The following is a 121,896-nucleotide window of genomic DNA, read 5'->3' as shown; positions in this document are numbered from 1 at the left end:
CCCCACCCGGTCTCCACACCTGGCAAGATGGTTCTACTTCCAGCCGCTCCAACTCCTCATTTCTGTTGATGGCTGGCCTGTGCATACGCTGTTGCCTCTCTGTGGCGCACGCTTCCCCTTCCACATTACCCAGCTCCCAGTATGTCTTACCACATTGTCTTCCAGGCTCCACTTCCTCTAGAGCTGTGTCCAGTACAGAGCCACCAGCCACTAGTACAGGTGGCTATCGGAGCCTTTGAAATACACTGGTTCATAAGATGTGGTTTAAATGTAAAACACCAGCTTTCAAAGCAAAAGTATTAGTGGCTCATTCACAATTTTTATAATGACTGTATATTGAAATGAAAATATTTTAGACGTATACTGAGTTAAATAGAATGCATTATTGATATTAAAATTAACTTCACCTGCTTTTTTTTTTTACTTTTTAAAATGTGGCTATTAGAAAAATTTAAATTACATACATGACACACACTATATTCCGCTGGATGGCACTGCCCAGAGGACTTCAGTGAGAACCAGATGGAGTGAGGGGTCACCCCCGGCCCCACTTCACCGGCTGCCAGTGAGAAGGCCCCTCGAGGGGGCATGGCCTGTGCCACACACAGTGCCTGACAGATTCAGGGAATGGACTGACGACCTGGGAAGAGGCACAGGGACAAGAAGCTCCTCATGACACAACTCGCCCACCTTTTATTCAACAAATGGATGGGGCTGGAGACGCAGGACAGGACAACAGCACAGTTTCAATAAATAAGAAATGGGGCAACAGTGGGGCCCGTGCCTGCACAGCCCACATAAATAACCAGGTTGCTGAGCCAGGGTGGAGACGGGCAGGGCAGTTGCCCGCACTGCCCACACTAAGGGACAGACACACCAACACCACAGGGACACAGACCACCTAAGGCAGAGGTGCCTCTCAGCCTGTCACACACCCTCCCCGAAAGCTCCTGATATCGTGGGGGTGGCTGGGCCCCACCCAGGTCAGGTCTGTTTTATCAATTTGAATAAATAAAAACAGCAGGTCGGAGGCAGGCACATGCATTCAGCCCCTTCTGTGGGCAGAGCTGTGGATGGGCAGCCCCATGGGGGCCTTGAAGGCGGAGGCCCTGGAAGCAGCAAAAATGGGGCCAGATGAAGCGACTAGCGGGAGGGGCGGCAAGGAGGTGAGCTCGCACCCACAGCACAGCCCAGAGCCCGCAGGGAGCTGGAGAGGCCCTGGGCACTGAGACTTCACAGTCAGAAAAAGGGGGACCCAGAGACGGCCAGGGACTTGCCAGGGATTAGAACCCAGGGATTCAGACTCCCTGCCCGTGGCATTTTGTTGCCCCTCCCCTGCACAGGTCCTGCTGGGAGAGGAGGGGAGGCACATCTGCTCTGGGGCCCTGGACAGAGGCAGGAGGTGGCTAATTACCAAGGGTGGGGCCAGGGGTGCCAAGCAGAGGGCCCCTCCCATCATCACGGCCTGGCCTCCTGGTGGCACAGAGGATCTTACGGGTCCCAGGATCTGACCAGGGCACAGGGTCAGGGCATCCTGCAGGGAAGGAACTGGGTGGCAGAGACGGGTGGGCTTTCAACTAGCTCCTGTGACTGCGCCTGCCACGGCCTCCTCGCTGGGGCAGACACTGCCACCTCCAGGCTTGCCGTTTTGTCTGCTGGGCCACTGCTTCTGGATCCTTGCAGGCCCAGCTGCAGCTCGACCTCCTCCAGGAAGCCTTCGAACCTCCCAGGACAGGGCTGCGGTGCCCTCAGATGACCAGGTTGCTCTCACTTAGCCGGACCACATAGCGGCTCTCCTGGGGGACAGAATGACTGGTCAGAGCTGAGGCTCCAGGAAAGTGGCCCCTGCCCAGGAGTCCCTGCACCTCCACCCCTGCCCCATCTGCAGGCAGGGCAGACACTTCTCTCTGTGGCCCTCACCTCGGCCTTCTTCTCTGCTGGGGGCTTTGGCCACTTAGTATGGCTTCCACTACTTCCCAGGAGTGCCCGCTGCTCAGTGGGGTGGCCAGCTTGTGGGGAGTCAGTGAAATCACCCACTGAGGGCCCAACCTCCGTGATGGTCTTCACCTCAGAGGCCCATGAATTTGTCCGCTGCTCAGGAATTCGGGCCACGCGGAACCTGTGAAGAGAGGTGGTGCAATCATCCCCCGATTAGAGGAAGAACCCCGAAGCAGAGAAGGCAGCAGGTTCATTGGTCAGAGCCTGAGCCCTTCCCACACCCTTTTATCCACAGATGAGCCCCCAACCCTAGTTTTCAGGTAGACAGGCCCTTGGCCTGAGGGGCCCCAGGTGTGACCAGTAGCCAGGATCCTGCCTCAGGGACCCAGGGCTCCATGTGAGAGCATCGCTGAGCAGACCCCTGGTCACCCCACTGCCCAGAGGCACCTGAGGCCAGGAAGGGAGGTGGGGCGTCACCAGGCAAGGTATCTGGGGCTCAACCTGGGGCCCTGCTGCCCCGCACTCCCACCCTGGCTGTCGTCTCTCCCTGATCCTGCTTCGTCTGTGCCCACCTCACCTGCCCACAGACAAGATAGTGATCTCGCCCTGGCGTCCGGCCTTGGCGCTGGCCTTGGGCGCCCTGGCTGGGTTGGGCAGGAATCTGGGAGTGGGAGTGGTAGCGGCCGCAGCTTCAGGGGACAGCAGCACCTCGGGCCACTTCTGGTTACAACGGGAGCAGCAGACGCCAGAGAGCGAGGCCAGGCCCTGCACGGTGTGGAGGTGGTGGTAGTGTGGGCAGATGTACGGCATGCTGGGTCCGGGCGGCAGCCTATGGAGGGCACAGGTGGCAGTGGTCACGAGGGCAGACCAGGACCAGGAGACCACAGAAGGTGGTGAAGGGTATTGAGGTGACAGGAGAGGGAGCATCCCCAGGTGGTGAATCCCCAGGAAGTGGGCTGATTAGCTGGTTATGGGCTCCCCTTACCACCTGCCCACTCACCTGGGCACAGGCCGGTGGCTGGTTTGTACCAGCTGTTTGCTGTGATACTCCTTCAGCAGCTCCTCCAGGGCCGCTGCATTCTCTGTGGGCAGCTGAAGTCAGAACCCGGCTCTGGGCCATGTGGGGCACTCCCCCAGGACCCCTTGTCTCAGTACCAATCCCCTGACCTACCTGCCATCCCCTCCCTGCCTGGGGCACGTGCCTTCCCCCCCCCCCCCACACCTCCCCAATCAGGCAAGAATAGGGGGGGAGGGGGCACCACCATCCATCACACAGGTCAGAGAGGGGAGGCTGGCCCGGTGACCCCTGAGGCTGCCTCGCAGGCTCTGAGAGGAGACCCTCCTCTCCTGGGCACAGGGATAGTCAGGCCTTCTCCTCACCTTTCTTCTCCGTGATCAGGCGCACCAGGACCCCGATGGTGTCCTCGTTGGCGTCTTCAGCCCCGTAGGCGGGGTTGTTCCCTGGGGTCAGAAGAGGACTGTGATTCTGGGGAAGTGAGGAGGGTGGAGCCCCAGACTCTGGAGCTATACCAACACGTGGCAGCAGAGGGCGCACCAAGCCTTCCTAGGTGCTGGGCTCCAAGCCTGGGCGTTTACAAACCCGTTCAGTCCGCAGCTCTGAGAAGCCCCTTATCATCCTCACTGCTCAGCATCACTGCTCCCTGCACCCAAAGCCCTGGTGCTGAGCAGTGTCAGGCCCAACTGAACTCCACCGTTCCTGCAGGGAGAGTGAGGGTCGGGGCAGCGCTTCTGGGGCCTGCCCTCTCCCCCCTCAGCCAACACCTCCTGCAGACACTGCCAATCCCAGGCCTGTTACCTCCCCGCACACCCTCCTGTCTATAAGCTAACTGAGGGCGCTTGGCCAGCTTAGGGCCCAAGCCTCAAAGGCATGAAAATGGGCCACGTGCTCAATCCTGGGCCAGCAGCAAACAGCTCCTAGGACAGCATTTGGAAAAACCCTAACTTAACTCTGGTGCCGTGTCACATATAGAAATTTTTTGATATTGGCAACCACAGTAAAACAAAGACTTATATTTTTGATATTTATTTTATACATTTAAATACCATTTAACAGAGAAAAATCAACCAAAAAAATGAGTTTGCGTGTCACCTCTGACACACGTGTCATAGGTTCGCCATCACTGTCCTAGGACTTGTACCGAAATCAGCCAGCAGTTAGTTAGTCCTGAGCTTGGAAAACAAGGGAGTCCCAGGTGAGGTGGCCCGAGTTACCAGGCCCAAAGCTCCGGTCTCCATCCTGCCCCCCCAGACTTTATCGTCAGGAGTTGGGAAGGGCTCTGGCCAGGCCCAGGCAGCTTGAGGCACTGGCACAGGAGGTGCCGTTTCAATCTCAACTTGGCCATAAGGCTCCTATGGGCAATATATGTGCACACGCCCTCCTGGCCTTCGGGTAGAGTGGGGTGTGGGGAGGAGACAAGGGGCCTAGGGCCCGGGGGTGGGGGTAGGAGAAACACACGTCTGTCTCCCTTTGGTCCAGGACTCATAGCTCAAACCACAGCCTGGAAACCCAAGCCTCGCCTGGTGCCTGCCCAGGACAGCTGCCCTTCAGGTCAGAGGTCACTTTGAGGATTGAGTAGGAGGTCAGACCCTCGAACCACACACACACTATAGCCCTGAAGAGTTCAGACCCCTTCAGCCAGGCATGGCTGCACCCCAAGCGGGAATCCCACTACAGCCACTTAACCTGCTCTATCCGTCACCACCTCGAGCCACCGCATCCTCCCTTCTACCTGGTCAGTGGCCCACATGCAGCACCTCCAGGAAGCCCTCCTGACTTGCCCTCTGCAGGCCTCTCCGTCAGACCCTCCCGGCCAAGCAGGATCCCTCGGGCAGCCCGCTAGCTGAGCTGGGCCGGCCCGTGCCCTCTGGCCTCCCCACCAGGACTCCGGGCCAGCCTCACCGCTGCCTCCACCTCCTTGTTGCCCGACTTCCTTGTTGGCAGTGCAGTGGTAGCCCTTCCGCTTGAGCAGGTTACACACCAGGATGCCCAGCAGCCCCATGAGGCAGAAGATGGGCACGATGGCGATAACTGCGTACGGGGCCGCCGTCTCCTCGGGGCCGCCTGCCCGCGTGCTGTTCCCAGGCGGCCGAGTCTCCCCGGTGCCTCTGGCCCCTGCCGCCACCGCCACACCACGTCGGGTCCGCCTTCTCCGCTCTGAGCACCACGGAGGACAGAGGCATGGAGGCAAGACAGAGGCAGACAGAATCACACAGTGGGGCCAGGGCCCGAGTCAGGGGGTGCGTGGATGTGTGCGTGGGTGTGCGTGGACGTGTGTGGGTGCTGATGTGTTCAGAGCTGCCCACGCCTTGCCATGTTGGGGAAACAAGGTCCAACTCACCCCCAGCCCCTCCTATTTGGCCATCTGATTAGTCAGCGTGAGCAAGGCCACAGGTGGTCAGAACCTCATCCCCCGTCACCCCTCCTGCTGGGTCAGAGGGATGAACAGATGGCACCTGTGTGCGTGCCTGGGCACAGGGACACTGGGTCCTGCCTCCCCATGACCTAGTCCATGAGTTAGTTGCCCCGACGGGTAAGAGGAGGTGCGTGTGTGTATGTGTACAAGCATGTGCGCTCACACTCATCTGCATGTGTGTTTCAGGGGATGAGGATGGGGGTCAGACAGGTCAGGATGGGAGCCCTCCTGCTGGGTGGCCTCTGCCACTCAGAATGACTTGGGCCAACAGCCAGCCAGTGGAACAATTTGACCACGTCCTGCTGGACTCCCCCTGGCTGTTCACCTTCCTGTGTGCTGAGGGAGTGAGGACCCCGCTGCCCTAGATGGACACTGTGGGGGTCCCTGGGCTCAAGCTCACCAGACCCCCTCCCACACATGCCCTAGGCCCCATCTGCCACTCACCATAACAACCGCGAGGACCCAGAGGTGTCCAGGAGCACGGCTGACAGGGAGCACCGGGGACCTCTGAAGGGGCAAACCACCTACGGGGGGGAGACATCACTGAGACCCAGAACTTTCCTCAAAGAGACTGGACTCCTTCCTACTGGACACCCACACTGGTCCTTACCCTCCCATTTCACAGATGGGAGGACTGAGGCCCGCTCAGGGGCTGGGTGAGGCTGGGCCAGGATCCCGAGTCCTGGTCACCTGGCATGAACTCCCACGCCCCACCCCATGGCTCACCCAGGCCGGCAGTCTCCACATAGTGTGTCTTGAGTCACTGTGCCCGCCCGGGCCTCCAGCCTCCCTCGAAGGCTGCAGCGGGAGTGGGACTGGCATGGGCTAGAGCCCCACGAGGCTGAGAAGGTGCCCAGGGGGCAGGACCTGCATAATGTGCCCTGCCCCAGGTCCTGTGGGAGGGAAAGGGTGAGAACGAAGCCAGGAAGCCCGTCCCTGGCCCTCAGGAGTCTTCCTAGGATAGGGCAGATGGGCAGGGTGAGCTCACCAGGTTGGGCTCCTCCCCGGGTGGGCACTGCCAAGGGGCCGTTGATGTTGGCATAGCCAGAGGCCAGGGCAGCAGCTGGAAGAACAATGGGCAGGGCACACTGAGCAGAAAGCCCTGGGCCATGGCACCTCTGGGCTGTCTCTCCACCACTCGCTTCCTGATGCCCAGGAGTGGGGACTGAAGACCCCAGGCCTCAGGGATCCTCTGTAACCTCACCCTCACGCGGCAGGTAGAGCCTGCTCGTCCCGGACCTGCCGCAGGGCCACTGCCCAGGGAGGGAGAGCGCACATCTGTGCTGGAAATGCCGGAAAGCCCCGGCCAGGCTGCTCAGGACCTCCAGCCTCTGAGTCACACCTCTTCCGTCCTCCAGGACGAGGGGGGATGCTTCCGAATTCCTCTCAAGTTCCGCCCTGCTTCCTGCTGCCTTGCCCCCCAGCACAGCTGGGCCTGTCATCAGCCGGCCTCTGTGCATCATCCCTGGGACCAACGCTGCAGCTGGCACTTCCTATTCTGGGCCCTTGGCTGAGTCTCCAGCAGCACATCCTCCTCCGTGACCTCCCCGTCACCCAGGCCACCCCTGCAGCACACAGGGCGGGAGCGTCCCAAGAGAAGGGTCTCTACTCGTGTCCCAGCCATTCCATTGGGAGCTCCCTCTGCTTCCCTTTCCAGGTGTGAACTGTCTGCCCTGAACCCTGTGCTGTGGGGAGACCCCCTGGTCCTCTGGTTTTGCTTTGGGGGTGGCAGGTGCAGAGCAGAGCCACCCGTCCTGAAGGGCAGAGGGAATGTTACGTAGGAGGCTCTGGGGACCGCCTCAGGCCCAGACCTGGCTCCCGGCAGCAGGGTCAGTGTGGGCCAAGAGGCCCTGGCGAGGGTCAGACCGGCTCCCGGGAAGAGCCGGGAACCAAGCGCACCCCAGCACGGTCCTAGCAGCCTTTAGGCTCCATCTCCTCGGCGGGCCGGGCCCAGGGCTCAGGGCCCAGGGCTCAGGGCTCGGCGATTCTGGTGTCCCCACCACAGCCCCATCCCCAACTCACCACAAGGAAGCAGGACAGCGGCCAGTGCGGTGGAGGGCCCAGCTTCATCCTCAGCTTCCTCCTCAGGCCCTGTGGCCCCCGCCTAGGGCAGACGGAGGGGAGGCTCAGGAAGAGAACAGCCGGCTTCCAGGACAACTGGATGGGAGTGTGTGAGGTCTGCTGGGCCGGCAGCGCTCTGGCGAGGCTGGGCCTACACTGACTGCCACCCGCCTTCAGCCCTCAAGCCTGAGTAGAGCAGGGGGTGTCCTGTCCGGGGCCAGCCTCCCAGGGCAGCACAGATTGGAGGAGGCTTCCCAGGGGGTCGGGCTTCCAGAAACAGCCAGGTGCCCTGGGCATGGGCAGGGGGCCTGGGAGGAAGGAAGCCTGTGACTGCATCCCTGCAGATGGGGGTAAGAGAGCTTGCAACAGCGTGCCCGCCTGCTCAGGCTCCTGCCCCTCAGAATAGGCAGGCCTCGCGCATGCCCCCCTCCTGCTCGCTGCCTTCACTCTTCTGTTCCTGCTCAAAGAAGGCCCTTCCTCCCACCCTTCAAAGCCCAATACCAGGTGATCTCTCCAGAAGCTTCTTTACACCACCTATCCCCAAAGCTGGGTTAGGCCCCCAGAGCTCCTGCATGTACCCCCAACTCCATCAGTCCTGGCCCTCTCATGTGTCCACTGTCCACCCCCAGCTGACTTCCCCACAAGGACCTGGGGGCGGTCCTGGGGTGGTCATGGTGCCCAGCGCTCAGCCTCCCTCCTCCCTTGGGCACCTCCTGTGTGCCAGGCACAGGAAATAATATGAATCCGAGCGAGACGGACAGGGTCCTGTCCTCAGGGAACTCACACCACAGGGCCGACCAACGGCCAACTGGCGATGCCCGTGCAATGGGCACTGGCTGAGAGGCTGAGGGAAGCCTCCGGCCAGTGGGCAGGGCGGGAACAGCAGAAGGACTGGCTCAGACAACAAGAGGGATCGTGGCAAAAGGAGGAAGTTCCCAAGGAGCCCTTCCAGGCTCAGGAGGGGGGAGGATGGATATTTGTCAGAGGCCCCTGGCCAGGTGGGGCCTCTGAACCCTGAGGGGGGTGGCACTGGAGAGCCAGTCCCTACCCCAGGGCCCCAGCAGGTTGAGGGGACCCTGCCTGGTGCCCCAAGCTCCTTGGGAGAGCCCCTCAGCCTGTGGTGGCCTGGGCTTCCCACTTGGAAAAGGAACCGGAGGTCAACGATCTGGCCTCACTGAATGGGCGGGCCCAGCACAGACCTCGCAGGCGGGGCTGGGGGAGAGGGCGGGGAGGCGCAGCGGCCACACCAGGGACTCTCCAGGTCGCTGGCAATGGCTCCGGCCGAGGCCAGCTCAGGGGAAAACCTGGGACAGAATGTCGGGCCAGAGTAGAGTGAAGGCCGCACCCTGGCAGCCAGCACCCAACAGGTGACAGACACCCCCTGACCTCCCCCCCCCCGCCCCGCCCCCTCTCACTCGGTCACAAGGCTTCCTTTCTAGTGTCTGCCCCACACTGAACCTTCACCCGGGCAGCTCGCCTCCCCGAGCCCCCCAGCCCCCCGGTCTTCATAGGCTCTAACCCATAGGCTGCCCATGCGCCCCAAGTCCTCAGGCTGGTCCCAAAGCCCTGCCCGGTCACCAGACCCAGCACCCCTCCATGTCCCTGGGGTGGGCTCAGAGGGCTGGGGCAGGAATGAAACGTCAGAGGCACAACAGCACACCCCCTGTCCCACCCCTGGCCCCTGCGGGGTGACCTGAGCCCACGGGGAGGGCTGTGCAGCTGCTCATCTCCAGACATGCAGGGAGCTGTGATCTGGAGGCTTCCGGGAGCAAAATGGGGGTCCAAAGGCCCAGACGTAAAACCAGAGAGGACCCACTTAGGCGCATTCACAGACACTCACCGCCTCGAGCCCTGCCGCCCTCCAATTATGTACCTTCTAATTACCCCAAACCGGCACTTACCCCCGTCTAGCCCCCAAGCCTCTGCTTACAGCCGCCTCCCCAGCCCCACACTCAGCCCAGACTGAGCCCCCAAAGGGCCTGCCCAGTCAGGCAGCCGCCAGCCAGCTGCCCCCCCCTCAGCACCCCCTTCCCACCAGGACTCCAGCATCTCAGCCCTGGAGCCCTGGAACCTCCATCACAAAGCAAGTTCAGACCAAAGCCCCTGGGTGGGTGGGGGTCTGGGAAGGCTCCATCCCCACCCCATGCTGGTCCTGGAGGCCAAGCAGTGGTGACTCCCCAAAGCCTGCACCTCCCAGGGCTTCCTAGAGGGGGCAGGAGGGCAGACCGAGGCCCTGGGAAGCGCAGTGCCCACAGCCAGGAGCCTCCCCGCCTGCCCCCTGCCCCTGGCAGAGAAGCCCTCGGGGCCCCAGGGGCAGAGAAGGAAGTGAGCTTGGAGGCCACTCCTCCCCGAGCAGAGCCTCCTCCCCGGGGCCCCACCAACTCCCTCGGGGACGCAGGCCCCGACTTCACCTCCAGGGGCCTCAGCGTCCTCCCAGGGCACGGCTGTCAGTCGTGAGGTTTAAATGAGGTAAAAGGAGCCTAAAGTAGGTCGTGGGAGTTCCTCCCCCCAGGCCCTGCTTTCCGGAGGCACCTCCTGCCCAGGCAGGTAATTAAGCATGTGTTTGCTTGTAGCTATTGTTTGCCCCCCCACCAGACAGCAGCCGGGGCAGGGACGCTGTCTCATTCACCACAAAGCCCTCCCCAGCCCCGTCTGGGGCAGGAGGCCTCTACCCAACAGGCTCCCAGGAGCAGGGGCTTCCTCACACTCGGCCCCGCCCTGCCCTCCAAAAATACCCAAACATTTAGACCCAGAAATTCCCTGGAAGAAGGTCAACTAACAAAGCCACCAGGGCGAGGGCCCTTGAGGCCAGGGAGCACCAGGGAGGCGCACCCCGGAGGCCAGAGAGAAGGAGGAAGCCGCGCCCCCGCCCAGGCCGTGGCAGCTTCCCCTTTCCCAGAACTGAAGCCACGGGGTCAGGGCACCCAGCCCCTCTCCAGCCTCACCCCAGCCACCTCGTCATCGCCACCAAACCCTGAAGGTCTCCGGGCCTCACGCCCACCCCAAGACCACCTACCTCCCTGGCCTCCAGCTCAGCCCCACCTGCAGCCTAGGTGTCTGGTCTGAGGTCCGGCCCCAGCCCCACCCACTCCAGCTGCTCCGAGCGGCTCCGGCTCGGCTGTCAGTGCCCCACACTCGCCTCTCTTACCCCGGCGCTGGCATCTGCTGTTTCTTCTGCCCAGAAACATCCTCCCGTCAGCAGGCCAACACCTACTCTTCCTTCAGAGCTCAGCTCAAAGGCACTTCCTCCTGCAGTACTCATCCTGTGCGCGACCATCCTGTTTACCCAGCCCCTTCCCCAGCCCCAGCACAGGGCCTGGCCGGTGTGCGTGCGGGGAGAAGGCGCTGAACCGAAAGCAGGCGCTCTCAGGAGGGCCAGAGAGCAGGCTGACCCCTAAGGAGCCACGGGTGGGGGTGAGCTGGGGGTCTGAACCTGGAGCTGAGCCCCTGGGCTCACTTGGGGGGAACCAGCCTGACTTGCTTGCTCTTCGCTGGGTCTATGGCCGTGGACCTTCCCCCACCACACAGAGGGCCGATGAGGGAATTCACGTGAACTATTCAGCGCGAGACCCAGAACAAAGCCGGCTCTTAATGAGCATGTGCTGTGCCTCAGTTTGCACACGTGCACATTGTGGGGGGCGGACAGCACGCACTGATAGGCAGGTGTAAGGTGTAAACGAGACTCTCTTATTGACGTATAATGCTCGGCACAGACTGGCACACAGGAGGTGCCGGGCTGGCCATGGGGAGGCTCTGGGAGGTGGAAGGTGCAGGAAGGGGGAGGGGTCTGGGAAGGCAATGCCCAGGTCACACCAAGCCCGGCCCAAGTTGAGAAGCTTGTGCTAACCTCCACCCCCCCACCCCCGCCCCCGCCCCAGGGCCTCCGGGAGCCTAGGAGGGTTAGCTGGGGAGGAGCAGGAATGGAACAACTGTGCCTCAGAGAGCTCCCTGTCAAGTGAAGGAGCTGGAGGTGGAGGAAGGTGCCCACCTGGGGCAGGCGGGGAGGGGGATTCTGTTTCCCAGCTCTAGGGCCTGAGGACCACCCTGCAGCCTCCAGAGCTAGGGCTGCCTGGAAACACGGCTGGATACGGTCCCCTGGGCCCCCTCAGCTGCAGCTGCACCAGAGGCGGGAAGACAAAGGCAGCCCATCAATAGAGAAATCCAGGTTAGCGAGGAGCCCGGTGGTTCCCTGGCAACTGGGGCTGAAGTAGGGCAGTGCCCGCAGTGGGCGGCGGCGGCGGCGAGGACAGCTAGGCATCTCCTCCTTCCCATCCTCCATCCTCACGAGGAAGGTAAACGGCCCTCGTTCCCTGAGCCAGGCCCTCACCCTGTGCTACTCCACTCCTCACAGGAGAGATGAGCACCCCCTTGCACCCCTGCAGCCATGGAGGCTGCTTGTACGTTCACGCGGGCGTGAAGGGGTGACGCAGGGTGGAGCTCAGGTCTGTCTGGCTGCTTCCCACCTCACTCCGGCCCCTTCCCTGTAGCCAGCGCGGGGCCTGGCTCACAGCACCTGTTCTCGGGCTTCCACCAACCTGGTGGCCGAGGCCAGGCAGGGGGCTGTCACCCAGCACCCAGATGGGCCTCAGGGAAAAGGCACTGCCCCCTCCCCGGGAGCCTCTGGGCACCTGAGGTTTCTCTGCTTCTGTACTCATCTGCACTGCTCTCCTCTGTCCCAGCTCCAGGGAAAGGTGCTGTGAGAAGGATGAAGTGCAGGGAAGCTGGGAGGTGGGGAGGGTGGGGGGGAGGAAGAGGAGGTTGAGGGGGAGCAGAGGTGCCGGGGTGAAGCTCCTAGGGCTGCTGACAGGCTGGGGCCGGGAGACCTGCAGAGGCTGCCTCAGGGCCACTCAGCGAGAAGAGCACCCAATTCCCACCCCTTCCCAGCCTTGGGCAGACGTGATGTCCCCACTCACAACCCTGGGGTGAGGACTCCATGCAATGCTAGCTAGCCTCTAACCCTGCTCCCTGGCCCACCCCCGGGGCCGGCCTGCTTCTCCCCTCAGAGCTGCCAGCAGGCCTGGGAGGCTCGGTGGGTGACGTGGGCGGGTGGGGCTGAGGGGGGCTAAGGCAGCGGTTCTCAACCTGTGGGTCGCGACCCCTTTGGCATCGAATGACCCTTTCACAGGGGTCGCCTAAGACCATCCTGCAGATCAGATATTTACATGACGATGCATAACAGCAGCAACATTACAGTGATGAAGTAGCAACGAAAATAATTTTATGGTTGGGTCACAACATGAGGAACTGTATTTAAAGGGCCAGAAGGTTGAGAGCCAATGGCCTAAGGAAAGGGCTGAGGCAGCCAGCCCAGGCCTACCCAGCTGCTGCGGTCGGAGACAAGGGTTAGCCCCTCCCCTGGAATGGGGGCGGGCAGCAGCCACACCCCCCAGGCCTGGCATTCCCGCTGCTCCTGCATGTCCTGCTCTGCCACCATCCGTCACTCAGCACCCTGGGCTTCCTGCTCAAGCCAGGCAGGGAGGCTGGGCCATTCTTGGCTGTCTCGCTCGGCTCTCAAGACAGGATGGCAAGGGGCCTGGGAGGGCTGGAGGGCACCTCACTGCACTCCCGTCCTGCTGTTGCTACCTCCTCCTCTGAGAAGCCACCTTGGCCTCCCGCGCTGGCCACACAGCGGGCACCGAACACTCACGTGCCAGGGCAGCCCCGAGCCTGCTCAGCACAGGCCTTGTTCCATCACCCTGACCGGGCCGACCTGGCCGCGGGGGAGTGAGGCCTAGGGGAGACCGCAGCCCCAGCCTGCGCCCTTCTCCAGCTCCTCCCGACGCAGGTTGCTGGGGACAGGGACCTTCCGCGGTCACCCGGTGGCGCGGGAGTGGGCAAGGGTGCTGTAGGGACCCCAACATCAAGCCCAGCAGCCGGTGGAGGCACCGTGGCCTCCCCAGGAAGACCCGGGTGCCCACTTCCCGGCCCCGTGCGCCCCGTGTGCACCTGCTCCGCGCTGGCTGAGCCGCAGCCGGGAGGTGAAGGCGCGGAGCCGTCGGGACCCGCCCCTGTCTCCGAGCCTCAGTTCCCTCCTCTGTAACTGCCGGCTCAGCTGGCCTCTGGGGGCGCTGGCGGACCCAGCGTTCACTGGGGACAGTGGTTCTTTCTACAATCAGACCTCAGCCCAGGAGCCACCGCCAGCAGGAAGCCTTCCCTGTCAGGGGGGCCTCCCCTTCCCCCTCCCCCTCCCCCCTCTCCTGGCCTCTTTGGCCATCACTGTTTGTGGTCGCCCCCAAGGGAGGGAGGCAGGCGAGTCCATGCAGGCGGCTGGGTCCCCAGGAGGGCAGGTCCCTCGCTGAGCTCACTGCTCCCGCTCACAGTGAGGCTGTGCGGCTCCAAGCGCGCGTCCCTCCTCCTGGGTGCCCTCCTTCCTCCTCTCTCCACCCACACGCTCAGACCCTGCCTCCAGCTGGCTGCAGAGGCCCCTCCATCCCTTTCCGTCTGTGCCAAGTAGTCAGGGCACACTCAGGGCCACATGGGCAGGTTATTTATAGAGCTCTCATCTTTCCCAGGGTGGCCCAGGAAAGAGTGCTGGCCTTCCAGCAGACAGCCTAGGTTAGGGTCCCAGTGTCACCAGGCCTTGCAAGTCCCTTCCCCTCTCTGGGCCTTCTTTTCCCTGCCTGTCCCGGGAGGGGATTGCTGACCCTCTGGGCATGAGGCTAAGGATGTGAGACCCTCGGGGTCCTCATCCCAGGGCTGGGCACACAGTAGGGACACAGCATCACTTCCCTCCTGTCTTCCCTGCTACCCTAGTCCCAACTGGTGGCAATAAGTCCTGGCCTACGCACCCAAGGGCTCTCAGCACAGAGTGGGTGCTGACCTCGGCCACAGACCACATCCCAGTTCCCAAATCCTGAGTGGGGGAGGGGCTCGGTGGGTCCCACTGGCTGATCTCAGGAAAAACTGGAAGAAGGGCTGGCCCCAGAGCCCAGGGAGTCTGGCCTCACCCAGCCAGGCCAAGTGCTGAACAGCCAGCCCCACCAACACTCCCTCCCCCGAACCTCTCCGGGAGCCACCAGCTCCTTCTTGGAAACGGGTGAGTGAACCGAACCGTCAGACACCCTGAGGTCTGAGCGAGAGCTTGAGTGCCAGACTCCACACCAGTGGCTGTGACTCAGCCTAGAGCTGGTCCCCAATTCTGAGTCTTAGCTCCCACTAAGTAGCTTGGGAAGGAGGGGGAACCCTGTCAGTGCTGCTTCGAGGATACCTGCACCCAGGGCCTGGCACACAGCAGGGAGTTTCCTCTGCTCCTACCCTCAGGGGAGGCCTTGAGTCTTCACCCCAACCCCCAGCACACAGGACCCCTCAGAGGCCTGCCCAGCACAGACAGGGCAGCAGGAGAGGGTGGGTTGTTAGACATGCAGTCCCATAAGTGCCCCACACCTGGCCCTAGCCGCTTTGGTTCAGTGGATAGAGCGTCGGCCTACAGACTGAAGGGGCCCAGGTTCAATTCCGGTCAAGGGCATGTGCCCAGGTTGGGGGTTCGATCTCTGGGTACGTGTGTGTGTGTGCGCGCGCGCGCGCGCGCGCAGGGGCGGCCAATCAATGATTCTCTCTCATCATTGATGTTTTTCTCTCTCCCTTCCTCTCTGAATCAAGAATAAAATTTTTTTTTAAAAGTTCCCCACACCTGTGCCTGTTCCCAGAGGTGAAGGGAACACCTAGCAAGTGGACCACAACAATAAAGAGAGGCTCACGGGGGGCGGGGAGGGCTTCCTGGGTGAGGGGCTGAGGCTGAACCTGACGGCCAGGAGGGCTCTAGAAAAAGGAGACAAAGCAAAGGCAGAGTAGGGCCAAGATCTGGTGGGTGAGATGAGGGGGAAGATGTAAAATTCAGAAGGGCCTGGGAAGGATGACTCGAGGGCAGGACATGGCGTCTGGACTGCATTTTTAGGCAAAAAGTACGAGTTGCCGTCGGGCGGCCGCTCTGTCGGTGTGAGGACCTGGAATTGGAGGTGGAGAGGCTGGGACAGAGTCTAAGCAAGGACAGCAGGCCCAAGAAGGGGAGCCCTGATTCTGTGCCGGTGTCTCGGGCCTGCTTCCTGTCCCGGCCCCAACCACGTGGGTGCCCTGCCTGGAGGGTGACAGCCAGAATGTCAGGTTCTCGGTTAAGTCTCTGCACTTCTCTCAACCTCAGTCTCCCTGTGAAATGCGGCTGGGCCGATGAGCAGTGGCAGGGGGCTGCCTGCCCCTCAAAGCCTCCCCTCCTTGGCCAGACGCAGACTATCACACCAGTACCAGCTGGGGCCACCTAGCCTGGCCTCACTGTAGTTCCTATCATCCCGGGAGGCCCAAATTCCCAGAAAGGTTTGGCTTGGGCAGGGAACATGGTGGGGTGGGACGGGGCCTCCATCAGGGCTAAGACCAGAAAAGGAGGTTAACCCTTGGTTAACCCTTCCATCTTCCCGCTCCTGAGCCCTGAGCTATTTCCACCTCATTGCTGGGGATGGAAATAACTCAGGCTCGGCCCCAAGAGACTAAGATAGCTATTCTGATCAGCCCCAAGAAGCACAGCTCCAGCCATGCCAGAGAGGACAGCGGGACACCCTGATCCCCGCTCCAGCTCTCGGGCAGGCAGCAGCAATGGTCAGAGCTAGCAGGGGCCTCTGGGAAAAACGAGGAGGCGAGGCCCTGAGAGGGTGGGGCACAAGCTCAATGTCACCCCAGCCTGCTCCTACCACAGCACGTGGATGGATTTGGGAAAGTGACCCTAGAGCAACTCTGAAGGGGATAGGGCCTCGTAAGTGTGAAGGTCAAGGGGGACTCTCAATTATCTTTGCCACCTGCAGCCTGGGCTGCGCTGCCGACTCCTGACACTCTTCAGAGGTATGTGGGCTGGTCCCCAAACCAGTTGCAGGCCGCAGAAGGCAGGAGACAGGCCTTTCTGGCGAGTGGGAGTTGGGGGGAGACAGGAGGAGGAGGAAGAGCAGGAAGACCACATAACCCAACCACCCCCAAAGTTTCAGACGTGTGTAAACACACACCACACTCGGAACTCACAGTGGCAGACCCTGGCACGGCCATGCTTGCCAGCCTCGGCTTAAGGAAGAAAACCCAGCTAAGCCGTGAGCAGATACAGGCATACCTCATTTTATTGAGCTTCCCTTTACTGTGCCTCACAGGTGTTGTGTGTATGTGTGTGCTTTTTGTTTTTGTTTTTTACAAATTAAAGGCAAGCCTCTCCACCAGCAAAAGCATTAGGACTCATTTAAGGAGATGCTGGCTTTATTACGGTGGCCTGGACGCGAACCCCAATCTCTGAGGTGTGCCTGCATTAGGAAGGTGGGTGGCCCTCCCCAGGCATGCACAGGCTTCAGGGGCAGAAGACCTGAATTCCAGTCCTGACACTGTGTGGTCTTGGGCAAGTCACTTCTCTGAGCCTGTTTCCTTCTCTGAAAAACAGTCACTGAATCTCAGAACCACCGTGAGGATTCGACAAGAGCGCTCCACCAAGCGCGGCGCACAGCCTGTCCTCCCGCCCTCGCCCCACCAGCAGGCAGCCAACATTTCCAGAGGCGATCGGCCGGACAGAGCTTCCAGACCCTCCAGCAGGCGCCCCTCGCCCCCCTGGGCTGGGAGCCAGCTTCCCATTCCACCTGCGTGGGCCTGGCAGACCCTCAGTGGCGGTGGGGGCCCTGCTCCAGCTCCCCAAGGCTCACGGGCAACAAGTCCACGCCCGCTCCTCATGCAGGACACGGAGAAAGGAGGCCTGGGCCAGGGGAGGCACTGTCTGGGGTCAGGATTTCAGGCTGAGCCTCCAACTCCGTCACGTCGCCAGCGTCTGCCCAGGTATAGCCCTGGGGTGCCCCCACCCCCCACTGCAGTCTTTCTGCCTGAAGGGAGGAAGGCAGAACCGAGGCGGGCGACCCCAAAACAACAGAGGATCCCAAAGTGATGATTCACAGCTCAACACCTCCGTGCGCAGACGGGGAGACTGAGGCCCGGGGGAGCGGGGTCTGAGAGCGAGACGGGGCCTGGGCCCAGGGGGGATTCAGGGGCCCAGGGGGGCCGCGCTTGCAGACCTTCCGGAGGTGGAGCCTGAGGCGGTGTCCCCCCACCGGACGCGGCCCAGCCTGGGCCCCCTCTCCCGCGCCAGGGCGCCCCCCCCCTCTCCCGCGCCAGGACCCATCACTAAGGGTCCACCCACCTCCCTGAACTGCGCTCCCTAGGGGCGCCCCCTTGAGGACAGCCCAGGAGAGACCCTGTGGCCTGGCACCCCTCCTCCCTCCCCCCATGGCCGGCCGGTTTTGAGGTCCCGCCTCTTTCCGCCTCTCGGTGCCCCGAGGCGGAGACCCGCACGGACCCTACTTGACCCACAAGCCCGTTGGCTCCAGCGATTGCAGGGCTGCGTCTCGCAGGCACTTGGGGCTCCGACCCCCCTACTTCACACTCACGTTAGCGAGCGGCCCTGCCCGCCCGTCACACCCTCCGCGCTCAGGCCGCTGCCCCAGCTCCCGGGGTCCCCGGGTCCCCGGCGGGGTCACCGCGCACTCCGCCTGGCACCGCGCACAGAGCGCCTGTGTCTGCCAGGCCCGCGTCACCGCCGGTGGCCCGACCGCTCGCGCGCCCGGCTGGGCCGCCTCCGCGCCGTGTCACCCCCAGTCACGGGCTGACACCGTTCGGACCCCCTATTGGGCCGCACCTGGTCCTGGTCTCGGTTCAAGTGTGCCGGGCCGGGGGCGTCTCCGGGCCCGCCGGCTCCTTAACCAGCGAGTCGCGCCGCAGCTGCCCCGCCGCGCGGGCCGAGCCTGCAGTCACGCGGGGGTCTGGGCGCGGGGACTCCAGCCCAGGATGCGGGGGCGGCCGGCGAGGGGCGCGGGCAGGGGCTGCGGGGTCCGCGCGCCGCCGAACTTCCTCGGGGGCCCAGGGAGGCAGCGGGCGCCGCTCGGGTCCGCATCCCTCCGGCCGGCCGCGGGGCAGCGGCCGGGGAGCTGCGCGCACCCTCCTTACCTGGCCGCCCGCGGCAGCTCCCGAGCCCGGCTCCTCGAGCCCACGGGCGGCCGCGCAGCTGCGCGCCTTTTGAATGAATCGCCGGCCGGCGGGGACTCGGCACAGCCCACCCCTCGCGTCACGGCCGCCGACCCGCCCCCGACGTCAGGCAGCGGCTCACGCGCCCGCCCCCTGGGGCGGCGGGGGAACTCCTGGTCCCGGCTCTGCTCGGTGTCGCCCTCTCTCGCATCCCCCGGAACTGCGGGGCTCAGCGCGGGGACAGGCCTCTGCATCGGCCCCTTCTGGGCGCCAACCAAAATGGGCCAAGAAAGACGGGACACCTGGATGCTACTCCGGTTCGGCCAGGATTGCCGCCAACGGGGCCACCGCTGCCCTCCTGGAAACTGGCAGCTGTTCTGAATTCTTTACCTCCCCAACAACCTACCCCAGCAGACATGTTCCTCCTTCTCTGTCTTGGGCTGTGATTGCCGCCAACGGGGCCACCGCTGCCCTCCTGGAAACTGGGGGGCAGGCCTAGGAACCCCACCTTGTCCAGGCCTGCCCCTAGGAACCCCACTTTGTCCAGGTATGCCCCTAGGGACCCCACCTTGCCCAGGCCTGCCCCTAGGAACCCCACCTTGTGCAGGCCTGGTGAGAGTGGATCTATAATGGAGGCCCACCTGGTGGGCTCCTGCACATTCCTCAGGGCCCAGCCCAAATCTCCTTCCTCCAGGAGACCTTTCCTGTCTCCACTCTCCACCCCTCCCCTCTGCCTGGATAGTTAGTCCTGCCTTCCTGCAGAACAGGTGACACACTGCTCTCCCTTTCTTACCCAAGCTGCCCCCCTGCTGAATGCCATCGCCAGGGCACCATTCCCGCCGTATTCCCAGCTCTGTGACTCGTGCTGCCGGAGCTGTGTGATATGGTGGGCCAGGACCAGAGTCCCCCCCACGTGGTGCCATTCAGAAGATCCTAGGGGCCTTCCCAGGACAGCAGGCTGGAGGCTGGGAGGGGGTGCAGGCAGCAGGGAGGGCCTCCTGCTGCAGGCAGAGGCCTGGCTGGAACCAGGGTAATCACAGCCCAAGACAGAGATGGAGGAACATGTCTGCTGGGGTAGGTTGTTGGGGAGGTAAAGAATTCAGAACAGACTGAGTCATAGGACCTGAGCCTGTGAGGTGAGGAGGCAGGGAAGTTCAAGTTCCCGAGCCCAGGAGACTCCAGGAGAACTGGACACGTGCAGAGGGAGGAGGCGGTGGCGAAGAGTTTCCATTTCACTGGGCCATGCCCAGGTGGTGGGGGAAGGGCAGAAGGAGCTCCAGGTCACTGGCAGGGCCATAGCCCCAGCCTCCTCTTATGTCAATGGAGATCCCAGGGTGGGAGTGATCCCAGGTCACATATCCCACATTCAAGCTCACAGAGGGAGCCCAGAAAGGATTCATGCTGGAGACCTGGTGAGGGGGCCAGAGCACCCCAGGATGCCCTCCATTCCTGCAAATGTTTTCTTTGTAAGAGGAACTCCTTTACCCCGGTTCTAAGTTCTGGCGTTCATGTGCCACTCAACAGACCGAATGGGATACGCTTTTTGGTCAAGCAGCACCGGCTATTAATCCGACACCCTGCAGAGGTGCCAGGCCTGTCTACACAACCAGTTCTCTGGGAGGCTTTAGTCAAATCCCTCCCCTTACTGTTCCCCCATCTGAAAACTAGGGTGGCAAATGGTGACCGCCTGACCTGGCTGAGCGGTAAGTCTGGGCAGCAGTTACCTGAGCCAGGAGAAAAGATCAGGGATGAAGAGGCTGAGGTAGTCCTTCCTGTAGTTCTGGGGACGCTGGTTGGCAGCTTTGGGCTCTCAGGCTGCAGCAACATAGGGTCAGATCTTCGGGAGCCACAGCCTACACACATCTGACCCCACACATTCAGGTTATGAGGGAGCCAAGTTATTATTCGCTGCCAGCTCTGACTCCCGAACCACAGCAGGCTGCAGAGGGGACCCTGCCCAAGAGTCTGGGAGCATCTAGCCACTACAGTGAGGAGACAGGGAAGGAGCTGTGGAGGCCACAAGACGTTTAGATTGGCTTTTAATGGAGAACCACAGACTGGAGAACAAAGCATTCTCAGAATCACAGGCTTTTAAAACTCTTGGCATCTCAGATGGGCCCACAGAATCGTAGCATTACAATCTCTGAGCTCAGGCACTTCCGAAGCCATCTCCTTGAACCTTTCATAGCGCAGTGAGCCCAGAGAAAACCTGCCCTTCATCCTAGGGGCACAGCACAAGGCCCCAGTAAGCTGGGATGAGCTCTGCCGGGCTGGGTCACAGGATCACAGGCATGAGTGTCCTCTGCATGGGAGCCGAGCCCCTGTCAGCCTTTGGGGTGGTGGACCAGGAACAGTGGCACCCTCTGCTGGCTGCACTGGAATTCCAAGGTGGGAGTCGAAAGCAGGAGGCATGGGAGGGGGAGTTCATACTCAAATTTCAGTCCTCTGTGTCTGGCTAACCCCCAGCTGGCCAAGTCCTACCCCTTGGAAGGTGGGCTGCCCTCCTATGTATGTGCCTTGGCCCCAGGTGGAGAGTGAATTTGGTTTTAGGAGGAACTGGGTCTTGGGGGCCAGGGTGGGCCTCAGCCTGGGGCAGGGCAGAAATGGAGCTGAGCTGACTGGCCCTGAGGATTAGGTTCAGTCGGCATTTAGGTCCAGATCCTGGTCTGGGTCTGGAATCCCACTGGGGTTGGGCTTTGGTGTGACACAGACAGGGGCCAAGTCCCAGTGCTGCCACTGCCAGGCTGTGCGGCCTTCAGCAGGTGGCTTCACCCGAGTGCAAGCTCACCCACCCAGGATGTTGTGGGATCTACTGAGACCCTATGTGGGTCTTCTTCCAGGCCGCTGGGCTCCAACACCAGGTCTGTTCCCTCTCCTCCCCCACACCCAGTGTTTGCCCTGTGTCCTCCCCACCACCCGGCATCTGGGCTCTGTCCCCATTTATTCCAGTTTGCTGTCTCCCTTCCCAGTTCAGCCCTGACATCTACCTCTGACCCAGCTTGCCTTTGCCAGGCTGGGCTCCTCGTTGGTCATAATGGGCCCAAAATAGCACTTCCCCTTGCGCTTCCTGCACCCGGCCTGTGGCTTACGGTCCGCGAGGACGAAGTTAAGACTTGGTGTTTGGCAGAAATGCAAAAGCTGTGAAGGGTTCTCAGAGGGCACCTGTGCCCAGAGAAGGCAGACACCTGCCTAGGGCCACACAGTGATAGGAGGCCACAGGGCTGAGGCTTCCGTTAAGATCCCTTGGTCCCCATCCCCCCCAGGTTCCACACAGGTCTAAGCCAGGGCCTTAGCCGTATTTGCTGCTCCCTTCGCAGACTCTCCTCTGTGCCCACCCCCAGCCTCAATGCTGTCTTGCTGTGTGACTCAGGTAAATCCCTGGATTTCTCTGTGCCTCACCGTCCCCAGGAGGTAGATGTCCCCAGCTCAAGGGACACCTGGAGAGCCCCTTGGAGAAGAATGGCTTTTGGTCCTCTCTCCTGTCCTCTGAGGTAGGAACACCCTGTCCAGGGTTTGTCTGCGGAACGTGAGCCAGACACCTGAGCGACTGATGTGAACACCAATTTGCAAAGCACGAGCCCGCACTCCCTCCACCAGAAATGTTTGTAAAGCCTCCATCGTTTAGGCTGGAAAATGTCCAAGCGTGTTTAGCAGAGCAGAGGCATGGCCTGTCCATAGCTTCCTGGAGCTGTGGACAGGCTCAGTGGTTGCCACCTTGAGTCCAACAGGTAGACCCTGGTGGTCATGGCTGACCAGACATGGACGGGCCCTGTGCCGTCGGCCTTCACGTTCTTTTTTATTTATTTATTTATTTTTATTGATTTCAGAGAGGAAGGGAGAGGGAGAGAGAGAAACATCAATGATGACAGAGAATCATTGATCGGCTGCCTCTTGCACGCCCCACACTGGGGATGGAGCCCACAACCCAGGCATGTGCCCTTGACCGGAATTGAACCTGGGATCCTTCAGTCCACAGGCCGACGCTCTACCCACTGAGCTAACCCAGCAAGGGCGGCCTTTGCATTCTTGTGTCTGATTTCATGACACACCTTTTTAAAAATGATGTACTTCTTTGGACCAGAAATCAGACAAACTTGGATTCTACCCCAGCTCCAAAGCCTGACCTCACCTGGGCCTGTCAGGTTCCCTGGCCTCATGCGAGGCTGCTGGGAATAGCTTCCTGGAGCTGTGGACAGGCTCAGGCGTTGCCTAGTCTGTTACTTACAGCCCAAGGCAGCTTGGCTTCCCCAGGCCCATCTCAGACGCACTGACGCAGGAGTCAAGGGGAGCCTGGGAATGGTGTTCACATGGACATACAATCTGTGTCACGCTCTATATTTACACAGGAATCTGTAAAGGATTCTAACACGTAGCTCTGGTTACAAAGCACTGGACTAGCACAGCCCTTGTTTTCCTGGTGAGGAAACTGCAGCCCCCACAGGCGGCAACCTGCTCGGATACCACGGCAAGTCGGCGGCAGCCTGGCCACCCACTCTTCTGGGTCTCCGGGGCCTCCCTTCTGCACAGGAGAGGGGGTGTCTGGAGAGCCCTGCGGCTGGGAAGCTCTTAGGTTGCTGGCAGGCCACCTGGGCTACAATGGGGAGCAGTCACTTGGTGTTTCTATTTATTTAAAATTCATCATCCAAAGAAAGTTAATACATGACTGCTTGGTAGCAAGAGAAACACAATCTAAGACCGCAATGACCCACCCACCCCAAACAAAAACAGAACCAAACACAAACCCCATCTGAAACCAGACCTTTGGAGCGGTAGCTGAAGCAGCGAGGGGGCTGGGGCTCAGACGGGCTCCTGTGGTCCAGGGGCAGGGGAGAGGCTGCCCTCGAGTGACTCCCAGTTGAAGAGGCCATGTCCAGCCCCTCGGCTTTGGGCATCTTTCCTGGAGGGGCTGCCCCTGGCAGGAGGGGTGTGAAGAGCGGAATTCAGTGGTCAGAGTGAGGGGGCTCCTAGGTCCACCCTCCTACGGTGACCGCATGTGCCAGTGCATGAGACACAGGGGTGGGGGCCAGCTGCGAGGAGCAAGGGCCTTTTCTCTTCCTGCTCAGGCCAGCAGAGAGCCCCGTCCGAGGTCCCATCAGTGTTCCCGAGTTCAGAGACTACTGAAGGCACCGTCAATAAACTAGGAAATGCCAAGCCCGGGGAGGCCCCCAGACGGGAGTCACTGTCCTCGTCATCTTGCTCTGGGTGACTGAGGGGACTTGTCCTTGGCTCTGGATGCTGGAGGGCGGCCCAATCAGCATGAGGCTTGGAAAGTGTGTGAAGAGGCAGCGTTTTAGTGCCCTGAACATGCAGCGTGTGTGTGTGTGTGTGTGTGCGCGCGCACGTATGTAATGGGGGGGGATTGGTCCCTCCAGGAAGGCTTGGTTAGGGTCCTCGTTGGCCCCCCAGGGCAGGAATCGGGTTTTTTTCCTTCTGTCATTTCCTCCAATCACTCCCTGCCCTAGGTCATTGCATAAATAAGTGCTTGGGAAGGTACACATCTAAAAAGAAACATAAATACTGTACATGGGAAAGGATTCCATCCCCCAGCCCTCCCACTGCCCCAGAAAACCCTCCAAATATTGCACATGGCCCTCCCCAGCCCCGTGGGGTCCAGGCCTCGCCATGTCTTTGGTAGAAGCTCCAGGGACAGAGGTCTGGGTAGCCCTCGTGCCCCCCACCCGGCCCCCATCATGACCAGGAGCACGGGAGCAGCCAGAGGGTCAGGAAAGGCCTTGGCCCGCTGGCCAGCAGGAGTTCCCTCAGCACGCTTCCGCGGACGCGGAGGAGCCCATGCAGGCACGGCTGTGCCCTGGTTGGACACTCAGGGCAGAGTGCGTGTGGGTTAGGAAGAGGCAAGCAGGCTGCGGGCGGGTGGGCGACCAGGGCCTGGGCCACTCGGCAGGGTCACACCCTCCACAGCAGGAGGTGGTTCGTGCTGTCGTCACGGCCCACGGTCTCGCTGCTGCCGCCGCCCCCACTGCTGAGTCGGAAGTCCTCGTAGCCGTCGCCTCCGCTGATAACCAGCATTTTTGGCCTGGCCGAGGGGGGTCCTCGGGGCCGAGGGGAGTCCCGGTGCTCCAGCGACGGCAGCTTCTCGGGGCCTGGGGGCAGAGGGAAGGGTCCCTTAGGGCCTAAGCTCCCCACCCCAGAAGATAGGAAGAAAGACAGGCACACTTCCCGTGGGAGATCCCACTACCTGTTGGCCAAGCACTTCCTGTTTGGAAAGAAGTGCCCACTTCCTGGCTGTTAGACCACTTCCTACCTCCTGGCTGTACTTTTCAGGCAGAAGTGACATCATGTCCCCGGGCCAGGCCGCTTTCTGTCTCTTACTGCACAGATACTGTCCTCCTCGGACTCGCTTCCTGCGTCCAGTGCCCTTTCCCAGGTAGGTGCTTAGTCGGCACGCAGACACCTCCCGCCCGGGGCTGCCCTGCTCCCGATCCCCTGCCGTTTCCTTGGGATTGTGGTTCCTGCCCCGCCGAAGCCAGGCTTGGCTAATTGCTGCTTCCTTGGTGTACGTCATTTCCTAATAGGCCTCACTTTCTAATTGTCATAGTCCGTTTCCTGTCCTATCTGCCACTCTATGTTCCGCTCTCTGGTGTTATTTCTGTCTCCTGCTCTGACCATCACTTCCTGCCCCAAACAGACATCACTTCTAATCCTGTGTTATTTCCTGTTGTACATGTCCCTGCCTGTGCCCTATTCTAATTCTTAGCTTATAGTCACTCCCTGTCCATGACACCTGTCTGGACAGTCTCTCTCTCTCTCTCTCTCTCTCTCTCTCTCTCTCTCTCTCTCTCTCTCTCTCTCTCACACACACACACACACACACACACACACACACAATTTCCTAGTAGGTTGTATTTGGGGGTTTCCATAGCCTACTTCAATTTTTTCCTCCCTCTTAACCCTCCTCTGGCAGGACACTGGGAAGTACTAGCCCAAATGTCCAGTACCCTGGGGTGGGGTAGCTACAAGACGCACCTGTGTCTGGGGGAGGTGGTGGGCTGGGGCAGATCAGGCTAAAGCCATCTGGCAGCTGGACAGCAGCCAGGAAACGGACGTGGCCGGTGTGCCCCTGGCCTAGGCCAGCAGGGCTGAGAGGCGCCCGTGGGCAGCTGACGGTACTGGGCGAGGTGGGCATGGTGAGCACGACGCCAGCACTGGTGCCCACCCACAGCAGCTCTTCACACACCAGCAGCGCTGTGATCCGCAGGCAGGCAGCCTTGTGCTGCCGGATGATGGCGTCCGAGCCTGGGGCGGGAGACAGAGAGCTGAGGCCCAATCCCGGCCTGGCTGCGCCGCGATGAGGGGGCGGGAAAGGCTCCGAGGGAAAGGAGTGGTAGACGGAGGCCATTACCTGCCAGCATCCTGTGCACGGGAGGAGTGACGTCTACCTCTGCCAGCTGCTCGAACGTGTCTGGATGGTAGAGACACACATGGGCACTGCCTTTCAAAGTCACCCACACGCCCAGGCTGGAGTCCACCATGCAGGCCACGCTGCGGCTGGAATCCTGCCCCACGCAGAACGTGTGCTGGGGGGGCGGGGGGGGCCGGGGGGTGGAGGGGTTAGAGAGCAGATGGGTGACCGGCAGGCCTGCCTTTCCTGTCCCCTCCCTGCCTGTGCTTCACCAGTACCCGTCCCTCCCTCCTTATACCCACAACACTCCTCCCCAGAAAGCCCACCCGATGGACGGCAAACGCAGCTTTGCTCCCTGGTCTGAGTGATTAATCTACCCAAGCTTAAGAGGAGCCTCCCCACTTAATCCTCAGACATTGAAATGGAGGTGTCGCCAGAACCGGTTTGGCTCAGTGGATAGAGCATTGGCCTGCAGACTGAAAGGTCCCAGGTTCGATTCCGGTCAAGGGCATATACCTTGGTTGCGGGCACATCCCCAGTAGGGGGCGTGCAGGAGGCAGCTGATCGATGATTCTCTCTCATCGATGTTTCTGGCTCTCTATCCCTCTCCCTTCCTCTCTGTAAAAAATCAATAAAATGTATTTAAAAAAAGAAGAAAAAAAAAAAAGACATGGAGGTGCCTTTCCCCCATGACATTTGAGTGGTTTGGCCTCTCCCTGGACAGCTGGATACTTTTTTATCCCCCCCACCCCATAGTCCCACCTCCCTCTCTCGTAGGCCGGGCTCACCCTAAGTCTGTCCCCGCCCCCCCGCCACCCCCATCCATCCCTATTGCTACCTCCAGCTGCAGGGTGTCAGGGTTGAGGACCAGGACTCGGTTCTGGCAGCCACACCATAGCCGCCCGCCCACAGACACCATCTTGGTGATGGGGCTCCCCTGAGCACCCAAGGTCACAGATTTGAAGTTCTGGGGGTCCCAGAAACGACCTGGAGTGAGAACGGGGTAAAGAAAACAGCAAATTCAGTTCAGTATTGCATTTCAGCTTCACCCTCTCCTGAAATGAGGTGCTAACAACCCCTTTTAAAAACGAGGACACCAAGGCCCAGGGTCCTGGGAGGTGCCCACATCTCCGGACTCACGTCCCCAAGGCCCAGGGTCCTGGGAGGTGCCCACATCTCCGGACTCACGTCCCCAAGGCCCAGGGGCCTGGGAGGTGCCCACATCTCCGGACTCACGCCCCCAAGGCCCAGGGTCCTGGGAGGTGCCCACATCTCCGGACTCACGTCCCCAAGGCCCAGAGGCCTGGGAGGTGCCCACATCTCCGGACTCACGTCCCCAAGGCCCAGGGGCCTGGGAGGTGCCCACATCTCCGGACTCACACCCCCAAGGCCCAGAGGCTTGGGAGGTGCCCACATCTCCGGACTCACGTCCCCAAGGCCCAGAGGCCTGGGAGGTGCCCACATCTCCGGACTCACACCCCCAAGGCCCAGAGGCCTGGGAGGTGCCCACATCTCCGGACTCACGTCCCCAAGGCCCAGAGGCCTGGGAGGTGCCCACATCTCCGGACTCATGTCCCCAAGGCCCAGGCCCCTCGGGAGAGAGGCCAACACCTGCAGGGCCTCTCGGGTGGGGGAGGGTGGACACGCACCTGCTTCTCTTTGGTAGACCACGAGTTCCCCATTAGCCAGAGACACAAACACCTGGTTGTTCAGATACCTGGCAGGGAGAGGGAGGGGAGGGAGTCAGGGGCTTACGGAGACCCAAGCAGGTCACGTGGGGCCAAGGGAATCACAGACAAAATGGTATGGTTCCCGCGTCCACCTCTCCAGGTGAGAACGCCCGAGTCTACGAAGGAGGAGTGACTCGCCCACGGCCACACGTGTGGGAGGCACAGCTAGCCTAGGGCCAGGCCTCCACAGGAGGGACCTGGAGAGCAGGGGACCCAGGGGGCAGGAGGAAGTCTGCAAGTGCAGCCGAGGAGGTCTGGACGGGAAGGGCCCCGCGGTGCTCACAGGATGCAGGTCACCGAGGCCGCGTGCTGCAGCTTCATGCTGTTCCTGCGGTCGCGGATGCTGTCGGACGACTGGTACACGTGGACACTGTGGGTCAGGGCGTGCACCTGTGACACGTGCTGGGCACACCGGTCCCTGGAGTCACCCCTCCACCGCGTTATCTCCGTCTCTCCACCACCACCTCCTCCTTGCCAGGTGCCTGCTCAAGGTGCTGAGGCCCCCAGCCTCCCTGTGGGTTTCAGACCCAGCGGCAGCCCTGGCTGGCAGTACCCCTGGGGTTTGAACCAAAGCCCTCTTGCTTCCCAAAGTGAGGAGCTCAGGGTTCCAGCACTGCGACCCCAGCCCCTTCCGTGTCCCTACCAGCCATCCTCAGTGCCCAGCCACACGGAGCTCTGATAGGCCTCAGGGTCAACGCTCAGCAGGTCCTCGAGGCTGCCCCTGGTGAAGGAGCCACGGCTGGAGCGGCGAAGGGCTCGCCCATCCATGGGGCTGGTGCCGCAGGGACCGCCAGGCCCGAAGGAGCCGGACAGTGGCAGGAAGCCCGGCTCCTGCTCCTCCTCTGAACTGGTCGTCTCTGCCATGGCCTCCTTGGAGCTCGGGGTCTCCTCATCTGAGGGAGACAAAGGTCTCTGTCCCCATCGCCCTCTGCCAGGCCTGAGCCCTGATATCTTTCTGGGCCTCAGTCTCCCCTCAATGCATCCCTCTTGGCGATGTCCCTCCCGAGGGCCCTTCCGCAGCCGCTCTCCCCACCCCGAGGCCTCTGCATCAGCTCAGGCTCGTTACCCTGCGGACAGCCCAGCACTACAGGCTCCTTCCTAGTCCCAGCCTGGCCCCCTCCCATCGGCCGCCATACCGTGGACCAAGGGACCAGCCACTCCACACCCTACTCCATCTTCTCTAACTCGTCAGTCATTCCAGCATCTGGCCTGACTGTCCCACTGTCCTCGGGGTCCTCAGCCCCTGCCCACCTTGCAGCCCCCTTGCTCTGTGTGCTGACGTCCTGAGACCTGATCCCAGGCCTTGGCTTACGCGGGTCCCTCCTCACCCATCAGTACTCTTGGCTGCCCCCCCTCTGGGCGTCCACCCTGCCTGACAGCCCGCGTGGGGCACTCACTGCCAAAGCTAGAGGAGATGGTGGACCGGCTGGCCTGGCTCTGCAGGGTCCCCGAGGGGCTGGGCGAAGACTCATCGTCCGAGTCACTGTCAAAAGGCACCAACTCCGGGCGGGGGTCACCCTCAGCAGGGCCTGGTGCCATCTCGAGGCCCGATCCGGCAATGGAGATGTGCAGGCAGGGCTGGGGCCCTGGCTCGGCCAGCATCCCTGCTTCCTCGTCTGCAGCCTCGACTTCCAGTTCTGGCCCTGGAGGCTCAGGTGCTGACTCCTGGGGGGTCCTCAGTGATGAAGGCCGCTCCCTGGGAGACAAGGAGTGGGGATGAGGGCCCCCAGGAGCCCAAGCTCAGCCCCACTCCCTGGCAAGCCCCCCAGACCCCACACCATGGACACGCCCTCAAGGCCCCACCTACATCCTAGGGACACACACACCCACACCCATTAGGAGGGACCTCGGTGTGTTGAGGTAGGAACTCAGTCTAGCAGCCCTGCCCACTGTGGGCCTCACCGTTGGCAGTGGGGCTGCAGGCCTGGCACTGCCCCGATGCAGAGGATGCGAGCGGAGCAGACGGCGATGCAGGCCTCCACGTCGGGCTCGGCGCGCAGGCTCAGCAGGCACACCTGGCCCACGTAGCCATCACTGTTGCACACCCACACCTCTGGCGCGGGCTCCGGGCAGCTGCTCAGGGTTGGGGCCGCACAGGAGAACTGCCAACAACACCAATGGGGAAGGCAAACGGAGGAATCGCTGCGAGCTCCCCACCGCAGGGCAGGGGGGCAGGCCCACATGGGTGTGTATGGGTCCCAACACAGACCAGGGGAGCAGGTGCAATATTCAGGAATGTGTGTAATACGAAACAGAAACACATGAGCACGTGCTGGCTTTGAGTATGTGCACCCACGGGACCCGGGCACCTTCACGTACCTGCATGCCACTGCGTGTTTTCATGATGGGGATGGCCTTCAGGAACTCAGGGTCTAGGCAGCTTTTGCTGGATGCTACAGTGGGGATGGACAGACAGACACTGCTGAGCAGCCATCTCATCCTGGTTCCTACCTTGCCCATTTTCCTTCTTCCCCTGCCCTCAGTCTCTCTCGAGGGAGAATGAGGTGGGTGTGAATTATGCCCTGCTCGTCCCTGGCCTTATGCAGGAGATAGACCTAGAGGCCTCTAAGAATCTTCTAAGCCATGGACCTTGAACAATAGCTTTCTGTGACCCAGGCTTCCTCCCAGTGTGTGTGGAGACAAGGAGTTCTTGCCATGCACTCCCACACGGGGCCCCTGACATAAGCTGACCCTATCCGTGGACTCCCCTCCCTGCAGGGAGGCCCGGGGAAGCCCTGTTTTACTGCAGGCGTCTAGTCCACCCTCCCCCCGCAGGGACTGGAGCACAGGACGTGGCGGGCCTGGAATTTCTGGCTGCCAATGTCTCAGACAGCTGTGAGGTGCTGCCCACTGCCCACTGGTTCTGGGAGGAGAGCGCCAGCGTGGGCCCTGGCTTACCCAGTTTCCTCTTGGCCTCATCGAAGGCCTGCTCAAAGCCAAGGCGGGCATCAGGGTGGGGGAACTCGAAGATGAAGGAGTCCGTGCCCTCAGGCCGCGTGGTACACAGCTCCAGCTTGGTCGGGGGGAAGGAAAGCGCATAGCACAGCGCCTGCTTCTCGGACAGATCCCGGTGCATGGCGGCCGAGAGGTCCCGAAGCACGTCATCCAGGCTCTGTGGGGGGAAAGCCCAGGCCTCAGGCCCTCACATCTCCCCACAGCCTGCTCCTGCCCTGGGGATGGGGATGGGGACCTGCCTCTCCCTCCCACAGAAAGTGGGACTCTGTCGCCCCTCTGAGACCAAGAGGAAGTCTGCCTTCCCCCCCCAGACAGGATGGGCCTCTCTCCTCCCTCAGCTGGGGATGGACCTGTGTCTCCACCTCAGGCTTGGGACACACTACTTCCCTCTGATGGGGTGAGGTTGTGTTTTCCCTCTTAGATGAGTGACAGGGATGCCCTCTCCCTCGGATAGGCTCAGGGGATCCCCGCCCTCAACTGCAGGCAGCCTCAGGCAGAGGACGCAGACCTGGTGGGGGAAACCGAGGCTCTCGGAGAGCTTGCTCATCTGGCCCAGGGTGGTCAGGTCCTCGTCGAGGCGGCTGATGGCCTTCTGGATGTTCTCCCGATTGGTGGCTTGGGTTGCCCCTGGTGGGACAGAGAAGGCCACGGACAGATCCAGAAACAGACAAGGTCAGGCTGGAAAGGCACTCCTCCCCTCAGCGCACGACTTGCAGCTGGTTGCGGGAAGCAGCCTCACCAACAGTAAACCCCACGTGCCCAGGAATAATGCTAGCGGGCGGTTCGCAGAGAGCCCCAGGCCTGGGGGCAGGGGGCTGGGCCAAGAGCTACACAGCACAGGCCGCGGGGCCCCGGAGAACCCCCTGGAAGAGCACAAATAACGAGCAGACGGCCCTGCAGGTTGTGAGGCACCAGCTGACAAACTGGCCTGTGCAGCGGCAGCCGCCCACGGGAGTCCAACGTGCTGACTACGGGACTCAGAGCCTCCACAGAGGGAGCAACGAGCTGACGCCCTGGATTTCCTTGGTCCTCTGTGCCTCCCCTTGACGAGCAGCCGGCCCAGAGGCAGCTCAGCACCCCACGCCCCGCGTGCCTGGCTGGGGTGCACGTGACAGCAGTGGTGTGTGCTAGACAAGTCGGGGCTGGGAGGTCCACTGTTCCTTCGGAGGGTAACTTCCCACGCTCTCACCGTGTGCCTTCTTCCATGTGACCCTGCCCCACGCCTCGCCATAGCTGACTGGACCAAGACTGGACACTTGACCTAAACATAGTCATGTTATCTGCTGGCCTGTTCCCTCACGAGAAGAGACGAAGTGGGCCAATAACCAGCTTGGATTCCTACACAGGGGCCTATGTGGGGCAGGCCTGGGTTCACCTAAGGCAGCGGTTCTCAACCTGTGGGTCGCGACCCCTTTGGCGGTCGAACGACCCTTTCACAGGGGTCGCCTAAGACCATCCTGCAGATCAGATATTTACATTACGATTCATAACAGTAGCAGCATTACAGTTATGAAGTAGCAACGAAAATAATTTTATGGTTGGGTCACAACATGAGGAACTGTATTTAAAGGGCCAGAAGGTTGAGAACCACGGACCTAGGGGCTGATCGAGTCCTTCCTCACCTCGGGGACCACCCCAGGTGGTCTGAACTGCCTCCAGCCTAGAGGTGCCCACGCCACCAATCTACACCAACCACCTCGCTGAGTAAGGTGGGCAGGGCATCCTGGAGCAGCTAGGCCCAGAGCTGAGGGAGAAAGGCCGGTCGGAAAAGGGCATGGTGGATCACGGGAGTTATAAGGAAGCAGAGAAAGCTGAGAGCAATGAGGAGAGCAGTGAGAGAGAGACAGACAGACAGACAGACACCACAGGCGCAGGTCCATAAAGCCGCCTCAGCTCCGACAGCCTCAGCCCCAAACAACACGGATTTTTCCAACCAGCCTGTCGCCTGCACTGACCTGAGGACACTTGAGTGAGTCTATGTTCCCTGTGCACAAAACTGCTGGACCAGAACTGTGCCCCATCATCACCTAACACGGGGGGCTTACCTGAGTCAATCAATGGCTAATAACAGGATGTCTGTGCTCCCTGTACCCCCCAGCCCAGCCCCACCCATGTTAGGCCCCTGCCCAGTCAGAAGGTGTCTTCGTGGACAGGTCCTGGTCTGGCTCAGTGGGTGCCAACCAGATCGTGTGTGTGCCAGACCCCTTATACTGGATGGGAAAGTAAGGACCCAGAGCAGAAAGCAGATGGAGAGGCAGCCAGCCTGGCCACGCTCACACCCACTAGGGGGGCTTCTCAGAGGAGGACCCCAATGCCCGAAACTCCGGAGGCAGCCCCACCTTTGATGATGTCTGCGTCTTCCAGCGGCAGCTTCCATAGCAGCTTGTATTTGCTGGCCGTGTCAATGACGCTGGCTGCCGTGTACCTGTGGGGAGCCACGGGGTGCTCAGGCCGGGGCAGGGGAGTGAGCCCCGAGAGGGACAACTGCTCCCACTTTCCCAGCCCCCCCGCCCCCCCCCCCCGCCGCCAGCCACTCACAGACTCATGGAGCTGCGCCGCAGGGAGCCCGACTTCCGCTTCAGGGTGGTGCAGACGATGAGGTCCGTGAACAGAAAGAGGGACCGGTCCTTCTTGCCACCGACTGCCTTCTGTGGGCCAAGGCACGATTCAGGCCCAGAGGCCCTCCCTCCTGCCCACAGGCCCCAGGGGACAGCCCGGCCCAGGGAGGGGTGAGGACTCTCCCCCAGCTGCCCAGAGGCAGAGGCAGAGTTGGAACTCGACCCGGGGCGCCTGTTGGGGCGGAAGAGCAGGGAGAGCGTGGGCAGCGGGTATGAGCAGACGTGTGAACACAGTAGGCTGGGAGTGGAGACAAGCTCGCAGACAACAGGGCGCTTCTTACCACTTCAATGACCATCTCCTGCCTCAGGAACCTCCGCTGCGGGGCCTGGAGCTGTGGGGCAGGAGGTACAGGGTGTCTTGCAGCAAATTATTAATCCTCATCCCATTCCCAGGCTCTGGTGGCCCCTTGGCCCCCCTCCAGGGCCAGGCCATTGGAAGCAACACCCCATCCCCCACCCGACGCCGTCAGGCCATAGACACATGCTAGAGGCAGACGTGGAAGAGGAAGGGCGGACACCACTGTGGATGTGAACACAGCCATGTCCCAGGTGACCAAGATGGACAGAGGCATGGGCAGGGTCGGGCAGGGCTGCACACACATCCTCCATGCCCTCGATGTGGGCCTCGATCTCCTGCAGGACGCGGGCATGCCGCTCTGCCTCCTCCGCGCTCCGCACGCCCTTGTTGATGCGTTCCGCCACCTGCTTGATGTTCCGCTGTGCGTCCAGCAGGAGTGGGTGGTCCGGGTGGTCCTCAGGGGTGTGCTTCAGGAGGTCCTGGGGTGGGAACAGGGACCAGGTCTGTCTGCTTAGCTGCCCTGCTGGGCCCTGGCCCCACACTGACTGCAGCAGGAGGGACTACGGGCAGATGTCACAGAGGACTTCCTTTCCCACCCGAGCCCTGGGGACCGAGCCTCGGAGCCCCCGGCATCCCCACACGCCTCCAGGCCTTACCCACCTTCACCAGAAGCTCATAGCGTGGGATCCGCTGCACGGGCTTGATCATGAGGTCGGACAGCGCCTGCTTCTCCTTGTTCTCACGCATGCTTTGCTGAAATCCCAAACAGGGCGGATGGGCAGCCGCGTGAGGTATGACACGCAAAGAAGAGGCTACCCAGGAAGCCCCTCCAGCTCAGCCTGAGGGCAGAAGTTGACCCTGCGAGGGCTGTGGTGCCCAGGCTGGGAATTCCTGGGGTCCCCAAAGCTGGCCCAAGGTGTGGGTGGCTTCCATCCCCCCAGCCCTGGCCCACGGTACCTCTAGGAACTTGAGAAAGGCAGGCCTCGCCTCCTTAGCCACACGCACGGCATCCTTCGCGTTGAGAAAGTTATCAATGTAGGCAGAATAGATGTTGACCAGGACATCCTTGGAGAACTGTGGGTGAAGACACAGGTTGGGGACCCTCAAGGTGTCCCTTACTCCACCTCACCCTGTCCTGGTTTCCATTGATTCAAGAGTCAATGTTCTTTCATTGGTACAGTCCCTGGGAGATAAGGCATGTGCCCTTGTGTTGTGTGTACATGCTGTATGTGTGACTGTGTGATGAGGTGTGTGCATGTGCATAGACATACACATGTGTAACTTGTCTGCATGCGTGTCCGTCTGTGTGCCTGGATGTGTGCTGTGAGCTCAGACCAGGTTCTCTCACTTCAGACGGGGGCACTTCCATCCCCGGGTCTCCAACTCCACCAAGTCCAGGCAGGCAGGTCTCCCTCCTCCCTCTGCTCTGAGCAACACAGGCTTGTCCGAGCTGCTTGGCCTTTGCTCATGTAATTCCCTCCACCAGGAATGCCCTTCCCCTCCCACTCTCACCCGTCCTCGGGGCTGGGCTCCAGCTCGGCCTCCTCCAGGAAGCAGCTCTGCCTGGAACTACACCTGGTCCCTGGCCTCCCCTGACCCTCAGGACAAGTTTTTCCTCTCCAAGGAGACAGCTGCCCCATCCCACCCAAGCAAGCCCCGCTCAGGGAAGGCACACAGCTGGTGGCTACTACCTGCTGCTTGGCTGACAGCTGGGCTAAATGTCGGGGTTCTGGGTCAGAAGACCTGGCTGGGAGCTGGGACACCCGGTTCCTGTGTCAGCTGCACTACGGATGACTGGGGGACCTGTGGTGGTGTTTCTGGTTCTCCTCTGAGCCTCCAAGCCCATGAGTCCTGCCCATTCCCAACTCCCCAGGTGTGCCTCAGGGTGGAGGCTGAAGCAGCTCAGGAAGGAAGACTGTCCCCACAAACTGCCCCCACTCTGGGACAGAGCACCCTATGCTGACCCCTCCCTGGAGGCAAGGACTCCTTTTGCACCCCATGGTCAGTATCAAGATCTGAGTGCCTGGCCCTGACCGGTTTGGCTCAGTGGATAGAGCATCAGCCTGCGGACTGAAGGGTCCCAGGTTCGATTCTGGTCAAGGGTATGTACCTTGGTTGCGGGCACATCCCCAGTAGGGAGTGTGCAGGAGGCAGCTGATTGATGTTTCTAACTCTCTATCCCTCTCCCTTCCTCTCAGTAAAAAATCAATAAAATATATTAAAAAAAAAAAAAAAAAAAGATCTGAGTGCCTGGCTGATGTGGCTCAGTGATTGAGTGTCGACCTGTGAACCTGAAGGTCAGGGTTCAATTCCCAGTCAGAGGACATGTTCAGCTTGTGGGCTCCAGCCCGTGTGGGGCATGCAGGAGGTAGCCGATCAGTGATTCTCTCTCATCCTTGATGCTTCTCTCTCTCTCTCTCCCTCTCCTTTACTCTCTGAAATCAATAAAAATATAGGAAAAAAAAAAAAAGATCTGAGTGACACTGAGGGTGGTGATGGGCTGGAGATGTCAGCACTCGAGCTGGGGTCCCATCACGCCAGACCAAGGTTCTCATCACATCGGTTTCAGGCCAGCAGAGACCTTCGAAGACCTTCTTAGGCCCAAGGCCCACTCACATCATCACAAACCCATCCACATCCCATAAAATTAGATGTTCTTTTTTCTGCTAGTATAATTTTTAGAAGGAGTTTTACAATTTTGCTTCTTGAAATTATTTGGCTCTGAGTAACTAATTTGCATTTGACTATAATTTATTCATCATCATCATGCATTCTCAGAAATTCTGGCAAAGTAACAAATGAATTCTAAATTTAATAAAGAAAATGGCATGTTATGTTTTACAGACATTTGGTTAAATGCTTATTAGTTTTGTTTTTTTAACATGTTTTTTAAAAACTGATTTTGGAGAAGGAAAGGGAGAAAGCAAGAGAGAGAGAAACATCGAGGAGAAACATCGATCGGCTGCCTCCCGCACTCCCCCTCCTGGGGACCAGGCCCGTAACCTGGGCATGTGCCCTGATCTAGAATCGAACCGGAACCTCCTGGTTCAAGCTGGCATCTTTCTGAGTTTTGAAGCAATCCCTTTTCCAAGGCCCCCGTCTCTAATGCAGCTTTTTTTTTTTTTTTTAAATGAGCATTTATTTGAGCCAAACTGATGACATATGGCAGGAAGCAGGATCTCAAATGCTCCTGCAGAATCTTGGAAAGCGTGAAGGCGGAGGGTGAAAGGGAACACAGGGTGGGACAGAGCATGAACTCTGGAACCAGGTTTCTGGGGGTTGAACCCTGCACCACCTGCTCACTACGACTTTGTTCAGGTTATCATATTTCTCTACCACAGAGCCATCAACTTTAAATTCAGGGTAATGATACCACCTTCTTCCTGGTGTTGTTGATAGATACAAGGTGGGGCAAAAGTAGGTTTACAGTTGTTCATATGGAAAATAATACAATAATTAATAAAAGAATAAATTGTTTCATGTACTCACAACTGTAGATCGACTTTTGCCCCACCCTGTATACTGTATCTAGACTAATGCCTGGCACATACTAAATGCTAAATAGTTAGCTATTATTATTGAAATATCTGGTGGAGAAAAGCTAGTCAAGGCAAGAGTTGAGGTTAGTACTAGCATCCCTCTGTCGGCACCAATTCAGGGTCTGCAACCTGAGTTGGGTCCAGGATCAGGCCAGTGTCTGGTTGGGATGGGGCATCCCATCAAGCCCTGGGATTGGGCAATGTTCAGGTTCAGGTCAACCCAGGGCCTGCGGTCAGTGCCAGTGTCTGGTCAGGTTCTGGGGTTACATCTGGGATCAGAATCATTGGCCAGGTGAAGTGGAGTGAGGTGGGGTGAGGGGCCCACAGCAGCAGCCAGCCCCATCCAGGAGGGGCCTGAGGTGGCGAGGCTGTGGGGGCTGCAGCCGTAGGCGCAGGGCCACTCACCGACTGGATGAGCAGGTCTCCCACCTTCTGCTGGGCGTGCCAGGTCTGCACACAGTGCCGCACCTGCTCCAGGAACTGCTCGTGGTGCTCCAGGAGCTCCGGGATCTGGTCGAAAATCTCGTCCACCAGCGATGGGTCACACAGCAAGGAGTTCTCGGGCTGCTTCAGTGGCTGCATGTAGCCCTGGGGGACCCACGAGGTCAGTGTAGGTCCCCGCAGAGATGGCACCCCAATCCAGTGGCACAGGTGCACACAGTCACCCAGGCCTGCAGCTCAGGGCCCTGCCTCTTGGATCTCCCTCATTAGACTCAGAGCTCTAGGAGGGAGATAGGGAGGCCTATCCGCACGCCCCTCACTGCACAGCCAGTGCCTGGCATTAGATGGGCGTGAGGGCTCAGGAAAGGTTTGTTGGATGCATGAACAAGCAGATTTTGGAGTGAGGAAAGCAAGAAGACTGGGCTCCCTGGAGACCCATAGGAACACACTAAGTCAGCTAATGTTTTACTGAGCACTTACAATGTGCTGGGCACCGTGCAGACTGGGTGACACCAGTGAACAAAAAAGAGAAAAATCCCCGCCCTGAAAGGGTTTACAATCTAGTCAGATAAAATACACAAATAAATTAATAAAAACAAAGCACATTTCATCAAATCTAAGATGTATCTTTAAGAAAAAAATTTGCTATCAATTAAATGATGATGTGCATTCAATTATAAAATGCACCTTGATTTCAGAGATGTGAAAATGTGAAGAAGGGGTCTTAGAACTGACTACCTGTGGACATCACATGGTAAGTCTAAAGATGATAACCGCTGTGTGGAAATGAAGCAGGGAGGGCACGGGAGGCCAAATGGGAAGTTACTGAGGCTGCTAGTGACACTATCTGAGCATTATTTCAACAGTTTTCAGATCTGCTAGTCAGTCTGTGACTAAACCTGTTTTTCACTTCAAATCTGCATTCAGTGGTGTGTCCTGCGCAGAAACAGCCCTTGCTCGGTGGCTAGTGTGCTCGTGGAGAGGCCGCCCTCTACTGGCCTGAACTGTAACTGCAGGCCAAAGAACCCTGAAGAAGTATACTGTATGCAACATTGTAATAAAATGTATATTAAACATTTAAAACATCTGGCTTGTTTTGTAAGAAAAATCCCAGAAAGTAATGCTCAACAGAATCCTCTCCCGTGGCTGGGGTTCTGAAAGGGCCGGGGTGATGGTGAGGAGACAGGCTGGCAGCCTTCCTCTCTCAGCACTGGCCAGTCTGAGCCAGTGAATCTGACTCCTCTACCTCACATAAGTGGAATCACACGGTATTTGTCCTTTTGTGACTAACTTATTTCATTGAGCATAATGTCCTCAAGGCTGATCTATATTGTAGCATGTGTCAGAATTTCCTTCCTTTTTAAGGCTGAACAATATCCTGTTGTTAGGTACATCCTCTCTGTGCACGTTTGCATCATCATTTGTCCTCATGTGCGGTCTGTCTGTCTGGTTACTGCTGGTCTCTGCCACAGGCTGTGAGCTCCGGGAGACAGTAGCTTCTTTCTCATGCTCACCGGTGGTTCAGCAGTGAAGCAGGTGCTCCGGAGTTTATGGAGTGAATTAATGAATGTTTCCAGGGCTCTACCTTCTGCCCTTTGCTCTCACTCTGCCCAGGTGGCTTGAACAAACTCATCCTTAACAGTGAATGCCAGGCCCCACTTCAGCTGAGACCACGCTCTCCATCCTGGGCCCCAGACCCACTGGTGCATCTCAGCTCCTGGGCTATCCTATTTCCACACTCCCTGTTTCTGAACCCAAGCTCACCATCTTGCCCCACCTTTCCCAGGTGGGGCTCCATTAGTGCCTCAGTTGCCAAGGCTAGGGGCCCAGGCATCATGCTGCACTTCCCCACCACACCCCCTACAGCCAACCAGTTACCATGCCTGGCCTGACCAACCCACCTCTTAAATGTCTGTCCCCAACTCTCTCTCCCTGCAGCCTCTGCGCTGGTCCTGGCCTCTCCTCCCTCGCCTGACCTCAGTGACTTTGACCTGGCCTACTCTTCTGCTACCCACCTTCCCAGGAGTCAAGAGACTTTGTAAAGCATCAGTCATGCTACACACTGCCCCTGCTCAAAGCCCTTCACTGACTCCCCGAGAGCCTCGACAGAGTCCAAACCCTCTTCCCATAGGACCAGCCCCTGGGCTCTGCGCTGGCCACACGGACCTCTGGATGTTCTCCTTACTGGACCGTGCACATGCTGTTCCCGCAGCGGAGAAGACAGTTCAGGAGGAAGCCAGATGTCCTCCCGGGAAAATGTGCTGATCCCATGATGCAGTTGCCCCTTCGATGCCTCAGGAGTGCCCACAGACTCACCTAGGCCCCCACAGGACTGAGTTCCGTGGCTTGTCTCTCTTGTTCATCCCTGTGTTTCCTGCCCCTGGAGGGCCTCACATGCAGGAGCTTTACGTTTCATTCCCCTCAAAAAATCCTTGCTCAGTCCATGAATAAAATGGAGAGGGGGTGCACCAGAGGGCTTTACAGCCCAAGCTCAGGCTCCGGCTGCCTTGGGGAGTTGGAAGGGCAGTGGGGTGAAGGAGCCTCTGCCCTGGCATAGTCTGGTCTGGCCTCACGAAGGCCCTCTGCATTGTCTCCTGCCCTGGAGGAGGCTTCCTCCCCTGGGGTAGCCGCCTGGGGAGCTCTCTACGGAGGGCGGTGTGTCCCAGGGCCCCTCCTCTCTACCTCTGACCCGGCTCCCTGTCCATGAAGTGGGAGCCTGGGGGGGCTGTGAGCCTCACCTGCATCAGGGTGCGCAGCGACTCCACATACGACTGCTCCGTGTCCAGCAGGGTCATGGTCACGTGCTTCCGCATGTCCTGGGGAACAGAAGGTAAAGGGTGGGCAGTGCACATGGGCCCGGAGAGCCCACCCACACCCTCTCCCTGGCCTTTACGGTTTGCCACCACCCAGGCTGCTGGCTGTGCTCCAAGGTGCCCTGGACCTCCATCATGCCAGCTCTCTGCTCACCTGCTCCTACTGCGGGGAGGACCCTGCCCTGCCTCTCCCTCCTCCCCAGAGTGCGCCTGGCTCTTCCACCCCCTCCCACGGTTGTTTACTTTTGGGCTCCCCTACTGGGCTTCTGAGAAGGACTAAAAAAAAATCAATAACCTTTTGCATTTGCAAAGGCGGATGCCTCCAGGCCATCCCCCACTCCAGCTGCCAATTCTGAAAACCCCACCTCAGGCTCAGTGCTGTGGGGTCAGACCCCACCTGGCTGTGCTTCCCCCTGAGAGTAAAACTGTCACCCCTGCTACAGATGAAGACAAGACGGCCCAGAGAGACGAGGTTGGCCCCAAAAGTCAGAGCCGGGAGGGGCGGGATCAGACGCCTCAGACAAGGCTGGGTCCCAGTTCTCTCATTAAGAGCTTAACTGAGCCCTATTCTGTGTTAGGCTCTGTTCTAAGCATTATATATTATTTCGTCTCTCTGACCACCCTGTGAGGTAGATATTACTATTCTTCCCGTTTTAAAAACAAGGAAAAGGAGACCCAAGCACCAGTGCCTCCGTTCGGAAAATCTGATGAATTGTAGTAGTGTCCCTTTGGGATTTCCCAAACTCTGCACCCACACCCGCAGGGACAGGGCAGCCCCTATTCTGTGGGAAGACTCTTCTGGAAACCAGCCTGGGATGCCTCCCCTGTGTCCAACTTCCTGGGACTCGCTTCCTACGGCCGCTCGCCAGCAAACCCTGTGCCTCTGTGGCCCCTCCTCCAGGAAGCCTTCCCAGGTGGACTCCACCCCCCCCCCCCCCCCCCCCCCCGTCTCCTGTAAGTCTCTGGAGTGGTCCTGAGCAAGGCCCCTAACTCCTCTGGGTCCCAGATCCCTGGGGCCTATTCTTCCCTCTCCACTCCCTCCCAGGCCTCAGCTTGCCCAGAGCATCTACCTCAGGACCCAGCTACCAAGGCCTGCTGATCTGAGTGCATGGGGCAACGCAAGCTGAGTGTCCTTGTCTGCAGCATCCCTCCATCCCCACCCCAAGGAGGCCCTCAGGGTAGGGACTCACAGCGGAGCCCAGGGTCTCTGTCAGCTGAGCAGACCCAAGCCCAGGACTGTCCAGCCTCCTGTTCCAGCCACTGCTCACCCCTTTGGCTTGTGGTATGCCTGCCTCAGGCCCCCGCCCCCCGCCCCACCTCTGACTCAGGGACTCAGGGGTTAGGCATGTCTTCAAACCTGTCCTATAATGAAGCACACTCAGAAAAGTGGGCTCTTATTCTAGAAGATCTGGGGTGGGGTGGGTGCTGACACCCCCTTCGGCCCTGTGCTCTGTTGGATGAGAAGGCACCAGGCCCTGCCTCAGAGCCCCCAGCTTCAGACCATCTATTCACAGCGCTTCTGAGACTGTTAAAAAAATCAGAGCAGCTTCCAGTAGAAGGTAGCATGAGCTGGGCCCACCCTAGGATGGAGTTTGGGAGAGCATCCAGGCCCAAGGAAAAGCCCAGATCACCCCGCCCGCCTTGTCCCCCAGGGACATCTCAGCATTTCACAGATACGGCCTCATTCCAGCCTCACGCTCAGAGTTCTATGACGCGGTGCTGTCATCTTCACTTCCTATAGGTGAGGAGTCAGGTTAGAGAGGAGGCATGGCTTGCCCAGGTCACACAGCCAGAGCGCTGTCCTGTAGGGCCAGGACCAGCATCCCCTCAGCTGCCTCAATCTGACTCTTAGGGCCCCAGCACCCGGAGTTCTTGCCCAGATTGACCAGCCAGCTGCAGCCCATGGGGTCTCCAGCTCGGACCTTACCAGCTATGAGACTTGGGTGGTTACCTAAGCACTTGAGTTTCCACATTCTCCTCTACAAAATGGAATAATACCTCCCTCCCAGAACTGTGAAAACAGACACAGGGAGAGAACAGCGCTCTCCAAACACACTGGGTCTGCACGACCCCGTCTTCCTCCACCTCAGCCTTCCTCCACCTCAGCAAGGCATTTATCTACGTCCATCTCCCTGCTGGCCACAGGGCTCCCTGAGAGGCGGACCGGGCCTTAGGGGCGCTTACCCCCCTGGCCCAGCCCTGCCAGGCTCAGCAGTGAGGGCCATGCAGGGAGGCCTCCTAAGGGAGGCAGGGCTGATGCTGGGCCATTAGGCCCGGAGGCTGGGGCAGTTCATGCAGGGAGGCTGTCTGCAGTGCCTGCCGTTCCCAGCCTCCTCTCTGCTTAAAAGCACAGCAGGCTGTCACTCAGCTGTCAGGTAGAGGCACAGAAAACAAGGCCAGCTCCCCGTCACTGCACAAGCACCCTCTGCACATGCCCAGACACGGGTGAGTGTATGTGGGGGTGGGGGCTGAGGGGAAGCAGCGATGGGCAATGCAGCTGTCAACCAGATCAGCAGGCCCACCTGTTCTGGGCGGGACAGCCCTGTAGGCCCAACCTCCCCTCCGAGTCCCTCATCCCTCAACAGCCCCAGCCCCAACCCTTCACTACATGGGGCGCTGAAGTGGGAAGGGAGGTGGGGGCTGAAGGGGTACAGCAGGAAGAGGGGAGAGGGGGGCTCCTCCTACCTGTGTGCCTGGGACATCACGACCCAAACCCGAGACCCCAATAAACAGGGCATGAAGACAGAGACACATGCACACAGAGAGAAGCCATAAAGGCCAGACACTCCACAAAGAGACAAAAAAATGCAACCAAGTCACCCAGCTGAGAACCAGGGCCTTCAGCCCAAAGATGGGGTGGTGGAGAGAGAAACATACAACATAGCACAGGAAGGAAGGCAGAACCACAGCCCCCACTGGAGTTGGGGGAGCAGATCGATCCAGGCCCAGACACACAAAGCCATGGACACAGCCCCTGAGGCCTCCTCGCCTCCTGAGGGAGCACATGCTGACCCAGGAATGGACACCTCAGCAGGACACCTCCAGGGCCTGTGGGTGCAGCAGCAGGGCGCCCCCTCTCCCCTCTCAGCACACACATACACACATACTAGTACACACATACACATACTAGTACACACATACACATACTAGTACACACATACACATACTAGTACACACATACACATACTAGTACACACACAGTACATACATACACACACCTGCAGACTCCCTCAGGCCCCTTCTTGAGCCGCGGACCCAGGCCACCCCAGGCAAGGGTCGCTCACTGCAAGCTGACCATATCACCGTGTGAAGCACTACTAGGTCTCGCTAGGCGGTCTCAGGGTGCAGGCCTCCCATCCCAGCTGAGTTTGCCAGCCGTCCTGCCATCCTAAGCTTGCATCCTGGTGGCACCCAACCCCAGTGCGCTGCAGCCACACCACCGCTGCCCGGGCTCCTCACACACCTCCAATCCTCCCTGCCCCCATCCCTTGCCACGAAGCCCCCAACCCCCCGTCAGGCAGCTGATGTGTCTGATCCTATGCCCCCCGGTCCCGCGCCCCAGCATCTGTCCATGTCTCCCCCAGGCCTGGGTCAGATGGATTTTAGGCCTTGGCCCAAGTTCCTGGCTGCCCCTCCCTCTCCCTCTCCCGGTACCTGGGCCTCCCCAGGTTCCTCAGCGTCTGCGCTGCTGTTCTCGGCGGGCTCCCCGGAGGCGGCGGCCGGGCCCAGATCGCGCATGTCTTCCAGCGCGATGGTGAACTGGGCCAGGGTCTTCACCATCTGCAGCATACGGCCGGCCGACCTGCCACCCGGGCGGGCGGGACGCGGGGGGTCGGCGGGGCCCCTCCCTCCCTCCCTCCCTCCCTTCCTCCCTTCCTCCCTCCGAGGGCTCGGCCCTGCCGCCGCTGTGCGGTCACAGCGTCAGTTCCAGCATCGATCTGATCGCTACGCTGTTACCTCCACCGCTCAGCCAACGCGCCCGCGAGCCTGGCGCCGGCGGCGCCGGGGGCTGAAGGGGGCGGGGTGGGGGTGGGGGTGGGGCGTGGCGGGCGAAGTCCCGCCCTCTGCGCGGCCCAACCGGGTCTCTCCGGTCCAGCGGACACATCACCTCTGAGCACACGCCAGTCGGTGCACGCCCATGGGCAAAGGCGAGTGCACTCGGTGACGCACTTTTTGTCCCCACCTGCACCCACGGAGGCACACGCAGGGGCATGCACATACCTACACAGAACAGGCCCACATACATGGGCACCTGCTCTCCTGCCTAGATTCGTATCCACGCGTGGGTGAGAGCCAAGAGCACATACATCAGCACAGTCCTGTACAAACCTAAACCCTGACAAGCATGAACCCGACCCTGTGCAGCACACAGGTGCACACGTGTTTCCATGTCCACACTACTATAGCCAGACACAGACATATTTAGAGATGCACACAGACGCCTGCCTGAACACGGACGCTGTCCTCCCCTGGCGAGCACTCGGGCCTGACCGAGGGGCTACCAGGGAAAGGGCCCACCCCCAGGATCCCTCCTCCCACCCCACCCCGTCGACCAGTGTCCTGTAGTGGAAATAGTCCTAGAGAGTTCAGTCCTATCCCTCTCCACCCCCCACAACCCACCCCCATGGGGAGGGGCTCAGGCATTTACACCCCGCACCACCACCGGCCCCTCAAATCCCAGGTACTGTCAGATCCTACCCCAGGCCCCTTAACCAGGACGGGGGAGAACTTGTTTTGCACCAGCTCTCACCCCCCACCAGGGGGCCGCTGGTACACCCGGCAGCTGACTGGGGGGAACCCTTTGCTGTGCCTCAGCTCTGGCTGGCTTCAGACTTCATGCTTCCCTGTGTACTGAGAGCTCCCACGCTCACCAAACCCTCAACTGACTCCCTCCTTCAAACCTGCTTGTAGCTGGATTTCCTGCACAGTGGAGACCTCCTGACTCCATCATCCAAACTCTCTCCATCCACCACCTCCCGCCCCCTGCTTAATAACTTCATCGCTTCTGTTTTAACTTGTAGAAGCAGACCAGACTCTCCTGCCTCACTCAGGGGCTTGGCCCAGGCCTCTTCCCTCTCCTCGGAAGCACTTTTTCTTTTCTTTTAAGACTGTCTTAGTGCAAATGTTAACTCCTCAGGGAAGCCCTCCCTGATCCACAGATTAGGTCAGGTGCACTTGCTCTCAGATTCTGTTTTTCTTAACCAGGTGTCATTGTTTGTAATTTACATTTGAGCAACTGCCAGATTGATGCCCATCCCTGGGAACTGCAGCTTACCTCTGGGCCATCCCACTCTGCACAGAGCGCTGGCTAATACACAACCCCCCATTAACTCTTCCTTTTCCCTTCTCCTCACACAGCAAGCCAGCCCAAAGTTCCTGCTCACAACCTCCCCTGGCATCCCCATGGAATAGGCTCAACCTCTCCTGCTGGCCCTTTCAGCCTCCTATCCCCCTCTGCCCCACTGTCTCCCCTCCCCCTGTTCAGCCCTCACCGGGTGAGTCCACCCCCAACCCATCCACGGGAATTATTCCTCATCCTCTCCTGAGAAGGCAGGACTCAGGCTCTGGCAGCCCTGGCCAGCTCAGAGTCCAAAATATCTAACACTAAAAATTTAACTCCCCATAGACAGCTCCCAAGTAGCCAATAGTCAAAACAGGACCAGAGAATTCCCCGAGAGAACCAGTGTGACCCACACCTGGCAGCAGGCCCCAAAGCAGTGAGCACCACACAGGTGGGGATGCTCCCAGAGGCTGCACTCGGGGGCAGAGCCTGACACCTGAGAGGTGCTCGCCAAGTGCTAAGTTTGTGCCACATAAATGATGGGCGAACTTCTCCGTCTCCCCTCGGCTCCAGGAGGGCCTGGCCCACAGTCACTGTTGAATCAATCTGCTGAATGAAAGAATGAATGAACGGCCTGGCCAGGCGTAACTCAGTGCTTGAGCATAGACCAGTGATGGCGAACCTTCTGAGCTCGGCGTGTCAGCATTTTGAAAAACCCTAACTTAACTCTGGTGCCGTGTCACATATAGAAATTTTTTGATATTTGCAACCATAGTAAAACAAAGATTTATATTTTTGATATTTATTTTATATATTTAAATGCCATTTAACAAAGAAAAATCAACCAAAAAAAATGAGTTCACGTGTCACCTCTGACACGCGTGTCATAGGTTCGCCATCACTGGCATAGACCTATGAACCAGGAGGTCATGGTTCAATTCCCAGTCAGGGCACATGCCCTGGTTGCAGGCTCAATCCCCGGTGGGGGTGTGTCTGTGTGTGCAGGAGGCAGGCGAGCAATGATTCTCTCTCATCCTTGAAGTTTCTCTCTCTCTCCCCCTCTCCCTTCCTCTCTGAAATCAATAAAAATATATTTTTTTAAAAAGAGTGAATGAAGGCATGAGCGTGTGCTCTGTACAAACTGCCCTTCTGGTCCCACTCCGCAGTCATTCTCAAAGTGTGGTCCCTGGACCAAGAGCTTCATGCCTCCTGGAAATATATTAGGAATTCTCAGCTCCCCCCACACCCTACTTACTGATCTAAAACTCTGGAGTGGGCCCAGCAATCTGTGACTGGCAGCATGAACTTCAACACCTACAGCCTGTCTGGTCACCACATCCTGCTCTGGGAGTGCGTTCTTGCCAAGCCCCCTCTGCCCCTGGGGGGCAGGAACAAGGGTCCTCCTCTGCCTCCAGTTTGGACCAAGAAAACCAGTGAGCCCTCTGCCTCTTATCCTCCCAATGGGATGGACTGTGGGCTTCCCGGGGGTGAGGCCCGCTCCTCCACCCTCTCCTCTCAGGGCTGGACACAGGGGGCAGAAACTGGGACAGCCAGGCCAACTGGCTGAGTTACGGTTTGAGCAAGGAGGATGGACACACCTCTTGATCTCATCCAAACAGCCAGGAACCAAAAATAATCCTATACCAGCATGCGGGCTCGTGGTCAGCAGGCCACCCCTGGTCCACTGCTCGATCATTATAGCTATTTAATCACCGTTAGCTTTCATTCAGAACACCTTTTCCCACCTGACCCTCTCCAGCTGTATAGGGCCTCATTTCCTGAGTAGTTGGAGGGAGCGGGGAGGCATAGCTTGGGCTCCTAAGTGAGGTGTATCCATTCCCTCAACAGCTCCAGCAGGCCTGGCCCTGCAGAAATAAATCCACTCTGGCTGGTATCTAGGAGCTCTCCGACCACACTCAGAAGGCTCAGCAGAGGGAGTCACTGCTGCCTCGGGGGTACAGCGAGGGCTTCCTATAGGAGGCAGGGTTTGAACAAGGTCCTGAGGTCAAGAAATCTGAAGATACGTGGGCGCCCAGCCTGGAGAAGGGGGTGGGGATTGGTGCCAAAGGCAATGCTTGCTGCTGTTTCATTAAAGATGGCCAATTAGATCCCAGCCTGTTGCCATGGCAACAAAGGGGTGGGTGAGACTATGAAAGGAAGCTGATAGAAGGTCCAGGAACACACAGCTGCGTAATTCGGATGTCCAGGGTGTCCATATCGCAGCACTGGAGCCTGGAGCCTGTCAGGTGAGGGATCTGAGGTGGGGCTAGGGAACACCTTGTGCAGGTCTGCTTCTGTTGTTCCTCTGAGCTCCTGTTTCAGGCACTGATTTTTCCTTTTGGGTCCCTGCAGTTGTTTGGGTGAGTCTGGCTCAGAACAGTTTTTGTAAGTGTATGAGGTGCTTGGTAAAGGTCTACCCAGCCCTCCTCTCCACACCTCACACCCCACCACAACACATACGCCCCTTCCCCCTACCATGTGCCAGCTCTGAGAAATACCTAACCCTCCCTACCTCCACCAGGTCTGCTGATAGCTTCCTCATCTCCGACAGAACCCCCAAACCTTGCTTGCCTGCCTCTGAACACACCCCCACCCTGCACTGGGACACTGCCCACTTGGGGCCACTTGGTCTTACAGCTGGTGCTCGACCAATTGGGGACCCAATGATGAGAAAGGACATATGGAAGGACAAATGGATGGATAATGAATGGCTGAATAAGTGAAAGGATGGAATGAGGATAGAGGAGTAAATAAATGGATTGGTGAACAGAATGATGAATGAAATGACAAATGGAGGCACAGATACATATGTCAATAGTAGTTCACTGAGTTTTATTTTATTCCTTTGTTGACTAGCTCAATAAATATGTATTGAGTACCTTCTAGGTACCAAGCACGGTGCTAGGGATTAAAGGTGAGAAAAGAGGACTGTGCCTGCTGGGCACAACAGTGTGTGAAGGAATTGAAAAAGAAATGACAAGTGCAGTGCGGGTTAGAAGGAGAAATGCAGGCTCTGAGGCAAGGGTCCCATCTAGCCTTCACATCTGCGTGGCTCTATAGAAATATTTGCCAGGAGAGTCTGGGTCCCGGGGCCACCCAAACTGGAACACTGGGAACTCCATAATCTTAGAATTCTCACCACCACTAATGCTGTTTGAACATTTGTCAGGTGCCAGGCATCCCAGGGCTTTCCAAACCCCGGCTGGCTCCTTTAATCCCCAAAGCACCCCAATATCAAAGGATGGTTGGTTACTGTTACGCCCCATTTAAGGTTCAGGGGGGTCACCTTACTGGAAAGGGGAGGAGACCAGTGGCCGCCTCCAGGCCCCATGCCCCCTTTTTTTTTTCATCTTCACCAGAGGATATGCTTAGAGAGAGGAAGGGGGAGAGGAGGAGAGAGGGGGGAGGGGAAGAAGAAAGAGAAACATCGATCCGCTGCCTTCGCCACTCTGGAGACCGGGGATCAACCTGCAACCTAGGCATGCGCCCTGACCCCAGAATCGAACCAGCAACCCTGGCAACACTTGGGTGCACCACAGGCTGACGCTCAACATAAGGGTGTGTTCAGAGGCAGACAAGCAAGCCACTGAGCCACTGTAGCTGGGCTTGTTTTTTATAGGCCCCATATTGTTAAACCACCACCTCCTGGGAGAACCCCCTCCACCTCCCCTGGCCTCACGCACTCAGCTCAGCCTCATTTGTGCTGAGGCAGCGACCCAGCAGGTGCTCCTGTCGCAGGGGGTTTTGGTGGGAGACAAAAATGCTGCCCATGAGCCATGCGGAGACCCTCTTCGCTGGGAACCGAGCCCTGGGTAGTAGTCCTCACGGACCACCTGACGGTCCTGACCCCATGGGTGTCCATGGACACGGAGTCAGTACCGGATGTTCACAATCTAGTGGGCCATCCATTTCACTGATGGCCGCTCATGTCCTTAGCTTCATCAATGAGACAAAGGTTCCAGAAGAGGGACTTCTTGGTATCAAGACTGAGGGCCAACTTGAACAAGATAGCCGGGGCTCAAATTCTGGCTCTAGCATGTCCTCATGATGCGACTTGAACCAGATGCTTCCCCTCCGGGGGCCTCCGTGTCTCCATTTGTTCCTGAGGCCCCTTCCCTCTTCTTCCCTCTCTTCCCCAGGCGGTCCCACGTCACAGCCTGTCCCCTGCGAACCCTCCCTTCTGGAAGGAAGAGTCTCTCCAGGCTCCACAGAGTTCCCAGGCTTCATTGGCAGCTGCAAGGGCAGCGTCCAAGCCGCAGGCTCCCCGGGGACTGGCTGTTCCGGGTAGCCCCAGAATTCTGTGGAATGAGCTTTGGGAATAGAAAGGAGCGATCAAGTGCCTCAGGAGCCTCAGGTCCTTCCTGTCAAAGGGCCACTGCCCTGCTTAGGTGGCCTCTGTGTGCACTTGGAGGTGCGGCTATGACGGACACCACATGGGTCCCGTGGGACACGTCCCTGTGTCTGTGTATGCCCGTCAGTGGTCTAGTGCAGCCGTCCGCGGACCACCGGTTGGCGACCGCTGGTCTAGTGCACAGCCTGTCTGTGGGTGATGGTCCGTGCAGTTCTGTGGCAGAGCTGGAAAATGAAGGGACCACTCCAATAATAACCCAAAATAGCTGTAACCCCTGTTTACTAAAAACTCACTACCTGCCAGGCAGGAGCTAAGTACTTTACATCACTCTCATTTCATCGACGGAGTTATTATTTCATTGATAAATAGTCCCTAGTCCTCCCAGGGAGGTGCGGCAGACTGCATTTCTCGGCGAGCTATCACATTTCCCAGCCCACCTGCTCTTCTGACAGTGGGGCACTGGCCCTCTCCCCACAGGGTGATGAGCGTTAAGTCCCCGCTCCTTGACACTGCATGGACCTTTGTGACTGCCATGGCCAACAGAGGACAGCAGAGGGATGCTCTGTGACCTCCAAAGCCAGGCCACACAAATGCCGTGTACAGTCAACTCTTGATTTTGCGGCCCTCGATGTAACAAATTTCAGATTTAACAGACAAAATTTCTCACCCATATGTCATGTGAAAATTAACACCCTGTTAATTTAAAAATGCTATTAACCAAGATTTGCTTATCACTAGCTTAACAGGTTTCTTTTGGTTATTAATTCAGTTATTTTAAACAAATTTGAGCGAATAGGCCAAAAGTTGGAAAAAACACTGTAGTGATTTTGCTGGCATTAAATATTACATATGTATAACTATAGTCTACATATTTAAATCCAAGAGTCACCACTCATAAACGATGTTGAGCAAATTATTAGCAGGGGATCACACCAGGCCCCTTGTGGTAACTGGCTCCCTCGTTGTATGGTGTGACTTTCTACAGAGATTTTAACAGTGGGGGCTGATGTTCTGACATGCGCTAAGCCACGCCCAGCCGTGCACAGTGGTTCACTTGAGATGATGGGTGAATGCACGCTCTTACCAGACCTATTCAGCATAAATTTAAAATTACTGTAATACATATAGAAAACTTGTCTGTGAAATTAAACTTTTCACAAATACTTAATTTTTAAAAATATATATTTTTATTGATTTCAGAGAGGAAGAGAGGACAGAGAGAGAAGAAACATCAATGATGAGGGAGAATCATGGATCGGGTGCCTCCTGCACGCCCCACACTGGGGATTGAGTCCACAATCCAGGCATGTGCCGTGACCGGGAATCAAACCATGACCTCCTGGTTCATACATTGACGCTCAACCACTGAGCCACGCTGGCTGGGCATAAATATTAATTTTAATTACACGAACATGTCTACATAAGTAAAAACAGGTAAACTAACGAATTTGTCAAATTTTTAACATATGCATTCGGAAAGCCTACTTTATTATGTAATGGACTTTCAGCTTTAACAGACAGCCCCTCGCCCGAGTTAGTCCTCATATCGAGGTTTTACTGTATTTCCACATTGCTCTCTCGAGTTTCTCATCCTTTTTTAAAATATATATCCTCACCCGAGGATATTTTTCCATTTTTAGAGAGAGTGGAAGGGAGAGGGAGGGACAGAGAGAAACATCGATGTGAGAGAGACACATTGGTTGGTTGCCTCCCACACGCACCCAGGCCAGGGCCAGGGAACCTGCAACCAAGGTACTTGCCCGTGACCAGAATCGAACCCCGGACCCGTCAGTTCGAGGGCCGACGCTCTATCCACTGAGCCAAACCAGCGAGGTCAAGTCTCTCATTCTTGGAACCCAGCTGCCACGTTGTGAGGAAGTCCAGGCCACGTGCAGAGGCCATGTGTGGGGTATTCCAGCTGACAGCCCCGATGAGGCTCCGCCCAAATGCCAGCAGGAATGTCAGATTAGTGAGGGAGGATGCCTAGAAGGTGATTTCAGCCCAGCCACTTTAATGCTCATTGACTCCTAATACCAATCCTCTGAGCTACGTATTACTATCCAGGCCTTGAGAGATGAGTAAGCAAAGGCGCCAGGAAGTGAAGCTACCTGCCTGAGGTAATGAAGTCTGATGTGGAATTTGATTCTGACACTCAGCACACCGAGAGGCCTGAGCGATTTCACCACGGTAACAAAGCACATCAATGAGGAGTCAAGCCAACCCCGAGCACCTGGCACAGGTGGTGGTGGGCTGGGGTCTCTTCCCAGGATGACTGGGAATAGCGAGATGGAACAGGAGGGAGGGCGCTGTGTCTGCCTCCCCACCACCACTACAAGGTCAGTAAAGGCAAAGACCTGCTCTCCCCGTGTTCACAGCCGCGGCCCAGACATACAGTAGGTGCACAATACGTATCAGGTGATTGACTGACTTGCTCTGTGACTTTCACCAAGTTGCTCCCCACTCTGGGATTCAGTTTCCCCCTCAGTGGATAAGTGAGGGGGGAGGGGCTCAGGTGGATGCTAACTTCCCCACCAGGCTCCCTGAGGGAGGCGGGTCAATGAGGCCATGCTCAGAGATGGCAGATGGACAACCTGACCCTCCCCCCTGATTTCCCTGCCCGGATCCAGGCTTTAGTGAGGAGGCTGGGGCTCCGGAAACTGAAATTCTACCAGATGTCCCACAGGTGGCAGCAGAGGAACGCATGGCAGGGGCTATGGTGCATGGGTTTGATTTTAACATGTATTTTTTTACACGTGGGTTCATGGGGGTTTCCCCCCCTTTTCTTTTTTCTTTCCTCTCCCCTGCCCCTTCCCCTTATATTCAAGAAGATACAGCTAGATCTTCCAGCCTGGGAAGAAGTTTCTTAACGTCATGATAATGTCCAGAAGCAGGAGGTGGGGGGTGGGGGGAAGAGGGTGGATGGATAGACAGATCCCAATAGATATGAACACATCTCCTGATGAGCTAGTAAGCTCTGCATAGCTTCACCTCCAGGGCCCAAGAGGCTGGGACTATCACTTCCATTTTACAGGCTGAAAAAAACCAACCCAGCTCTTCTAGGCCCCACATCTGAGTCAGGGGGCAAGTTGCCCCACCCTTGAGGGGAAGAAGAGATGCCATTGGGAATCTGATGAAGTCTCGGGGTAGGATTTGCTAAATCTGGCAACCTTAGCTCCCAGGAATGCACCCACCACTTCTGCCCACAATAGTGGTCTGGCCTGTGGGCCCAGCTCTGGATCAGAATTTGTGGATGAGCCAGCTTCCAGAGTCTTCCCCTCCCAGTACTATAAGTTATTTCATTCAAAACGTTTAAACTTGGCTCATCGTATATGTGCTGCCGAAGCGAGCACATAAACTTTGCTCATCACAGAACACTGCACAGCCAATCGAGCCCATGCGGTTGGGGGCCAGTACCACTACCTTCTTGCTGCTACAAACATCACTTCCCTTCAGCCTATTTCCTGACTTGAAAAATGAGGGCGAACACCTACTGCACAGTAGGTGCTCTGCCAAGGAGGGCTCCTTCCCTTGCCGCCACCCAGTTCTCCAGCCTGCAGGGAGGCTGGGGTGAGGGATCGTGAGAACGGAAGTTATCCAGTGTCTGTGTCCAGCCCCTTCTGTCCTCTCCTTCCCTCCCTCGGACACAGGCACAAGCTGGGAGGAGGGGGTGAGAGCTACATTTGAGTGTGTGTTGTTGGGGTGGGATGGGGTGTCCCGCCTCTAGAGCGGAAGATGATTCACTGGGCTATGGGCCAGGCACCCTGGGAAAAGCCAGGCCAGCCTCAGGCCAGAGCCCCAGGGAGCTAAGAGGCAGGGAGGAGGGAGGCAGGGCCTGTCTGAGCTGTAGCTATAGGCCTGGGGTCTCTCGAACCCCTCCCCCGCCACCAGCCAAAAGAGGCCATCTTCCCCACTTACCAGGTGTGAGATATCTACTCAGACACCACCAAAGGCCCAGGGGAGACTGAAGTGTTGTCAGCTCCTACTAACCTAGTAATCTGACCTCTGTTCTAGGCTAGGATACAGATATAACAAGGCAAAGGTGCTCCCTCCCCTTCGAGCTCAAAGACTTCAGCATCGTCTGGCTCACAGTAGGAGCTTTGGTACATACATATTTGCGAATTAGTGCACGGATGACAGCAAGTATCAGTGTAATGAATGCACAGAGCAAGTCTGGAATGTCCATGTTCAATCCTCTCTTGAAGATTCCTTCCCATTTTACATATGGGCACCGAGGTCCAGAGAGGAAAGAGTCTCGTGACCCTCCAGGGCAGCAGGCAGTCCGCTGAGGGTAGATCCAGGCCTTTGGGTCTCTTCCACTATAGTTTGTCCAAAGGGGATCAGCCAGCTGAGAGGCAGTGTGGCCCCCATCTTCTCTGCCCCTCCCCTATTCTAGGACCCAGGGACATTCCCAGAGGGGAGCAAGCTCTATCCATCAGCCAGTCACCCTGGCCCTGCAGTGAGCCTTGGTGACCCTGGCCCAACCCAGAGCCCAGAGAAGCCCCCCTCCTATCATACGAGGCAAGTCTAGGATGGTGGAGATGACCAGCGACAGTGACCATGCCTTGCCCAGATCCAGATCCCTCCACCCAGCCTCCAGGGCACTGTCACTGGGCCTGGGCCATGCTGGCAGAAGTGGTCTCTGCCCTGGGCTGATCAGAGGCAGCCTCAGCTCCTAAGCCTTTTTGCTTTCTATCAGCAACTACTGTCCAGCCTTAGTGCCAGGGCAGCAAGTCATATGTGCGTGTGTGTGTTGCACAAGATTCACAGCTGAAGGTCAGCTTGAGCAGGTCTAGACTCGACTCTCCCAAGGCCCCAGAGCTGGAGCCACCTCTTCCAGGAAGCTGTCCTGATAACTCAGATCTGCCAACTCCCCTCCTTCTCTGAGCATCTTGGGCTTCTGGAGTTGCAGTCTTGAAGCCTAAGTCTCTCTAGGCTTACGGCTGCAATGTTGCCAGTAAATGGCACCACCCAGCACTTCACAATCTACTAAAGCAGTGGTTCTCAACCTTCCTAATGCCTCGACCCTTTAATACAGTTCCTCATGTTGTGGTGACCCCCAACCATAAAATTATTTTCGTTGCTACTTCATAACTGTAATTTTGCTACTGTTATGAATCATAATGTAAATATCTGATATGCAGATGATTTTCATTGTTACAAATTGAACATAATTAAAGCACAGTGATTAATCACAAAAACAATATGTAATTATATATGTGTTTTCCAATGGTCTTAGGCGACCCCTTGTGAAAGGGTCATTCGACCCCCAAAGGGGTCGCGACCCACAGGTTGAGAACCGCCATACTAAAGGCTTGAATGGCCCATTGAATCAGATCCTCACAGCAACTCAGTGGGGAAACCAAGGCTCAGTGAAAAGCCGTAACTTGCCCAGGTTCTCAGGACTAAAGAGGTGGTGAGGCTCAAAACCCCCTCTGCCACTGACCGGCTGTGGGAGCTGGGAAAAGCATGTAACCTGCACCTGAGTACAGGAAGAGAGCAATGACAGACAAATAGGAGTGACTCTTTCTTGAGGGGCTCCCATGTGCTGCTTACAGGTATTTATTTGAACCTCGAGTGAAGCCTCCAGCTTTACACAAGAGGATGGTGGGTGCAGGGAAGAGCCTGCTCCAAGTGTCACAGCAGACTCCTCCAGTGGCCGAGGAGGCAGACTGTCCACATCTATTCCACGGTGAAGGAGAAGGGGGGCCTTCCAGCCCAAGGGAGTAACCCAGATAGCAGCCCAGACTCCCAGCACCAGGAGGCCCAAGGAGGACGCCCACAGCACCTGCCTTCGTCACAACACTTAGGGAGCTAAAACGCCAAGGAGAAATGTTCCGTGGAATAATAAAGGAAAGAAGCATGAAACATACCTGCTGTATCATCTCAACAGTATGAAACATACACCCATATGTACCTGCAAGGAGAAAAGGCTGGCGGCAAACGCCATACACCAGAATCTAACAGTGGGCTGGGTCCCTGGAAGAAGGAGGGCAAAGCCAGAGACCACCCTTACCGATGGCTGTTCCGCCCTCCAGGAAGCCCACATCTGTGCCTCCGTTTCTTCATGTATATAATAGAAAATAGGACTTACTGAGCACAGTGTCTGGAACAAAGAGTTCTCAATAAATACTGGCTGTTATGAAAAACTACAGAACCTTAGAAGGCAAGTCATATCGGAGGTTGGCTGGGCCAGCCCCGGACCCGGGCTGGCCTCCCCCAGCAGCCCTTGCTTGCTACCCCCAGACCAAGGATCTCACCCTCTCCAATGGTACCATGGTAGCTCCTTCCACCATGGGCAGGTCTGCTTGGGAGAAAGCCCAAGCTGGGCTGGGCCCCATAGTCCCTGGATGGCCTTAGAAATGGATGGTGGAGACCTTAGATCTCCCATCTCCCATTCTAAATCCTCTGGTTTTAGACTCTTCTATGGGGTGGTTCTCCAGTGAGAGGTGGGGAGAGGCTTTCTGGGGGGGGGGGGGTCCCCTTGTCCGAACCCAGGTGACCACCTCTGACCCTCCACTGTCTGTGGGATAACAGAGTAGCATTTGCTGGCAGCACTTTGTGCCTTTTCCATTTTCTCCTTTGGAAAACACACGAGAAATCAGTTGGGTCTGACCTCCTCCCTATTCCACCTCCAACCCCTCCAGTCCCCCAGGGGCAGGAGGCCCTCTCTGCCTCCTCCCTGGACAACAGCCTGGTGGAAAGCCCTGAGAGGAGGGGCCCTGTGAGCTGGCTGTTGCCATGGCGATGGCAGCCCTGGAATTTGACAACTGGGGCCCAGGAGTGGGGGCGGGGAGTTGATACAAGCCATGCTGGGGGCAGGGAGGAAGGTCCAGAGGCCCAGGAAAGTTAAGAAGAGCAAAGGGCAGGGGGCAGGGTCCCCTCTATGGCCTCAGTTTCCCCATCTGTAAAGAGGAAAGAGGCATGGACCTCAAGATCTCTTTCCAGCTCTAGTCCAAATTGGAACCTGGGTGAGGCTGGGGGTGGGGGAAGTAACGAAAGCAAGGCCAGTTGCCCCTTTGATGGATGGAGACCCCAGAGGACAGGGACTTGCCCCAGGTGGCACAGCAAGTCCATGGTAGCAATAGGACTAGACTGTGGGGGGCGGGGTCTGTCCACTCTGGCTTCCCTATTTCTCCACTGAGAAGACAAGGACGCCTGCTTCACGGCAGGGGGAGAGGCCCTTCGAGAATGGCCATGGCTGGGCCGGCCCACACCTCTGAGACAACGGACAATGTGCCTGCTCCCCCAGCATTCCTGGGTCGGAGGCTGGCAGAGGCCCTGCCCCTCCCTTGACTGCAGTGCCAGGCTTCGGTGGGTATTTTCAAATGGCTGCCCGGCCTACCCCTCTCTGCCTTCCCGCCTGCCCCCTTCAGGAACACAGTGAATTCTGCTGCCACCCTCCCTCCCCATTCCACTTTGACCAAGCCTGAGTGCCACCTGGGGCAAGACTCTCTGTCCTCTGGGGTCCCCATCCATCAAAGGGGCCACTGGTCTTGCTTTGGTTACTCTCCCCCCCCGCCCCGCCCTCACCCAGGCTAGGTCTGTGGCCATCCTCTGGGCCCCCATCGTCTGTGGCTGCCTCCTCCCACACAGTCAGCCCAGGGTCAGGGCGATCTCCAGGGCCCCTTCAAGGCCCAGAGAGGGGCTAGGACTTGCACTGATGAGGATTGGGGAATGCTATGCCACCAGCCTGTGCCCCACCTCCAACCATCCATCGTGTTACACTGGTGTGGCCCCAAGCCCTTCCCCTCACCCCACTGCCCCTGCCCCTCAGCCACCACAGCCTGGCTCCTCCAGCTGGCCCTCACACCCACCCCAGGAAGATACTCCCATTCTGACCAAGTCACTCCTCAGCTTAAAATGCCAGCCAACTGGGGAAAATGGAGTTGGAACCATAACTCATGCTCCGCACCAGGATAAATTCCAAGTGGATCAACGATTTAAATGGAAAACAAAACAAGAAAGCATAAAACACCAGAGGAAAACATGAGGAAGTTGCTTTATAACCTTGGAGGGGGAGAGGCCTTTCTCACCATGACTCCAAATCCAGAAGCCATAAAATGAAAGACTTGATAAATTAGACCACATAAAAATGAAACCCTCTGCATGGCAAAAATACACTGTAAACAAAGTCAAAAGTCAAGTGACGAGTCAGGAAAAAAATATCTGCAACTCATAACCCAAGCAAAGGACTAACCTCCCTAACATGTATTTAAAGGTTCCTAGAAATTGATAAAACAAAAAGGACAACAGCCCAATAGGAAAACAGGCAAAGGACATGAACTGTGCACAGAAAAGGGAGACCAAATGTCTCTTGGGCATGTGGGCAGATGACCAGTCTTACTCATTGTGAGATAAACACCAACTAAAACACACCAAGGTGCCATCTTCCACTTACAAGATGGGGAAGTACCCCAAGGTCTGACTTGGTGAGGCTGTGGGAACCACGTGTCTTGGTGGACTCCTGTGGATAGCATCAAATTAGAGTCACACATACCTCTGTCCCAGCAATTCCACTCCCAAGGTGCCCTCCAAATACACCAGCCTCCACGCAAATGACCTATGAATGAGTGTGTTCACTGCAGCACTGTTTGTAACAGCCCAGGATGGAAAATAACGGAAACAGCCTTTACATCACACAGTACAAGGAAGAATACGGAAGCTCTGAAAGTGCTGATAGAGCAAGAGCTGCAAGCGATGCTACGCGGAGAGCAGTGTGGACAGTGTGAGGCCGTCTGTGAGGAAAGTGGGGAAAAGACCCGGCATTTGCTGGTATCTGTATAGGAGTCATGAGAACTAATACCCAGGTGTTCTGGGGTAGGACTCGGTAGGTACTATGAAGCAGCTGACAGAGACTTTTTGATATTTTTAAACCATATGAATATTTATTCACATTTTAAAATATACAGATTGAATTGTTTAAAACTTCACCCCACACCCGACCAGCGTGGCTCAGTGGTTGAGCATCAACCTATGAACCAGGAGGTCACTGTTGGATTCCCGGTCAGGGCACATGCCAGGGTTGTGGGCTCAATCCCCAGTGTGGGGCATGCAGGAGGCAGCCGATCAATGATTCTCTCTCATCATTGGTATTGCTATCTCTCTCTCCCTCTCCCTCTCTGAAATCAATTAAAATATATATTTAAAAATAAAGAAATAAAACATCACCTCATAATCTGACCCCTGCTGCCTGCTCATGGCTCAGCTTTGAACAGCCTTTGCAGCCCTCCTCCTCCTCAGTCTTCAAAGGCTTCCCTTCAGCCTTCCTCAGGACCGGCCCTTCTGAAGGCTCCCTCCTAAGGGGGCACCCCGGGCTCCTCCAGCGCCTGGGCATCTCTGTCCCAGTCCTGATCACAGCCAGTGTCCCCATCTGTGTGTGTTGGGTACTGCCTAGCCTATGGAACAGGACCAGGTCCCAAGGGGGCTCCCAGTGAATGGAGGCTGGATGAAGGGGGTGGGGCTGCTCTGGGACCCTGAGTTTGGAGGCTTGTTTCCTAACTGGCCTCCTCCGGGACAATTCCAATCTCACCTGTGATGCCCCTACAGGACATTCTCTCTCTCCACATTGCAGTCAGAAAGGAGCTTGGCCTCCAGCCTTTCCTGCAGAGAAGTCCAATTCCTCTTTCACAGGCTACCCAAGCCCTCCTCAGGTCCTGGCAATCCTTCCCTCTTACTGGCCATAAATACCGTCTATAAAGTGAGGTTGGAAACAGGCAACTTTACAGCAGGGTGGGATTTCTGCCACTGGGAATCCAGCAGAGCCCAAGCCCACAGCATACCACCCCACTTCTGCACAGCCCCCTAGCTCCTTTCCTACAAGCAACTGCCCGGGTGAAAACTCTGAGCCCCCTCAGGAACTCAGCATACTGCCTCCCCCCAAAGATGACCCTAGGCTATTCTTGGTGATCCCATCCACTTTTCTCTATCCCTGGGACCCCTCCTCAGCCAGGCCAGGCCATCACCCTCCCTCCCCCTCCAGCTTGCTTTATGATTTCCCACTGATCCCCCAGTGGTCAGTGGTCCAGTCCAGCCCATAGGCATTATCAGATTTAATTTTCACAAAACCCCTATAAATAGGAGCCATCATCATCATGCCCATTTACAAGTGCATACACTGAGCCACAGAGGGATTAAGTATTTACTTGTGGTCACACAGCAAAGTGAAAGAGCTGAATCTGAACCTAAGCCATCTGACTCCAGGTCTGTTCTAACCACTACACAACACATCTGGATGCAGGTCAAGTAGGAGCACTCAGGCTGACCCCTGACACCTGGATGACCTGGCCCTTGTTGACGCACCAGCATCAAATTTCCCCACCCATATCGCACTCTGGCTATAGTAGCTCCTCAACCCCTCACTACACACGGGGCCTCCACACGTGCTGGTCTCTCTGCTCGGTGCTCCCTCCCCGGCTTTATGCTTGGCATCTCCGACTATCCAATGTTTTTGGTGGCCAAAGAGGTGGGAGCCTAGGCTGTGGGGTAGGCCAGGAAGGCTGGTGCCTGAGGTGGGCAAAGCCTGGGTCCTGAAGGGCCTCGAAACGGCCAGGCTCAGAGCTCTGGCTTTCTTCTCCCCCCGTTCACATCTTTCACTCACTCTCATCTCTGGGGAAGTCTCCCTTATTCTCACCTAAATTACCTCAACCTAGATGAGCCAGGGGGATTCCTGGGCCTCTAAAGAATGTGCCTCCACCTCTCCCCGATCAATGACCAAGCTGGGCCAGGCCACCTCCAATCTCTCTCAAAGGGCCTCCCAGGGTGGCACAGTCTGCAACTGGGGTCTTCTCATGGCGCCATGATCAGGTTGTCCTCCTGATCAAGTGGGGGTATAACCCAGCTCCATAGGCCCCTGGTGGGGGGCATCGCCTGCTCATAGGAACCCTGAGGTGTGGAGCCTGGCTAGGCTGAACTTCTGAGCCTGTAGAGAAGCTGAAGGAAGAGGCCTGCCCAGCCCTAAACCTCTCCAGCAGGCCCCTCTACCCCAAACAGGGATTCTTTGCCTGAGTCCTAAGGGGCTCCATGGAAGTACATGGGGGGAGATGTGGTCAAAGGGACAGACACACTCCCACCCTCGCTTCAATCAACAAAATGCCAAGTTGACCTGTTTTATGGTTCGGTGTCAAGATTCTTCTAAAAGAAAGGGCTCCACTGTTCTTAAAAGCTTGGAAACTGCTGCTTGGGATCAAACCCAGACTTTCAGGGCTGGTCTTCCAGTCTCCCCAGGACCCACTGACTTCTCAGGAACCAGGGAGCTTCATGGAGCCCCAGCTGCACCCGGGCTTTTCCACCACAGGCCTTGCCTTCCCGATTCTCTCTGCCTGAAGGGCCAGGCCCATTTCTGCCGGTCAAGGCCCTGCTGGTCCTTCAAGGCTCCAGCCACTCCCCCGTCCCTCATAAGCCCCCCTGGTCCTCCTTGTTCTCCTTCCTGAGCCTCAGTTCTCAGACGGGGCTCCTGGGGCAGGCACTCCTTCCTATCAGTCCTATAGCCCACAGGCTAGCCCCGTGTATATATAGGCGCCAGTATATGGCAGTGGAACTGAAATTTCTTTTAAAATTACCCTGGGCTCCAAACCCATTATCCAGGCTGATCCCAGAGTTAATTACTCAGGGCTGATTAGAAAAGGACCAACTGTGCAGTCAGCTCAGTTATTCCACCAGTGACAATGACCGCCAGTCCTCCGTCAAATCGCTGGGCTTTTCCCCTGGGAGTGAGGCCCTGCTCCAGGCAGAAAGTGGGCTGAGGCTCTCCCCATTCACCTGATCTGGCATCCACTGCCCAGCGTAGCCCCATGATGGGAACTCAGGGGTTTCAGTGCAGGGACGACTGCTCTGTTCATATCTGTCCAGATGGATAATGCCTATTTGCATTACTTGTTGACATCTGGCTGTTCCTAACTATTCCAACTTCGCTGTCATCAAAGAAGGTATGAGCAATTCTCAGCCTGGGTCCTCACTTCCAATATCTGCACAGATGTCTTCATGGGTATAAGTTTGTCAGGATTGAAAAAGAGTGTATGTGTACACATGTCGATGTGTCACGCACCTTGGGCTTTGCCAGTGCTGGGATGTGTGTGGGGTCTACAGTCAACTAAACCCTCAGTGTGGGAATTGCTGGTTTCAGGGCACACCCCCTCCATCCTGGCTCTCCCAGGGCTCCTCTCTACATCTCCACCCTGAGCTCAGGGCCCAACACTGGGTGTTCCCCAGCACCCACGGCCCAGGCCTGGCCACAGGGAAGGTGGCCTGATAACTGAGGGGAGGGTGCCACAATGCTGCCTGCGGCCTAAGAGCTAAACCCCTAGGACAGGGCTCAGGGCCAGGGGCCCAGTGGGAGACAGGACAGGAGGCTGGGGGTGGGGGAGGCGGCCTGGGTTGGCTGCGGGTCTGGGCCTCTCTGGGCTCTTTGTCCAAATATGGAAGGTTCTTTTGCCTCCATTTGAGTCATGCCGGCCATGGCCCAAGAGATCTGCTTTCCAGATACTGCAGGCAGGCGGGACTGTGCCAGCAATGCCTGGTCTGCCCCCACCCACCTCTCCTTCCTCTGCCTGTGGCCCATCTCAGCACCCCTCCAAAATCCTGGGCACAGCTTTCTCCACCAGCAGGGAGCCCAGCACCCACCTCAGTTGCTCTCCAGCACCAAGAAAAAGGGCCACATCGGAGAGGAAACACTCATTCCCTCTATCACCTCTTCTCACTTCCTAAGGGCCCCTCATATTAAACTGAGCTCGTCCATATTTATTAAGCAACTACTATGTGCTAGTTCCTGGGGCTAGGACTGTGATTGTAAATCCAGTTAGGCTCCCTATATCCAAACTGAAATTCACTCTCTCCTCGCATGCGCCCACCCTGGGGATGACACCGCCCCCACCAGGCAGTCCTGAAAGCCAGGAGCCTGGGTAACAAGCAAGGATTCTGGAACCAGACTGTCTGGGTTTGAACGTGAACTATGCCACTTGGTTAGCTTTCCTAACCTCGGCAAACTACTTCCCCTTTGGTTCCTCTTCTGTGTCACCGGGATGTGGGCACCTCCCCACATGGTGGTGTGAGAACTAAATGAATACACAGAAAGTGATCAGACCAGTGCCGGGTGCACAGGAAGTGCTCTGCTACTGAAAGGGGGCAGCAATAGAATTTGGGAAACCAGCTAGTATTGTAAGAAATATTAATCATGCTCTGTTAACCACGATTGTTTTATTCCGGTTAAAGAAGGCACGTACTACCCTGGCTGGAGCTGACCTGGAGATGCAGCCCTTCCTCCCCATTTGGAGCTGCCTATTATCATGGGAAGATGAACAGTTATGCTGCAGAAACCACAATCGCCAGCCCTTTGAAGATCCCCAGCCCTTTTTGCACACATGCAGGACTTTGCAAACCTCCAGCCTGCTTACCTGTTAACTGCCCATCTGGCACGCCCTCTGGCTATTTCCCCATGTTACCTCAGCCCTTGCATATCACTAAGCCCTCTGAAGACCCCTCGTCCTTTTGCATATCTGTAAACTGCCCTTTTGCCTAATTTTCCTTTGTACTTTTACTATATAAGCAACTGGCTTATGATGGGGTGCAGAGCGGATTTCTGTGGCTGACCTGCTGCTCTCCCATGCTGCCGGCAGTACTGGATTAAACGCTCATGTATGATTTAACCCTGTCTCTGCTTCATTGGCTCAAGTAGTGACAGGCAGCACGGACCCATGGTTTGTCCGGTTCACTACCAGTACTGTGACTCTCCACCCCCTGGCTGTACCATATTCAGTCAGGTACTGTGAACTAGGCCTCCTCAGACTTTCTATCAGCTTTCTCCTAGATCTCTGCTTTAGACAAAAGTGAGTTTTGCAGCCTTGGAGTGAGGCCAGCCAGGTTCCAATACCACCTCTCTCCTTCTGAGCTCTGCGATCCAAGCTAGGCACCTCACCCTCTGTGGGCCTGTGTCTAGTTCCCATCCCCACCCCCAACTGGTACTGGCTTGAGACAGTACACTTCGCCCATCTGCCAGCTCCCACCTGCCTGGGTGCTCAGGTATGGTGGTGGGAAGACCAGCCTGAGAATTCCCCAGGGGCAGGCCCAGCCCATCTCCTCCTGCCTTCCTCACCCCCTCCACATTACTGTGTTTAATAAATGTGTTTTGATGTCCCACCCTGTGCCAGGAACAGGAGGGTTTGGCATGGGGGCGGGGAGGCACCTGACCAGAACCAAGCATTAGGTCACAGGGTGAACTGGGGACCACACCCCCAGAGCCTTTGAGGTCTGTCCACCTCCAAGCAGAGAGAGGTTGCAATAGCTGTGAGTCCTGGGGTGGGGGAGGGTTCCTGACACCATTGCCTGGGATGCCAAGGGGACACTGCCCAATACAGGGCCCTCTTCCAAAGGCCTGGTCGTAGTAGCCAGGGACCTGTCTGGCTCTCTCGGATCAGGGAGAGACAGAGGGTCAGAGGAGATAAGAGACAGACGGAAGGAGCAAGACTGAGGGAAGAGGGCAGGATGAAGGATCAAGGAGGGAAGATTGAAAGCAAGAAGAACCCAGTAAGGGGAAAGAAAAGTCTGGTGTGAGTCAGTAGAAGAAACAGTGGAGGAGGAGGCCCCGGTCCAGGTGAAGAGGTGGGGCCAGCGGATAAGGGCTAGCCCCGCCCTCCTCCTCCTCCAGCCACGGGGCCAGGCCCAGGGCTATTTTTAGTGGAAACTGAATTTAGCTGTTCCCTCGGAAATTCCTCACCCTCCCCAGGCTACGCCCCTGCTGGCCTTGGGAAGAGGCCGGGAAGCTCTGGTCCAGGCGGGAGGGGAGAGGAGCGCCCAGGAGCAGCAAGGAGCTAGAAGGGAACTTGGGCATCTGATGAGAAAACCAAGGCTCCAATCAGGCCTCAAATATGAGTTACTCCTCTTCCTACAGCCCCTGCCTCATTCTCCTCCAGGAAGGCCTCCTGGGCTGCAGGGCCACAGAATAGCACTTGTCTCAGGTACAAATATCATGAGGATACTTTGTCTCCATCTATATGATCCACTACTAGCAAGACTGCCTGCCTGTCCACCTACCAGTCACTGCACCCCCACCTTCCCAGAACCTGCATGGTCCAGAGCTCTCCTGGGCTCTGCCACATCTGAACTCCCACTTCACAGATGGGGGGCTGAGGCCTAAACAACTTGTCTTGGGTCACAGCCAGTGTGATGAAAAAGGGGTGCTATGGAAAGTAACCTCACAGGGTGATCTGATTATAAATTCCCAACTGGGAATGGTGGGTAGTCACTCTCTAGGCCTGTAACTTATTTAGCAAAAGGTTTTCAAGCAAGCCCTGTCCATTGTTCTTGTGCATCTAGGTTAACACACCTTTGAAATGCCAGAGTAATACCACCCCCTCAGCCTCCCTCTCCCCAAAGGCATAACCACTCTCAAGAGGACATAGAACTTTAACCTGTAATCTAATCCGGGCCTTGCTTTCTCCCACCTTCTTGTAATCTTCCTTCCTTCCTCCTTAATTTCAAATGCATAAAAGAAACTGCAAAACTGTCATTCTCCAGAGCATTTGAGATCTTATTTCCTGTCATGTCATCAGTTTGGCTCAAATAAACTCTTATAAAAATTCTCTACAGGTTTGGACGGTTCTTATGTCGACACCAGCAAGGCAGCACAGGCCTGCCTGCTCCTTTTCTCCCCACACGCTGCCTGACTGCCTGCGTGGGCTGCTCCCAGAAGGGCCGGGTGGGGACGTAGCCTGGAGCTCTGCTGTTCTCTGGGGACCCCACTGGGAAGCAGGAGGGACTGGAGTTAGACCAGCATGTGGGCACAGAGGCAGGGACCTGAGCTGGCTCAGAGCAGAGGAAAAGTTCTTCCATGAGGCAGGGGGATGACTCAGATGACCCCGCATCCTGCCCCAAAGCCTCATTGTCTAACCCCAGCTTCCGATAGGGCCCTTGAGCCTAAGTTTAAACCATCAGATTTTATGTCCAAATGATCTCCCTAGTGAGTGCTTTTCTCTCTAGCCCCACGTCACCTGCTCCCTCAGCTCAGGCCTCTCATCTCCCTGTTCCCTCCAGTCCAATCACCACCCAGAGCCAGAGGATGCTTTCCAATGCACCAATCTCACATTGCCCCTCGAAGCTCCTAACCTCCCAAGGCCCCCCACTGCCTACGAGACAAAGCCGAGGCCATTTAACTTGGCACTCATGGCCTGCAACCTGGCTCCTCCACACACACAGCCTCTCTCTGTAAGCTCTGGGCAGAAACCTCCCTGCACTCTTGGCCTCAGACATACATTGAGGCTTCTTTCCTGCCTGGCTCAGCAGTAGCCCCTTAGACCCACAGTCCAAGTGTGGGGCTACAGCGTGGTGAGGTGCCCGGGCAGACTACTGGGCCTGCTCTCCTACTGCATGGCCTTGGACAAGACCTCATCTTTTGCTGGGTCCCAGTGGCCTTTCCGAATAACGCAGGGTGAAAGGTGGTTAGAAGACACGGATGGGGTGGGGTGGGGGTGGGGGGGCGCGAACCTGGAATTCAAGACCCTGCCCCTCTTTCTCCTCCTGCCTCCTGGCTGCCAAGAAGTTGCATGTCTCACCATCAGGCCCCACCCCAGGGACATAAGAAGAGAGAGGGGGGGACAGTGAGAAACCAGGAGGGAGACCTCAGTGACACAGGCAGCCAAGATGGAGTAAGTAGGACTTGCGGGGGTGAGGGGGGAAGGGGTCCCTTCCTGTGCTTCCGCCCCTTCCCTTCCACATCTGCTCCTTGACCTGCAGTGCCCCGTCCTGGGAAAGGACTGGATGTTTGTCCAAGGGGTTGGGGGGAGGGGGCTCGGCAGTCCCAGGAGGCCAGGCTATGGGGCTGGCTGGCAGCCAGGAGCCCAGGCCTCCCTCCTTCTAGCTCGGGGGCCGGGCCTGCTCACCCCCTGGGAACCAATAAACAGGAAACAGATACCAACCTGGCGCTTGCTCCCTCAGCCTGACCCCCTCAATCACAGTCCCTGCCACCAGTCTCCCCACTGCCCTCCCACTGGCCCAGGACCTGCGCCACCTCTCCCCAGCTTCAGAATCTCAGAACCAAGAAGTAATGATCTCAAATGATCTTAAACAAAACCAACTAAGAGGTACAACTCCTGGAAAAAACTCAGAATCCATTGCGAAACCACAAAATTCTGCACTCTGTACCGGCCATCTCAAAAGCACACACTTTAAAGTGGCCACATCTCTGAGAGCTCCAGGCCTGGAGTCATGGGCTGAGGGCTCCACAAGCATTATCTCTTTGGCCTTCACAGTGACTCCTTCGTGTCCCCATGTTACAGAGCAGGAAACTGAGGCTCAGAGCTGACATGAGGTTCCTTATTAGGTATCACCTAGTGAGTTAGAATCAGGCCAGGTCCGAGATGTTAACCCTGATCAGTCTGACCCCAAAGTCCACCAGGCGCACAGACCCTCAGACTCCCTACCTTGCAAGGGACCAAGCCCCGTTTCATAGGCTGGTTCCAATGGGTCTGGGGCTCTGACCCAGAGAGGGCTTCTGCTGTGCCTCCCAGGTCGAGGCTGGTGGTAACAAGAGGAGAAAGGAGCTGGAGAAAAAAGCAAGGACAGTGGTGCTTCTACCCAACTGCCCAGCCCCTCTCCCCCGCCCACCTCCAAAGGCCCAGGCTGCTGGGCCACCTGGCCTACCCCACTTGCCCTCCTATTCAGAGTTTTATCTTGTGCTTCAGAGTTGGAAAAAGATGCCAAGAATCTGAGCATCTTGGAGGGAATGTCTCTGAGAATCTTAGAATCCTAACATCTTAGCATCTCAGTCAGGAAGGGAGGAACGAACATTTCCAAAACCCTCTTAGCATTAGTTCATTTACTTGAACAATAATCCTTGGTGGAGTGAGGGGATAATTCACCCATTTTTTGGACTCAGCGGAGTCTGTAAATGCTTGCCCTGGGTCCCGAAGCCAGCCTGGGGGAGAAGGGATCTGGGCCGTGCACCTTACCCATGGCACCCTCCATGTGGCACCTTCTAGGGAGCACCCTGGCCTCTCAGGGCACGAAGGAACCTAATAGGTCTCTGGTCCAACAGCATCAGATTCCCCCAGGGCTACTGAAGGGGGGTCTTGGGCGCCTCTCTGGGGACCCAGATACCCTGGCTCCTGGCACAGGAGGTTAGGGGGCTCCTCTCCACATGTCCCTTAGATCTACCTGGAATACCTGGCAGAGATGTGACTCCCACACCCTCCCTAGACCCCGACCTTCTGTCTTTGCCTTGGCCAACTACCCTACTTGGGAGCTGCTTCAGCAAACTCAGGGCCAGCCAACCTAGAAGCCAGGCCTGTCCACAAGGGACCCACTGGCTCTTCTGTCCCTCTCCCACCAGCCAGCGCTCAGCCATCATCTGGACCCTACCCACCTCAGGAGCCGGGACCCTTGTTGAAAGCTCCGTGCACGCAGGGATGATGTCCAAGCTTTCCCTGTGTGTACTCACTGCCCATCAGTGATGAATGACCAGTGAACATGGAAAGAAATGACTGCAGGATAAATGCAGTGGGCTTGAATTCACAGGTTCAGCCAGCAACCAGCATCTACCAGAGGCTCTGGATTGCAGGAGCTGACAGCCCGGCCCCTCTGCCCACCTGTGGAAGGCAGAAGAAAGGTCCCCAAAGATGTCCACATCCTAATCCTCGGAACCTGTGAATATATTACCTCACATGGCAAAAGGGACTTTGCAGATGCGATTAAGGATTTTGAGATGGAAAGATTATCCTGGATGATCCAAGTGGGCCCTAAGTAATCACAAGCGTCCTTATAAGAGGGGGGCAGGAAGTTTGGATCAGAGAGAGAGATCTGAAGGTGCTATGCTGATGGCTTTGAAGATAGAGGAAGGAGACGAACCAAGAAGTGACAGTAGCCACCAGAAGCTGGAAAAGACAAGGAAACTGGTTTCCCCTAAACCTCCAGAAAAAATGAAGTCCTGCCATAACCGGTTTGGCTCAGTGGATAGAGCGTCAGCCTGCGGACTGAAGGGTCCCGGGTTCGATTTCAGTCAAGGGCATGTACCTGGGTTGCGGGCACATTCCCAGTAGGGGATGTGCAGGAGGCAGCTGATCCATGTTTCTCTCTCATGGATGTTTCTAACTCTCTATCCCTCTCCCTTCCTCTCTGTAAAAAAATCAATAAAATATACTTTAAAAAAAATGAAGTCCTGTTAATACCTTAATTTTAACTCCATGAAATCCATTTCTTCTGATCTCCAAAACTGTAAGAGACCATTTGTATTGTTTTAAGCCACTAAGTGGGTAGTAATTTGCTCCAGAAGCAATAGGAAACTAAACGACCACCCATCTCTGCCAACCAAAACCTTGGAATCAGCTCATGTCCCTCCCACCTCAGGTAGCTCTGTAAGACCCTTCTCACTCTCTCTCTCTACCCAGGGGGAGTCTCAGAGCCCTGTGACTTCCCCAAGCCCCAGAGGAAGTTTTAACTGGCAACAGCACTACCTCTGGGACAAGCCTCAAGAGTGAGCCCCGCAGCCTGACACAAGTATGGGGAGAGTCCTGGTCTATGAGTGTGTGCTGGGGAGGGGGCTAGAGCAGCAGCTAGTGATAGGGGAAAGGGCCCTGGGGCCAGACCAGGGTGAGTCCGGCCTCACTCTCCTCAGTGGCCTAATGGGCTGTGAGTCCCCAGCTGCCAGCACTTTAGTCTACAAGTCAGTGCAGCTGCTGCCTCTCCCAGCAGCTCTGGGAGATTTTATTCTGCTGCTTAAGAGCATGGAAAGATTGTGGCTCTGAGAGGGAGATGGACATATTTAAGGACACACAGCAGGAAAATGGAGAGGCGACGGCTAGAACCCAGGCCTACTAACCCTAGTGCAGACCTCCCATGTACTACACCAGGTCATCCTTGGCTACACCACAGCTACTAGAGGGGACCATGGACACCCCTCTGGGGGCTCTGATACCCCTGCTGAGGCCTTAGGCCCCTCCATGTCATAGGCTGGAGCTCACCACTGTTCAGGGACCGGCAGCCTGGCAGTCTTCTTCTGCGCCTGTTCACCCCTGGAATGACCCAGAGGCTGGGGGTGGAAGTGGGGGGAGTGAGGAGGGATCAACACCCGCCCATTGGGGGTGACACCAGCTCCAACAGACTCCTGCTTCCCAGGGGACCCAGGGCCCCTGTTTCAGGGCCTGCCAGCAAGGCGCCAGGCTGCCTGGGCACACTTCCCAATAAGTACACCAGGGCTTCGAGCCTTTCTGGGAAACAGGCTCCCTCTTTCCCCGCCCTACCACCACCATCTCCGCCAACTCTGCTCAGTAGGAACCATGTGGGGCCAATATATGACCCGGGCATCAGGACACCTGAGGCCAAATCCCATACCTGAGCCAAGGGCCTTGGGGAACCTCTGCCCACGTAGGGCCCTGCTTCTTCATCCCTACATTGGGGCCATGGCAATGACCACCTACTTGGAGGACCAGATGGGAGGGACAGGATTGCCTTGTGGTGGCATGCGCTCTCTGTCCTAGGAGACATGCAAGCTGGAGCTAATGGGTGTCATGGTGCCTGAGAGGAGACCCCAATGGGATATGGCACTGACACGGTCCTCACTGGGGCCCTGTGACAGCCCTACGCTCCTAACCTTTGAGCTAAGCTGACGTAAGTCTGCAAGGGACAGCCAGTGCAAGCTACAGTCCCAGTCTACCCTGGGGGCTTTGTCAATCTCCGCTTCCCCACCCTAAGCAACCCTCACACACTGCCCAGCCTCAGCAGCCTGAGTAGCTACATGTTCACCTTGAAAGCTAGAGTCTAGGCCAGCCGTGGGCAAACTACGGCCCACGGGCCGGACCCGGCCAGTTTGAAATGAATAAAACTAAAAAAAAAAGAGACCGTACCCTTTTATGTAATGATGTTTACTTTGAATTTATATTAGTTCACACAAACACTCCACCCATGCTTTTGTTCCGGCCCTCCGGTCCAGTTTAAGAACCCATTGTGGCCCTCGAGTCCAAAAGTTTGCCCACCCCTGGTCTAGGCCCTCCCAAAGCCCTCTGCACTGCAGCAGAAACCCACCACCTGACTGGCCACCTCTGCCCCAGTCCAAGCCCCCATCAGCTCTTGCCCAGAGTATTCCAATGGCCTCCTGACTGGCCTTCCTTCTTCCACCGTGGACCTCTACAATCTACCCCCACAGAGCAGCCAGAGCAGGTCTATGAAGGCCTAAATCAGAGCAGGTACTCTATTCAGAACTTTCTAACAGAGCCTGCCCCATCTCACCTCAAATAAATGTCAAAGACCTTCCATTGGCCTATAAGATCTACCTGCCTGGCTCCAACCCATTTCCACCCTTCCTTACTTCCCTGACCTCATTTCCTACTCTGCTCCATCCACACAGTCCTCTTGACAATTTCTCACACACTTTACCTCCCGGCCTTTGCACTTGCTGTTCTCTGCCCAGAATATCCTTCCCCCCAGACCATAACCTGGCTTGCTCTCTCACTTCCTCCAGGCCTCTGCTCCAACCTCATCTCCCCAAAGAGGCCTTCTCAGACCTCTTGATCTAAAATAGTATACCCTCCCCGCCTGGACGGCATTGTTCATTGGTTAGAGTGCCGTCGCATGCACTGAAGGGTTGAGGGTTCGATTCTTGGTCAGGGCACATATCCAGGTTGCAGTTTCAATCTCTAGTCGGAGCTTATGGGAGGCAACCAATCGATGTTTCTCACATCAGTGTTTCTCTCTCTCCCTCTTTCTTTCTCTCTCTCTCTCTCTCTCTCTCTCTCTCTCTCTCTCTCTCATCAATGGGAAAAAAAAAAATCCTCGGTGAGGATTTAAAAAAACAAAATAGTACCCCCTCCCTGTCACTCTCTACTCCCTTATCCTGCTTCATTTGGCTGTGCAGCCCCTGCATCTCTGACTCACAATGTACCCATTACAGACAGGTCTCCTCTAGTCTGGAAGCTTCATGAGGCCAGGCCTTAGTTTGATGTATCCCCAGGGCCTAGAAGAAAACCTGTGTCTAGAGGCTAAGTGTTTGCTAAATGGATGGATGCATTGCCCTATCAAGGGTCACCCAAGTCTCTGAAACACACTCTGACTGCGTGCACCTGCCATATTCTTTCCGACCTCCTAGCCCCTGCTCATGCTATGCCCTCCTCCTGGCATCCCTCCTTCTCTTCAATTTTTAAAAAATATGTTTTTATTGATTTTCTTAGACCACCAGGAAGGGAGAGGGAGAGAGAAACATCTATCGGCTGCCTCCTGTACACACCCCGACTGAGGATCGAACTGGCAACCTGGGCATGTGCCCTTACCGGGAATCAAAACAGTGACCTTTTGGTGCACAGGATGATGCTCAACCAACTGAGCCACATCAGCCAGGGCCCTCCCTTCAGTTTTAAAGGCCAAATTCAAGCAGAGCCTCCTCCAGGAAGCCTCCCCTGCCAGCATGAGGCCAGTCCCTCGACATCCTACAGTCCCTTCAGTCGGCTTCTAGATTCTGAAAGCTCTGATGTTTCCGCTCCCCGGGCAGCCTGGGAGTGCCTCCCCTCCGCTGTGAGGGGGGCATGTGTAGCCTGAGAGATCACAGATGGGAGGGAAGAAAGCAGGAGGGGCAAGTTCTTACACTGGGTTGGGGGCTGGGGACAGGATTAGCAGAGGCTGCCAGCCTCCCAAACCCAGCTGGTCCCTGAAATGTGGGGCTGGCAAATGTCAGGCTCCACTCTGGTCCATCCTCCAACTCTTCTCTGCTGGGGGTTAGGGGGACCACTCCTGGGTCACACTCCCCCCCATTAGCCCAGGGCCCTTCAGAAGGGAGTGGGGGCAGCAGGGAATAAACAGAGGAAAGGGACAGCCCTAGGCCTGTACTCCCCCTTCCCACCCTCCTTATGCCGGGTGACAAGACATTTAAATAAAGATATTTGGTACCGCTCAGAATTCCGAATGTCCTAATCGCCTCCCCTCCCAGAACCAGTTTCCATGGAAAAATCATAGCAAAAAGCCAAGGAGGGAAAGGAGAGCCCCCATTCCGAAGGTTCCCTGCCAAGGGGAGGCAGAGATGAAAGGTGACGCAGAGCTGCAGCCCAGGCCTTCCTCTGTGAGGCAGAGAGCTGACTGGGCAGGCTGGGCGTGGGGGCTGTGTCTGCTGGGGCAGGCGGTGAATGGCAAGGCCAGGGTTCTGGTGCCTGGGTCTGGCTCTGCCCTGCCTTACTGTGTGAACTTAGACTCAACATTCTCCTTTCTGAGTCTTGAAGTTCTTCCCACTCCAACCCCCAGGCTCCAGTGAATTAAATAACCACCATAAAGGTGTTCAGGCTGTTAGGGGTGTGCAGGTGACTCCTCCATCTGCCCCCTAATCCTGTTCCTCTACCCAGATGGCAGGCCAACCCTACCAAGAAATAGGGACCTCTTGGGCCCCTTCAACTCTAAGACACCGACATTCGAGGATTCAGTGCGAGTCCAAGTCTGACATTCTAAGAATTCAGCTCTAAAGATTCCCACAGCTTTCACATTTGAAGAATGAGACATTCAGAGTGTCTGACATATAGAAAGCACTTAAAAAATGTTAGCCACAGTTACTGCTATTCCAACATGCTAAAGTTCTGAGTCCACCCATCTGATTCTGACAGACAAGTCACTTCCTGTTTCTTGTCTGGATGTGGCGACAGTTGTCACATCTGTCAAATGGGTATCAAGTACCTGAGGGCAGCAGGTTGGACCACAACACTGCTTTGAGGCCAAGGTGGGGGAAGCCCTAAAGAGTTGCTGATCATCCAGGCTATGCTTTGTGGACCTAAGTGGAAATGCCAAGGGGCGTGGGAGGCTCCCACAGCTCTACCTCTTCCCCCCAGCACAAAAGCAAGCAAGTATCCACAGAATAAAGCCACCATGAGTTATCCCTCATTCCCTGGGCTCCTGGTTCTTAAGGCTCTTGCATAGACCTGCCTTCCTCTCTCTTCCAGCCACACGCCAACTACCCTGTAGGCTGTCCTTCCTATAGAGCCTCAAAGAGTAGACAGTCTAACCTCCCATTGTACAGATGGCAAAACCAAGGCCCAAGATGACTTTCTAGGTCTTACAGTGGGTCAGAGGCAGAGCCAGGCCTGGTACCCAGGTTCCCTGCTCCCAACAAAGGGGGAAGGAGGGGATCACACCATGTGAAGGGCAAATATGAACTCAGCTAGGAGAGGCCTGAGAGACTTCGACACAGCCTGGGGTCCGGTCAGGGGCCCCTCCACACCAGGGCCACACCTGGCCAGCCCATCAGCAAAGTGTGAAAGCCTCTTCTCTTCACTTCTTCTGGAGCCCACGCCACACCATCTCCACCCACAGTCCAGGGAGCGTGACTGGAGCCCTGGGCCTGAAACAAGGGAACATTGTCTACTCCAAGGAGGCCAGCAGGAGGGGGTAGACAGCTGCTCCCCATCTTCTTGGAGCCAAAAGGAAGGGGACAGCAGGAGGGATTTAGGCTAGCAGATGGGAGAACTTCCAGGCTTTATGAGGGGATAGGGAATTAGGAGACGGTGAATATCTTCTGAGCCAATTCACGTCCACCGGGTTATACTGAGGCCAGGACTGCCTAGCCCTGTGTTCAGAAACTAGTAGGCAGCGGGGAGGAGGGGCGCAGGCTGGTCACTGGAAGCAGCTGGAGTGGTGGAGCCTGTTTTTCCCCTCTCCTGCCCCCAGGAAGGAAGTGACTGTACTAGCCACTCACTGTACAAGAGCCTGTCAGACCCAGACCATTACCCCCATTCTACAGAAAGGGAAAGGTGAGGCATAGAACAGAGATGTGACTAATCCAAGGCCACACAGGGACTTGGAGCTGAAGCTCAAACCCTGTCTGCTATGATAGGCTCACCAATTCTCTCCCCTAAGAGGGGACACCAAGCTGGGCCTGGAAAGGTGGGAGGACTGGAGCAGGCAAAGGCTTAGAGCTTGGAGAGAGCCTCCATTGAGGGCAGGGAGAAGTCTATGTTATGGGCAGATATGTCCACCGCATAGGCCCTGGAGGGCAGGGGGACCCTAAGCTTCCCCCTGAGGTCAGGCAGGCAGGGAATGTGCTGGAAGGTATACGAGGAGCCAATTCTGCAAAAACTCCCACCTCCTCTCTGGATCTCAATGCCTCTTCATAGGAGTAACAGCCGCCCCCCCGCCCCCGGGCCCCCCATCCCAGTCTCCTCGAGTCCCTTGGTTCACCCCTGCTCTCTCCCCTAATTTAGTCTTCAAGGCTCCCAGAGGAGATAATTATATAGGAAAGGAAGCTGGGGAGGGGCCCCTGGCAGAAGCTGTCCCACTCTCACCCTCCCCCAGCCCCATGTTCCAAAGACAACAGGGACTGAAGTCAGGGGCACCTGAGCTGCCTTACCAGGCTCAGAAGGAAGGACAGGCCCCAAATTTCCCCTCTCCCCATTCCCTGCCTGCTGACTCTGCAGCCTTTGGTCTCCGTGAGAGACACCAATCAGAGGCAGGACCAGGGGGAACTAGAGACAAGGAGAGAAAAACAAAGAGAAAGAAAATCAGAAGGGGTGTGAGAGCGCTGGGAGTGACCAAATTAGTCCAGCATTTAGCGGTTCCAGGCTCTTACTCAGGCAGGGAGCACAGTGGGAGTGCAGGTCACGGGTTGAAATAACCCCGGGGCCATCCCCGTGATAGGACCGGAACCCAGAGCCTCAAATCTAGCATCAAGCACCTGGAACTTATCTGAACCCACAGCCCAAACCCCAGGGGCCCCTGAAGCCAGAGGAAGGGGAAAGCATCTCAGTCACCAGGAAGGAGATGGGGGTGGGGAGAAGGATAATGGACCAGAACCTCCACCCTGACCCACAGAGGCAATCCTGCCTGTGGGGGTCAGAACCTCTCAAGGCTGCTGTCTGCTGACCTCCAGCCACCCCCCTCCCTGACCCAGCCCTTCTCTAGAGGCCCCCATTCTAATCAGAAGAGGCTCCAGCAAACCTCAGGCCTCAAGAGTGCCCCAACTCCAACCCATGACTCCCCCAAAATTTGGCATCACCAGCTGGAGACATAAAACCACCTTGTCCACAATACCCCTGCTTTTATAATGAGGAGGTTAAGTCAGAGAAAGGCCAGGACCATCAATGTACTTTACAGAGCCCTCTCTGCTACTCCATAAAGTAATGCCTGTCTCTCTCCAATTTTCCCAGGCCCAGGGACAGACCCACACTTTAATCTATCAGAGGAAAGCCACTGGGGGAGGGCAAACCCAAGTCAACTGTGGGCCCCCAGCCCCAAACATCCTACAAGGGGTCCGGCTAATGGGGCAGCAAGGCTCTCTAGAAAGTTCCATCACTCTCCCATCTCCTTGTGTATTTATAACAAAGAACCAGATAGGAATCTCTAAAGTCAATCCCTGAAAAACAGCTGAAGGACAAGATTAAAACCCTGTGTCATTATCACCCAGAGCACCTTGGAGCAGGTAAGAAGCTTTGAGTTAGCACTAGCAGAGGCCTGAAGCCCCTGGGGCCTGAACAGGTAGAAGCCCTCTGTCATTCACACTCTGAAAACTGCCCGAGCACTTCCAGGACCAGAGAAGCACCCTCAGACCTGGGTACCTGCCCAATGAGCACTCTTAAAAGGCTCCTGCAGAAGTCAGCACCGGTGGCCTTCCCTCAGCCCCACCCTGACGGCCCCCCACGAAGGACTCACCACCTGCGGCTTGCTGCAGCACTTGCTGGCCGGGGCAGGCTCTTCTGGAGTCCGGGTTGCCTCTGGGGGCTTGGCCTCAGCAGAGGGCGGTGCAACCACTGGAGTCAAGCACGGCATATCCACTGGCACTGGCACTGGCACTGGGGCAGGCACCTCGCCAGAGTGGAGGGTCAGCATGTACTGCTTCGTGACATCCTCAAGGGATGGTGCCTGCAATGTGGGGTGGGCCCGGGCAGGAAAGCCCACGGGCTCTGGCACAGCCACAGGGGGGCCAACAGAAGTCGATGGCTCAGGCACCATGATAGGTGTGAAGGTGGCAGGCACACTGGCATGGCGAACGTGTTTGGAGGAGGGTCGGGCCTGATGGCCCTCCTCTCTCGGTAGCTCCTGATGACTGCTCCGGGCTGGGCGCTTCTTGGAGCCACGGCGGATGAGCCGTGGGGACAGGACATCAGCCAGTTTAGGGTCAAGGTGGAAGTCATGGTGGGCACTGGGGCAGGTAGACAGGGGTTCAGGCAGAGCCATCTCAGACTGTGCCCGGCCCCTGGCAGGACTAGGCTCCCCTGGTTCTGCCTGTCGATCTGCAAGAATGGGCTCACTGCTGGATGGAGGCAGCGTGGGCTCAACCTCTCGGATGGGCTCCCCTCCAGGGCCCTCAAATCCAGGCCCTGCCAGCTCCCCACGGCGGCTGGGGTCACTCAAAGATTTCTTCTTGGGGGCTTTGCCAGCCACCCTGTCATCCACCACACGCCCTAAGGCACCAGGCTCTTGAACAATGCTCTGAATGACCTCCTGGTATCCCTTGCTCTCTTCACTGCCCACAGACCAGTCACTGTGGCCGCTGGTCAAGCCCTCATCCATGGCTGGGGCTACTGGAAGCCCTGTTTTGGGGCTCAGTGACCCCAGGAGGTTGCTATCCACAGAAAACCCAGAGGGCTCCTCAGAGGTGGTAGCCCGGTGGCGCTGAGGAATTGGGTCACTTAGAGACCGGTAGGCCTCCCCTGCCTCCCCGTTGCTCAGTTCAGTCCCACCTGGGCCTGAAGGTGGGACTTTTCGTCTCCTGCGGAGGGCACCTGGTGTGGGAGGAGCATCAGGAGCCACCAGGGACCACCCTCCCACACTGTCTTCAGTCCCAGGGAGTTGGTTGGTCTGGGCCGAAGGCGAGTTAAGGGGTCGCCATACCCCTGTGGTGCCGAGGCTGCAAAAGGCTGAAACAGGAGGCTCAGGGTCTGCCCCAATGCCCTCGTCCGTCAGGCTGGATTCCGGGCCGGAGAGCTCCTCCTGGGACCGCTGCCCGTGGGCCATGTCCCCTGCCCACTCAGGGCTTCCAGGTGGGATGTCACTTCCATCATCCTGCTGGGCGCCCATGCGCTGGATCTTCTCAAAAACCTGGCGGGCCTCTTGGACATACTGATCCTGAACAATGAGGGGCAGGGGGTCCTCCTCGGCGCCGGGGTCTGCCAGCAGGAGCTCAGAGGAGCTGGGCTTCAGGGCACTGGTGCGGGGTTGGCGGCGGGCCACGGGCTTCTCAGAGCAGGTAAATGACTTTGTCCTTCGAAGGGTGGCTGTCAAATCCTTGAGCGTGGGGCGGGTGCCAGGTGCTGCTGGGGATGCTGGGGCCATGCGCCCAAGTTGCCCCCCCATGCCACCTGCTGATGGTGAGTCTCTGCCATCTAAGGGGCTACTCCCAAGGTCCCCGGGGCGCCCAGCAGACTTTCGGACCCTCAGCTCTGAAAGGTCCGAGCGCAGGAAACTGAGCAGCGTTAGGGTCTCTGAGGCAATGTCTGGGTTTGACAGGGACTTGCGCTGCCGCCTCTTGTCCAACTCCAAGCCTCCATCCCTCAATGCCCTTGCGGTGCCCACGGGTCCCTTGGTGCGGGTTCGAGCCTGGGACCTTAGGAGGAGTCCTTCTCCAGCTCCAAAGCTCGGGGAACGATACACACCCCAGCTCCCGGAGCCCCGGCTAGCCCACAGGTCCTCATCCTTGAGGGTCTCCGTGCTGGAATAGCGGCTGCTACCACAGGAGCCGGATGGGCTGGCCAGGTAGGCGGGAAAGCTCACCTTAGCCACTCGGAAGGCTCCCCCCACAGTGTCTGACAAAGACCGATGTCCCTCCTGGGGGGGACCGGGTGCACAAGGAGGTGAGTCAGTACCCCACTCCCGGGGTCCTTCCTCGCCAGAGGCTCTGGGAGATGTCGGGGGCTCCAGGCTTCCGGCTCCCCTAACCGAGTCCATGCTGCTCAGGTTTAACCCGCAACTGTCTGGCTGACAGTCCTCATCCAAGAGGGCGCTCCCCGGCCTGGGGCCCGGCCTCCCTCTCCAGCGGCGGCCGCCCTCACCATCTTGGTCCTCTTCGCTGCCGGAGGAGAGGCCTCCGTGGTAGGCCGGGCTCTGCGCCCCGGGCGGCAGCGGCGGCGGGCCCTCCTCTTCCTCCTCGCTGGAGCTGGCAGCCCCGCTGCTGCCGACAGGATAGGAGGCCATGGAGGAGGAGGAGGAGGAGCGGGAGGCCCGGGTCCCGGCCTGCGGTTGGGAGAAGCTATGCCAAGAATGTAAACCATCCGCCGGACGCTGCGCCCGCTCCTGCTGCTGCTGCTGCTGCCGCCGCCGCCTCCCCTCGGTCCCCGGGCCGGGCAGCGGCCGCGCGGAACGCAGGCCCGCCAGGTGGAAGCACGTCCGGGGAGGCGGCGTCGGGGGCTGTCGGGGCTCCCGGGCCGAGAGTTCCCACGCGGCACCGTCGGGGCTGGGCGCCCCCGAGGCCTCGGAGTCGGCACTGGGCCGCCTGGAGCCGGGACCCGCAAAGAGCTTGCGCATCTCGGTGACGCTGGGCCAGGCCCCGCGCACGGCACCTTCGGTCGCTTCTTCCACGGCCCCGGGGGAGACGCCCCCGTCCCGGGCCCCGGCGGAGTGGTCCGGCCGCGGCGCGTCGAAGCGCCGGGAGAGCTGGCGCACCGACGGCGAGAGACTGCGGAGCGGGCGCGGCTGCGCGGGGGCGGCCGGGGGCCCCGACGCCAGCTTGGACACGCGCCGGGAGGGCTGGCCCGGGACGGCGGCGACCGGCCGGCACGCGGCGCGGCCCCGCAGCCCGGCGGTGTCCGCGGCCCCCTCCTTCAGCCCGGGCCCGCCGCTCCAACGCTCCAGCAGCTTGAACGAGACGCTGCGGTACAGCGGGGGCCGGGGCGCCCCGTCCGCCATGGTGGCGGCGCTCACTCCGGGGGGGCTGGCCTCGGGGAGCCACGGCCAACCCCCCCTGCGCCCCCACCCCGAAGGAGCGCAGCGGCCGAGGTCCGAAGGCCCGGGCCCGGCCGCCGCCGCCGAGGGGGTTGGCGGGGAGACGGCGCAGAGACCCGAGCAGAGCTTGATCGGCTGCGGCTCAAGTTTCTGCGGCCGCGGGCGGCTGCGGCTCCATCCCGCGCGGCCCCTCCCGCCTCAGCGCCGACCCCCCGGCCCGGCCCCCACCTCGGCCGGTGCGACCCGGAGCATCGCGCGAGGCCCAGCCCGGTCCGGATCCCCTTCCGCTGCTCCGCGCCCGCCAGCCGGCCCGCCCGCCTCCCTCCCCTCGAGCTCCCGCTCCAGCTCCTGTTCCCTCCCTCTTGGCTGCTCGATCCTCGCTCCCTTTTGTTGCAAATAAACTTTGTGGCGGAGGAAAGGGGGCGGGGGGCGGGGCCTCCTCCCCAAAGAGGGGGTGGGCTCCCCGCGCGCCCAAGGCTGGGAACCGGGAGTAGGGGGTGGGGAGGGAAGCGGGGAGGAGCCAAAGGGGAGGACAAGCCCGCGGGAGCGACCCTCGCGGCCCGAGCTGCCCCCGAAGGACTCACTCCGACACCCGCCAGCTCTGAGTGCGCTCAGCTCCGCGGACCTAGAGCCAGGACGCCGCACCCCCTACGGTCCAACAGCTCCCGCCCAGGGACCAACATGGCAACCTCGGACCCACACACTCGTGCACACCGATACTCAGGTACGCGGCTCTCCCAGGCGGGGAAGGGGCCGGGCTCGCCGCCAGGGGGAGTCGTGGGCGCCGCGGGCGGACTCGGGCTTCTACCGCTCCCCGCCCCGCCCTTTCGCCACGCCCTTTATTGGGCCGTCGGAGGAGAATCGCGCTGCGACTGCGACCCCTGTCCAGCCCCTCGGGCCCCCAAACGCCCCGCCCCGCCCCGCCCACCTCTGCGGCCCGTCCAGCTCCGAGGTTCCCCCAACCAGTCCCACGCCTGTGACCACGCCCCCGCCCGCTCTCAGTTTTCCAGCTGCCCGCCCGGCGCCGGGCCCCCTCCTTCCCTTGAGCTCCAGGGCACGTGGCTCTTGCGCCCTCTACCGGCCGGGTTTGCCCACCCCCTGGAAATCCTGGGCAGGTAAATCGGAGGGTAGGAAAGACCGCTTCCTTTACTTCCTTTCCGTTGCCTCCTAGTTCCTTCAGGAGCCTTTTAATTTTTTATTTATTTATTTTTTAAAAATATTTTTTTTGTTTCAGAGAGGAAGGAAGAGGGAGAGAGAGAGAGAAACATCAATGATGAGAGAGAATCATTAATTGGCTGCCTCCTGCATGCCCCACACTGGGGATCGCGCCCGCAACCCCGGAATGTGCCCTTGACCAGAGTCGAACCTGGGACCCTTCAGTCCGCAGTCCCACGCTCTATCCACTGAGCCAAACCGGCTGGGGCCTGGAGCTTTTTTAAAATTAATCCCTTCACAAAGTGCACTCCTCCTTCGGCCTCACATACAGAAGGAGCTTGGATAGGACCGCCCTCCACTCGCCACAGCCAAACCTACGGCTGCTCCACCCTCCTTGACAGGAAAGGTGTGGATCGCTTCTCCCTCCTACCTCTCCCCCAAGCCTCTGCTCCCAGTCTGGTTTGGCAAGTCTCGCCTCGTAGGGAATACTGGGTCTTTCCCTTCCCCGCCTGCCCCTACCAGGTCCCATTCCTTTTCCCTGGCCCAGTTTAAATGCATGACAGCGCTGCATCTGAGTGGACGAATGGGAATGTGTGCAGCAGCTTGGATGTATTGGTAATATTATTTCATTTGTTTTATTTAGTCCTTGAACCACCCTTGGAGGTAGATATTACTACCCCTTCTACAGGTCATGAAGGAGAAGTAACTTTGACCACCAGTGTTACAGCTAGGAAATGGCAGCGACTGCGATGACTCAAATTCAGATTTCAGGAGCTTCAAACACCATGTTCCTCCTGACAGCCTTTCCTGGCCCCAGCAGCCTCCTCCTCCTTGGTTCTGGGCTCACCCTCCCCAGGAGCAGAGGATCCTTCTGGTCCCCTCAGCCCATGAGGACTGAGGCTGGGCCTGACTCAGATGGGAGGACCTGGGAGCAGGGGGCCCTGGTCCAGAAGAGAGGGGCAGGGATGGGCAAAGGGCAGCGTGGTAGACACTGGAGGGATTGCCTGACGACCGCGTGAGAGAAGTAGGACTCCCCCAGGCCCGCGGGCCCTGCTTGCTGTGTCCCTGGGGTTGTGGAAAGTCTCTGCAGGGAGAAAGCTCTTTCTCTGTGACCTGCGACCAGCCTCTCCCCTGTGAGTCCCTCCCTGCAGCTTTGTCTCACTTCTGCCTTGAAGGGGGCAAGCACGTTTTTCTCTCTTTACTGGGAAATGGATGACGAGGAAGCAAGCCCTGCCTGGCCCAGTGCCGCTCTGCCCTTGCCTTGCTGTGTGACGTTGGGTAAATCCCTGGCCTCAGTTGCCACATCTGACAAGTGGGGAGTGGGTCTGGCCTCTCTCTGCCTCTATTTGAAGCCAGACTCTTGTCTCTTCTAGAGTTTTCTTTCTCCTCTTTTGAGGCAGTTGTAGTATGGCAGGGGCACCTTCATCCCAGGAGTCACTGCTCTCTTCCAATAATGATGTCCCCTGCCACCTGAAATGTATACTTTTCCAAACTCACACCCTGTCATCTTCTGTTTTCACATCACTTCTGGGGTAGAGGTTCTTATGTCCATTTCACAGATGGGCACACTGATGCAGAGTGGAGACTCGGGTCACAGGATCCCAGCCTCCTGCAGCTTGGCTGTGAGATGAACTGGCTTGGGGCTTTGGATCAGGAGCCCCCTGTTTAAGGATCCAGGCTGGGCCTCCAACAATGAATGGGGAGCTCACCCAATCAGAGAGTGGCTTGGCCGCTTACAGCTCCTCATGCGTCCTCCAACCTCCAGCCCCTTCTGATTCAGGGTGAGACACAGTTATCTTCCTGGCTCAGAGGGACCTGGGTGTTTTCAGTCCTCAAAAGACTCATCTAGGAGGGGCCTGGGAGCACTGGGCATCAGGGTGGAGAGGGGAACACTTTGCTGGGAGTCCAGAGCCGGGCCCAATGCAGTCACCCTTACAGATGTGCCCAGTGAACCTAGCAGGTCACTCTCCCTCCAGGACTCAGGCTCCTCACCTGTGAAAGGGGAATGAAAACAATAATCCATCTACTCGGTGAGTCTACTCAGCAAGAGAAATCAGGGTGGAAAGGTTATGATGGTCAAAGTTATGAATAATGTTGGGCGTCAGGTCGTTAAGGGGGAGAAAGATGAGTAAGAAGCAATGAGCTCCGAAAGGAGACATATGTAATACTTTAAATTAAAAATAATAGTAATAAGAAGAAGCAGCAGCAGCAATGAGTTCCAGGAAAGAACTCTGGCTCCTGACTCCTAAGAAACCTTCTCTGCCCTCACATTGGGTCAGTGCCCCTCTGGTCCCCAGCATCTCCTGACCATTCCATTCCAAAATCAAATAGGAATGTCCTGAGATTATCCTGTTTCTTTTCTCTATAATTAGACCTCAAGGCACAGAATTGGATGATTCATAACCTTTTGTGCATGACACATTCTCACCAGTTATTTGACTCCCACGAAAAACCAAAACAACTAGGACCTTTACAATGTCCTACATCTCATTATATAGTTCCCCCACCCATTCTCCTACTGCTTCACCACCCAAGATAACCATCCCCTCCTGTGCCCATCATTCCCTTTTTATATAGGTTTTTTTTTTTTGTATCTGTGGATTTCCTTAAAGTGTACATTTTAATCTTAGTTGTTTTTAAATTTACAAAAAGAGCATCTAGCTGCATGTAATTTGGGGAACTTCTTTTTACTTAATATTATGCTGCTAATATTTATCCATATCGTTGCATGCTAGTGTAGTGCATTCTGGCTGCGTGCAGTATTCCAATGTGTGAATATAGCATTCATCTACTCTCCAGTGGGTGGGCATTTGAATGTTTCCAGGTGTTTGCACTTGTGAACAGTGCTGCTCTGAGTGTTGTGCATACTCCAGTGCACATTTGCAGAAGAGCTCGGGGCAGTGGGCCCTGTGGCTACGCCACATGAGTAGGCGTTGTCAAGCTAGAACCAAATATCTTTCCTAGGTTTGTTTTTCTTTTTTCTTTTAATCCTCACCCGAGTATATTTTTCCATTGATTTTTAGACATGGCACGTTTTTGTGCAATATTTTGAAATATTGATGTGAGAGAAACACATTGATTGGTTGCCTCCTGCCTGTGCCCTGAACAGGGCCCGGGCTGGGGAGGAGCCTGCAACCAAGGTACGTGCCCTTGTCTGGAAACAACCCAGGACCCTTCGGTCCACAGGCCGACACTCTATCCACTGAGCCAAACCGGCTAGGGCTTTTCTGGTTTTTTGATGATCTGCATTTCCTTTTCTATGGAGTGCCTCTTTGCGCCTCTTATCCATTCTTCTGTTGGGTTATAATACTTTGTTGTACTTCATGAGAATTCTGCTCTAACCTCCATGCTCAACACCCCTGGTGGCCTAGGGAGAGCTGATAGCAGTATCCATTTTACAGGTAGGGAAACAGAGCTCAGAGAAGTGAAGGGGTTTGTTCAAAGTCACAGGCCTAGTGACAGCCCTTCTTTACTGAGCTAATGCCTTCTGAGGCCATTGGGCTTCAGCTAAGAAACCTCTGCCCTTCACGCTGGGTCAGGGCCCGTGTGGTCCCCAGCATCACCAAACTGTGGTCGGCAAACTGCGACCCGCGAGCCACACGCGGCTCTTTGGCCCCTTGAGTGTGGCTCTTCCTAAGCCTCAGGAGTACCCTAATTAAGTTAATAACAATGTACCTACCTATATAGTTTAAGTTTAAAAAATTTGGCTCTCAAAAGAAATTTCAATCATTGTCCTGTTGACAAACTCATTAGTCAACAGAGCCAAATATCAACAATACTTAGTTATTAACTCCTAAGCTGGCCTTTGTTAAGAACGTCCTCAATGGTACGTTCGCTGAGGTCGACGCCTTCCAACTCTCCCATCCTCAACTCGTGCATGAATCGCGCGCGCCTCAGGCTTTTCCTACTTTGAATGGAAATCTCCCCAAATCAAGCCCTGGTCCCTGACTCCCAGGCTCCCCTGTCTTGGTCCTGTGCACCCCCGCCCTGTCCTCAGTTGCTGGCCTTCCCTGAGCCTGGTCTCCTCAGAACCCTCCCTTCTTTACTCCTCCGTCGGTCACTTAAACTTCCTTCCTCCAGCCCCTCCCTCCCTCACCCGGCTCCACTGCCTCATCACATCACCATAGTTCAGAGACACGCCCCGCCCCCCTCTACCGCCACTTTCCTGGCTCCTCCTCCTCCTCCTCGCCAGTCCCCGAATGTTGGTGTTCTAGGACTCTATTCAGCTCCCTTCTTACTTTCTTCTTCAAAAATCCCATCCACCCCCTCAGATTCCAGCCAAAGGTGAGGTAACCACGCCCCAGGCTTTGCACCTTTTCCAAAAACCCTTCCCGGATGTCTCCCGACCCTGTGGACTCCTCGCTCCCACCAGGTGGAGGGTTCCACCCCAGGTCAGGACCCCGCCTGCCTCCACCCAGGTCTACTATCAGGATGGAATCTGAGTAAAGGGGTTTGTTTGGGCTGTGGGTAACAAAGATTAAAAAAAAACAATGTCCAAGGGCCACTTCCCCTCCTTGGAGGGGCCTGGTGGGTACCCTGGGTCTGGAAGAGGTGGGTGGAGGGTAAGTGGGGTCTGGGGCTCTTCCTGGCATTTAATGCTCTGGTCTCACCCAGCTTCTTTTCTTAACACCCTACTCCTCACACACCCAACCCCTGGGCTGAGTTGAAGCTCACTTGCTTTACCTCCAAGTGCAGCGCATCTCTGCCTGTGGGTTTTGCATGCACAGTGCCTTCACCAGGAGCCTCCTCCCCACCTCAGGCTCCACCTCTTCTAAGAAGCACTCCCTGATTTCTCCTGCTGAGCCCCCTCCTGCCACTGGTTGTCTGGGGAGTGGCCATAAGACAGCGCTTATGTTTTCTGCTTTCACACACAGGAGGCCACGTGCTGCCCACCCCAGCTCCCTGCCTGTCTGCCCCAGGCCAGGCCTAGCATAGGGCTGGCCCAGGCTGTACTAACATGCTCCCCTCTTCCGCTGGCAGAGCTCCCAACAGCCTTTAACATCTGGTTCAGATGCTCCCCTTCCTCCCCCCTCCCCCCAAAAAGATCTCTCCTGACTTCTTGATCTGGGTCATGGGCATCCTCCGAGCACTCCGTCCCGTCCCCGCAGCCACGCTTCCCTCAGTCACAGCCTTGACGTCACTGCGTCAATACTTCCAGCAGTTGGGAGCCTGTATGGGTCTGGTTCCTTTGGGGCCCACAACCAACCCAGGCCTGAACACACCGTGCCAGTAAAGGTTTGCTGAATGAATGGAACATCATACCCCGCTCATATTCATCCCTCAAAACCCAGCTCAAATGCCTCTTCCCAGAAGCTCTCACTCCTCCCCACCCCCATCTTCCCTCACTCCCTTATGAGTGACTCCAAAGCAGGCAGCATACTCCTCAATTACAGTACATGTCACATATATTTGTGTGAGCAGCTCAACATGGCTTCTCCACCTCTCCATGGCTCACGGGACCTTCCGCAGGGCCAGGCTCAGGCTGCCCTGTGTCTGCCCACAAGGCCTGGTCCAAAAACGGGCTCAATAAATAGCTGTTGCTGAGATATTGGGGTCTGTCCTGCCCCAGGGGCTCAGCGCCCCTGCCTCTGCCACTTGGCTGTGAGTTTCTGGAACAGTTCATGTGGCCGCTGGCGGAACTTCTTTTGGGTGAAGTAGAAGAGGATGGGATCCAGCACGCTGTTGGCACTGGCGAAGGGCCGCGTGCCTTTGTAGGCGGCTGCAAAGGCCTCCAGCACGGGGCAGGAGACACCCGGCGTAGAGCGCACCGCCAGGTAGGCTGTCTTGGTGATGTGGAAAGGCAGGAAGCTGATGGCAAAGACGGCTGCCACCACCACAGCCATGCGGGCTGCCTTGCCACGCCGCTCCTGGGCCACAGGCCCTGCGGGGCCATCCTGGCGGCACAGACGGCGGGCCAGACGGTAGTAGCAGGCCAGCAGGGCGGCGAAGGGCAGCAGGAAGCCGATGACTGTGAGCGCCATGCCATAGGGCAAGTATCGGGTGGCCAGGGCAGGCGAGCTCAGGTCGTAACAGACAGTGCGGTTACGCTGGATGCCTGTGGCGGCAAAGAAGGCTGTGGGCAGGCACTGGGTTGTCACAGCCAGCCACACGGCTCCACACACTATCCAGGCAGCCCGGCGGCCCCCACGCTTGTGCCAGGGGGCCAGAGGGTAGCAGATGCCCAGGTAGCGCTGGAAGCTGATGCAGGTGAGGAAGAGGATGCTGCCGTGGAGGTTGGCATAGAAGAGGAAGCGCACCAGGCGGCAGGTGAGGTCGCCGAAGGGCCAGTGGTCACCTCGGGCATAGTTGTAGATGAGCAGGGGCAGGGAGCAGGCGTACAGCAGGTCAGCCAGGGCCAGGTTCAGGGTGTACACGGCCGAGCGCGTCAGGGCCCGGCGGGACGAGCAGATCTGGACGATGACACAGATATTCAGCGGCAGGCCAGCCGCCAGCACCACGGAGTACACGGGGGGCAGCAGTAGCCGCTTGAAGTTCTCTCGGTAGACACAGGTGGTCGGCGGTGAGCCCAGAGCCTGGCTTGTGTCGTTGTGCCACTCCATGGCTGCCTGACGGGGCTTCCTACATCTGGAGAGGCTGCGGAAGCAACACAATCTGTCAGTGACCACATTCACTGACCACCCAGTAGGTCCTTGTCCCTCTCCCCACCCGAACCATCTCTGATACCACCCCACAGAGACCCCACTCAGCCCTCACAAAACCTGGAACACAAGAGAGAAACAGGTTGATTCCTACACGTGCCCTGACCGGGGATTGAACCCACAGCCTTGGTGTATCAGGATGATGCTCTAACCAACTGAGCTACCCAGCCAGGAGTAATTTCTATTTATAATATCCATTTCTCACCAGACTTTCTGGTGAACTTTTATTTTTAGTAAATATATATTTTTTAATTGATTTCAGAGAGGAAGGGAGAGGGAGGGGGAGGGGGGGGGAGAGAGAGAGATCAGTGATGAGAGAGAATCATTGATTGGCTGCCTCCTGCAGGCCCCCTACTGGGGATTGGGCCCACAACCCAGGCATGTGCCCTTGACCGGAATCGAACCTGGGACCCTTCAGTCCAAAGGCTGACACTCTATCCACTGAGCCAAACCAGCTAGGGCTGAACTTCCTGTCATCCTTCCAAATCTGAGTCAAATGTCTCGCTTCTATAACTGGAGATGGATGGACTTTGATTTGAATCCCAGCTTACTGGCTATGTGACCTTGAGCTATTGATAAACCTTCTCTGAGTGCCAGCTTTCCTATCTGAAAAATGGGGGAATGTTACTTCTCTATGTTACTTCTCAGGATGTTACGAGGTTAGAGGCACTAAATCATGCTCTCCAGGGCTTCCCCGGGCACCTGGAGTTCGGAGATGGTGGTCCTGGTGGGCCTGCCTGTTTGACTCTCCTTCACAGATTGGGAATCTCCTGAGAAGTGCCAGGTCTGTCTGAGCCCAGCCCCAGGCTCAAGGACAGAGGGCCGTGGTAACGCTTAATGAATCAACATGAACAAAATATTCACGCACCGTGAGCCGACCAAGGACAGCATCTACCTCCTCGGCCTGGGCTCCACCTTCCAAAGCCAGGGTCCTTCTTCTGGCTGCAGTTTTCTTATCTGTAAAATGAGGGAAGGAGGTGATTTAGGAGTTCCCCAAGTCTCCTTCCACTTGACGTAAGGCCACAAAGGCTGGTCTGGCAGAGCCACAGCGCCCTCTGGTGGCTGCAGTGAAAACAGCTTTCCTGAAGGCAGACGGCAGAGGGAGCAACCGCATCAACAGCTTCCTTAACAGAAGGGGAATCCAGACGCAGTCGGGGAAGTGGCCTCTTAATCTTAGTGAGTTGGAGGCAGAGCCCAAGTGGGGTTGGAGCCTGAGCCCAACCACCTGACTCAGGAGGCATCTTGGTGTAGCCCATGGACATGGGATGTAGAGGTTCCAAGACCAGCTTCAGAGAATCAGGAGGCTTGGTTCAAATCCTGCCTTCCTTTCTGCCATGCTGTTCAACCCAGGGTTTCCACTTACCTTTTCTGGGCCTATGTCCTCATCAGAAAGATGGATGCTGGGCCTGACATGCAGCAGGTGCTTAATAAACACCATGCCTTGCTGTTTTATCCTACACCTGATCCCTCCACTCATCCCTTCAGGCTGGCGTTTGGGGGAGCCGGTAGCACAGATGCCTGGAGGACCTGCCCCTGGTGGATGAGTGACTTCTTGTTGCTCACTTCTCAATTGGCATTTTCACATTTACTGGTGTCCACAGAGAATTCACTACTTAACTCCGTGGACCTGCCATTGAGATAGTGAGTCAAATCCTCCCCTCTCTCTATGTTACAGATGGGAGAAACTGAGGCCCAGAAAAAATACAAAGTCCTGCAAATGCACTCAGAGGGTGCTAGAGGGTTGAGGCTGAGTACATGGGCTCTGGTCCAGATGCCCAGGTTCAAATCCCAGCTCTGCCACGTGTGAGCTGTGTGGCCTGAGGCTCCTTACTCAACCTCCATGCCTCCGTTTCCCCGTCTATAAAATGGGGTAATATAGTACCTGCCTCATAGTGCTGCTGTGAAGATCAGTGCTTGGCACAGGGCAATTGGTATACCTAATGTGGATATACCTGCTAAGTAAAGTTATGAGATTTTAAAAAGTTATAATAGAGCAGCCGAAACCGGTTTGGCTCAGTGGATAGAGCGTCGGCCTGCGGACTGAGGGGTCCCGGGTTCGATTCCGGTCAAGGGCATGTGCCTGGGTTGCGGGCATATCCCCAGTGGGAGATGTGCAGGAGGCAGCTGATCGATGTTTCTCTCTCATCGATGTTTCTAACTCTCTATCTCTCTCCCTTTCTCTCTGTAAAAAATCAATAAAATATATAAAAAAAATAAAAAGTTATAATAGAGCAAAACGTAACTCCCCACACTAATTTCTTCCAACTTAAAATTTGATTTTTAAAAATAATATATTTCTTTATTGATTTCAGAGAGGAAGGAAGAGGGAGAGAGAGATAGAAACATCAATGATGAGAGAGAATCATTGATTGGCTGCCTCCTGCATGCCCCCAGCTGGGGATTGAGCCCGCAACGTAAGCATGTGCCCTTGGCCGGAATCGAACCTGGGACCCTTCAGTCCGCAGGCCGACGCTCTATCCACTGAGCCAAACCGGCTAGGGCCCAATTTAAAATTTGATTTTTATGAAAATATTTTACCCAGATTCTGGGCAACTGCAAAACGATGATGTTTGGATTCTCCAGTCTGTTATATCACGTGCCATATCACCTTAAGTCACCTAAGATTCTTGTCGATGTCATCCCATGAGTTAGGAGTGCTGGGTGCCCAGCTCACCAGTTAGGCACAAGGGGGAGGCCAAGGAGGAGGCTTGGCGATACCCCTACTGTAGCCAGGAAGGCAAGATTAGTACAGTTTATCCATTCGCCTCTTCACTCATTGTTCAGGCCGTTCTTTCATTCATGCATTCATTTTCTGGTTTCTGCATGCCAGGCACTTAATGAGTACTTGTGCCTGCTGGGTGCATGAGGACACAGTATATAGATGCAGACGAAGGTAGGTAGATACAGATACAGAAATACATATGCACATTTACCTTTACTTATACAGGGTGCGGCAAAGGTACATTTACAAGAATAAATGGTTTACTCTTATATTTTTATTTATTAGTTATTGTCTTATTATCTAGAATAACAACTGTAAACCTGTTTTTGCCCTACCCAGTATATGGACTAGTTTGAGGGGCGAGACCAGTGCGATCCATAGGGTGGAAGAGACTTTTCAGAGGATGAAGGATGGAGCAAGTCCCTGATGGTCGAGGGGGGTTGCCCTGGGTGGAGCGGGGTGTGAGGACGCTTGGGGAGTTCCCAGGTGGGGAGGAAGGTGGAGCAGGCAGGGCCTGAGAGGAGAGCAGCCTGCTGGGGCAGAGGGTCCTAGGGAGGAGGAGGAAGCTGGTGGAAGGAACCATGCTGTGCCCCTGAACCCTTCTTTGAGGGGCCTGTCACCCTCAGACACACCCCAGAGACCCCTCTGACTTTGGTGTAGGATGCAGTACTGCACGAGAGGATCCAGGGCAAACCTTCAGGTCTGCTCCAGGCCTGGCCGTCACCTGCCTCCCGCATCCATTCTGCCTTCCCAGGACGTAGGAGGGGTGAGCTGTTCTCCCAGTCCTGGCAGGAGCTGGTTGAGAGAGAGAGAGAGAGAGAGAGAGAGAGAGAGAGAGAGAGAGAGAGAGAGGAGACCCTGCCTCCAGGCAGCAGCGACATTGGTTCCCCACAGCCATCATATCTGTTACCCATTCTTAGACCCTGAGGCCCAGACCAGCTCAGACCCCAGCCACTTCTGTCCTTTGGGGAAAAGCTCGACCCCCTGTCCTGACAGTCAAGCCTCTGCTGAGCCTTCGAGCCTCAGCTGAAGTACCCCAGGCCCTCAGCGCTGCCCCTCCACCACACTGTTCCCAAGACACGGAGACGGCCAGCAAGCCAGGCTTCCTCCCCAGCCGCCCATCTTTACTGTTCCCTTCACACAAAGTGCCATTCGCCCCATCTCTGTTCCTCAAAACCCTGTGTCCATCAAGCTCCACATCCAATCTTGCTTCTTCCTTTCCTTTTTTTAAAAATACGTTTTCACTGATTTTAGAGAGGGAACAAGGGAGAGAGAGAGAGAGAGAGAGAGAGAGAGAGAGAGAGAGAGAGAGAGAGAAACATCGATCTGAGAGAACATTGATCAGTTGCCTCCCAGGAACTGAACCCAAGACTGGAATCGAACTGGTGACCTCTGGGTGCACGGGAAGATGCTCAACCAACTGAGCTCACCGGCCAGGGTGCTTCTTCCTTTGCCGATCCCCCAGCTGCATAGGGTCCCTTCCTCTGGGCACCCCCAACTCTGTGGACCTCCTTTAGGTCAGTGCTAAGCCCAGCCTGCCTGCCCAAAGTCACAGTGCCTGTGTCCGACCCCAGCCCCACTCCACACTGGCCCACGGCCCCGAGATGCACCAACACTCACATGCAGCCTCCTGTCCCTGAAGCGCCGTGGTGGCCCTGAGTGTGTTGGAGCAAGGGGAAGCCAGACATGAGGCTCCACACCCTCAGCCCAGGCTGTGACACCTCTGATGGGCGGGCAGCTTCCTCTGTTTCCTGGCAGGGCTGTCTCGGACTGAAATAGCCCCTGTGGGGGACACCCCCTCCCTAACACCCCTAACACCAAGGTCTGGCGGAAACTGGGCCTAAGAGGAGCAAGGAGGTCGAGGAAAGGTCTCCTTCCCGGAACCCTCCCCCACCCCGGCGGAGGAAAGAGGGTGATGAGGAGTAGAGAGAGAGCGGGGAGTAGGGAGACCAGAGGCTGCTGATCAAAGGTCAGCCCTATGGACTCAGCAGCTGCTTTTCTCCTCAGCCTCTTCTCAGTCTTCTCATCTGTCAAATGGACAGGTTAGTGACTAAAGAGCTTCCGACTCCTCCTTCAGCTGTTACACCCAGAGCCATCTTCCCAGGCACTCACTCCTCCACCCACCACCCCCACCTTGTTCTCCATTTATTGAATAGCTCATTCGCTGACGTGCCCAGTCCTCTATGTGGCTATCCACTTATGCACCCTCTCCCTCCCTTTTTAGATCTCTTCCTTTTCTCCAAAAGCATTTATTGCACACCTACTATCTGCCATCAGATATTCCCACATTTCCCCTTTAGCCAGCCCGGAGCTCACCGGGAGTGATAGGTATGGGCTGTGGGGTTAGAAGTGATGCCTCTGAGAACTCACCTGAGTGAGGTTCTCCCTGCCTGTGCTAGTCCTCCCCCGACTCCTCCTTGCTGCCAAAACAGGACTCAAAGCTGTGGGCCCAGATTCTTGCTCTATCTTGGCCCCTATTCACTGTGTGATTCTGGCCTTCTTGGTAGAATGTGGTCATAATGGCCACCAGCAGGCGGTGAGGATGAGCTGCCAGAGGGAGAAAGAACCCTTTTATTCTGCACAGTATAAGCACCAACCTCACCCTCGAACCCATTTTACAGGCCAGCAGAGTGAGGAACCAAGTCAGGGCCAAAAGTTTAAACCAAACTGAGAACATTCAGGTTTGAATTGCCGGTAAACACTTGGTCCGTCGTGCATGAATTGAACACCTACTGCATTCTCAGGTCTGCTAGGAGGCTGCTTGTGCAGATTAGAAGCATGGATCTCCTGGCCTGATTTGAGCTGGGCTGGGATCCAGAAGGTCAAGGAGGCCTGGCCTTCAGTCCAGCAGCCAGTTCTCCGCGGAACTCCTGTGGTCACACCCACCAGGGTGTGTCCCAAGAATGGGAGCGGCTCCAAGGGCTTCCTGGGGGTGTCAGCCTCAGGGCAGGGCTTGGGACTCAGTTCCTGCCACCTGCGGGGAGAGCTCAGGTGTTAGGGCTCATAGGTACACCTGGGAGGGAGGGACCTGGAAGGGCCCCTGGAGAAGACATGTCTGTTGCTGGGCCTTAAAGGGCCAAGGGGACTTGGACTTGGAAAAGTGAAGAGACATCCCAGGCGGGAGGCACTGCGGTGGGGATTGGGCCTACCTTATGTGGGAAATGAAGGGTAAATATTGCAGCCAGAGCATGGGAGGAGTGAGCAAAGAGGGACCAGAGGGGAGGCCTGAGGGCGCTGGCCCATCATAAAACCCCCAAGCAGAGCCCCAGTGCCACTGCCCAGCCTCAGCCTTCCCCACCTGGCTTCCCAGCCGCTCCGCCATGTGCAAGCTGCTCCGCCCATGTGCTCTGCCAGACACCTTCCCCCTCCAGGTACTATTAGCAGAAACACTGAATGCATTCTCTCACCCCACAGAAGGGACAACCTTTTTACAATTCCGGCAACAACCACGGGTCAGTGTATGCTGCAGAAGCAATTCAGTTTAGACGTAAGGAAGCGCTGACAAGGGTTGGAGCGCCTTGGGCTGCTTGGATCTTATGGTCTCAGGACACCTTGCAGATGACCTAGCAGCCTCCCTTCTTCCTCTGCCCCTGCCCCAAGGACCTCATATCTGGAAGGGATGAGGAGGCCTGCTGGCCAGGGGCAGGAGCTGGAAGCCTGAGTCACGCCTGCCAGCCAGCCAGGAACCAGCCCAGACCAGGCTGGATGTGGGAAGAGGCCTCCCAACCTTGGCTGGCCTGGCTGCTGGGAAACTAGCCCGGAATCCCCCTTGCCCAGCCCCTGGCCTGTGAATCTAGCAGCAAAGGCACAGGATGGCGGGGGCAAGACTCAGCTTCCTTCCCCTGAGGAGTCAGACAAGCCGGGATCCACCACCAACTGCTGTGTGACCTGGCACGGGCTGCCTACCCTCGATGACCCTGCATCTCTGGCTGATGGACAGGGCGAATCACGGTGCCTCTCGGACAGGGTGATCACGTCCTCTGTCCTCCAGTCACCAACCCATCCCTGCCCCAGGCAGCATCCAGCCCCCTGAAGTCCACCTCAGGCCGGCCTGAGGCCAGGCTCCCGAGGCCAGTATCTCTCTGGCACCCAGAAGACAGTGGGCAGGGGCCGAGCCACCCCCTTTTGGAGTTTTGGTCTCAGCTGTGGTAGCAGGCTGACCACAAAAGCAGGCAAACCTGGCAGGAGGAGGGCACAGGGAGGGCAGGAAAGCTGATTTCTCTTCTCTTTCCCACTTCCCCTCCTCACCTCTGTTTCAACAAGAATTAAAGCGGGAACCGAAACAACCATTTTGAGTGCAGGGAAGGGGAAGCTGCAGCTCTGGGGAATTTGGGGCCCGAGCTGCTTCCTTTGGTTTCTCTCCAGCCTCTACGGGCTGAGCAAAGAGGGAACTGGCTTCTCCCGCGCCTCTCCTATGTGCCAGGCCCAGCTGTCCATCACTGAGCTCACGTCATCCCCACCACAATCTGGGCATGGACTGTGCACCGAGCTCTGTGCAAAATGCTTTTCAAGCCACATCTCATTTCCTCTTCACAATGCCCATCGCCACGCTACGGATGAGGAAGCTGAGGTTGGCAAAGTCAGCAACAGTTCTGCCTTGGAAATGAGATGAGGAGGCCAGACACCGTGATGGCCCTGGTGAGCCCAGGGCTGAGAAGTCACAAGTGGCCTTGGGAGACAGAGATAGAGATAGAGATAGATGAGAGAGAGAGAGAGAGAGAGAGAGAGAGAGAGAGAGAGAGAGAGAGAAAGAGAAACAGGGCTCAGAAGGCAGCAGTGACAGAAGAGGGAGAGTCTGTGGTGCCTGGTCTAACTAGTCATGCCCTTGGGGCGGCAGGTCCTCCCACCCAGGGCTCTGGGAGATCCCAAGACCCTCCCATAAATCCCTTTTCCCGGGAGCTGGTGTGGGAGGGTCTCTGTTCTTTGCCTGGACCCCCCAGGATGTTCCGTTTTTTCCCTGTGGAGATGTATCACTTGGGTCTCTCTTTAAGAAAGAGCCAGCCATTTAGCTGCAAGCAGTGCAGTTGGCCGACAGCCTCCTTTGGTGTCTTCAGGACCCGCCCATCCTCCCAGATAGCCAGGCTCCAGTCGGCTGGGAGGAGGTGGCCCAGGTCCAGCCGCCTGGCCTGCCCTGCTGGCAGCCATCCCTCTCCTCAGCAGTTTCTTCCCACCCAATTCCCAGCCCCCCGCTGATGATTAGGGCCCCACCTCCTGTTGTTCCTTTGCGGGACCCCCTCCTTCCTTGCCTGGAGTCTTGAGGATCTGGGCGTGGTGGGCCTGTGACCCAGGCCTGCCAATGAGGGAAGAGGGGGCTCCTCAGGCCCCACCACTGGCTCAGGGGTGGATGGGAGGCCTCCACTGGGTGACTCCGTCAATTCTGGAGCTTTTGCTGGAACACTGGGAAGGAGGCAGATGTCCCACTGGGTTTGCAAAGCTGGTAGGAAGTGAGCCTGGAGCTGCTGGCACCGGGTGAACTGTGCCGGGCACGGTCCCCCGCTCTGCAGACACCGTCCGAGGTAAACCAAGGATGGCAGAGTTGAGAGCTGGAGATGCACAGGTTCCTGGGCGCCCTGTCCAGCTGTGCCTGAAGCTTCGCCTTCCATGGACCTGTGGGTGGTGTCTCAGTCCATTCGACCTGTCACGTGAGGTTCTGTCACGTGAGATCAGGAGTCCTGCCTGTAGACCTGCACCCCCATGCTTCCCTCTCCTCTCCCCGCAGCATATATTCACAGCTTTGGGCCCTGAACCCTAACATTCCTGTAGGGGAGGCTAGAACTGACCATGTACCTGGAGGCCACCAGCAGAGGGGCAGGCGGGGACCGAGGGACTGTGAGGTCAAGCCTAATGCCCCCAACAGCTCCCAGAGTAACCACTGTGTCATCTCCATCGGTCCCGGGCAGGAAACTGGAAAGCTGGAAAGCTGGGTGCCTGTCCCAATTCACCTCCTGCTTGCTGTGTGACCCGGGAGGTCACCCCACCTCTCCGAGCCTCCCTTTCCTGAGCTGCTTCACTGCTACAGTCTTGGCTACTCGGCAGGTTCCAGCCACTGAGCTAACTGCTTTTATTGCAGGATCTCATTTGCTCTTACAACAACCCTGTGTGGTGAGTTGTATTGTCCCAATTTTATTTTTTATTTTATTTTATTTTTAAAATATATTTTATTGATTTTTTACAGAGGAAGGGAGAAGGATACAGAGTCAGAAACATCAATGAGAGAGAAACATTGATCAGCTGCCTCCTGCACACTCCCTACTGGGGATGTGCCCGCAACCAAGGTACATGCCCTTGACCGGAATTGAACCTGGGACCCTTCAGTCCACAGGCCGATGCTCTAATCCACTGAGCCAAACCGGTTAGGGCTATTGTCCCAATTTTATTTTTTTTTAAATATATTTTTATTGATTTCAGAGAGGAAGGGAGAGGGAGAGAGAGATAGGAATATCAATGATGAAAGAGAATCATTGATTGGCTGCCTCCTACATGACCCCCACTGGGGATCGAACCCACAACCTGGGCATGTGCCCTTGGCCAGAATCGAACCTGGGACCCTTCAGTCTGCAGGCTGACGCTCTATCCACTGAGCCAAACCGGCTAGGGCTGTCCCAATTTTAGAGACGAGGAAACAGGCTTAGAGAAGGCTGATGACTTGCCCAGGGTGGCACAGCGAGTCAGTGGTGGGCCAGGACTAGGATGCAGGTCTGAATAAGGATAAAGCCTGTACCCAGGAAGAGAGTGACAATTCCCTGTGGGAAATCAGAGGCCAGAGAAATTAGGAACTTGCCCAAAGTGTCCAGTAAACCCACCATGCCACCTGCCTCTCAGGAACACAGTGGCCTGAGAAAGGACACAGAAATGGTGGCCAGGAGATAGGGGAGAAAAGACCAGTCCAAGGATCATGTCAGTCACACTCCCTCCATTCTGTAATTCTCTTAGGAACTGGGTACAAGGTCTGCTTTGTCCCTGGGGCCCCAGAGACCAGCACAGGTGCCAGCTCCCAAGAAGCGCAGGGAAATGTTGAAGGAGGGAACCCAGTCTGCACAGATGAGCCATGTGGCTCTGTCCTTGGTGCTGCCTGGATCAATAAGATTGTAAAAAACCTTTGTCTTGGATGATGACAGGGAGGACTTGTTAAGGGGGAAATAAAGCACCCCTGAGCCTTCCTGGGTACCCCAGCCCCTGACCCTCCAGAGGGCAGACCACCAACTCTGCTTGAGGGTTTCACACAATGAGGCCCCAACGGTAGGCAGCTTTGTCATGGCTCTTACAGGAAAGGTTTGGGTGTGGAGGAAGCCTGAGAACCGCTCCTCTCCCATGAAAGACAGCCCCCTGCCTTGGCCCTGCTCACCATTGCCAGCACCCAAGCTGACCTGGAAGAAATAGACCAAGCTGGACCCCAACGTCCAGATGTCAATGACAGGACTCTAGCTCTGGAGCCTCAGGGCCAGAGAGGCCTCAAGAGCATCTGACCAGAGTTCTCCCCAACCTCTGAGAGAAGGAGGCCCCCTGAATCCTCTTTGACAGGACTTGTCTGGCCTCTGCTTGCATACTTCCCATGATAGGGAGCTCACGCCTTCCCTCCGAGGCCACCACATTCCACCTTGAGAAGGCTCCATGGGAGACATGCTTTGTCGCATGAACCCCTGAGATCTGTCCCTCGGCAATGCTTTTCCCCTAGTCTGGCCTGCCTCTGAGCCACCAAGCCTCAGGACACCACAGAGACCGCCCCAAGGCTACTCATCAGTGGATCTTCATTCCCACTGGGCAATTCTAGTGCTGATGTCCAGCGAGGGATCCTGGTGGTGGAGCCCATAAACCAGGCATGAGGCCAGGGGGCCATGACCATTTCCCAATCTGAGGACAAAGCCCTTTGCCTCCGTCCTGTCTCGTCCCCTGCTTGGGTCCTGTGGGGGTGGGGTGGCGAGAAGGGCAGCATGGTCTCTCACCATTTTTGGAAGAGGAAACTGAGGCTGCCAAAAGCGTAGAGTGTTACCAAGGCCCCAGTCACTCAGTGGTCTTCCAGTCAGCTGACCGCCTTCCACCAAGCCCCAAATCCTCACCCTCAAACATCAGCCATGGGGGACTGGGGCCCCATTTGTAGCCAACTCCATGTGGTGTGGAAGGAGCAGGGTTTTTTTTTGTTTTGTTTTTTTATTATTATTAGTTAAGGTATTACAAATGTGTCCTCATCCCCCCCATTAACCCCCAACCTCCCCCCGGAAGGAGCAGGGTTTTATAGGCATCGGAGGGTGGCTGGGGCAACTGCCTGGCTCAGAGTGTAGTGTGAGAGGTCAGCAGTGACACGGTGGTTCCTGGGAAGAAGAGTGTGCTGTTGCATGTGGAGAGTGTGTTAAGAACACAGGACCCCCTGCTGAGGCTTCTCAGGGACCTTTGGGAAGACAGAGGAGGCCTCTGTCCCTGCCTGGGATATCAAGGAAGGCTCCCTGGAGGAGGTGATTCTTTGGTGGAGTGTGGACAAGGAGGTGGAGAGTGTTCCTGGCAGGGAGAGCTGCTGGAGATGGGAGGGCATGGGGGTTCTGCAAGTGTTTGTGTTTATAGGTCATCAGAGCCAGGTCCGGATGGGCCTCACATGCCAGGCCACCCATTTGGCATCTGCATTGTGTGTGCCAGCCAAGGAGCCCTTCATGGCTTGTAAAGCAGGGCAGAGGTGTGATCAAACTTTGAGGTTTAGGGATCCCATGTGCTGCTGCATGGAGGACAGATTAGATGTGGTTATAATCCGGGTCAGAGACAGTAGGGTCTGAAGTGGGGCCCTCCCCTGGAACAGAGAGGCTCCAGTCTGGGCTGGGGATCGGGCCCAATCAGGGGCCCCGAATGCCAGGTTCATAGCAACCTTTCATCCCTCTTCTACACACCCCTCCACAGCCCTGGCAGCCAGAGTGCTAGAAAGACAGATTGGGAGGAGGCGTGGCTTCTCAGAGATGCCCTATTCAAATCCTCAGGTCACGGAGGGTATCCAGGGTCCAGAACAGACAAGAGGATGGCCTATAGCCCTTTAGTGAGCCCCTCGGGGCTCCTGCCTTGGACCCCATTCCCAAGCCTGTTTCTCCAGTCTGCCCCTCTCCTGGGGAAGGAAGGGCCTGGCTTTGGTACATGGGGATTTGGAGGAGTCTGGAAGGATGACTTGCTCCTACTGCCAGGCCCATGCAGGCCCTCCCATCTCCGACTAGGGAGGGAGCCCTCAGAGCTTCCGGAGTTCTCCCCTCTCCTTCTCCACACCAGCTTGCAGCTGGGGAAACCAGAGCTCAGAGAGGAGAGGCATTGGGCTCCTGGGATATAAACACAGCGATCTGGCCAAGGGGTGTCAGCTGTAGAAGACAGAATGCTTGGGTCCCAGACCTGGCCCTGCTGCCGGGCAGCTGGGTTCCCGATTCCTGAGGACACCCAGGTGGTGACTGGAGCTCCTACAGCACAGCCTGTCCCTGGCCTGTCCCTTGTGTTCAGCATTGTTCCCAAGGCGTACTCCCCTCCCACATCGGTCCGTGTCTCCACAAGGCATGGCTGAGGAGGACAAACAGGAAGGAACCACGTGCCACCTGCTCCAGGGAACTGTGGGTGTGGGCTGGTCCCTTCTCTGGTGGAGTAGCCTGGGCTCCACCCTGCCCAACGGAGTCCGATGTCCTATCAGCACAGCTCAGCCAGGGCGGGGCTGGTGGGGAGGCCTGGCTCTGGTCCCTGGGGCTTGCAGAAGACCCAGCCTCCTCAGTGGCTGGCCTTGTGCTTGACTGGGTCCTACCTGTGTGGGAGACGGGCTGGGGGAGAACATGGGACTACATGGGAGATATGTAACTGTTTAACGTGGTCAGTGCCAGGTCCCTGGCATCTTCCAATCTCCCGGGAGAAGCCAGTGGGGCAAGGCCTGCTCATTGCCATTTCCCTGGTGGGAAAAGTGAGGATGAAAAAGGGTTCACAGGGGAGCTCAGGGGAGGCCTGCATGGCGGCCTTACAAACTCAGAGACCTCAAGTAACCACATAGGATGGTCTGAAATGAAAGCTTTCTAACTAAAAGCAGGTCATGGCGGGCAGTCACGTCCTAGGCCGGGATCGTCCCTGACAAAGGTCAATCTTTACCTAAGCTGGCTATTATCTTTTTGCACGGAGGGTAACAGGCCTTTGGAATGTCAGGGTCATTTCCTTATTTTTCCAGACTCCCAAGGGCAAAACCACTTCACCAGAACAGAGATCACAAGCACCCTCATTGTTATTGTGCTAATTGTTGACTATTAACTATCCTATACCCACCAATGCGTCTAAGCATTTTATATTTTGTAAGATAAAAAATAAAAGTATGTGTTTGCTCGTTTTATATGTATCCAATCCCAGAGGTCCCCCGCCCCTTTGCTCTCTCCTGCCTCCCTAATCTATCACCAATGAATTTCATGTAACCCCCTTACATCCTGCCCTTTGATCCTGATGTATAAGATAAACAGTAAAATAGCCATTTTCTGGAGCGTTTTCTCAATCCATTGAGATTTTACTTCCTGGCAACTATTGTCAGTTTGGCTCAAATAAACTCATAAAAAAATCCTTACAGGTTTGGACGTTTCTTACATTGACGAAACTGAGGCCCCATTTCAAATCAGTCACCAAGCCCTGCTTGGTCTCCATCCTTACTGCCCCCTTCCGTGAAACTGTCCATGCTCTCAGCCTGTTGTCCGTACCTCCCTCAGCCTGACTGCAGCCACCTCACGCTCTCCGTCTTCCATCTATCTCCCTGGCCAGTCCACTTCCTTTCTGCAGCCAGAGGGGTATTTGCTCAGCAAAAATCTGACCTCATCACTCCGCTGCCCAAGTATTTTATGGCTTCTCTGTGCCTGAGAATCAAGGCAAACCAGCCCTGCTGACCTCTCTGTCCTCAACACCCATTCCCACGTGACCTGCAGGGCTCTGAGCCACTTTCAGTTCCTGGGACCGGCCGTGTTCTCCTTTGCTCCATGGTCAGTGCTGTTTCTGCTCCTAGACTGCCCTCTCCCCACATCTGCAGCTGGCAGGCTCCCGCTGTGGACTCAGCGACAAGGAGACCCAGGCTCTGTCCTCAGGAGCTCACTGTAAACAAGGGCATGCACCTGAAGGTCCATAATCCTAGGCAGACATCATGCTGCAGAGACATGAGAGGGCTCAGGCGAAGAGACGGTTCTGCGGCAGGGAAGGCTCAGTGGAGGAGGCAACCATGAAACGGCCAAGCGTACGTGGGGGCAAAGGCATTTTGGGCAGAAGGAACAGCAAGGGCAGAGGCTGCATGAGGCGCTTTGGAGGAAGGTGAACACAGCTGGAGCTGCCAGTGCACCAGTAAATGTGGTTGGAAAAGAGGTCCAAGCAGGATAATGATACAATTATTGAACCTTACTGTGTGCCGGATGCATATTATACTTAGTCCCTGTGAGAGGACAGAACTGGTTTTATCTCCATTTTACACCAGGCACAGAGGGGTTAGCTGACTTGCCCAAGGTGGCACAGATAGAATGAATGGTTACTGGGCTGTGAACTCAAGCAGTTTAACTCCAGAGTCCATGTTCTTAGCTCCTGCAATACACCAGGGCTAGGAAAACCCACCGCTCTATTGCTCTGCCTGACTGCCTGGGACCCAGCTTGACCGGGGCTCGCCCTCCCCCCAGCTGTAGGGCAGCTCCAGAAATGCTGCCTCCTCCAGGGACCAACTAAAAGGGTTCCCTCTACTTCTTCCAGTGCCCCCAACGGGAAGGTGAGCCACACGGGAAGGTGAGGAAGGTGAGAAATGCCCTTTCAAGGTGAACCTCATGACCCTCTGGAGAGGAATGTTTGCCTGTCAAGCATTTCTTGCTATGGGGAGCCCCCTCCCCCATTCCCTGGTAACCTTGTTCATTCAAGGGGGGCACCTGACCCAAAGCTGATCAATCAGAGCATCCATCCAGACCCGTGAGCAGTGATTGGTTCGGGGGAAGCCAGTTAGAGTCTGTTCCAGGAGTTTTGGTAGAACCAGATGAAAGGTTCTCTCCCCTTTCCTCCAGGATGATTAGCTGTGAGGGCCCTGGACACCTGGTGCTTCTGGAAAGATCTTGGATGAGAACGTAAGAAGCCAGTAGGAAGTCAGTAGAAAGAATGCAAAAGGAGAGTGCTGATGGCATCCTGTCAGTGCTGGCTCCAGCCATGTCTGATGTAGGACTACTTTGGACCCTTTGTTTACATAATCTAGTACCTTTATTGCCCAAGCTAGTTGCATTGTCATTTGCAATCAAAACAGCCCTGACCAAAATGACACCAAAATCACAGGCAACAACAGAAAAAAAATAGATAAATTAGAATTTATCACAATTAAAAACTTGTGTCCACCAAAGGACACTATCAACAGAATGAAAAGACAACCCACAGAATGGGAGTTGAGGGTTGCATATATCTGATAAGGGGTTAACATTCTGAATATATAAAAAGCTGCTACAATTCAACAACAATAAACAGGACTCAATTCAAATGCTGGCAAACGACCTGAATTGACATTTCTCCAAAGGAAATATCCAAATGGCCAATAAGCACATGGAAAGATGATCAAAGTCACTAATCATTAGGAAAATGCAAATCAAAACCACAATGCGCCCTGGCTGGTGTGCTAAATGGTTAGAGCATTGGACTCAGCACTGAAGGGTTGGGGGTTTGATTCCTGGTCAAGGGCATGTACCTAGGTTGCAGGTTCCATCCCTGGCCCTGGCTGGGGCACATGCGGGAGGCAACCAATCAATGTGTCTCTCTCACATCAATGTTTCTCCCCCATCCCCTCCCACCCCATCTCCCTCACTCCCTCCTTCCCTTTCTTCTATTCTCACTAAAAAATAAAAAAAATCAATGATAAAAATATCCTTGGGTGAGGATAGCAACAACAACAAAAACACAATGAGCTACCACTTCACATTCATTAGGATGGCTATTATTTAAAAAATTAGGAAACAGCAAGTATTGGAGAGGATGTGGAAAAACTGGAACCCTGTCCACTGCTGGTGGGAATGTAAAATGGTGCAGCTGCTGTGAAAAACAGCTGGAAGTTCCTCAGAAAAAGAAAAACAGAGTTACCATAAGATCCAGCAATTTCACTTCCAGCTGAAAAGAATTCAAAGCAGTGGTTCAAACAGATATTTATACACCAATGTCCACAGCGGCATTATTCACAGTAGCCAAAAGGTAGAAACAACCTAACTATCCACCAACAGAAGAATGGATCAACAAGCTGGTATATCCACTCATACAACAGAATATTATTCAGCCTTAAAAAGCAAGGGAATTCCGGTACATGCTACACCATGGACGAACCTTGAAAACACTATGCAAGTGAAATAAGCCAGATGCAAAAGGACAAATACTGTAGGATTCCACTTGCGCGAGGTACCCAGAAGAGTCAAAGTCATGACACAGAGAGAAGAAGAGTGGTTACCTAGGGCTGAGGGAGGGAGTGGTTTAATGGGCACAGTGTTTCAGTTTGGGAAGATAAAGTTCTGGAGATGGATAATGGTGATGGTTGCACAACACTGTGAATGTGCTTAATGTCACTGAATTACACATTCGAAAGGACTAAATGGTAAACGTTACGTGTGCCATAAAAATATACATAATTTGTCTTTGCCCCTGGTTCCTGACACAGAGCTCCTAAACCCCTTGGAATTTCCTGAGTGATAGGAGCATCTCTTGTTCTAATGAGCTGACTCTTGGCAGGCCCCTGGGGGAACTTCAGGATGGTGGCTGGTCGCCAAAGCCTTGATTTGGTCTTGGCACTGTCAGCCCCATCCCCTCATCTCCAGGGATGGAAGAGGGGCTGGAGATTGAGTTCAATCACCAATGGCCAGTGATCTAATCAATCATGCCCACGTGATAACGAAGCCTCCTCATAACCCTAACCAACAGGGTTCAGAGAGCTTCTGGGTGGGTGGGGCATGGGAATGCCGGGAGGTGGTGTGGCCGAGAGGGCACGAAGCTCCGCTCTGCACCCCTTCGCCCATCCCTTGCTCTGTGCATCTCTTCCATTTTACTGTTCCTGAGTTATTATCCCTTATAATAATCCGGTAATAGTAAATAAAGCGCTCTCCTGAGTCCTGTGAGCTGCTTTAGCAAATCATTGAACCGGAGGAGGGGCTGGGGGCAGCTCCCAGTATGTAGCTGGTCAGTCAGAAGTATGGGAGGCCCAGAACTTGCAACTGGCATCTTGACTAGGGAGGGTCTGGTGGGACTGGGCCTTACCTGGAGGGGCTGTGCTAACTCGCAGAGCTGGTGTCAGAACTGGTTGGTGTTAAGGAGGAGAAAACCCTACACGTTTGGTATCTGAAGAGCTGTGAGTAAAAATGTACATTTTACCACCAAAAAATAATGAAAATGTAAAAGCTATGTTATACTGTATATATTTTACTATAATAAAAAATCATATAAATAAAACCAGCCCCGACCATTAGATCTGTGTGCCAGGAGACAATTCTCCATGGGTCTCTCAGATTTCTGCATGGCCTGTGAGCAGAGACAGACTGCCCTTGTTCCAGACCATTTTTTCAAGGATGCTTGCATAGCAAACAGCCTTGGAGGACAGTGATAGCGTCTATCTCTGGAGAAAAAGGCCGGTTTGTTGACTGTCTAGTCCAGTGATGGCGAACCTTCTGAGCTCGGCGTGTCAGCATTTTGAAAAACCCTAACTTAACTCTGGTGCCGTGTCACATATAGACATTTTTTGATATTTGCAACCATAGTAAAACAAAGACTTACATTTTTGATATTTATTTTATATATTTAAATGCCACTTAACAAAGAAAAATCAACCAAAAAAATTAGTGTCATAGGTTCGCCATCACCGGTCTAGTCTGACAAAGATGGTGTCTTCCTCTGGGGCAAAGGTCAGGCAGGCTTACTGCCCGTTATAAAATACCCGCGCTGCCCAATGTCCAGCTTTCTTTCTTGTAATGCAGCTCACTGCACATGCAGGTATTATTTGGCTTCCTTTGCAGTGCCTTGTGGGACTTGGGGCTTGAGGAACCCGTGCTAATGCTTATATTCTCCCTGTTCCTATCGCTCTGAAAAACAAAGTTCGTTGTCTCTAGCCAGGAGTCGGTTTTCTGCCAGCACCCCTGACACCGTAGCTGGCTAACTTGTTAACGTGCAAGTGTGGTAAACTGCAGACGCCTCACAGTTCTCCACACTGCTTGCATCAGAATCTCACGTGGGAGATACAGGGAACTTGGGTTGTTGACAATTCAGTGTGATAGGCTTGTGAGAATCCTGCCCTAGAACTAAGCCTTGGAAGAGTTGGTTTCCCTAAGGAGCTGGCACTTTTCCTCCTCTTGGAGGCTGCTTCTCTCTTTATTTTTTAATATGTATTTTTTAAAATATATTTTATTGATTTTTTACAGAGAGGAAGGGAGAGAGATAGAGAGTTAGAAACATCGATGAGAGAGAAACATCGATCAGCTGCCTCCTGCACATCTCCTACTGGGGATGTGCCCGCAACCCAGGTACATGCCCTTGACCGGGATCGAACCTAGGACCTTTCAGTCCGCAGGCCGACGCTCTATCCACTGAGCCAAACCGGTTTCGGCTGTATTTTTTTTTAATATCAGAGAGAGGAAGGGAGGGGGAGAGAAAATAGAAACATCAATGATGAGAATCATTGATCGGCTGCCTCCTGCACGCCCCCTCCTGGGGAACATGCCTGCAACCTGGGCATGTGCCCTGACTGGGAATCAAACCATGACCTCTGGTTCATAGGATGACACTCAACCACTGAGCCACATGGCCTAGCTGCTTCTCCCTTTTTGCTTTAGCTGCTAGGAAGCTCAAAGTCAAATGCCTGTGCTCTCCTACCTTAGGATCAAAGTTAGTCTTAACCTTCTGAGTACCTTATATATTCATGCTACTTTTTTTTTTTTTAATTAGGACGTACTTCACCTACAATAAAATTCACCCTTTAAAGAGTACAATTCAGTGAGTTTGAGTACATTTACTAGACTGCAACTATCTAATTTTAGAACATTTTCATCACCACAAAAGAAATCCTATACCCATTAGCAGTTAGTCCTCATTCTTGTCTCCCTCCATCCTGTGGAAACTACGGTACTTACCTACTTTCTGTATTTGTGGATTTACCTATTGTGGATTTTCCATTTTATTTCTGGCTTATTTTGCTTAGCCTGATGTCTTCAAGATTCACCCATGTTGTAAGATGAATCAGAATTTCATTTTATGGCTGAAGAATAGTCCATTGCATGGACAGGCCATATTTTGGTTACCTGTTCATCAGCTGGTGCACATCTGGGTTGTTTTCACCTTTTGGCTGTTATGAATAACACTGCCATGAACGTTTGTGTATAAGCTTTTGCGTGAATGTGTATTTTCAATTTTCTTGGGTATATAGCTAAGAATGGAACTGCTGGGTCATATAATAGCTCTATATTTAACTTTTTGAGGAACTGAGACACTTTTTCAAAGTGGCTGCACTATTTTCCATTCCCGCCAGTAGCGTGTAAGAGTTCCATTTTCTCCATAGCCCCCTCAACCCTTGTTTTCATCTGTCTTCTTCATTATAGCCATCCTCCTCGGTGTAAAGTGATATCATATTACAGTCTTGATTTGCATTTCCTTAATAGCTTCAGCTTTTTTAGATTGTCATTCACATTTTCCCATTTTATTTTATGTATTTCTGATTTGAGGCCTGACATCTTTTGTGGACAAGTACCCCATGAAGTAGGAGAGGCATGGGTGTCAGGCAGTCCTGGTTTTGAATCCTCCCTCTGCTTCTATTAGCTGTAACCGTGAGCAAGTTATGTATGAGCTGGGTCTCAGTTTCCCTGCTTATCGACCATGGGTTACAGTATTAACATTTCATGACTGTTGGCTCTTATTGTAAAGACTAGGGGCCCGGTGCACAAGATTCGTGCACATTAAAAGGGGATTAATTAGAGGAAACATTTTAATATTGCTATTTTCCCTTTCTCTATAATGGAAGTGTCAGAGATGAAAGAAAATTAGTAGAATGTATATGAAAATCTTCCTCCTGTCAGAGTCTGGGGCATGCCACGGGACCCAGAGTCAAGTCCCCGCCCACCCACGTGCACCTCAAAATCGCGCGAGACCCAGACTCAGCTGGCCCCATCCCCATTGGGCAAGATCCAGACCTGGCTGGCCCCACCCTCATCAAGCCTTGCTGGACAGGGGGTGCAGCCTCAGGTCCCCCATTAAGCCCCGCCGGGTGGAGGGTGCAGCCTCAGGTCCCTGCTGATCACTTCTTTTTTTTTTTTTTTTTTTTTAATATTTTATTGATTTTTTACAGAGAGGAAGGGAGAGAGATAGAGAGTTAGAAACATCGATGAGAGGGAAACATCGATCAGCTGCCTCCTGCACATCTCCTACTGGGGATATGCGCGCAACCCAGGTACATGCCCTTGACCGGAATCGAACCTGGGACCCTTCAGTCCGCAGGCCGACGCTCTATCCACTGAGCCAAACCGGTTTCGGCAGCTGATCACTTCTTACAGCTCATTACGGGAACCCCGCCTCTGCTGTGGGCGCAGCCATCTTGTGATGGTGTGATGGAGGGAGGGCCAATTTGCATATTACCTCTTTATTATACAGGAGGATAAATCTGTGTTAACGTCATGGTGGGGCCTGGCACAAAGTATGTGAACCTCACTGTGAATCTGGGAGTCTGACAGGGAGGTTTCCGGCTTGGTCTGGAGACATAGGCTGCGAACTGTTTACGTCTTACTGTATTATCTGCTTTATCTTTTTGCAGCAGAGGCACTTCAGGGCGCCTCAAATATCAGCCTCTCTGTGCCTCTATCTCCCCTTTGTGACATGAAAAATGAGACTCCGCACTGCAATGTCAAGTGTTGGTGAGTCCGCGGGGTTTATTCTAACATCTTACCAATTTTGTCTCTTGCCTCAACCATCAGACTAGCTGCTGCTGAAAGGCATGTCTCCGCCTCAGGTGAAGGGCTCTCCAGGGGAGGAGGGAAGGGAGCTAAAATTTCCCAAGAACCTACAAGTAATGTTACGTGCCTTATCTTATTTTACCCACTCTCTGAGCTGGTTAGGTAGGTTCTGTTATCCCATTTTACAGCCTGGGACGCTGAGATTCCAAGAAGTTAAATAACTTGTCTGAAAAGCCACAGCCAGCAAATGCTGGCCCTGGGTCGAAGCCTAGCTCTGATTTCAACATGCGATTTCTTTTTTCCTGTGCGACGTGTGCCTCCCCATCCCCAACGGAAAGCACTCAGGGGACGTCAGGCTGGCCTGACTAGCCGGTTCCCATTCCACTGGCATGACAGAGAAATGTCACCCTTCACTCTGTGCACAGATCTGCCTTGTAGATGTCGCGAGTCAGCTCTTCCCTGGGGCCACAGAACAACCCCCGCTCCACTCCAGCCCATGAAAACAAGCTCTGCACTGGGAGCCAGGATGCTACGCTCTGCCCCGACTCCTCCTGACTTAGCCCACCGAGCCCATCTGTTCTTTAAGCAGAGGACTGGATCGACTAGCCCCTAGGTCCCTAGGCCCATGGTCGGCAAACTGCGGCTCGCGAGCTACATGCGGGTCTTTGGCCCCTTGAGTGTGGCTCTTCCACAAAATACCGACTTCTGCGCATGGGCCACGAAGTTTCAATCGCACTGTACATGCGCGCTCGCACGTGGTATTTTGTGGAAGAGCCACACTCAAGGGGCCAAAGAGCCACATGTGGCTCGCGAGCCGTGGTTTGCCGAGCCGCAGTTTGCCGACCACTGCCCTAGGCCATCTCTATAGACACGTAACTGCATCGTGCACAGGCCTGCCCTCTGATGGGGGCTGTTAATGACAGGGCAGGGGGACCAGGCGGATACTTCACATGCCCTGGCCAGGGCACTTGCCCTTACTACACATGCCAACAATCAGAGGGAGAGTCAGAGCTGGGACAGCAGATCCCTAACCCAGACTGAAATAGAAACTCATTTCAGAGACAAATGGGGAAATGGCCCCTAGACAGGAGGGGCTGGGGTGGCGTGTCACCGGGGAGGGCCCTGTAGACACACAGCCTCTGCCACCATGGGCACCTGTCACCAGGCTCTGCCGACTCACCCCTCCTCTAGGGAGGGCAAATGGCCCCCCAGGTCCCACACTGAACAAGATGCTTTCACTTCTTTGAACCTCAGCCTCCTCAATTGCAAAATGGGGATAACAATTATCTTGGCTGCATTTGCTTTCAGGTGAAGCACTTAACACATGGTAGGTGCTTAACAAATGACAGCCGCTGTTAACATCACTTAACCTTCTCTTTCAGCTCAATATTGAGCAAGTGATTTATTTATTTGTTTTTATCATTCATGTATCCATTCCGTCCACCCACCAGCACACGCCCACCAGGCAGGCCACAATAGTTTAAGAATAAAGTTTTTGGCGTTTGGTAGGAGTTAAAACCCCAGCACTGGTGGGGTAACTCTGGGAAAGCCATTTCCTCTCCCCGAGACTTCATTTCCTTGCCTGTAAAATGGGAATAATAAGAGCACCTCCAGCGGGTGCTGGGATGTTGACAGAGCCAATGGGACAATGAAGTGAGAGCAGCCAGCGCAGAACCTTGAAGGGAAAAGCGTGGCAGGTGGGCTGCACAGAGGAGCGGGCGAGCCGCCAGCCTGCGGACCAGGCCGTGCCGGAGCGCCAGGCGGCTGGCCTCCAGGGACAGCCACAGGATGAGGCAAGGGCGGGAGGGAGGGGAGAAGAGTCAGTAGGCTCAGAGACAATTGCTAGGTTTCCGGACCATGGACCGATCCCTTTCTGGTAAACTAAGAAACAGCGAGGAAACAAACAAAAAAAGACTTTTAACAAGTTTAGAGGAGAAAAGCCCAAGCCAAACAGGGAGCCAGGGGAACATGCGCACTCACACACATTGCACACACGTGTGCACACACTCACAAGCTGCACATTCTCACTTGTGCATACACACCCAAGGGCTTTCCACACACATGCAGATGTGCCATCAGAGGCAGAGCACTTTACAGTTTGCAAAGAGCCTTGTCATGAATCATCTCATATGCTAACAAGAGGTGGAGAGACTGTCCTTGAATTGGCTGAGGACCTGGTCTAGAGACGGCAAGAGATGTGAATCCCAGAGATCCTAAGAGGCCAGGACTGTCCCATAGGCTGTGCTGCCTCCCTTTTCCCCAGGGATGGTGTCAGCGAGAGTTGAAAGGCAACAGAAACCCCGGAAAAGTTTACCCCTGCTCCCCTAGATACACTCGTTTACCCTGCCTTGTTCCTCTTTAACAAGTCACACCTTGACTTAGGAACACACTTTCCCTGCCGGTCATGGGGTCAGCTTCAGGGTCTCTTGAAATGAGCTGGGATGGCACAGGCCAGAGCTTCCCAAGGACCTCCTTTGGGGACTTCCATCTGGTCACCTAATCATGGCAGCCCCTCCCCCACAGGCTCCGCCTCAAGGAACCCTCACCAGCACAGGACACTTAACAGTTTTCAAATACTTGGGGGGAGACCACTGTTATCCCTGTTTTACAGAGTAAGGAATTGAGGCCCAGGGAGGAAAAGTGTCCTATGTCATTCAGGACTCAAACCCCGGCTGAGGTGGTTGCCAATCCTGCCTCCACTACTCCACTCCCGCACCATGGCCCAGCCCCGGCCCCATATCTCCATCTCCTCTGCCCTCCAGGCTGCATAGGCTGCAGGCTCCAGGCACAATCAGGCAGCGGAGGGAGGAGGGGCCCCAAGTCTGCTCCTGCTCCTACTCCAGTCTGCGAGGAGCCACGATGGCTGCGAGCAGACTGTGTAGGGAGCTCTGAGAGGACGTAGGGGCCCAGGGATCCTCACAGCATTGACCCAGGACACTCACCCAGGAGTTAGTGAGCTCCACGTTGGCCGGTGAAGTGTTGGAGCAAATTCTGACGCCCGGAGCAGCCCCTACTGCTAGCCAGTTTCTGCGCCACAAACTGTCACGTGCATGTCTCCCAGAAGTCCCAGAAGGCAGCCGATGAGGAAACTGAGATATCTGAAGGGGGAAGTAACTGGCCGCAGCACAGAGCTGGCAAGGTGCAGGCCTGGGACCCAACGCCCAGGAACATACCAGCTCAAGTCCCTAACACCAAGGCTGACTCAGCCCCTAACCAGCTGCAAGCTGTCACTTCACCCTGAGCGTGCTCATCAACTCAGCCTTGAGGGCTGTGGGGAAGACTGAGTGAGGTGACATTTAAGGACCAGGGCTTGATACAGGGTAGGCACTCATCAGGTGACCATTTTTCTCCTCCTCCCCTCCACCCCACCCCTCAGCCCTCTCCTGGCCTTTCTCAAGTCTGGAGAGAGCCCTGGTCCTACTCATTGCTGTCACAGGGAACGATTAACCTGGTTTTCTCAGCAGTGCCTGGAAGGTCCATTAAGAGCAGCTGAGGCCCTGAGATGAATGGCTCTGTTGACTGCAGCTCTGACTCCACTGGTCCAGATGCCACCCTGTCTCCTTGGGGACCGAGGATGGCTCTTCAGATTGAAGGTGACTTGGAGGAAAATCTGAGCCCGGTCACCATCCCCTTCCCTAGCTTCAATCCATCCTTGAGCTTGGACTTGATGAGAAGGAAGCCAGGGTGGCTCTGCCTCGGGCCAATGGTGGACTGGCCGGCCCCTCCCATTTGAAGATGAGTCCTCCTCCTTCTCTTTCTCCTCTTCTTCTTCTTTTTTTTTTTATGGGCACTTATTTGGCACCTTCTCTGTGTAGGTAACGTTTAAGGCATTCGAGAGCATAAAACAAAGAACTGCCCTTGTGGCACCTACATTCTAGCGTGGAGACCAGTTTATTTTAGTTGATGAGTAGTGATTAAGAACTATAGCAGCCCTAACCGGCTAAGCTCAGTGGATGGAGCGTCGGCCTGCGGACTGAAAGGTCCCAGGTTCGATTCCGGTCAAGGGCATGTACCTGGGTTGCGGGCACATCCCCAGTAGGGGGTGTGCAGGAGGCAGCTGGTCGATGTTTCTCTCTCTCATCGATGTTTCTAACTCTCTATCCCTCTCCCTTCCTCTCTGTAAAAAAAATCAATAAAATATATTTTTTAAAAAAAGAACTATAGCAAAACATAGGGAGGGTAAGCAGCAGAGAGCTGCAATTTCAGACAGGCCGTGTGGCACCGTGGGGATTTGCTGGGTCCTCTTCTCACACCACCTCCTGCCCAGCCTGGAGGAGCCCCCAGGCCCTGAGCCCCCTCTCTGTGTCAGGCCCTGTCTTGATTGATCTCAGCAGCAGGACAAGGGCCACGGCTAGGGGCTCCCTAGGCACAGGCTTCAGCTCAGGACTGCCAGGGCTTCCTTTACAAGCTCAGAGAGGGAGTGCATTCCCCAGCCAGCCCCAATGTTCCACTGTAGAGAGAAGACCTTGGGCTCAGAGGGGGGCAGAGATGTGTCTGGAACACACAGCAACGCAAAGGTGTCCTTGTTCCCCTTCCTGCCCTCTTCTCTGGCATGTCCACAAGGGTGGACGATGGGCTGAGCCTCACAGCAGAGTGCTGGCCTGTGATGGGGCTGTCTGTGCCCTCAGCCAGCTCCTGGTAAAGGTGTGTGAGGTGCTCCTCTCTTGGGCCCACCTGGGGGTCCCAGCCTGCCCCAACCTTCCAGTTCTTATTCTCTAAGCCCCAAGAAAGAGAAAACTTCTTCCAAGCCCAAGTTCAGGAGACGAGTTTTGGCCAGCTATGCCTCATGTTGATGTGACCCCAGGCAGGTCCCATCCCTCTCTGGGCCTGGGTTCCCTCATCTGTCAAATGGAGGAAATGAAGGCGCCTACCTCTCAAGGCTTTCATGAAGAATGAGGAAGACACTGGAAAGAAGGCAGTTTGCAAAGCTTAGCTGCTACCCAGATGACAGGGCTTGTCATATGTTCAACAGCCTGGCTTACCCGAATCCCTCTTCATGCTGCGAGGCCCTGAGTCAGCCCCCAGAGCAAGCCCTTGGCCTTTGACAGGAAATAAGTGGAAATTCCACAGAACCAGTTCTTCAGAAAAGACAAAGCCACATCTGCTCCCAACCATCTGGCAGGCAGCTCAGGAAGGGCCCCTTCTCTGTCCTTGTGGTGAGAAGGTGAGGAGGGAGCGAAGGGAAGGGGCAAGGCTGGGAGGCCTGGGGAGCTTGTGCCGGGAAGAGAAGGCCTGAGGGAACTGAGGGTCAGGCATCGCCCACCTCAGGCCCTCAGACTGGAAAGGATGTAGTTCATAAATGTCAGGCATATGCATGTTTGCATGGGGGGTGGTGGTGGTGGTGGTGGTGTCAGCTATGTGTGGGTCTGACCTGGAAGTTGCACATGTACTCACATGTGTTTGGAATAGCACCAATGTATGTTTTCCAGTGCCTGTGTCTCAGCATGTGATGTACACACATGCACACACATGCCTACTCCTGGGGAGCCCACAAACCCAGTTCACAGGCCTTGTTTTCCCGGGGGTGAGGGGGTGGGCAGTTTTTGTCACAATCCCAGGCTGGCTCAGATACCACAGGCGATTTGTGGGGTTCCTGGTCACTGCAGGTTCTCAATTTTCCCCAGGAACAAAAGCACTTAGACAAGAGGGGGAGGAGGAAGGCTTAGAGGATTAACTCGGGCTCTGCCAGGTCAGCCCTGGGTGTAGGCTTCTGGAGAGGGTGGTTGGGAGGGGGGTTGGTGTGTGCCCAAGGCCAAAGCCCTCCAGGGGTCCTCAGACCCTCCACAGCCATTCCTTCCTTCAGTCACAGCAGGAACCCCTCAGCCCCTGCACAACAGTCAAGCACCTCACAGTTTACACCCTGCATGTCCTGTTGCACCAGCATTACACCAGGCTGACCTTAGACCCTGCCTCCAGAGCCCCCACCCCCAAGCAGCCACTGCCAGCTGGGGTTCAGGGTACCTCCTCCTGGCTCTGTGCTGCGCTCCCTGTACAGCACAGGCCACTTCACTGGGTGGGTCTCACCCCTTCCTGAACCTTGGTTTCCCCAGCTGCAGAGTGGAGCTATTCCTGCCCACGTGAGTCAAGGGCTGACAGGAATACCTCGCACACATCTGGGCACCCGAGACCACTGCCCATTGGTCCTTTGCTGCTTCCAGAAGCCAGGAGGAAAACGCTACCCTCAGCCCTCTGTCCGGGACAGCCTGGTCCTGGTCTGATAGAGCAGACTCGGTACCTCTGGGATTCAGGTCAGATCCACTTCAGCTTTGCAGGCAGCATGCTTGGTGGTCCCGCAGACACGGGGAGGCCGGTCCCTCTCGCGGCACCTGTTTTCCTTCTCTGCAACCTGGACATTTTGCAGTTCTGTCCAGAGTCTGGGGTCTGTTGCTTACCATTGCAGGAATGCACAGAGGAGCCACAGAGACCTGGCAGAAGAGGAAAGAGGGTGTGCCCGCAGGTGCAACCCTGCACTGGGGCGTGCACAGCACACCCAGACCCTGACGCAGCTCCGTACAACCCACACAGGTCCACATGTGTGCATGTGCCCAGGCACCTGCCATCCCAGAAGCACATCACCCCCGTCATGCACACCTGCCCGCACGGGTATGCATCTGCATGCAGCTCCGCATACACATGGCTCCTGAGCAGCTCAGCAGCAGGTTTCACACAAGGAACTTTCAGGACCAGGAAAGGGAGGGAGGGGAAGAACTGAGTCCTCGGCTGCCCAGGCTCTTTCTCGGCTCTCACCAAGGGGTTACCAAGGACACAGATGTTCAGTTCTTCCTCCTCAGCCATCCGGCACAAGCCCTTGCCAGAATGCTCAGAGGCCCCTGGCCTGTCCAGCCAGCCACCAGCCCTGCTTGTCGCCAGCCTAAAATGAGGCTGTAGGCTAATTGATCACTGGATTTGGAAGCTCAAAGGACAGAATGTGGGAAAGTGGAGTTCTAACAGGGACAGGGCCATTCCCAGGCAGAGGGAACACAGCTGCCGCCCTGGAGCCCGCACCTCACTAGACTTTAGGTTCATTCACGTACTTAATCCACTGAGCTCTTCTGAGTGCTGGTGACTTAGTGGTGAAGAAGAGCACCCTTGTCTCAGACTCAGCTCAGGGTCCAGCCTCCTCAGGTCTTCGGGATGGGGTGGGGGCCCCAGTCCCAGGCTTCTCTATCCCCCTCTGGATCTCTGGGATGGATCCCAGGCACAGCCTGACCTAAGTCCTCACGTACAGACCGAAGTGTGAACTCTGCTCAGGATCACAGGCATCATCTGAGAGCATGTCAGGAATTCACGCTGAGGCCCCACCCACTGACTCAGACTTCAGGCACAGATGTGCACACTGACATTTGGGAAGCACGAATCTAGAACATTCCGCACAGAGCTGGCCCCTCCTCCTGCCAGCCCTCCCTGGATGGCTGAGAGACATTCGGGTCATAACTGTACTGGCAAGAACACAGTGCCTATACCAGGGGTGGGCAAACTTTTTGACTCGAGGGCCACAATGGGTTCTTAAACTGGACTGGAGGGCCGGAACAAAAGCATGGCTGGAGTGTTTGTGTGAACTAATATAAATTCAAAGTAAACATCATTACATAAAAGGGTACGGTCTTTTTTTTTTTTTTTTAGTTTTATTCATTTCAAACGGCTGGCCTATACTATCTCTTTTAGTCCTCACATGCCCTTATAAGATAGGTACCGTCATTATTCCTGTATTACAGATGGGAACATGAGGCACACTGAGTGCTTAATAACTTGCCCAAGGCTCGTAGGGGTAATAGTAGCAAAGCCAGAATTTGAACACAATGCTTTGAACCAATACACTGCCCCATTCAGCAGCAATAGCTCCATGTCTGGGTAGGGGTCAGTGTGGAGGGAGAGGCCATAAAGAAAAGTGGCCTGGCTGGTGCGGCTCAGTGGTTGAGCATCAACCTATGAACCAGGAGGTCATGGTTTGATTCCTGGTCAGAGCACATGCCTCGGTTTCAGCCTCGATCCCCAGTAGGGGGCGTGCAGGAGGCAGCTGATCAATGATTCTCTCTCCTGAATGATGTTTATATTTCTACCTCCCTCTCCTTTCCTCCCTGGAACCAATAAAAATATTTTTAAAAAATAAGAAAAAGAAAAGTGAAAAATCAAAGGAGCCAGTGGGCCTTCTCATAACAATTAGGAAATACTAGGTTTTACTTATTGGTTGCTTTAGAATTTACAACTCTGTCCATAAAGGAGCTCAGACAATACTTCCGTACTACCAAAGAGCCTATTAGCCCAGTGGTTCTCAACCTTCCTAATGCCGCGACCCTTTCATACAGTTCCTCATGTTGTGGTGACCCCCAACCATAAAATTACTTTCGTTGCTACTTCATAACTGTAATGTTGCTACTGTTATGAATCGTAATGTAAATATCTGATATGCAGGATGTATTTAGGCGACCCCTGTGAAAGGGTCGTTCGACCCCCAAAGGGGTCGTGACCCACAGGTTGAGAACCGCTGTGTTAGACAAAGGACAGAAAAAAGCAGCAGCAGATACCTAGACTAAGATGGCAACTGATCTTCCCAGCAGCCGAAGTGAAAAGGAGGGAAGGGTGGGGCTGGAGGTGGGGAGGCTGCTGTGAGGATTCCAGAGCTCGGCCCAAACCACCCAACAGGGTGGAGACAAGGGGACCAGTGAAGAGATATTTGGGAGGCAGGTTCAGCGGGACTGACAGTTACACGGGGGGAGTTAAGAAGAAGGAGAAATGGAGGAAGACGCCCAGGATGCACCCAAACCCGTCACTCTTGCCAGGTGGCTGGCTGAGGACAGAGAACACCCAGGTAAGGGCTGAGCACCGTGCCTCACAGCAGTGCCTGGTGCATGCGTCCACCTGCGCGGCCCTTTATTCAGGCCAACACCTGCTCAGGTGTGAGCCATTCCCACGGTCACCCTGCCTCACGCATTGGCCTCCACTCTTCCTCCAACTTCTTGGGGGCTTCTGCTTACCACACTGGCCCTCTGACGCCATAGCTCCCTCCTTCAGTCACTAGCTCGGGGGCTGGGGCAGGGGCTGATGATCATGGGGAGATAATCATGGAGAGTTTCATGAATCCACAACCCTGCTGCCCGAGGGCCAGGGCAGGGCTGGCAGGAAAAATGCTGCAGGGCAAGGGGTGACACCCAGCAGTACCCACCCCGCCCAATCTCTTACCCTCTCAGCCAATCCTGGGTTCTTCCAGAGGACAGCACAACCCCCACCCCCACGCCCCGCCGCTGCCAGTTCTCTTAGTTCTGAGATCAATTTCTCACACATGGGCTGAGGCTGGGTGGGGAAGAGGGGAAGGGAGACGGGAGACATGCCTTATGCTGCATTTTCACATCTCTTCATCTGAGCCTTCATTTGCTCATTCATTCCTCTCTCGTTCAACCGTTCAACTGTTTACAGACTGGTCAAGGTCCAGGCATTCCACAAAATTGCTGATGTCCCAGTGACGGGAAAGAGAGGTCAGGGAGTTTCAGCGCTGTGTGCCGATTTGCCAGATGAGGCAAATGAGGTCTGGAGAGGGACAGTGACTTTTCCAGAGCCACACAGCTGAACGGGGACCGGCCATCAGCTGTCCACTCCCCAGTCCTTGCTGAGTTCCAGCCGGGCTGCACATAAATGGTGCTGCTTCTGCTAACTCCTCAGTCCTTTATTCCTTTCCATGTTCCCTCCAGGAACCGGAGACCCTACCCTTCCTGGGACGGATGACGATCTGGATCCTAACCTTTCCCTCTCCTGGGCCACCCTCGCCTGAGAACCACAAGTTGCTCCAAGGACCCCCAGTGCCCGGGTGAGGAGGGGCCTTTGTTACCCATCCCAGGGGGCATGTGGCCATTTCCCCAGGGAACTTCCCTCACCCCAGAGGAGCCACAGTGGCCGTGGCTGGCTATAGAGGGACCTTTCCTGGGGCTTGTCAAGTAATTTCGCAGAAGTGACCCCTAGTAAGTCTTCCCTGGTCGTTTAGAAGCTAGAAAGTGTCCAACTGCCAGAGCTGGGCCAGAATCCTCCGACATTAGAACTGGGATCAGAGAATGTTACAGCCAGAGCACAGAAAGTTAGAGTTCGGGCCATAAATTTTCAGAATGTTTGCATTGAGATTATGGACTCTTCGGAGTAAGGCTGTTAGGATCATAAACAGTTATAGCTGGGGTTGTGGATTAAAGGCAACCGGGGCCAGAAGTGACGCCACATCGCTCTGTCCCACGTCGCTGGAAGCTGAGAAGAGAGAGCCGGCCTTGTCACCTTGCCAGTTGGGGCTGGACCAGGCCTCCTGCTGCCCGGCAGAGTGCGTCCTGGAGACCTCCGGGAGGAGCACCCAGGGCCTCTGGGCCGAAGCACTCCTTGCCTGAGGACCTGGGGACAGTGGTCCGCCTCTGCCCTGGCCCCAGCCTCACCGCCAGCCCATCAGAGCACCCCGTCACCACAGTGGATATATTTAGGCGCCCTCCCCAAATATGTTCCCACAGCTCCCAACACTGCCTTTTATGTCCCCTCATCCTCTGAGGCCTCGGGGCACCTTCTCTAAGCTGACCCGTTAAGTCACTAGGAACAAGGGCTCCTGCTCTGCCAACACAAATGTTTTCCCTCCCAAACCCTCAGCCTGAGGATTTTCCTGGCCCACGTTCGCCTGGAGCTCAGACCCACCTGCTCTAACTCTGACCTTGCAGCCTCCCTCCAGCTTCCAGAGCCTACCTTGATTTTCCTCATTCTAGGCAGAGAGCATGCCTACCCCTAGCAGTCCACACACACACACACACACACACACACACACACACACGGGCACAGGCAAACATTTTTCTGTTCCTCTGGTATTTGTCAGGAGAGAGAGGCCTCCATCCAAGCTCCATGGCTGCCTCTGCACTTGTGTTTTTTTGTTTTTTTTTTAAATATATTTTTAATGATTTCAGAGGAAGGGAGAAGGAGAGAGACAGAAACATCAGTGGTGAGAGAGAATCATTGATCAGCTGCCCCCTGCACGCCCCACACTGGGGATCGAGCCCATAACCCGGGCATGGGCCCTTGACCAGAATCGAACCCAGGACCCTTCAGTCCACAGGCGGACGCTCTATCCACTGAGCCAAACTAGTTAGGGGCCCCTGCAGTTCTCTTCCGGCCTCTGTCCCATGCCCCATCCCAGGCCTTGCCAGAGACTTGGCACCTTCCCATTTCAGACTGCATCTTCTCAGAAGCCAGATAGTCACTGAGAGTTCAACACTGATAGAGCCGGGGGACAGGAATGGCTACCCCAGGCAGACTTAAATGGGGGGGGGGGGGCTCTCAGATTCCCACCTGCCTGGCTTATGGGGAATCATTGGTTCTGTGGGCAGGAACCCACTCCTGTCAGGGTGGGGGGCGTCCATCATTATTACCATAGTTTTATTACCAGCTGTTAAGGGTTCTTAATGTGTTGGAGACGGTGCCAAGCACTTTATATCCAGAGACTCAGTTCTCACTATAACCCTACAAAGCAAATACTGTTAACGTCTCCATTTTATAAAGGAAGAAACTCAGGCACAGAGAGATTTTCACTCCAAGCCCTCCATGTACAGAGTGCCGGAGCTGAGATCTAAACCCAGCCTGGGTGACACAACTCCATCACTGCATCCGTGCTTCTCACCTCCATTACCTGGCCCAGCACACACACAGGGCTATGCATGTGCCACACACAGGACACACACCTCACAACACGACAGTCCCAGGCGGTCGCCGCTATGGGAACCCCCTCCCCTGTGGTCCTCTGGGGTCCAGCAACCTCTTCTTGCCCCACCCGTGGAGCAAAGGTGAGAACCTCATTGGTGGTCAGGGCTCCTCCCCAGAAGCCAGCTCCCCTGTCCCCACACTAGAAATAATCAAGACAGAGCTCACACTGTCCCCACACCACCATGTCCCCCTCCGTCATACACAGCACCGATGGCCTTACACAGCTCCCGCTTCCGGCCACACAACGGTGCTGACACATGCACACAGCACAGCCACACGGCCACCTCCCTCTGCAGGTCTGGGTCCTGCCGTTGTTTGGAGGACAGGCAGGAGGTGTGTGCTCTCCAGGTGCCGGAGGGCTCCCAGCACGGGACAAACCTGCTCGTTATCCAGTGAGTCAACTCACTGGATGGTAACTTCTCAGACCGATATATTTACTCCAAAAGAAATGCAGAAATGTTACAGAGGAATGCAAAGTCCACACGCATTTTGAAGAGTGAAAGATGAGACTCCAAATAAGCTTCCAGGGTGTGAGAATGCATGGGACTATTTGCACTTCCTCCACCCAGATCCGGGGTGAACTTTTACTCTCCCAAGCCCTTAGGGGTGCCGGGTGGAAAAGTCAGAACCATCCTGGGGTTGTGGTAACAGTTATATCAATGCTTCTCACCTCCATTACCGGGCTCAGCACGCCACACAGGGCTATGGGTGTGCCACACACAGGACAGACACGCATCTCACAACACACACAACACACACGTATGCACCAATGTGCCTTGGCTCCCGACATATATCATGGACACACATATGGAACCCCTGGGTTGCCTTGGCACAGTCACCCAAAGCTATAGATAAGTACCCCATACACTTCTTGCACGCTGACACACACCGCAATCCATTGGTTATACTGGGCACACCACACACACCGCACACTAATCGCATACAACCCAGCACACAAGCACTGCCCACTCGAATCTCTTACATACTGCCCCCATCACACACACACACACACACACACACACACACACACACACACACACACACTCATCCCCAGAATCCCACTGGGGCCGCGACGGGAGCCTGGAGTGGACAGACCCACACTGCAGCCCCCTCCTCCCGCTCCACCCGCGCACCCGCACTCCTGCCCCTGGGTCTCCGCCTCCGCACAGCCCTTCCTCACCTGGGCCGCTCAGCACAAGCAGGGGTTGAGCCAGGGGCGCACTCACTCAGGCGCTGGGAAGCAAACCTGCAAACCCAGGGGCAGCACAGGCAGGGGCAGCACAGGCAGCGGCTGCAGCTCCGGTCCCAAGCGTCTGGTCTCGTGCACCCCGCGTCCCGCTCCTCCAGCGCAAAGGGGCGGGGCAGGGGTGGGGCCAGACCTAGCTGGCCGGGCCAGGCTACCCGCCCCGGGGAAAACAGGCGTCAGGGAAAGGCGCGCTGGACTAGGACCTGGGACTCCTGGACTCCCACCCAGGTCCCCTGGCGACTCCTACCCTTCTCTGGCCTCAGTTTCCCTCTTTGCATTGGGGACAGTGGCTTAAGGGGTGATTCCTCAGAACTGGCTCTGACATGGGATGGTGGGAGAGAGGGAGGGATAATACTGTTATTTCTTGAGCACTTACTATGTGCCAGACACCTCATTTAATCACCATAGCAATTCCAGAGGAGTTATTTTTTTTAATATATTTTTATTGATTTCAGAGAGGAAGGGAGAGGGAGAGAGATAGAAACATCAGTGACGAGAGAGAATCATTGATCGGCTGCCTCCTGTACATACCATAGTGGGGATCGAGCTCACAATCCTGGCACGTGAACCTCCTGGTTCATAGGTTGATGCTCAACCACTGAGCCATGCTGGCTGGGCTCCAGAGGAGTTCTTAACTCCATTTTACAGGAGGTAAAACCGAGGCACAGAGAGGTGATGTGACTTGCCCAAGGTCACACAGCTAATAAATGGCAAACCTAAGATTTGAATCCAGGCAGTCTGACTCCAGAGCCTAAGCACCCCTACAGCGTGGGTTGGTGGCACTTTCCACACTGTACATTGCTCCCTGGTCCTCATAACAACCCCGGGGCTTGGTGTTACAAATCCATTTTAGATTAAAAAACTGAGGTTCAGGGAGATTATTTTACCCCAGGTCACCCAGGGGGAC

General features: G+C 56.2%; 3 protein-coding genes across 3 annotated transcripts; all 3 read right to left on the bottom strand.

Moving 5' to 3' along the window:
• Positions 1-301: 301 nt before the first annotated feature.
• RELT (RELT TNF receptor) lies at positions 302-18,514 on the bottom strand. The gene is made up of 11 exons (XM_081098643.1): positions 18,384-18,514; positions 7,395-7,476; positions 6,361-6,435; positions 6,099-6,265; positions 5,817-5,896; positions 4,859-5,113; positions 3,319-3,399; positions 2,939-3,020; positions 2,516-2,767; positions 1,921-2,119; positions 302-1,796 (listed from the first exon to the last, which is right to left on the bottom strand). Exons 2-11 carry the CDS (start codon positions 7,440-7,442, stop codon positions 1,749-1,751), a joined length of 1,287 nt encoding a protein of 428 aa, XP_080954769.1. The 5' UTR covers positions 7,443-7,476; positions 18,384-18,514; the 3' UTR covers positions 302-1,748.
• Positions 18,515-23,011: 4,497 nt separating this feature from the next.
• Positions 23,012-79,571, bottom strand: ARHGEF17 (Rho guanine nucleotide exchange factor 17; the record flags this gene model as incomplete). The annotated part of the gene is made up of 21 exons (XM_081099131.1): positions 23,012-24,502; positions 25,386-25,655; positions 25,762-25,936; positions 26,600-26,748; positions 27,411-27,478; positions 27,775-27,861; positions 28,135-28,384; positions 28,889-29,187; positions 29,394-29,593; positions 29,811-29,884; positions 30,390-30,603; positions 30,955-31,073; positions 32,786-32,871; positions 32,985-33,094; positions 33,346-33,396; positions 33,665-33,841; positions 34,023-34,115; positions 34,320-34,436; positions 37,307-37,489; positions 40,081-40,158; positions 76,380-79,571. The coding sequence occupies 21 exons, from the start codon at positions 79,569-79,571 to the stop codon at positions 24,306-24,308; spliced, it is 6,189 nt and encodes a 2,062-aa protein (XP_080955257.1). The 3' UTR covers positions 23,012-24,305.
• A 6,580-nt stretch (positions 79,572-86,151) lies between these two features.
• Positions 86,152-111,075, bottom strand: P2RY6 (pyrimidinergic receptor P2Y6). Its single transcript, XM_081098712.1, has 3 exons — positions 110,974-111,075; positions 88,290-88,378; positions 86,152-87,356 (listed from the first exon to the last, which is right to left on the bottom strand). The coding sequence occupies exons 2-3, from the start codon at positions 88,310-88,312 to the stop codon at positions 86,336-86,338; spliced, it is 1,044 nt and encodes a 347-aa protein (XP_080954838.1). The 5' UTR covers positions 88,313-88,378; positions 110,974-111,075; the 3' UTR covers positions 86,152-86,335.
• Positions 111,076-121,896: the final 10,821 nt, after the last annotated feature.

The sequence above is a fragment of the Myotis nattereri genome (genome assembly GCF_964212035.1).
Source record: "Myotis nattereri genome assembly, chromosome: 9".
In the NCBI taxonomy this organism is placed as follows: Eukaryota; Metazoa; Chordata; class Mammalia; order Chiroptera; family Vespertilionidae; genus Myotis; species Myotis nattereri.
This window is presented reverse-complemented; position numbering and strand designations above follow the sequence as displayed.

What these genes read in the sequence shown, in the direction of transcription:
- RELT (XM_081098643.1), bottom strand. Translation starts at nt 7,442, where the DNA reads ATGAAGCTGGGCCCTCCACCGCACTGGCCGCTGTCCTGCTTCCTTGTG. An exon ending in AGCCACCGGCCTGTGCCCAG is followed by an intron (nt 2,768 to 2,938) that starts GTGAGTGGGCAG and finishes TGCCCTCCATAG; the next exon opens with GCTGCCGCCCGGACCCAGCA. An exon ending in ACTATCTTGTCTGTGGGCAG is followed by an intron (nt 2,120 to 2,515) that starts GTGAGGTGGGCA and finishes CTCTCTTCACAG; the next exon opens with GTTCCGCGTGGCCCGAATTC.
- P2RY6 (XM_081098712.1), bottom strand. Translation starts at nt 88,312, where the DNA reads ATGCTGTCCTTGGTCGGCTCACG. An exon ending in CTGTCCTTGGTCGGCTCACG is followed by an intron (nt 87,357 to 88,289) that starts GTGCGTGAATAT and finishes TTGCTTCCGCAG; the next exon opens with CCTCTCCAGATGTAGGAAGC.